A 108,796-nucleotide genomic window follows, 5' to 3' on the forward strand; every position below is an offset into this window, starting at 1 on the left:
GAAGTGCCATTTCTGGAAGTTAATCCTACTGATGGTCTGTAAGAACGTCTTACTGGATGGTTCCCGTACCATATCAGCTGTAGGATTAATTGTTTCATTTGCTTCTTCATCAGAAGGGTCCTATAATGAGGTTCCTTCCTCATTGCCTTGATGAGAAGTGTGTTCCAACTGTTTGACTCTTTGGTCCATGAGATTGTGATCTACCCTAAGAATGGTTAACTCTTGCTTAAGGGTTCTCACTTCAAACTTGGTATCCTTGATCTCTTTCTGGAGATCTTGGACGGTAACTTCCTTCTTGGATTTGGTAAACTTATTGTAAATTTTCTCCAAATCAACTTTGGGTTCCTAAATCCTAGGTTTGGATGTACTGGCTTCCTTAACTAGGTTTCTATGGAAATCACTAAACCTTTGAGCTTTAACAACTGGGTCTTCGATCTGTTCTATGAGATCTAAGATGAGCTCTTTTTGTTTAGAAAGAACACTGATAGTTTTGTTCCTACAACAACTATCTTTGCAAGCTAGGGTTTCATCCTGGCCACTAGAGGAGTTAGAGGAGACTCTAGAGGGTTCAGAGGATGACCTATACAACTGGTGTTTCTCTTCCTCACTAGAACTACCACTGTCTGAGCGGTCAAGTTCTAAGAGTTTGAAGATTTCTTCTTTACTGGCTTGGTCACTAATAAGGGTGTTGATAAGGGATTTGGCCTTAGCTTTACACTCTTTCTGGAAATGACCTCTTTTTCCACACTTAAAACATTTTCCTAATGTTTTAGGTATTAACTTTCCTGTGGATTTGGACTTTCCTTTCTTATAGAAATCATCTGTTTTGAACTTCTGTTTTCTATAATACTTGGAGGTTGTTCTTTTTCTATGGAACTTCTCAGAGGGTTCTTTTCCTCTGTGCTTGGATTTTCTCTTGGGGATGACTGAAGGAAAGCCGTATTACGTACAGAAGTTTCGTACTTCGTACTTGGCTTTGCTCTTGCTGGCTTGGCTCTGGATTTTCAAATCTCTACACATCTTCATTCCTTCACTTCGGATCGTGCTAGAAATGTCTCCATAGGTTAGATTGTCATAATCTATGACACCTAAGGGGCCGGCAAGGGTTTCTTTGACCTTCTCACCAAACAATGTGGGTAAGCTATTGATGAACTTCTCCTTCCAAAATGGAGAGTTGCAATCACTTCTATGCATGACTTTGGTGGTAAACACATCTTCATACCACCTGTATTCACCAAGGTTCTTACATCTAAGGTTACTCAACTAGTCGTAAATCCTAGATGTGATGTTGCTGGGTTTACCTACGAAGTGTTTCATGATCGTATAGATCAGGGTATTGACTCCGTCGGGAACACCTCTTCCTATCGTTCGTCAAAGATGGGGTTCTCATTCTCATCTTTTTGGACAGCATGCTTAATGTCTTCTTTAGACTCTTCTGTTAGGCAGTTATTCCACCAATCCAGAAGCTTTCCTGTGAATCCTAAAATCATGAGTTCTATGACCTCCGTGTTTTGAAATCCATCGTTTAGGTAGTTATTGGCTACCATGGTCATATGCTGAATCTTGTTTAGGATTTCTTGTTCTGATAAACCATCTATGTTCCATTCATAGAGTTTACCAGTGGATACTGTGAACTGGGTATTTCTTTCCTCGTACTGGAGGTCAAGAGGTGTAGGTCTAGGATACCAATTTTTGGTTAGGCCGGTTGGGTTTACCTTAGGTTGGTAAAGCCTATTTACCTGTAAACCTCGAAATTAGTCTTCTAAATGTTCTATCTCCTTTTCAGTTTCTGAGGAGGTTCTACTAGAATTGCTAGAGGCTATATGGGCTTCTGGGGTGATAAGCCGGTTGTCTCTGGGTTGTTCCCTACTGGTTGAGGTGTGATATGGTGAAGGGGTGACTGGTTCCCTTTCACTAGTTCCTCAAGCTTTTGGGCAACTATTTCTAAGGCTGTTTTATCCTTAGGTCTGAGACTGGCTTGTCTAGTTGTAGGGAGCTTGACTAAAGGTTTTTCTGTGGTCTGGATAGGTTTGCTAGGGCTTCCTGGCTGAAGGATAACCTTGTTGTCTATCTGATCTTCTATCCTATCAAGTTGTTTTCTTATAACTCCTAAACATTGGTTGGTATAGTTGTTTTACTCTATTACCTTCTTGACAACCTTTTCTTCATTAGTTGGGTGTTTAAAGGGGGAGGCAACTATATCACTACCACGGTGGTTAAAGAGTATGGCTTCCTGGGGAGGATGACTAGACCGAACAACTTTCTTATTTCCTTTGTTGTCTTTTGTGGTCCAGTTGGTTTTTGTGATGACACAAGACTTCTTATGCCATTCAAAATGGTTCTCAACGTATTCAAAAAAATGGACATTGCTGGATATCTCTTTTATGAATTCTTTCCATTTTGCCAAAACTTCTATCTTTTGTTCTCTGGTATGGTTGGCTCTATAGGCTTCTCTCTTGACTCTATTTTCTTCTGAGTCAAACACTTTACCTAAGGCATCCATATCAGGGGTGAAATCTTTCCTTATCACCATGAGCTAATGATCAATTTCAATTTCTTGCTGAAAGGGATCTCTCATATCAGTTCCTAAAGGTGAAGGAAGCTTTTGACTATCTTGACTAGTGCTGTCTTCTTCTTGATCAGCAACTGAGTCTTGCTTGGCTGTGTAACAAGGGGTACTAACCTAGGATTGGGTTCTTACACCTTGAAGCTCTAGTCCTAGGTCTTTCCTAGATCTGGGAAAGGGTGCTAGGTTTCTGGATGAGCTACACTGGGATGCAGATCTATCTCTAAGAAGGATAGTTGGCTGTCTAAAGGGTTGGTGTAGATCTATTGGGGATCTAGACCTGGGTTCATTATATTCTAATGGTGTCCTAAACCTAGATTGGTCAAAGCTAAACCTAACCGTCCCATCGGCTAGTTGCTGGACAAAATCTAGATCTGGATTTCTATCTGAGTTTTGGATCTGTAGATAATGATTCTCATTTTCTAGAGTCCAATTTGTAGGGAAAGTGACTTCAGACCATTTCAGGGTTCTAGGGACCTGAACTTTGGATCTAACATCTCTGGTTTGGATGAGAGTGGTTTCTCCCACCTTTCTCTTGTCTATGGCTTGGATAAATATGTTTGTTCTAATGCACTTGTAATACACTCTGTATATCAAGGCTAACTGGCGGGTTCCATGTAACATGAGAGTTCCATGGGTCTTGATGTTGAGGGTGAGGACCTTCATGATGTGAGGGTCATCAAGTGCTACTGTGAAGTTGGGGAAATAGTCAAAATGAACTAGTCCACCACTAAGACTGGATTCTATGGTTCCTAAGAGGCTGTCATTAAATCTGATATGACGGTGTGAGAGATTGCGCCCCCGGCCCATTTTATAAAATGTTGGGCCAAACCCACGTGAATTGGTGGAGTCGTGTTATTGCCTCTCAAAATGGATGTTCGACTAGTTATATTTTCTTATTTAGATTAAAGGTTTTACAATGGAGTCGCCATTTATTTAATTATTGGAATAAATAAGAAAACCAAAATTGAAAAATTCCTTATTTTATTAATTTGTAATTGAATTTACATTAATCATAGGAAAATTACATGGTTTTGGTCTTAGATACAATCTAAGATAACATACATGGCTCTGTTTCCTAGTTACAATCTAAAAATAAAAAATTACATGGATAAGCACTTGATCTACTAACGCTTGATCTAAACTCAGAGGCTATGTTACAAGGTGGGAAGGTGTTAGGCACCCACCTTGCCTGATGAAATTGGTCTTCTAGACTATGGTGGCCAACATTCATATCATATCATCCAATATATTATCAATCAATTTACATGTTAAATTTAATGTGTGTGCATGTGATAAACCCTAATTCAATTTATTAAGCATTGCATTTGGATTGAAAAATAAATTCTAGTGAATACGTGTGTATGGATGATATCTTAAATTCAAAGATTTTAAAGAATTATGAAACAAATATGTTTTTCATATTTTTAATATGAATTTAGGATCAAAACTAGTGTTTATGCATGAACATGCGATGAACAACTAAGAACATGTAAAGAACATATAAGAACATTCAAACATATTCAAGAGAATTTAAATAATTACTATCATGCTTTGATCCTAAATTCTCATCATAGCAACATAAAAAACCAATTAAGGAAAGGAATTATACCTTCATGCAAGATCCATATGGTGGAGGAGGAAACTCTTGATGGAGGTCCTAAGGGTGGAGGAAAATAAGATTTAGGAGAGGGAGAGTGAGTCTCACTCAATACCTTAAGTCTCAGGAAGACCAAGATATGACAAGACTACTCAACTTCACTAGAACTCAAGAGAGGGGGTTTTTTGTGTGCTTTGAAATGAAGGAGATGAGAGGTTTATATAGTAGTGGTGGAAGAAATATGAATGGAAGACTATTTAATGAGGGTTGACAAAAAATCATGAACCTAGACCTCATTTTAGCCTTTGAGGAAATTTAGTGCATTAAATGTGGAGATTGATGAGTGAGAGGAGCAAGCAAAATTCGGTTTTCCCATAGCTGCTGTAACAGTCTATAGAGCAAACTTCAAAAAATCATATCTAACTCAATTCTGATCGGAATTGTCTCATTCTTATACTTAAATTGAAGCCCCAGATGTCTAGTTTCTGGGAAAATTGACTTCATTCATAGATTCAAAATATTCTGAGAGATATCGATGAAATGGTGAGCAGAGGTCATTTGTTAGAAAATGGTTTCAACACAATTAACATTAATAGGTCCCAAATTAGCTCTCAATTAACATTAAATGGCTCCAATCACTCCCATTTTAGACTTAATTGGTTCCAAATTTACTCTAATTAAAAGATAATTGCACAAATTACTCATTGAATAATTAATGTTTAACTATCTAGTTAATTAGGTGTGTGCAACCCTACCATAAAATATAGTCCTAACCAATCAAATTATGACATATCATCGATCTTAAATTGATTATACTTATAACCAATTGAAATCAATTTTTCATAATCACATATAGTCGGACTCAATTTGTGGTAGTGCATCTCAGCCATTAAAACTTGATTTGATGATACTTTCAATCTGAAGGTCCAATTAGGGCTCATGACCAGTCGATTTGATCGTTACAATATCAAGATCATTTTGGTGAAATGAGATTAAGAATCTAGTGACCAGAATCAAGATGCATATTTTCAATGTGAAATTACCCTTTTACCCTCCATGTGATGTTAAATGCGAGTTGCAAAATAGGGTATCAATAAACGGGTGTCTCTAAGGGCCATAAGGATTGAGTTGTTCAATCCTCCTCTGATCAAAGGTTTAACTCCAACCTGGACTAAACCTATATGGAGGAATTTGTATCCATCTTTCCTGTGAGCTTTCAATGCTGCAGAGGGTAACAAGTAGCATGTCTCATACTCCTTGTTGATACTGTAGACTTGCTCTATAGTCCTAATATGGTAATCTGTCTTGAAAGTCTTTTTCAAGGACCATGAAGATGACTTATAGACCTAGTTTGTGGGTACCTTAGGTATGTTCCAATCTCCTAGTTTTTGATCTATATCTGATAACTGGTAAGACTCTGAATTGAAAATTTCATCTTCTTGAGGGATCTCAGGGAGGGATGTACTGGAAGATCTAATGCTGGTAGAAGAGCTGCTTCTAAACAGCCTATTCATTGTTCTGAATCAAAAGCTTAAGATAAACAATTACAACCTAATCACCTTTATCTCCAAATTTCTGGATTAACCTTTAGATCTGAAACAGGGTGTACAAACGAGACTAACGCATTCTCACGAGCTAACTACAACCTCTTGTTGCCCTAATCCTTAAACACAGTGGGGACCACCCTAAACGCCTCTCCACGGCTCACACGAGCTAACCAAACACTAACAGAAAGGATACTGGGTCTTACTGGGTTGCACGACGGCTCAGATCTAGACTTACTTGTCTCAACAGTACACATCTGCAACAAAATTTGGGCTAAAAACAGGAATAAGAAAAGGCAGATAACTGGGAAGTAACTAATTAGCTTGAACAAATAATCACAGAATAATGAACAGAAGTTTAAACGAGAGGCTCAGCCTACCACCAAAAGAGATTACAGTAAACAAAGACTGAGAAGAAATAATAAAGGAAGAAAGTGATGAATGGGAATGGAAGAGTTATCAGAAAATAGATGTAAAACAAAATATAACTTGTAGGAGATAACATACTTAAAATAATGAATAATGCACAAAATAATGGATAACTATGGCGGACTTTCTAGCCAACTTGATTGAATGAAAATAGTAACTTACCCTGAGGTTCCTTTCTTTTTCCTCCCCCCTTTTGTAAAGGAATCTTTTCTCCTTTTATACTCCTTCCCCCTTTCTCCATCTCAGCCTTCCACTTGTTGATCGAATAACTCATCTTTCTGATACTTGTCCCATCAAAGCCTTTTTGAAGTCTTTGTGTATAGCTGTAAGGTTAGAAGTCACTGTTCAGGCATCACCTCTGCATTAATGCGGTCAGATGGTTAGGTGCAGAGTATTTAATATGGTGGTAGCAGTTTTCTTCCCAAATATTTCCCAATCCTCCGGTGACTCATCTCTCTAAAGCTTATCCTCCTAAGCATGGTCGCCTGCTACCCTATACATATTGGGTGTTTGAACCTCAGAATTCCATTCTACTTCCCAAGGAAGGTTGGCTCCTCGAATAACATCACCTATTTGTTGTTACCATCTCTCGTCCTTAACCTAACAATCTGCCTGCCCTTATTAATACTTTGTTGTCCTCAGGCTCTTTGGCATGCTCAGGCATGGCTCATAGCCCAATACCCTTACTCGAGTTCCTTATCCCCACAATTATAATTATAAAAACCTGGATGTGAACTTGTGATTGATATATACAATAATAAAAGTGGTGTTATTTTTGAAAGTGGTGTTTTATTTACAACCCAATACTACATCCAATTATAAAATCGATGACAAATCATATATATATAACTTCTTTTCTTTAATTAAAAAAAGTAATATTAGGATCAAAATAGAGAAACTTGACAAATTATAATTAGAACAATACTTTTATATGTCTCCACTTTTTATTAACAGAAATAACAAAGTGAAATAATTATAATAATAATAAAAAAGGTGGTTAAAAGTTTTTTTTTTTTACTAATGAATAAAAGTGAAAGTTTAGTGTCATGAAGACTAAGCAAATACATGTCCAAATTTGATGCTGACAAGTGTACCAATAAGATTCTTTCGTCTAGCAAGACTGAAAGGTAATATATTACTCTATTGATATAGTTTTAATATATTATATATTGCACAAAACAATAGTATATATTGTTTTAATTTATATTGCACAAACCAATAGTATATATAGTATATATTGCACAAAACAATAGTTTTAATTTATTTTCACAAAACAATAGTATATATTGCTCTCTTTTTCTTTCTATGACTTTTTTTGATTTTCTATTAAGAAAATCTTCTTTTTTATTATTATTGTTCTTTTGTCCTTTTAGCTTTTTTAAATAAATAAAAAAATTATTTATTTATTATTATCATTACTATTTTTTAAAAACTTTCTTTTGGCTTGTCTCCCTGAAACCAGCTAACATAGACTTTTTATGTTTCTGTATGTATTATGTGTCTTACACTTTACCCCATCACTGTTTAATCCCATATTTCCTCCACTAGGAGAGGTTTTACTGTGTAATCATCCACATTGAATCACAAATGTATAGTTTTATGGGTATCCCTTGATCTTAAAGTGAAAGCCACCATATCCATTGATCAACCCATATAAAATCTTTGACTATGTCTGTTCTTAATTTCCACGAGCAATGAATTTAGAAATACAACATTTTTTTTTCGGCATCAATATATATAGTTTATTATGATTAGTGCATGATAAAGAGGTTAAATAAGTCACAACATGTCATGTCTAATTGTTATGGGGGGAAAAAATTCTCGAACATATCTATTTTCATTCGGTTTTAACCCCACTTATTACAGTTTTCAATTTACAAATTTCTCCTTCATTGTTTGAATAGTTTATGCCATTTCAATCTTTGGGCCTATATATTAATTATAGAAACAAACTTTATGTCATCTTTTGTAGTGTTTGTATTGAAGATATCATGTCAGCCATCATTTTCTTTAGTTTCTACAACCTCTACCACCATAGAAATAAAATTGATGAACGTATCAAGGGGAGGAGTTTGGAATCTCTTGATATCAAAATCAAGATACAGTGTCAAAAGAAAAAATAATGCTTAGTAGACAGTATTTTTCATAACTCTTTTTTCACGGTTGTTAACGTTACCTTATGTGATTAGAGTAAAATCATTTTTACCCGAATTTACTATCAATTCCATTTTTATTTTGTACCAATAACAGTAAATTCGTCAATAATAAAACAAAAAGTTGGAAAAACTGTTGTATGGCTTACAAAGAAAATGGTGAGGTGTTGAAGTAAAAAAAGGTATAAAGCCACATCCCAACAAATCATAGCCCCACATCATGACAAATCAAGACTTCCTACCCCAGTTTGAGGAATCTTTAGCATTATCAAAGCATGACATACTTATGGGTTCCTAAATTGTTTACTCCTTTAGGGAGAGGCAGGAGCCATGAACCATGTCCTTGCTGACATCTTCCCTCATCTTTCATTCTAACTTTGACAAAAAAAACAAGCACCCTCCAATCAATAATCATGCTCTCAAATGAAATCCCACTTCCAATATTCAACGAGTTTCTGAGAGCAACTTCTCAACTTTTGCTCTTCTCCATTCATAAGAAAATGGGTGGCAGGAAAAAAAAAATTAGAATTCCTTTTGTTATTACTTAATTAGTAATTACACTATAGCTTACCCCTAGCATGAAATTATTCCATACATGTTTTACATATTCCTCTCATATAGATATGAGTTCTACACTTCTACACACAGGATTCACGTATAAATCTACTTTTATATGAGAGAAATGTATAGTATACTAGATGTATTGAGTAATTTCAACCTACATGACTTAAAAAAAAATGCTAACTAATAAATATTTTCTCTTATTGCTTAGTTATTGATTTGAATGTTAACTTGTATCACATATGCATGAAGGTACTTAATTACTAAATATATAAATGCTTCAATGAATTTTTTTAGAAATTATCAAAAATCGATTTAGCCAAATGATGGAAGAACCTCCAAACTTAACTCTCAAGCTTCTTTTTTTCTTTTCTTTTCTTTTTTTTTTTTTTTCTGTTAATTATCTAAAAGCCTCCTGCACAAGTGTGATTCTTGTTGGGGTTTTGGCCTTTCTCATCCATTGCTAAAACACAATCAAATAGGATCATTCCTTCTGTTTTTTCCTAAGAATTTTTTGATGGCCTAGATGAAATCTTGGTAATCTCATTCGAGTATGTTGGGATCCCATTCCAATATTTGATATGATTTGTTAATTTCAAGGAAGTATTCTGATTAAGTTAAAATGGTGTCAAATCCATTTCTCATAATGCCTCTCCCATTGTTGATGTAGATGTTGGAAGAGTTGTCTTAAGATGTGGGGCAAGTGAAAATTTAGGTGGGTAATTTGTTTGTGATGCAAAATGAAATAGCATAAGTACTATAATGACTTTTAATTCATTATCCCAAGACAACTATTAGAATATATTAATTCTTTCCTACTGGCATGTCCAAGAAGCAAAGTTTAGTGGTCTAATTTATTGATACTGACCAAAGATACAAAAAGCAGTTTGCCCGCCTAAAAAATATATTCTTTGGTGCTTTTAATAGTTTTAGGATAAAGTTATTTTTCTTTACTTCATTTTTGAAAAAATCTCTTCCAACTCATCAAACTCATCAAAGTGTATTTTAATTGTATAAACTATTAATTCATTTATCAAAAGTTTTGTAACTCATTTGATGGACACTTTTTTAATATTTTCAAAACATTTAGGGGTTCAAACCTTTCATCCACTGTTGTTAATATTAAATTATCAACAAAAAAAAATATTAAGTCATTTAAATGAAACATTTTTATTTATATATTTTGGTAGAAAATAAAACTTCATAAAAGAAGGTCTCATGGAGCCAAGAACATGGCAGAGCCTACTAACAAGAGATCCATTAAAGCATGCATAAATGATCATATGAATAAAATACATAAATATTAAGTAAGTCATGCAATTAAAAGCACACATAAATGATCATATGAGTCATCACGTGGTAGGTTAGATAAAAAATCTTCCAAACTATATTTTAGGAAAATTCTATCAATAGCATTATATATATAAGTGGTGAGAGAGGATTTGAATTTGGATATTTTCATAGGACACAAAAGGAAATATTATTTTTCTCTCAAAAAAAAAAGAAAAGAAAAGGAAATGTTATTTGATCATCCTCCTAACCATAGCCTCATATCAATAAAAAAAATTTCCCTGCAATTATATTTCATTGTTCAAGGTCAAATTGGCAAATAGTACCTTTGATTTAATATTTTTATCCTCTTTAATATCAAGATAATTACCTTGTTATTCGAGTTTAGACTTTTCTGATAAACTGTATAGGAAAATCAAGATGCTTAATGAGTAATTTTGGGTTCTCTCCTTGAAAATTGATCTTTTTGTAATATGATATTAAAATCATCATGAAGGTTGTAGAAGTTGTTCTTATTCTTATTATTCTTAGGGCCACACCCACAGATAATAAACAATAAATTGTACCAATCAGTTCCCAGGTTTACAAGAAAATAGAAGAGGAAGATTGAAATTTTGAAGACTGAATGAAATGCTTTACTGTGTGCAAGAAGCAAACAAAACACATGTCATAGTTTGTTTGGCTTGAAAGCAACATTTAGGCCAAATGAATTTAATAACATTTAGCTGAAATTAAAGAATGACACACACCCACGTAAGTTCTCATCCCCAAGTAAAAATTTGGAAAAAAACACAAACGTGTGGGGTTCAAACTTTAATCAAACTCCTTCACTTTCAACATTCAAAGTAACTTTACAGATAAAAATGTTTAAAGTTTGTGTTGTGTATTCAAGAATTAGGCCATTTTGGATATACATTACTGTTAGTTTCTTTAAATAAGTATTTTATTGGAGATTCGTTATGGAAGTTGCCTTGGTAGACACTAAATTAATTTCACCATCTTAAAAGCATCTATAATTGTTACTATTATTATCATTTTTTTTTTTTTACTTTTTTCTTTTTGAGAACCATTTTTTTTTTACTTGGAATATTAAAAAAAAAAAAAAAAAAGGCCTAGCTACATAGATTAGCTAGTTGTAAATGTGCCTAGTAGTCTAGCTTAATTATGCTTTTGCTCTGAAATTGTAATCCAGCAATTTGCCAAGAAAGACCATGTACATTGAATGGTCCTAATAATAAACCATGCCCTTGTCATGAATTTCTGCTAGACTGTCCTCTGTTATTATGTCATTCTTTATGACACTTTAAATGATGATCATAATTGCTACCACCGCTTAAGTGTCCAATTGACATCTTCATGGGAAGTAGATTTTTAACTGTAAATATTTTGTAATATGAAATTTTAATTGAAAAATTCTTTAACATTTTGTGTGTTTGAAAAATTATATTAAATAATATTTTAAAATATAAACAATGAAATTGACTTGTTTTTTCCCCTAAAAGTTTCAAATTTCAAACTTTAAGGAAACCCTAAAAGCCTTTTAAGTAGAAATTACTTAACGTTTATGCTTCTTTTTTAATTTTTAATTTTTTTTTTTTTTTTTGGGTAGTGTAATGCCAAATGTCTGAATAAAAAAGTAGTGCTCCAAGGAATTGAAAATTCCTGTAGTCAAGTTGGGCGCTATTTTGGGCTTCTCCAATTATTTCAAGTTTGATATTTAGTCCAGTTCAGATTCATATGCCCAGCACAACCTTAATAGATTCATTCTTACTTTATCACTTGATTAGTTGATTTCCTTTCACGAAAAAGATAAACATGACACCTAGACCTAGTGACACCACAAGTAGGTGTATAAAAGATCAAAAGGTTTAAAATTACTCTAAAATAAATCAACATAAAGAGACCCATCAAAAAAAAAAAAACTTAAAGAGAGTCCACTCAAGGAAAAAAAAAATCAAATTCATATATAGTATTTATTAGAGGATCATATCTAACCACTTGATTTTTTTTTTTTTTTTTTAAATCTAAACCGCTTGATTTATAGTTATGTTATAAAGAAGTCATATAACTATAAATGAAAATACTTTGCAATGATGTGACAAAGAGAGATCATGTATCGATTAGCAAAAAGAAAAAAAAAAGATCATGTATCACACTTGTCTTGATTAGAGAGTTTCGTTTCATTCTGCCTAAAAATTTAGTATAAAAAACTATTACAAAATGTTATTACAATAGAAAAACTGTGTATAAAACAAGTCTTAATAAAAGAGTTCCATTTCTACCTATCTAAAGAGATTGTGTATAACACATATATCTTTGATAAAGAGAGCTTTGTTTTACTTTGTCTAAAAATTTTGTAAAGATTTAAATTTATTTTTATTTTTACATATAAAAAGACATTTCCTAGTTATCTAATACCATTCTATAAAAAGCCCATCAGTGGTCTTTTTTTTTTTTTTTTTTTAATCTAGAAATTTATTTTAATTAATTAATCATGGACCATAATAATTTTCTTCAACTCCTGCTTCAAATGGCATGATCAGTTAAAAGTTTGAAATTTTGGTTAGTAGCTGTTCATAGTCATATATGCATGTTGGTTTTGGTCGTTAAGTGATCCATCAATGGACCATTTATGAACAACCCCTCATGTCCGTTTCATTGTAACTATCAATCTACATTCTACAACGTCACCAAGTTTCTTGTATTTGTATCCATTCATAATTGACAAAAATTGATTGAATAGGAAAATCCTACCCGGAATTTTTCTTACATTTCAAGATATTTCTTCGAACAAAACTGTCAAAAAGTAATTAAGTTTTGTAACTATTATCAATTTTATTATTAATTAAAAAAAAAAAACTTAATATGATTGGTGTCGCTTCAATAACATAATATATAATATGTAATTTTAGTATTACTAGCATCAATAAAAGTGTCATCTCTCTCTCTCTCTCTCTTTAAGTTTTGAAATTATTATCAATTTTATTATAGAAAACTTAGTATGATTGGTATCACTTCAACAACATAATACATAAATGCCTAATCTTAATATTATTAACATCAATAAAAGTGTAAAAAAAAATAAAAAATAAAAACATCAATAAAAGTGTTATATCTCTCTCTCTCTAAGTTTTGGAACTATTATCAATTTTATTATAGAAAATCTAATATGATTGGTGTTACTTCAACAACATAATATATTCATTCTCAAAAAAAAAAAAAAAACAACATAATATATAAATGTCTTATTTTAGTATTACTAGCATTAATAAATAAAAGTGTCTCTCTCTCTCCTCTCTCTCTCTCTCTCTCTCTCTCTCTCTCTCTCTCTCTCTCTCTCTCTCTCTCTCTCTCTCTCTCTCTCTCTCTCTCTCTCTCTCTCTCTGTGGCTTCAAATGTAGTTTCGAAAGGTAGGTCTATAATTATCTAATTTTAGTATTACTAGCATCAATAAAAGTGTCATCTCTCTCTCTTTAAGTTTGAAATTATTATCAATTTTATTATAGAAAACTTAATATGATTGGTATCACTTCAACAACATAATATATAAATGCCTAATCTTAGTATTATTAACATCAATAAAAGTGTTATATATATATATATATATCTCTCTCTCTCTCAATTTTGGAACTATTATCAATTTTATTATAGAAAATTTAATATGATTGGTGTTACTTCAACAACATAATATATAAATGTCTTATTTTAGTATTACTAGCATTAATAAATAAAAGTGTCATCTCTCTCTCTCTCTCTCTAGCTTCAAATGTAGTTTCGAAAGGTAGGTCTATAATTATCTAATTTTAGTATTACTAGCATCAATAAAAGTGTCATCTCTCTCTCTCTTTAAGTTTTGAAATTATTATCAATTTTATTATAGAAAACTTAATATGATTGGTATCACTTCAACAACATAATATATAAATGCCTAATCTTAGTATTATTAACATCAATAAAAGTGTTATATGTCTTTCTCTCTCTCTCTCAATTTTGGAACTATTATCAATTTTATTATAGAAAATTTAATATGATTGGTGTTACTTCAACAACATAATATATAAATGTCTTATTTTAGTATTACTAGCATTAATAAATAAAAGTCTCTCTCTCTCTCTCTCTCTCTCTCTCTCTCTCTCTCTCTCTCTATGTAGGTCTATAATTCCCATGTTAATTTCCTTAAGATGTTAACCAACTTTATTCTTAGGGGTGGCAAAATGTATCAAATAAGTACTGAAGAAAGGGACCCTTTAATGCACAATGTCCTTTCCAACCAATATAGATGAGTAACCTAATTAGGTTTTTGTCTATTAGTGAGGGGAAGGAAATGTCTTTATCAAGTACCATAGGATGAGATTATCAACCAAAAAAAAAAAAAAGTACTAGAGGATGAAAAAATCCACTTGTTTGTTAGTGGTCCACTTATCTATAATGAGCTTGCTCCATAGTTTGGGGGCCTGCCAAGTGCCAAAGATGGACATATTCTCTTTTCATTTGATGTGCCTCCCCTCCATCCACCATATCATGCTTTCATGCTTTTATAGGATTTTTAGGATATCTACGGTAGAAAGTGAAATAGTTAACCAATTCTTCTTCTCAAAAAAAAAAAAAAAATTCCCTATGTATATGTGTACACACGCACGCACACTCGTGTGCCTTCTTTAAACTTAACGTGAATCTGAGAAGTTTTGGAAGCTCCATCATATGTGAGTAGATTTGGGATATGCTTTATTTATCTCTCCTTGCCTTTTCTCCTTTTCTCAATATCCATTTCTTGGTCTATACACATTTTATTTTGTTTGTGATTCTTACTACTTACATCTATCCATATTGCAATATGTAGACATCCTATTTGTTTTCATGATTCTCATGAGTTATATATATATATATATATATATATGTGCATATAACGTTCATTTTCCAGTCTGTAAACACCCTATTTTGTTTCCGATTCTCTTTGAGTTATACCTATCAACATAACCTTTTATTATATTCTAAAATTAAGAATCTACGTTAAATTATTAGGAAAGAGAAAGGAGGAAAGAAAGAAAACAATACTAATAAACCAACGAACAACTGCCTCCCTCATAGGACAAACCGTCTCAATCCCACAAAAGAGCCTTTATTCATATCACCCAGTCAAGTAAGTTGTCTTCTTTCTTTCCATCTCAATTATGAAGCAATTTACTCTTTCTACTGAGTTCCCTTAAGATTCTCATCAAATGAATCCATCCGCTGACCTATTAATAGTTTTGTCATCATGTTCAAGGAGGAATATGAATTATAACAAGAAATTATTATTTTAAAGATATAAGATCATAATTGGTACCATAAGTTCTATTGCCCTGAGCTTCATTCTTGGGGTTGTGAAATTCTGGATTAAAATGGATGAAAAATTAAGGCACATCAATGTTTGATGATAAGGTTTCATCTTCTTGAAAAATTTTAACTGCGTCAAATTTTCATGCATAAATGAACTTTGTTTTACGGGGTGGCTGAAATACACACAGATGAAGAAGATATTTTTAAAAAAAAAAACCAAACTTAACAAAGTTCAAGCTGCAAAACTAAAAACAGACAAACAATTTCATAAACTAAAACATAAACAGGACTAAAAAAGCCTTTATCAAGATTATTGCTTTTATGCTAAAAGAAAGGAATTCTAAGCTTTCTGCAGAATCTACTAGCTTGGGCTGAAGATTTCGAGTATATACATGATACTGATTTATCTCGGACTGCTCCTTTAATGCTTTGGATGATATAGTTTCTTCAGTCTTGGTATCAGAGGAATAAATCCGAGAATTCCTTGTATCCAAATAGTATAATATAGAGCTGACCACACTGGCTTAATAATAGTGGCCTGCATGCTCTCTTCTTTGGTGTAATCAATAGCCACTAAAGCACACCATTGACCATTCCAATCACTAATTTTCCTAGCATATAGAAGAAGCATATGGAGTAGCTCCTATCTAATTCTACCATAAAAATCACCACTGTAAATCAAACTGTCTCTGCATTCAAATATATTTCTGCAGAAAACATTGTAACTCATACAACCACATTTGCAAAAGTCTATTACGGAGTATAGGGTAAAATTTAGTTACCATACCTTGGTATTGCAATTAAATTCAAACACGTGACTGCATAGACCAATGCAGTACAAATAGTGTTATTTTTCCTAAAGACAAATAAATTAATCGCAACCACGTGTTTAAATTTAATTAAGAAACCTAAGATACAATACCAAAGGAATTGTAACTAAGTTTTACCTCTGATGATATTGTAAACTATGAAGTGGAAGCCATGTGACAATGCAGTGCTCAGGCCAAAACTATCTTATGTAACATCTGTATCCAACACTTCTCTAACATTTGTGAAAAGTGAAAATCACATGTGAACCCTACATACATGTGAGAATAATGTTACATACAGATACCGCCTCACCCGCTTAGGATATCCTTAAGAAACCAAATAAATCTCCACCAAGATGCAACAGGTAATTCATCCCCAGTGGCATTCCAAGTAGCAGACAAACTTATAGTTCCCATCCCATGTCACAGAATCTTCTTATTGAAATAAGGGGAAGCTTACTTTGGATTTGAACAAATGCACAAAACCCAGCTGGAGGCCACCTCCAACTGTCTTGAGAAAGCACATGCACATGTTGTGATCTAAAGCCATAAGCCACTGTGTAAAGGCTGTATTCACTATGCTTGTTTGGGAGTGAGAGTTCAGGCCCATGTGACTGCCTTAAGCAGTAGCAAAGCAAATGGCACTTGATTCTAAAGTTAAAAATAGATAACTTTGTACTTGGCGCTTGCAATTGCTGCACCATTCTCTGCCAAATTTGGCTATTTCCCAGTTCTATGGAATGCTTGGAACTCTTTTTTTTTTTGGTCAGGTAACGAAAAATTTTATTAAGAAAAAAGAGCCAACCCGAGTACATTGTGAATGTACTGTAGGGAACTTAACCGAAATTCCAACTTGTGAGAAACAAAAAAAATAAAGAAAACACACGCCAAAGAAAGCAATCAAACGCACAAGACAATATTTACGTGGTTCGGCAATTTGCCTACGTCCACGGAGTTGCAGGGATTTCACTATTATCAGGGAAAAAATACAAAGTGCGGCTACAATATTTTTCTCTCTAACAAAAAAACACGGCATCACCACCCACACAATTTAAAAACCCTAATCACCAAAGTCGGTTTCTATATAAAAACAGGTCCAAAAAAATTCCCCGGGTGCAACCCCCCTCCACTCCATGGACTAAGCCTCAATAAATCTCCCATTAAAAACCACGCAATATTATTCGGGTCGGGTCGGATCGTCAAACCGGATCAAGCAAAACTAAGCTCCACAAAACCCAACATGTACTGTGGAGGCAAAAATCAAGAACCAAAATTATAATGATCAAGTAAAACAGGAAGGGAAAACCAAGAAAAATGCAACAAAGTGATACTCCATAAGAGTAGAGTATGAAAGAAAAAAGACTTAATCTCTAACAAGGACTGTTCTCATCCCTCATAGCATCTAACATTTTTTTCACTCCAAATACACCACATCAAGTAATGCGACACACAGGGGTGGAGGTATGTACAAGGGTGGGGAGCCATAGCCCCCCAAAATTTTTAATTTTTATTATATATAATTATTTTAATGTTTTCAAAATTTAGTCTACAAAAATAAGAATTGGCCCCTCCAAATATTTGAATTAGTCCAATGATACTCTTAAAAAAAAAAAAATTTGGTTTAATAGTTATAAAGATATAACTTTATTTTTCGCAATTCTATTTTTTATTGTAAAATGTGCTCTTATATCTGTTAAATATTTGATAAAGTTTGGCATCAAACATGTTTGAACCTATCTTTTTTAACCTGTTATGTAATGATTAACAAGTCATTGACTCATTAAAAAATTCTTGTCACTAAAACTACACATGAATTGTGCATTTAGTTGCCTCATAATAGGTTAGAGCAAGATAGTTTCAAATATGTTTAGAGTTTAACTTATTCCTTCAAGTTTTGAAGCATTTATGTTTTTGAGAATTTCATTAGTAGAATTGAAAGATTTTTTACTTACTTTAATATAAAATTTGATAATTTGTATTTAAAATGAAAATTGGGGGGGCTTGTCTTGATAAATATATTAGTGTTGCAACTTGGCCCCCCCCAAAACAAAAATTCCTGGCTCCGCCCCTGGCGACATGAGTCTCAAAAATCTATATTGCGTTGTCGCCCGAATTCACCTTGCCAAGACTCAAACAGCTGAATTACCTAATGTGGCATAACCCAATGAAGTCCAAACAAACAAAACACCAAAGACCACAGCTCAAAAATCTATGGGAATGCTTGGAACTCTTTAATCAAAGCATGTTAACTAAGCTTTCTTCACTGATTCAAAGCTAGCTGAGAGGGAAAGAGGATATGCAACTGCAAAATGCATTTAGTAGATTAAAGTTTGCACATTGCACTGAGCCATCCACCATTGATTCAAAATTCATTTAATATTGCCAATAACACGTACAGGAAACTAGGATTTACCTTGTTTAAAATCCATATGCACAAAAAAGAAAAAAAGAAGAGGTTTCTTGAGTTTCATAGATCTCTCTTTAATCAAGATTGTTCTTCAAATTGTGCCAACCAAAGGCTTAACTACAAAAATCCAGTTGGGATACAAACAAACTGGAGCAAGAAATCAGGAATGCCACATAAAAACTGCATTTGACTCAATCGTTTCAACTAAAACAAGAAATGACTTTATCATCTTGTGTTCCTTTTTTGTTGGGGGTACCCTACACTCTTCAATACAATGTAATGTAATCAGTAAAATTTCAGTATTCAAGGTACAAAAATACCCTTTTATGCATACCAAAGGGCAATTTTAGTCTCCAATCCCTCTGTTTACGGCTTAAAGGTCTACCTTTGCTTTGAGGGTCCCTGTTTTCCTTTACATCTGCCAACTTCCACAGACAACTCTCTGATTCCGTTTCTATGGAATCCAGCATATAGATTCCATCCTTTTCTGGGCATTTAGACTCAACGTCTTCTATGTAGCATACTCTCATAGGCTTGTCTTTAAACCGATGTAAATCATCTGGTACCATAAGGATCCTCTCTGCCCCTGGAGATGATACCTAGAAAACAAAAACTAAGTGTTATTTATATGTCATTTACAAAATAAAAGTTCTGTATATTAGATAAATCTCAATGGTATTATTATTATTATTATTATTATGGGAAGTTCAACCACATAATGATGAAAAGCCTTGTTGGGGCAAAAATACAGACTACAGGAGAGAGCTAGCCATTCAATACCTCAAGAGCCAAATTATTAGGTATTTTTCCAAGTTCTCCCTCTTCATCCAATCTTTTTTTGAATTCTTGACTGTAATTTTCAAGCTCCTCCATGCCAGGACAACCATATCTGTTGAAAACAACATGGAATATTAACAAGCTATGGAGATTCAAATCAATCGACATATAATAAGATTAATAGGTAAGATCAACCTTTCTATAACTACAGATACAAACATAATAATGTGAAACAATTAAAAAACCTTGGTCAAACAATCAAATTGACCATCAGAAGAGCTTATACCCTGACTATACCATATCCTATCATTTAACATTTAATGGGAAATAGGTTTCATTCAATTGGAAAAGCTAACTCCTTTTTGCTAGAGAAGTTTCCAAATATTGAGCATAAATCTGCTATCCCAAGGTTCAAAATAAACAAGAGCAGAAATCTTACTCATTTGACAGGTTATCCAGTCTCACGTAAATATATCCCCGAGGAGTCGTCTTGAAAGCATAGAGTTTCATGTCATTGCTAAATTGCAACAAGACATCATTGGCAATGGAGAGAACCTGCTCACCCCATGGGACACCTTGCAACACAATTCCCCCACCATCACCTCCATCACCAATCTATATCCATGAATGGCTATCATCAACCATATGTAAACTGGTATAGCTGAATGAAAGTTGAAAATTGACTCAATTGAGATTGGTTTATGCTAAAACATTGTACCTCAGGCTCGGTCTCAGCCTCCTCTTCCCATCCATCTGTGGATTCTCCGTCTTCATTTGTTTCACCTGCAAATCTAAAAATAATTGAGCAGAGATAGTATCAAAGTATCTATTACGACTGAAAGAGAGAGATGGAACTAAGAAATGCTTCTTTGCTATTGAATCTAAGTATCCTTTCAAAGAGAGGATTACAAATCTACTTTCCACATTGAATGCAAACTCTATGTGGCATTCATGTGTAAAGCATTAAAAAAAAAATACCAAAATACTACATCTGGAAATATATAAATAACTTACAAAGTTGAACAAAATTGGTGAAATTTTAATTTCTTCAATGAGTTAACAAGGAATCATCTATTATTTTTCCTAACTCTCAAGAATTTTATTTCAAATGACCAAAAGTAGGGAAAAATACATTTTTAATCCTATAATTTAGAGAGAGATTCAAATTAAGCCCTATAGTTTAGAAGGTTTCAAATTAAACCACGTAATTTCATAAATTACAGATTAAACCCTAAACCTATCTGTTTAAGTTCTGACCCTCTGAGCCTGTTTGGATAGGCTGTTTTAAAAGCCTTAACGCGCGTTTTTATTAAAAACGCAAATACGCGTGCGTTTGGCACTGTAATTTTACTAGAAATTGCGTCCTTTCAAACGCAAAATATCACATTTTGAAACTGAAGTTCCAGCCAACTTTTTGTGAACGGCACTTAAAACGCAGATCTTGTAATACTTTTTAAGGCTTGAATACCTGATATACCCTCACGCATCTGCTAAATGACAAAATCACCGGCCAGCAAATAACCTCACCTCCCTGACTTTCCAACGACTACACTGTGCTCAAGGTCTCAGGCGGATGATGGTACGGGAGTGGAGAATGTTGACACAACAAAAAAGAGCTCAATCATTGCAGTATTGAAAATGAAAATTAGAAATCACCACTCGCAGGAACAACAGGTCCACTAGCTCCTTTTTTCCATGTTTGCAAGAAAAAGCTGTCCGTGTGAACTGTGAAGGAAATATCTGGTTTCCCTTTCTCTGCTCTCTCTTTTTTACTTTCATTATTTGTGGTTGATATATATATATATATATATATATATATTTTGACAGGTTTGTGGTTGATATTAGCTTTGGGATTATTTTAATTTAGTTTTTGCTTTTAATAATAATACTTTTTTTATTTAAAGAAAAGGTTAGAGGGGAAGTGAATATTATTATTATTATTATTATTTTCATGAGCTACTTCAAATATGATAGGATAATATCGTTAGAATGAAGTCTTTTTCAGTCCTTTTAGGTAATTTGCACCAAAACAATAATTTTAGACTAATACTATACACAAATTTTACCAAACGTTTTAATATAATTTTTAAAATTGTGTTTTCCAAACGCACATTTTAAAAACGCTATTTTTAAAAACGCTCATTTTCAAACAGCTTATCCAAACAGGCCCTCTATTCTCTCTCTCTTTTCGACATTGACTTCAAAGTTCAGGGATAAAATTGAAACAGATTTAAAAGGTCAAGCTCTAATTTGTAACTTATAGAACTATAGGGTTTAATCTGAAACATCCCCCAAACTATAAGATTTAATTTATAACTTATGAATCTATGAAGTTTAATTTGAAACTTCCATAAAGTATACGGTTTAAAATCTAATTTCCTATCAACAGTAACAAATTACAAGGTCTCCTCCTCCCAAAGTAAGAGCAAAATGGAGAGTGAGGTCATGACCCCTTTCTGCATGCCATCAATGACCTAGAAAAGGGAAGAGCCCTAGAATAAAATGAGAGGTAGCTAACCAACTTCTAAGAGAGACACAACTGATTAAATTCATCTCAGTAGCTACACCATTTACAGAATTTAAAGAACCTAAAGGAGCATGAGCTCATAACTCAGTGGAGCATAGTCTGAAGACTCAAAACCCAAAAGTATATAATTCATAGCATAGTCTGAAGCCATTCATAAGCATAGAAACAAGAGATAACTGCTTGCTAAATCAACTTGACTTTAATTATCCGGAGTCACTGAAATTGAAACCAAGGCAATGGGACATTGGACTTTAATCAAACACCAGGATAACATACCGAAGAGACACATAAACCATGGTTACTAAGTCAGTCCCAAACCGCCAAACCCATCAAAGAACAACTCAATTCAGCTTCTTTATACTCAATCAATTACCTAGAACCTATCTAACTACCTAGGTTGCTTATAGTTCCGGAAATCAAGTCACCATGAACAACAAAATTCAAAAAAAAATTTATTTATCATTGTTTTCCACAATTTTATAATGGAAAAAAAAAAAAAAAAAAAAAAAAAAAAACAAGTATACACAAAGAACCCAATATAGTTTATCATTCAAAATCACAAATTGAATAGTAATAGAATAAAAAGATCAAATTTTTATACTTGCATATAAGTTAAATGGTAGAAAAACAAAGAGAAACAGGGAAATAAAGACTTACATTGAAAAGGGTCTTCTTCTTCTTCTTCTTCTTCAGAGGAAGAGGAGGAGGTAGTAGTGGTGATGCTTAAAAATCGGTGAGTAATAGAAGAAGAAGAAAGGGAGGAGTTGGGTTTGAGAGAAAAGGAAAGGAAGCGAGAAAGAAGAGGGTTTTGGAGGGAGTGGTGTGTGTGGGAAGGGGAAGAGGCTAATAAGAAAGAAAGTGTTTGTACAGAAGACAAAGATGAAGAGGAAAACGACCTGCGGCTGCGAGTACTATGTAGTAGTAAAGCTTGAAGAACAGCCCTCCTGCTGCACTTCATTGTTGTTGATTGTCTCGTAACTGTAACTGTTATCGGCCCCTCTAGCGTGTCCCACTCTAGTAGTAGTAGAGACTAGAGACTAGTTGCTAAAAAAAAAAAACAAAAAAAAAACTAGAGACCAGAGACCAGTAGTGTTTGGTTTATTGCTGTACTGGATCGGCAGCTCTTGAAGATAGACTAACAGTCTCTTTTTTCTTATTCTTTTTCTTTCTTTTGAGAAAAAAAACTGGGTAGCAACGCGTGACCATAATAACATCCTACCTACTGAGTGTGAGCCTACGAGAACAGAAGCTCTAGATAAGTCATAACCGTACACTCAATCCCATCGAAAATACTAGTAAGCATAAGCCAAGAGTGCAGGTTATTTCTCATGCGCTACCCTAGGGGGCTTACTCCTAGACCAATTACCCCCAATAGTGATAAACTAACCGTCTTAACACTACAAGCATATAAACACCCAATTTAAGGGGGAATTTGCAAAGTAACGGTGTGAGGGGGTTGTATGTAGTAAGTTAGGCAACGTTTGAAAGATTTAAGAAAACTAGCATATCGAGTTTTAGAAACTCAAGATCCAATTAAAAAACGAGTTTTAGAAACTCGCTTTCCAGTTGCTGTGAATTGCTAACTAGGCTTGAAGTGCCACATAGATCTCGAGTTTATAAGACTCGAGTTCTAAAAAACAAAAACCGAGTCTTACAAACTCGATTTTTGTCGAACTTGATGAAACACAAAACCTGAAGAACGCAACAAAAACAGAGCAAGAACAGAGATGAAGAGACCTGAAGAACGCAGCGATCTGACGACGAAGAACAAGAACCCAAGGAAGAACAGGATGAAGAAGAACACAACAGAGCTTCGCCGCCACTGCCTCCGTCGCTCCTAGGACGGAAGAACACGATGAAGAAGAACACAACAGAGCTTCGCCGCCACTGCCTCCATAGTTTCTGATTTGGGATTTCTGATTTGTTGTTCAGATTTGTTGTCCCTTCATGCTTCTTCTGATTTGTTGGTTATTCCTTTGTGTTCCAGAGTGTTCCTCGTGTTTCTGTGTGTTTCTGTTTCGGTGTTTTTCTGTTCTGGTGTTCTTCATGTTTCTGTTTTGGGGTGTGAAATCTCTTTATGGAACTCGAGTCTTTAAAAATCGAGTTTCACACAAGAAATCAAGTTTTAAAAACTCGAGTTCTACATGGACTTTTCCTCCACCTCAGCTACCACCACATGCAAATCGAGACTTAAAAACTCGAGTTTTATATTGGAACTCAAGTTTTAGACACTCGAGATGCTAGTTTTCAACATTTTTTTGCAATGTGACAACTAACTAAATTTTTTAATACTTATCATTATTTAGAAAAAAAATTCCCCAATTTAACAACATGCCTCTTTACCCAAAAAAAAATACAAAGGTTTGGATTTTTTTTTCTTTTTTTTTTAAGTACAAAGGTTAGAATAAGCTAATGCATGGGTGGACCAAAAAATAGTGGATCAATGTAAATAAAAGTGGTTAGAAAATATATCTACCACTCAGAATTGACCATGTCAGCATGTTATGAGATTAGGTGGCGTTAGAATTATTAACATGAACTTCACGTAGACCATAAAGTGTAGTAGCATTTACTATTGCTAAGCTCTTGTTAAGCTATATTAGCATAGCATTTTAGTTTATTCGGTTTATTTCAGTCCACTTTGGTTCATTGGGCCCATTTTGGTCAATTTCAATCCATTTTTGTCCATTTCAGTCCACTTCAATCTATTTTAGTCCACTTCGGTCCACTTCAATCTATTTTAGTCCACTTCAGTAATGCTTTGGAATGAGAGGTTTATGTAAAAAGAGGAGTTGTTTCATTGACAATCATGTTAGATTATCAGAGTAATGTTGGTAGGTTCTTGATAAAATTACATTTTTTTATTTTATTAAAATCTTTTTTTTTTCCAATACAAGTGATAGGTTTAGTCATATCTTCTTCCACTTTAGGCTATTCAATACTTATAGAAGATGGACTGTTTGTAAGAAGAACTAGAAACAAATTCCAACCACACATTACATTATTTACAAAACATCTAGTCTTATAATAATTAAATGTAAAATGCATTATATTTCTTTGAAAAAATTAAAAAACACTTTCAAATAACAAATAAAAATAGCTTAGTTTAGAAAATATAATATATTGTATTGACTATACTTTTTTAGAAAATAATCACATCATTTTAAGAAAGGTTTGAAACTAACACTTATAAGTAAGGGTGTACAGCTAACCCGCCAACTCGCCAAAACCGACCCAATCCAACCCAACCCGCCAGGTTGGGTGGTTTTTAGGGGTTGGTGGGTTGGGTTGAGTTATGAGTTTTTTTTTTTTTTTTTTTTTTTTTTTTTTTTTTTTTTTTTTTTTTTTTTTACAATGAATTAGGGTTGGGTTTAGGTCATAAGAGTCACAAACCCACCTAACCCAACCCAAACTGCCTATATTTAATATATATTTAAATTTAAAAAAATATATTATATAATTTTGCTATTTATTTTTTTGCCCCTCTTTCCTAAATAAAACTCAAACCCTAAGTTCTCCTAGTATAGTTTGTATTGGTTTGGTGTAATGTTCAAGATTACTTCGCTATAAATTTGCTCTTATTTGTTGTAGGAATGTTCTAGCGCTCAATTTAATAATAACAATAATAATAATAGTACTACTAGTAGTAGTTACCCGTTCCACGTAAGTTGGGTTAAACCCCTATGATGAGTTGGGTTGGACTGAGTTTTTTTTTTTAACCCACCACGATGGGTTGGGTTGAAAAAACTTCTCAACTCAACTCAACCTGACCCGTGCATACCTCTACTTATAAGTATCATCTGCTATTTTCTTTTTTCACTAAATAAAAACATACAAATTGCCAAATTTTTTTGCGCATCATGCGGGTACACAAATAGTAGATAATAAAAAGTAATGATATATATATATATATATATATATATATATGCTCTTAACCCAAACATGTCTTTATCCATTATGTAAGTGCACAAAAATGGACCGAATGTACCAAATTGACAAAAGTAGACCAAAATGGATCTAATTGGATTGAAGTGGACCAAAATGGACTAAATAGAACCGAATGAATTGAACTGGACCGAATAGGACCAAATTAGACCAAATAGGAATGAGTGAACCGAATAGAGTGAAAGTGGATCGAATAAAACAAAATAGGACCAAAGTGGACTGAATGGACCGAGTAGGATTGTAGTTGATAAGTGGACTGAATAGGAACAAATAGGACTGAAGTGGACCAAAGGGACCTAATAGGATCAAGTGGACCGAATAGAACAAAAGTAGATTGAATAAGACCGAATTGAGCAAATATGACTGAAGTGGACCAAATAAAAAACCAATGTGAACCAAATAGGACCGAATAGGACCAAATGGGACCGAAGTGGACTGAATAGAACCAATGTGAATCGAATAGGACTGATGTGAACCGAATTGGACTGAAGTGGACAAAATAGAACCGAATGGGACCGAAGTGGACTGAATAAAACCAATGTGAATCAAATTGGACCGAATAGGACCAAAGTAGACCGAATAGAACTAAAATGGACCGAATAGGACCAATGTGGACTGAAAATGATTGACATATACCGAATAGAACCAATGTTAATCGAATAAAACCAAAGTGGACCAAATAGAAACAATGTGAACTGAATATGACTAAAGTGGACATAATGGAGCGAATAGGACTGAAGTGGACCAAATAAGACCAATGTGGATTGAATAAAACCACTGTAGACCGAATAAAACCAAAGTGGACCGAATAAAACCGAACATACCAAATAATACAAATAGGACCGAATTTATAGTAGGAGTGTTTTTATTTAATTATTTTATATCCTCCCTTCAAATTCAAAATAAAGAAGAATTGATTTGGAAAAAAATAAAAATAAAAATAAAAACACCAAACAGTGAGATATATTAGGGAGCAAGGGGAAACGTAAAATCAAAAAAGAAAAGAGTAAAAAGGAAACATGTAAGCCTTGGAAAAAAAAAAAAATCGCTGACTTAGTGGGAAGGATGGAGAAATACTATCTCCACAACGTTTTCACAAACACTTTCACAACAAATCCTAAGTAGTAATTTGTTATTGGTTGTTATAGATAGACAAAAAAGTAACTTAAGTTGTAGGTTTAAATTAGAACCAATAAAAACTTATCACCTATAATTTGTTGTGAAAATATTATAGACATATCACTTTTTGGATGGATGAGCCTAGTAGTTTTTTCTTCTGAAAAAAAAAAAAAAAAAAAAAAAAAAAAAAAAAAAAAAAAAAATTAGGATAGAATAGTTGGTTTTTTACGTATTTATCCATGTTAGTTGGAAACTTGAAGTGAGTGAGATATGAATATTTTGGACATCCAAAAGTGAGAGTCTAAATAAGAGAAGTCTCTTAAATAGTAGTATAGAAGATTACATTGAAAAACCAAGGTTTAATTTGTCACAAGAAGCAAACTTTGAGTTTTTTTTTTTTTTTTTTTTTTAACACTAATTACAATGTATCGCCATAGTAATAAGAATCTAAATAATAAATTCAGCAAAAGAAGAAAAAAATCAGCAAAAAAGAACCTAAATAATAAATTACTCTATTTTTCATTAAAAGATTAGAAATAATCTATAGATGACTTGAAATAAATTTAATGGAAGATGACGAAAAGATAAAAAAATTAATATAAAAAACTACTTTTATAATTTAGAAGACGAAAAATCCATTTCAGCCTTATCCGAGGTTCTGTCTCCAGCGTTAGGGTCAGGTCAATTTGGTATATATCGATGGGAAATGAACAGGAGTTTTCAATCATAGACGAACGTGTTCTTTAGGACTTCATGACAAATATCTCAATAAAAAATTACATTTGATTAGAGATGAGAAGGCATTTGAGAATTTACAAATTGGATAAAGCTAAAGCCCTACTTTAAAATTTAAAAAATAAAAAATAAAAAAATTGCGGCAATAATTGTCAGGCTACAACTACACCCTTTGCCTTTGCCTTTCCAGAACTTAAACAAAACTGGATAGATGAAGAAACAAATCAAAAATTACATAAGACAGAATTAAATGCTTATACCAAAAATCAATTCGTGTCTTGGTCTTATAATAATGAGCAATCATCATTGAGCGGAAATCATAAGTTTGAAATATATTGTATCTATATAAATAAATAAAAATGCCAACCTACAACCGCAGAATAGTTCTTAGTGTATCACACAGACTTTGAATGGTCTGTTGCTCCTGTGCTGCTTGCAACTCCTGGAGTGGCATATCTTCATAACACCTGCAAATTAATATCAGGAGAGAAATCAAACAATATACCCCAACAAGAAAGTAGACATTTATGTAAGGTCAATATTTTCAGATGGGCGAAAAAAAAATAACCCCATAATTGGACAAGCAAAGAAGCCCTACATTTTGTGGTATGCTAAAGCCTGTGCCAAATTCAATAGGGTAGAACTTGAAGTGAGTCTCTGGTACACGCTTGGAGGAAGGGGCATCTGCAGCACATCAAACAGATAAGAAACCCATATCAAATGGCACACAAGAGTGCGAGCACACACACACACAGGTTTAACCTCATTTTGTCCTCTTCGGCCCTTTTTAGACTGTCCATCACCAGTAAAGAGTTCCTTCAATGCCTCAACAGCTACAATTTCGCTTTTGTCCCGCTGCATACCTCCAAGAACATTGTCTGACAAGAGAGCAATGGGGGATATATCAGTGGCCCTCAAGAATGGAATTGGTACTGTATTACCAGCTGCATATATGGACCAAAGCTGCAAATGACATAGACATTGAAACATAGGTTAGCAGGCCCCAACTTTCAGCCACAGAAATAATCATTTTCTGAGGCTCCTAAAAGAAGTGAAAAAGAGCAAAATGGGAACAAGTAAAACAAAAGTCCAAAATCCAACTGCATGAAAAGTAAGCTATGTGACAAACAAATTATATTACAAACAAAAAGAAGAAGCAAGCCATCCTGAATGTCAAGTCAATAAATCCTAAGTTAAACATGGTCTACATTTCAATATGCGAATAATCCAAATCTAATGTTCATAATAACTGAACATTTGAGTCTCTGCAAAAACTTCCAACATTTATAATCCTGTATCTTAAAATAATTCTGAGTGGCCTTTTAATTGCTTACTTCTAAAGCAGTACGCAATATATAAGTACAACTCACTTATCATTTGGTAAATATAGAATTCAGTTCAAATATTACCTTATCCTGCAATGCAAAAGCTTTCCGGTGAACAGTATCATTCTTCAATGTGCTACTTCTTATACTACTGCCACCCCCAAGTTTCTCATGGCTAATACCTTTTGTCTTGAGGATCTGTTCAGTAGAGCTAGATACAAAGTCAGAAGATGCCCGTATGGTCTGTGTAACAGAATTTGATTCTCCAACCAATGTATTGTTAACATCAACACCTCTTATATTCTCCACCCTGAAAAATTATCCCAATAAATTTGGTGTACCCTTGAACATTCAAAAACACACTTTTCAAATTGAAAATGAAAACCACAATTTTAAGTACCACATAAACAAAGAATTAACATCAAAGGATGACAGTTTAGCAGAGATATATATTAAGAGCATTTGCATAACATAATAAACTATAAACTAACCACATTTTAGGAAATTTGCAAAATCAGTCTACAACAATATATACTGTAAAACACAAAAGTTCCTTTTTTTTTTTTTAAGTAAAAAAGTTTCTTTTTTTAGCAAATTCAAATCAACTTTGATGATATTTGCAAAACCAGTGTCTGCAACTATATATCCTAAAAGAGAATCATTTACGTAATAGCCTGAAATGCAACTTTAAAAAGAAAAGGGAGGGATAACAAAGCTAGATATAGGTGCCTAAATTAACATCAGATATAAATAGTGAGGAGAGTACTGGGGTGCAGCTGATTCGTTTCCCGTGCCACTAGCAGAAAGGTTTTCAACATGTTCAAGAGCAGGTGAGGATTCTGTAGCACTGGACAATAGCATCTGAGTGGACATTTTATCTATCTCATCTCCCCCATGAACTATTACGGTGCCAAAATTACCTGTCATACATGGAGTTCACATACATCAGAAGACATGGTGCTCAGGTAAAAACAGTATTATCCAGCAAGATGTTATAACCTGCTGGCTAGCAATTACTTCTGATCAATGCTTTATGCAGACAATTTAAAAAATGTAATCCAAACATGAAAATCTCTTGGCTTTCTACTGGTATCAAAATATGTTTCTTAACATTATGATGAGTTTAATTCATAAATTTGGTTCACATTTTTCATTTACTCCCAAATGGTTATATTCAAGTTGATGATGATGTTCATTACCATGAATACTCAACTGAATCAAAACCAATCAGCCAATTAATTTTCTGAAGATATTCTGACAAAACTTAGTTTCACTGCTTGAATCATAGTCTAAAGTCAGACTAGAATATGTGCATTATGACATAAGATGTAAGACATGCATACCTTCTCCACCAAGTTCTGTACCATCTGATATGTGCTGTTTCCTCAAAGTGCTAGGTGCAAGCACTTCATTTGCAACTTGAAGCCCAATATTATAAGGCCTTGATGGAACAGTATCTCCATAATCATCATTCCGATTTGGAGCTTCCAGTGGCTATTTCAAATTCAAAACAGTAAAACAAGATGAATAAAAAATATCTCGTAAAAGGAGACACCTTGGGAGGAGGGGGTTGGAACATAAGGAAGAAGAGAGGGATGAATGGATTGGGGTAGATACTACAATTGAGAAATTTCAACATACACTGTCTCCAGGCAAAGTTGGAGCAAGATTTTGTGCTTGAAAAGCCATGGAGGCCCGAAATTCCTTCGCCCTTTCAATCTTTGGCAACATTGCAGAGGGTCCAAATTTGCATTTCTCGATGAATTTGTGCTAAGTTATAAATATAGAAAACATAGCTCAAGTCAGAATGAACACATGTGAACTTAACAAAATATGCACAAAACAATTTCTTAATCATCAATGATTTATGGCAAAAGAAATGTACAAGATCTCATAGCTCTATGGAACATTAGCCCATACACAATGCTAGTAATGCTACATCAATGCTTCTTCTAGTCATAAATAGATTACATTCTATAGCCTACTCCGAACAAGTTTCGGTGAAATATTGTAAAATTCTTCTACACAATGGAGGCCTTAAATCTTTAACATCCAAGCCATAAGTTATGTATCAAAACCAAGCAAGATCATGTGCATGCCAAAACAGAAACAATTTAAACAATATCTGGATTACTTACTCAGCATAGACAATAATATGAGGAAATACTTAAGCTCTACTATATTTTAACATGCAAGAACAGAGGAGTACAAGTAACATTTAAATTTAATGCACCAAATTTTTTCCATAATGTGATTTTTTTATCATACATATAGACATGTTACATAACATACTTTCAACATCTCAGATGCAGTAGGGCGTTGACGAGGTTCTTTTGTTAGGCACTTTGCAACAAAATCATGGAACAAAAGAGACCTGCCAAAGGAGATACATTTTAATAATGGTTTAAGTGAGAAATGTCATAACAAAGACCAGAAAGATTTGGGCATGTATGCAATGAAAGTAAAAAGAACCACTATAAATTCAGAAACTTCTTGCTAGAGCTTGAAGTAGAACAACCACAGCTTGTATTGCTCCAGCCAGAAGCAGCAATGTAAATTACAAAACTCAAAGCTTCAAGAATCATAATAGGATCAAAACTTCGTTGAGTTAGCTGCTACATTTACAAAGAATTACTTAAAAGCACTACTGAACTTGATTCAAGTTGAATTTGGGTTAGTAGTGAGATTAGAGACCAAATGCTAGTGAAAACAGCTTCATTTTGCATATTTATAACATTATTAGAGAGCATTATCATACTTATTGTGTTGATTCATGTATTTTATATATAGTTTTGGAATAATGTTAAATGATTAATTTTGTACTTGAATTGAGTTTTAATGCATGAATGTCTTTTCAAGGAAAATGGAAGCAAAGAAGGTTTGACTTCACCCACCCTTACCTTAGCAAGGCTTCCAGCAAGCCATTACACACACAAAAATATATATCCACTGAAGGGTCAAGACAGTCATGTAGCAACTACATATATTCTCAAAACTTTGGGTAGTTATAAGCATGAGCTCTTAAGATGTCTAAAAACGATATCATAGAGATGACCAACATAAATTCTTCTCTATTTGGAGAGGAAGAGCATTGCCTCTCTCTCACCCACTGTTTCCTGACCTTGATAACATTCCTGGAACAAACACAACTCTTAAGCTAACCTGTAGACACCTAACCACACAGCTCTTTTTTCCTTCTTCCATACACCAAAATCAAGACCCTTCCTCTTTTCCATTAAAACCCTAAATCCACCATGTGACCAAAGGTGATTGAACAAGGATTATACAGGATTAACATAATATTTTATCATACTAATGCCGACCAAATTTAATGGAAAATATAGAGATAAGAAAGATTTATGGTCTAGCACACAATATTTTTATCAGGTGCACTCAAGCACAAAGGCCTTGTGGAGGCTAGGGCTTCTAGGCACAAAACACAAGCACATGCATGATCAAAATAAAGTGCACATTTTGCATGTGTCATTCTTTGGGTCTACTAGACAAGCACGCTATTCTGTTTTAAATGGCATGTCCCTTTTGTTCTTGTATACATCTTTTGAATTTTTTGCCACCCAAAAAAAAAAAAAAAAAAAACCCAACAAAATTGTAAAAGCCAATGAGCTTCCAAATCCCATAATAATATAATGGACGGTGAGATCATGGGTTCAAGACCCACTAAGCATGTGTAACTTACCAAAAAAAAAAATTATAAGCAGCTCCCTTCACCCCCCACCACCCCCAAAAAAAAGGTCCCTTGAACTTTTGGTGTCTTCTTCTCAACTAAATCCCAGAGTTTTAGTACATAAAGGTAAACATAATTTTGTTTGGTATATTAGACAGTGAGAAAAGCATTGGTATAACTAATCAACAGTTTATTATAATTGGTTTTAGATCCGGCCATAATTTTCAATTAAATTACATAATTTCTTAATTAAAAAATATCTATTGGCTCTAAATGCTAGGCAAAAAAAGGTGTGCATGTTTTGCAATTTAGGTGCACTTAATTTCATATTTAAGAGTAAGAAGTGCTTTTTCTTCTAATGCTTTGCATTCTGTATTCATATAGGCGCTTCTAAACTTGCAAGTTAGCACTGAAAATAACTGTTACAGAATATGTGAATATAATAGACTTAAAACCAAACCATTTTTCTTTATCCTCAAGCATCGGAGCTGGCTCACTGGATATCATGAATAAAACCTACCAACAGAAAACAAAATAAGTCAATATATATTTCCTCATCACTGCATAAGACAGAATAGATGCCACAGATTCACTTATTATCCAACGTGCATCAGCAAGCAAGTTAGAAAATAACATTATTCTTAAACTGTAAAGACCAGTTACTGACAGTAAGTTATTAAAGGAGCCGTGTAAGGTGGAAAACACACAGAATCAGGTTTCAGTGATCTAAAGTAACAAACCCTAATATTATTCATGAACCAATTCTATCTTTTCAAGAAATTGCTAAAACTGAGTATTCAAGTACATAATAAAGATGAGATAGAAACTTGTGCAGCCATGTGAAAAAGGATCCAGTTGCTTATTCCATTTTTGACTATTTGTTTCCTTTCTTTGAGAAGTGAAGATAACTTCACGAAAAGAGGAAAAAAAATATCAAACACACAGTGTATCAAACCAAATCTTTAAGAAAGACTCCAGTTTTGACAATTAGAAGTATGTTTTCTGCTTGGTGACAATGACAATTAGAAGTGTGTAGAGCCAACATTCAACATCTGATGGAGACAAGTCTAACATAATTTTGGAGATCCAGTTACAAGGGCCAACATACATAATAGTGTGGTGGAACTTATAGCTAGTTGGTCACAGAAGTTTCACAGACCAAAACTAAGGTGCTTTGGAGTATGATCCCCTATTGTCTTAATGGGTCATATGGAGGGAAGGAAATACACATATTTTGAAGGGGATGAAAGGTTGATTCATGAGTTGAAGCTCTTTTTCTTTCAGAATTTGTTTGAATGGGCAAATGCTTCGGATGTGGTTAATTTCATTTCTCTTCCTGATATGATGGATTTTTGTACTTTCATTCCCTTTTAGTTTTTTTTTTTTTTTTTTTTTGGCTTTTAGCACACTGCCTGTGTGCCTTGTTTTTATTTTCCCTATTACTAATTTTCAATGAAGTTTATTACTTAAAAAAAAAAAAAAAGAAGGGCCAACCTACAAAATCTGGTGGAGACAAAGCTTACCTAATTTTGAAAATCCAGTTTCAAGGAGTCAAGCATTAAATAAGTTCTTATATGAGGATGTTTCTACTGCACAATCTCAGGTGGTTCAGTTCTATCAAAATCTCTACAAAGAGACAGATATCTAGCGTCCAAGTGTGGATGGACTGGATTTTGCTTACATTAGAGAGGATGAAAGGTTGTCCTTGGAGAGGGAGTTCTCTAAAGAAGAGGTTACCCAAGTTTTGACGGAGATGGAGGGGGATAAAGCACCTGGCCAAATGGTTTCACCATGGCTTTTTTTCAAAAATGTTGGAGTGTGGTGGAGGTGGATGTCATGGCTGTTTTTGAGCACTTTCACAGGAATTCAATGTTTGAACGGTCTTTAAATGTCTCGTTTCTCTCTCTAATTCCCAAGAAACATAATGCAATTGATGTTAAGGATTTTTGGCCTATTAGTTTGGTAGAGAGTGTGTACAAGCTACTGTCTAAGGTGTTGGCAAATAGACTGAGGGTTGTGCTAAATAGTCACATCTCTGAGTCTCAAAATGCTTTTGTTGGTGGGAGACAAATTTTGGTTTCAATGCTTATTGCTAATGAGTGCCTAGATAGCAGATTGAAGAGTCAGGTCCCCGGGGTGGTTTACAAATTGGACATTGAGAAAGCCTATGACCGTGTGAATTGGGATGCATTGTTCTATCTGTTGGATAGGATGGGTTTTGGGGTGAAGTGAAGGGGGTGGATTAAGGCTTGTATAACCACTGTTCACTTCTCTATTATTGTGAATGGTTCTCCGGTTGGCTTTTTTGGAAGCTCTCGTGGGTTGAGACAAGGTGATCCGCTGTCCCCTCTTCTTTTCCTTTTAATTATGGAAGTACTAAGTAGGATTTTGAAGAAAACTAAAGATTGTGGTCTGCTTCATGGCTTTCATGTGGGGCCAACTAACTCTATAGGGGTACGCATTTCACACTTGCTGTTTGCAGATGATACCATATTGTTTTGTGATGATTCTAAAGATCAGGTGTTGTCCATTAGGCTGGTTTTGTCTTGCTTCCAAGCATTTACTGGTTTGAAAGTTAATGTGGGGAAGAGTGAGATTGTTCCAGTTAGGGAGGTTGGAAATATAGATACTTTGGCTACCATACTTTGATGTAGGGTGGGTAGTTTGCCTATGAAATACTTGGGAATGTCGTTGGGCACCCCATACAAAACAGCATCTGTGTGGAATCCTATATTGAAAGGGATGGAGAAGAAACTCTCAGGTTGGAAGCGTCTTTATTTATTAAAGGGGGGTAGACTTACCTTGTTGAAGAGTACTCTTTCTAGCCTTCCTACGTACTATCTATCATTATTTGTCATCCCTATAGCTGTGGCTGATAGAATGGAGCATATTCAGAGAAATTTTTTATGGGGATCTTCAAAGGAGTGTTTCAAATATCCTTTGGTGGCTTGAGAGAAGGTGTGTTTACCGATAGATATGGAGGGTTTGAGGATCAGGAAGTTAGTGCATTTTAATAAAGCCTTGTTAGGGAAATGGTTATGGAGGTTTGGATGAGAAGGCACTCATCTTTGGAGGAGGGTTATTACAACTAAATATGGAGAGGGTCAAGGGGGGTGGACGGCTAAAATTTGTGGAAGGGCCCATGGATGTGGTCTATGGCATGGTATTCATGATGGTTGGGAGAATTTCTCCAAACATGTGGCCCTAGTGGTGGGTGATGGCACTCGTATTCTTTTTTGGCATGATAAGTGGGTGGGAGATAACTCACTTAAAAGGCTTTATCCTCAGTTGAATGTGTGTTCTAATGACAAGGAAGCTTGCATTTTTGATGTATTATGCTTCCAGGAGGATGGAAACGATAGAATTTGGAATTTGATATTTCATAGGGATTTTCATGAAAGGGAATTAGAGGTTGCCTTCTCTTTCCTTGAGTTCACTCAATCGCGGATCCCTAGGGGTGGTGGGAGTGACACTTCTCATTGGTGTCTCAACGTGAATGAAAAGTTTGATACCCAGTCCTATTACCATAACATGAAGGGTGTAGCTGCCTCCAATTTTCCATGGAAGGCTGTTTGGAAAGCTAAGATCCCTAAGAGGGTGGCATTTTTGTGTGGACAACGGTGCATGGGCAGATCTTTACATTGGATAATCTTATGCTTAGGGGACACATTTTGGTGAATCGGTGTTGTATGTGCCATCGAAATGAGGAAATTGTGGATCATCTCCTCCTCCATTGTCCTGTAGCTCACTCTCTGTGGGTTTATATATTTCAGATCTTTGGAACCCAATGGGTCATGCCAGGCTCTGTGGAAAGCTTGGTGTCTTGTTGGAGCTATTGGCTGGGTAAATTTAATTCAGACATTTGGAATATGGTTCTTGGCTGTTTGATGTGGATTGTTTGGACGGAAAGAAATCGGCACTCTTTTGAGGATTGTTCCACTATCTTGGAGTTTATTTCTTTTCTTAGTATTGCACTTTAAGTTTTTTCTTGTTGTTTGTTGCATTTCCTTGTGTTCACCATCATGAACACCTTGTATTTGCTTTCTTCTATTTTACAATTTGTTTAATAATACTCTTATTACCTATCAAAAAAGAGTCTTCCATATGATAGTTATAAGACTTCTTTTGTGCATTAGCAGAACTGTAAATATCTGCCAAGTCCACGGTTTTCTTATCAGTATATGTCAGCATATCCAACCTTGATTTGGTCTCTCTTTTATTTTAGGCTCTTCTTTTGTGTAGTTCCCATGTACTAGGGGATGCGCCCTTTTTGCTCTTTTTTTAAGAAATTACTTATTAAAAAAGTATATTTCACAGTCTCACTCCCTTTAATCTAGGTGTAGGGTTTTGAAGAAGCTCTCAAGAGTCTTATTGGGGTTTCGTTGAGTTCATTAGACAGTATCTAAAAAGTATAACTCTTAGTCCTATGTAAATCATAGAATAAGAGTGGGTAGATGAAGTATAAAAGTGCATCAAGAGTGTTGTGTGGTCATAAAATACCTATTAACTGAATGCAACTAAATTGAGAATGTTAAGATGGATAAGTAGAAATGAACAAAAAGACAAGGTTCAAAACAATGAAGTTCATTTAAAGATTGGGGTGTCTCCTTTTGATGAAAGATGAGGAAGAGTCACTTGAGATGATTAGGTCATGTTAAGAGGAGAGAGACTAATGCATCAATGAGAAGAAGAAAGTTGATTCAACTTAATGGAACGAAAAAAAGGAAGAGGAAGACCAGAAATAAGGAAAGGACATGTCAATTAAGGAAGCAACAAAGGATATACTTCAATAGAAAAGAATGGCAGTTAGCATTAAATGAGATGTGAGTTGCTTAAAACAAATTAATAGGTCGTTAGGCACCTTTGCAAAGAACACAAAGATCTTAAAGAAAAGCGCTCAAGGCTAATTTTCAGTCATATATCAAAACTGATTTACAAAGTGTTTAAATTCTGGTACTTATACTAGTTATTTGGCATTAGCAGCCTTCTAGATGATTGACAAGTGTCTAAATCCTTTTGGCCTATGCTAAAGCAATCATCTAACTAACTAACCAACTAACTAATTAGTTACAAGAGAAGTAAGATGGCTGCTGGCATTGAACCAGTAGAATGCTGCTGAACTTAGCTGCTGACTTACTTAAATGTAGCTACTGGTTTTTGTGATAAACTACAGGTGTATACAGCTACTTGAAATACCCTGCATCAGACCACCTCCCAGTTGCATTCATTTTTTATGATGTCCTACACTGATGAAAGCACTGAATGCATCATAATGATAGCACAATACATCATCAAATAACAACCACATTCCAAGGAGACCGATATGCAAACATGGATTAGAGTGTGACATATGAATATATAAATTACAGTATAAATTATAATAGAAGTTAAAATTGTGACACTAACCCTCATTGGATGAACTGCTGATCTAGGAGGAAGTCCCTGAAAAATAGAGGAAAAGAGAATAAGATCATGAGATCTCAAGAAACATGTTGAAGTGAATCTCAAGAAGAAACAGACCAACAATAGTAACCATTCAACAGAAAATTTCTTTTTTTCTCACAAGAGCTAATCCCCTCCTCCCAAAAAAAAAAGTCCAATTGCAAGCAGCTTATAGCTAAAACTTTAAAAGATTGCAGAGCTTTCATATTTTTGCAGGTAATTGTAGAACAAAATATGCGCTTGGAACACTTTTTTTTTTTTTTTTTTAAATATAAGTAATAATTTTTATAGGAACAACTAGAAATGCATCAAGTACACAGGAAGTATACTAAATGTACATCATACTAAACTTTTCTAAAAGTACATTGATCAATAAACTCTTAGAGAATGAGAAACTTCCTAATGCCAACACCCATTTGAATAGATTTCTAAGAAAGTACAATTTCAGATCTAGAAATGTCCTCTCACCTCTGCCATTTCAATTGCAGACACACCAAGAGCCCATACATCCACCTGAAAAGAGGAATATATAAATGTACCATGGATTTGAGAGTTACAAAAGGTTCAGTTACAACATTTATAAGTGATAAACATATCCACCATCCAAATATATAAGTAACATATCCAACATTTATAAGTAATAAACATATCCACCATCCAAATTATGATAACTATAATAATTTGAAGTTAAGGTCTGCGCATCATAGGAATGGATATATTTGGATGGCTACTCCTAAACACCCAGAGTTTTACTTGGGTAGCCATCCAAATATATCCATTCATATGACACGCAGACCTTAACTTCAAATTATTATAGTTATCATCCCAACTTTTAGATTCTTTTTTCAGCTAGTCATTATAACTACAATTTATTCAACATTAGCACATGATAAAAATGTGTCCTTTCAACATTACCAATACAATTCCATCCGTATGGTCAGCAAGTGTTTAGATAACAGATTGGAGGATGGGTCTCCTTAGGTGTTATGCAAATTAGACATTGAAATAGCTTACAAATCATGTGAATTGTGCTTCCTTCTATATATGCTGGGAAGGTGCAGCTGTGGTGAAAAAAAAAGGTCCTGGATTTCTTCTTTTTTCCCACTCCACTTTTCTGTGCTGGTGAACAGCAGTCCTAGTGGTTTCTTTCCAGCACTAGTGGTTTAAGGCAGGAGGATCCTCATTGCCCACTTTTATTTGTCCTTGTCATGGAAACTTTAAATAGGTTGCTGGCCAAGGCAATTGATGGGGGCTATTTGTCATATACAGCGAGTAATGCTGCTCTGAAGATTTCCCATCTTCTTCTTTTTTTGATAAGTAAGAATGATATATATTCAGGAAGGCTGCTCTATGCATGAAACGCACAGAGCACACCAAGATTTACAAGAAAAGGAAAAAGAGAAAAGAAACAAAAAAGACCAAGCAGCAAATTCCCATCTTCTATTTGCAGATGATACACTAATCTTCTGTGATGCAGATCCTAACCAGCATAGGTTCTTCCAGTTCATCTTATTATGTTTTGAAGCTGTCTCAGGCTTGAAGGTAATTTTGCGCAAGTCAGAGCTTGTTCTAGTGGGCCAGATTCCACACATATGTGCCAACTGACATTCTTGGTTGCAAAGTGTCAAATCTGGTGATGAAATATTTGAGGCTTCCAATCAGGGCTCGCTTGAAGGCACAAGTTATTTGTGATAGCGTTTTAAAGAGAATGAAAAAAATACTACCAGGATGGAAAAATCTTTTACTTATCCAAGGGGGGAGGTTCACTCTGATTAAGAGAATGCTTTCAAGCCTTCCCACTTATTTCATTTTGCCTTTTCCTTTACCTGCTGGAGTGGCAAATGTAACGGAGAAAATTTTTATAAAAAAATTATGGGGAGGTATGGGGGAAGAGTTTAAGTTCCACTTGGTCAATTGGAACTCCATTTGCAAACCTATCCAACAAGGATGCTCGGGGATTAGGAAATTTTGGACCTTTAACCAAACCTCTCTTGTGAAATGGTTATGGCGGTACACGGTGGAGACGGATTCTCTATGGCGAAAAGCCGAAAAGTGATAGATTTGAAACATGGAAATTGTCAGGGTTGGTGTGGGTGGTGCTCGGATGTTAAGAGGGGTTCTCATGGTGTGAGCCTTTGGAAGCATATTCAGCATGGGTGGACTACTTTTAAGATATATTTGATTCGGGGTAGGGTACGGCACAAGGGTCTGTTTTTGGCATGACTGCAGGTGTGGGGAACTGGGGATGATACATTTAAAGAATAGATAACTGTAGCTCTTCATGATGGCTAGAAATAAAGATGCTAATATGACGGATTACATGGATGTTTCAATTAGCAGTGTGCATTGGGTTCCCTCTTTCCTTACAACCAACTCATGATTAGGTGTTAGAATCTGTGAATCTTTTCTTTGAAGACCTTAATTCAGGGAAGCTCTACAGGGCCGTAAAGATAAGATAAGCTGGGCATTTTCTAAAAAATCATGAATTTAAGGTTAAAGCTTATTATACGATTTTCAGAAGAGGAATGTGGAAAAAAATTCCCTGGAAATCAATTTGGCATGTTCACTGCACACCACATGTGGCATTCTTTGATTGGTTAGCGGGAAAGAATATAATCCTAACAACTGATAATCTGAGGAAAAAAGGTATTATTATTATGGATTGATGTTGTATATGCAATCTGATGGGGAGTTAGTAGATCATCTTTTTCTTCATTGCGAAGTTGAGAGAGAATTGTGGTCTCTTATTTCATGCTTGTTCAGGGGGTGTTGCATAATACCAAGGACCGTTCTTGAAGTTTTGGCCAGCAGGAAAGGTCCATTTGGTAAAAAAGCAAGTTTAGAGATTTGGAAGATCATTTCTATGTGTCTAATGTGGTGCCTTTGAAGAGAGAGGAACACATGGACATTCAAAGAACAGGAAGTATCAGTTACTCAACTGAAGTTTCTGTCTACGATCCTTATATATGTGGGAATATGATGTCAGTTCTTTAGATACATCATATTTTTTGGGCTTTCCTTGATAAATTGGATTTTAGATGATTTTTTCTGGGTTCTACTTTGTATACATCCAATGAACAAGGGTAGTGCCCTTCTTTTGAGCTTTTTAAATAGAATTTCTTATCCTATTTATCAAAAAATAAATTGTGATATCATCTTTTAATGTAATGGCATCTTTTGACAATCAATGACTTCCCAATATAGCCACATATTCAAACCCATTCCATATGTTTAATGCTCCTATATACATTTGATACTTCCGCTTCTCTCTGGACCTTTTTTTTCTTAGTACATAACATTGTTTTAATTTGTGTTTTCACAAATTCTCTTGCAATTTAGGATGTAGCAATCTTTCCACTTTTTTCTGCATGTGCATACGTTTAATGAATTTTTGTGTGTTTTCAAATGCCTTTCACAATAAATATATATTTTTAGTAACATCTTGGAATTAACCCACCTCTTAACAAAACATTGAACCACGAGGTCCAGGCATTGTAATATGCTCTGGAAAATTACTTGGACCAATACCTACATGTTTTTGATAAATAATAATACTTTGTTGAAAAAGGAGAACATACAGGGAACCATAGCACACAGGTAGTGTACTAAGGAACCAGCAACATATCAAAACTAAAATGCATGGAAAGAAACCTGTAGATATTACTTAGACCAATACCTACACGTTGCTTAATTGAAAATAAAATAATCTCTGTCCTAGAAAGCATCTGCATTCCGGCTTTTGACAATAAGAAGCAATATTATATTTATATGGTTTATACCAATACAAATTCTGCTTTTGTTTCTAATATGATTTTCCATGGCCCATTTTCCCACAATAGAATTATTTATCGCTTCATCAAAAAGTCCAAGGAACTTTAATAAATTTTGGCTTTCCTTTTGAGGTATTTCAGTGTTTTGTTAAAGAAGACTGAGTAATCCGGTGATGAAGGTGTGTTAGTGGGCAAAGAAATAAGAGGAGAGGCTCAAAAGAAAATTAAATCCATCAAGACCAAGAATATGATACCTTTCCATCATAGCGACTTTCCTGAATAACTTCTGGAGCCATCCAATGTGGAGTGCCAATGAACTGAGAACAAGATAAAAGATAGTGAAAATAATTTCCAATTATCAAGCACAGACAAAGAATAATACATAAGAAAAATATAGCAACAATATTAACAACAGAATAAGCACTAAAATAGATGCAAACAAATAATCCCTCAATGGAACATAGAAGGATCAATGACTAGATACCTTTAACAAAAGGCAGTTGCTTAAAAGTAAGATTACTTACTAATAAATTTTCTTTATCAATTCACCAAAACTGTTAATTTTACCCTAATGGGTAACACAATTGGCTGAGTACCACACTTCATGAAGCAAAGGTTACCAATTTGAATCCCCCATTCCCCATCCCTAGGGGCCAAACTTACTTATCAAAAACTGTAAACTTAATGCCAGCTGCAGTTAGGAAGGTAATTGGTAACAGAAAACAATTTTTTTTTTCCACCCAGACCCCCCTAAGACTAGAGAGGCTTCAAAAGCAGTATATTGTCCAGGTTACCCCTAAAGATTTCAGATATCTTTCTTGGTTAGGTACTCTTCACAGAGGAAAATTATTGAAATTACACCATCTTCTGACATTCGCCACAAAAGAGAATCTTTTGACTTTAATTTACAGCAGCCAATTGATTTCTAAGGACACAATAACTTTTTTGATTTCTAAGATACAAGAAATCAAAATCTCCACACCATTTGACCTTTATTTTTTTTATTTTTTTTCTTTTCTTTTCCCCCTTTCTCTTCTTCTCCAAACGTTCCCACTTTCTTTTTCTCTCATTGTTGCTCACTTGTCTTGTCTCTTCTCTCTCTCTTCTTCCTTTCCTTCCTCATCTTATCTCTTTCAAGTTTAGGCCATGTTGAGTGGATTATAAGGAAGGAGGCAGGTTGGTTTTTTTGTGCAGGAATTGAGGGGACAGCCATGACTAACAGGAAATTATGGTGGCTCTGGTGAGCTTTGAGTAAGCTCTGGTGGGTTTTATTTGTTATGGAGATGTTGGTATACATGGCTTGGGCAGACATTGGTGGCTCACGGTGGTTTAGGTATTGGATTTGTAGGTTTGATTGGTGGTTGATAGTGGTTTTGAGTTGGTTTGTGTGAGATGGGTTTGTGTTTGTGGGGTTTTGGGTCAAATGAAAGGAAAACAATAGTATGAGATTTTCTCAGATATAAGTTTCATTGAAATCCCTTATCATATGAGACCCAACATAATTAAGAAATGTGACTTCTCATATATGTATTCCTTACAATTCCATGAAGAAATAGAGTGAAGGCTTAAATTGGTGTTTTTAATAATAGGTACAGAGGTGGATTACAGCTACTAACAGAGTTAACATCAAGTGGGCAAAGTGATACTTTTTAAACCACATGTGAAAAAGGGCAACCGGCCCTAACCACAAGTGGATAATATATATAGTTTATTTGCTAACACACCAATGATTGATCTATTAATGTCAATAGTAAAGTAGCTTTTTTTATTTCTCAGTGGTGCACAAGCTGATGCAAAATTCATCAGCTATTGTAGCTGTCATCACACTCACTTTGTCACTATTAATTAGAATTTATTTAGCATAACTAACATTCAAATAAGATGGAAGCAACAGGTGATTTGAAGCACAATTTAAAAAATTCATTTTAGTTCAATAATTTGCTGTTTGTTATACTTCAATCTTCCCATTCTCTGGTGAACTGCACTTGCAATTGAAAGATTTCACCACGTAAAAATATGATCTCTTGTACTCTCTGCTTTCTAACATCTCCAGGGGAAGTTGCAAGGTATTGAAAATTGATAACTCACATTTATCATAGAACCTTTCCTATGCATTTATCTGAGTCTTCTAATCAAAGGATACCAAATCACCTAGGCATCACCAAGGAACTCCGAGTGAACTAGGGGCAACTTCAGGCCCATAAAACATAAATTCAAAGGTAGCATATAACAGAAGTGAGAAAATGGAGGCAAAAGAAAGGGTGCTGACTACAGTATCTACAATTAAGTCAAACAAACATGGTACCGTGTTGCGTTTTGACATGGTCCTTGTAAGCTGAGCTGCAACCCCAAAATCACCTGCTCATATTTCAAAATTTCACCAAATGGTGAATCAGTCTTCTTTTAAAAGGAAAAGCTATATTTTTTAACCTCTAAACAAAGACCAGAATGAAAGAAAGAAAGCTCAATTTATAGACATTTGCATAAGACTCAGTGTCCAATCTAAGGGGGAAACAAACAAAAAAATAAATTTCACCAAGAAATCCTTCTCAAACCCTTTTCATCGTCTGTTACAAATCTGTGTTTTTCATCGCTTGAATCACCAGAAATCTTACATTCAAATCAGAAAAATCAGCTTCATACAGCATGCAGGATATGAAATAATTTCAAGGGCATTGGCTAGATTTTACCATAGCATGACTTAAGTAAAATTTGAAAGCTTTGTTGTGCGGAGTTGATTGGATGATGAATCCTCTACTAATCTATCAATATACAAAGTAATTGACAAATGCATGCTCAGGCACTAAAGGCTTAAAGAAATAGTTTTTTTTTTTTTTTGATAAGTAAGAAAGATGTACATTAAAAAAAAAAAAAAAAATTTATGCCAAAAGAACACAAAGGGTCCGTTTGGATATAATTTATTTTGCTGAAACTGAAAACACTGTAGTAAAATAATTTTTAAATGTGTGAATAGTGCCGTGGAACCCATTTTTAATGAAAAAGTTGCTGAAAAGTGAAGTTTGTACATTAAAAAAAAAAAAAAACTTGCTTTATGCCAAAAGAACACAAAGGGTCCGTTTGGATATAATTTATTTTGCTAAAACTGAAAACACTGTAGTAAAATAATTTTTAAATGTGTGAATAGTGCCGTGGGACCCATTTTTAATGAAAAAGTTGCTGAAAAGTGAAGTTTGTAGGTCTTGTGAACAGTGCACGGAACCCACTGATGTGCTGAAAAGTCAAAATTTTCAGCTATTGTTCATGCACAGTGCATGAACAGTAGCCATTTCAGCTAAATTTTGTCTTTGAAACGCGTGGGGAAAAAAAAAAAAAAAAAAAAAAAGAAAGGAGCAAAACACAAACGCCATATAAGTCCTATCCAAACAAATACAAAGCAGACCAGAGAAATAAAGGCTGAAAGAAATAGTTATCAGAACAGTATCAAACATCAACCCAGACACAAAGCAGGTGAAATAAATCGCCAGTTCAACCTTCAGTTTAATGGTCAGACTCAAGTTTTGTAATTATTTTGAACGTATGAATATTAAAGAAATCAAATGTGTGTGTGTGCGTGTTTTATATGGTGATAAACATGTAAATGTTATACTCTCGCAATATTTTATTCAATCTAACTTATGTATCAGCTTTGCAAGTCATTGTTTATGAATGGTAAGGTAAGCAAAATTATATGGAAATAAAAAGAAAAGACTAATCTGATGGTTATGTACCTATCCCTGTACTCGGGTAAACTGGGTTCAACATTTCTATTTGAACTTCTCTAAACGGCTGCTCATGCCTGAAGCCAGTTGAACCAACCCAGTCTTCATCCAGTTATATGAGAAAACACCCATTCAAACAGCATGGACTGCAGTTTGACTGATTTTGAGCTTGTCATGTCCATTAGAGATATGAGAGCAAAACAATGACTAATTTACGGTTTTTCCAATACAACAATTTGTTCCATCTAATTCTAATAACCATGGTTGAAATCCCGAAACAAACCAAAAATTTACATTGTAATATTTTCACCCTATGCCTAACGTTGTATAATATCCTGCCAATGAGGTCTACCTCAAGTGGTGTTTCCGCTTCCCACGGTAATGGGATGGTGGGTGAGTTCTTCTGTTCAAGATCCAGTAAGTGCATGTATATCTTGACAATCAAAATGTACCTTGTATCATATCATATAGTCAAGTGACCACATTACTCCTCATTGTGAAAACTTCAAGATTGAAGGGATCTGGTGATCTGAGAAACCTATTCCATGAACCTTTCTAGGCAGTCATTTTTCTCTAACTACCATTTGCAAACATAAACCTAGCTTTGGACTAAATATTTTCACCTAAACAGTGGAAAAACCCTCTCCAGTGTTTTCTTTTTTCATCTCCTTTAAGTTGAAGAGAGATCAAACGTTAAGTTTCAAGCATTTTCAAATATAAATTATTAAGCACCACTAATTACCATCAAAAAAAATTTCTCTCAGTCAAGATCACCTATGATTTAAAACAACAGCACATATTTAAGACTTGGTAAATCATCCATCATTCATTTTCCCTTCTTAGCTCTAGGCCAAATAGCCTTTGAGGAAAGTTTAAACCACACTTTAATGAGTACAACAGTTGTTTCATTTTAATTATCTCACATCAGGAAAGACATCATGTTTATATAAGCATCAAAGGCAAGGGCTGCCATTACTTAATAGAGGTGATTCTCAAATTTTACTACAGTAACTTGGCTATGGCAATTAAGGGTGAGTTTGGTTCAGCTTTTTGAAAAAGTGCATAATGAAAAAGTGGAGTTTTGTAAAAGTGCATAATGAAAAAGTGGAGTTTCAAAAAGCTGAGTGTTTGGTAAAAACTGTTAAAAAGTGCATAATGAAAAAGCTGAGTGTTTGGCTAGTACTTATAAAAGTGGCTTTTTGAGGGGTAAATGACCAAAAAGGACAATGTATATATAAGGGAATTTATTTCATACCTTTTTTTTTTTATGTGAGTTTGTTTCATACTTAAATCAATTACTTCATCATACTTAAATCAATTTTTCTCTTTCTAAAAAAATTATTTTTTTCTTACTAATATTAGCTAATAATAACCTACCACTTAATATTTATTGTGAAAGTATTGTAAAAATATTGTGATAAAAATTGATACTGATTTTAATTTGAACGTACTATTAAAATTATTTTTTTCTCTTTCTAAAAAAATTATTTTTTCTCACAAGTGTTAGTTAATAATAACCTACTACTTAATATTTATTGTGAAAATATTGTGATAACATTTCCTTCTTTTTCATTTTTTTTCTCCTCCACTCACTTACCGCATTTTCTTCTTTTTTTTCTTTTTTTTTTCCCTCTTTTTTTCTAGTCCACACACGTACCCACTCTTTTCCTTTATTTCCTTCTTTCCTTTCTTTTACCATATCACTTCTCCAAGTTCCAGAACGTCCCAGAGAGCTCTCCTTCTTCCTCTTTTTTTTTTTTTTTTTTTTCTTAGCTCTCTTCGTCTGCATGATTCTTCCACTTTTTTTTTTTTTTCTTTTTTTTTCTTAGCTCTTCGTGTGCATGATTCTTCCTCTCTTTTTTTTTTTTTTTTTTTTTTTCTTAGCTCTTCGTCTGCATGATTCTTCCTCTTTTTTTTTTTTTTTTTTTTTTTCTTAGCTCTTCGTCTGCATGATTCTTCCTCTTTTTTTTTTTTCTTAGCTCTTTGTCTGCATGATTCTCATCAAACGAAGATAGAGGGAAAATCTAAAAGGGAGGAATGGGTCAGATCGGTGCTTGATCTCTGCCTTCACCGCTGCCTGTCTTCCTCTCCACCGTTGCTTGATCTCTTCCTCACTGCCAACGACATGCGGCGGAAATGGGTCAGCTCGGTTTTTTTTTTTTTTTGGTTATGATTTCATTATTGGGTTCCTTTGTAAAATTGTGTAAAATTGGTTTGATTTTGTTGATTTTGTGTTTGGATTATCAAATGTTGAAATGGGTTGTGGTGGTAGACCGGTGATTGTTAGGTGGTGCTCTGTTTGTATTTGGTTGATACTTTCTTGACCGGTGTTGGTCTGTAACAGAGGAGCGGAGAAGAGAAAAGGGCAAAGTTTATTGGTGATGGGTATTTCGGTATTTTCAATATTGCAACGGTAATAATACAAAACGCGTGGAGCGCGTTTTCATTTATGGACCCCTGAGGGTCCATAAACCATTCCGCGTTTTCCCTCAGTTTTTTCTAAAAGTTCAAAACGCAACTTTTTTATAAAAGTTGCGTTTTGAACTTACCAAACGCAGAACTGGACTTAACTTTTTTGAAAACGCGCGTTTTGGGCTGAAAAAGTGGAACCAAACGGGCACTAAGATTTTCATATGTAACTTTTTAATATTGGTAAGTTATGCACCCAGTAGACTTGAACCCAATATCTCACACTTCAACTAAAATTTAAGGGAGGAGGTGCTACTTGAGCTAAAGCTCGTTGGCCTTTTTTTTTTCAATTTTTTTTTTTTTTTTTTATAGGTAAGAAAAAGTATATTCAAAAAACAGCTAGATGCAAAATAAAAGTACAAAAACGATAAAAAAGCAAAACAAAAAAAAAAATCATTAATTACAGAGAAGAAGAGAGCTAAGGAATAAAGGAATAGAGTCACTAGATGTGAGTCCCCAAGCCCTATCCCAATCAAAAAGGGAACCAGAAAAGAGAGCAAGCAGTTGGTCCTCAGATCTATCCAAATCCTCAAACGTCCACGTATTGCGTTCCCTCCAAATACACCACATCAAACACAGCAAAATTAGGTTCCAAATGTAAGATGAATGCTTCCCCAACCAATTCCACCAACTAAATAGACAATCTTGCACCGTACATGAGGGAACCCATGAAATCCCAAAAATCCTAAAAACAAAACACCATAGCCGATAAGCCTTTTTCACAATGTAACAATAAATGATCCACTGTCTCACCGCAGCAACACAACAACGACAGATAATGCACCAGTCAACGAAATCAAAGCCCCTAAGTCTCAAGATATCTCCCGTGAGGATCCTATCCCATGCGGCTGTCCAAACAAAGAAAGAGAGAAGCCGAGGTGCCTTAACCTTCCAAATACCTTTCCAAGGAAAAGCAATGGAAGAAGAGCCATGTAACTTATGAAAATATGAGCGGATAGTAAAATCCCCGTTTTTTGTCAACTTCCATCTCAAACAATCACCATCAATCACGGAAGGTAAATTGGATGCCAAGAATAGAAAGAAATCATCCACCACATCTGCCTCCCAATCATTAGGACCCCGAATGAAACGAACATCCAAAGTTCTCCTATCCCCTATTCCTTGACATATCAGAGATGATTCTACGAATGCCTCTCTGTTTGCAGCAAAATTGTACAAGACTGGAAAAGCCAAACGGAGAGGAAGATCTCCACACCACCTGTCTGTCCATAATTTCACTCTATCCCCCCCCCCACCCCCCCCCCCAAAAATTCTTCCCCAAATTTCAAAGCTACCACCCTCCTCCAAAGCCTATTCTCCTCGATCCCAAAACGCCAAAGCCACTTTCCCAATAAGGCTTTATTGAAAGCGGTCAATTTTCTAATACCCAAACCACCATTAGCAATAGGCATACACACCTTATCCGAATCCAATAAATGTGTCTTAGAGTCACCCCACAAGAAGTCCCTTTGTAGCTTCTCAATTTTGTTTGCCACGTGTAGGAATGTTGAACAAAGATAAAAAATAGGTGGGAAGACTAGATAGCGTACTTTTAAGCAGTGTCAACCTACCACCTTTTGATAAATGCAACTTCTTCCACCCTGCCAACTTCCACTCAATTTTCTCCAAAATAGGGTTCCAAATAGAAGGGGACTTATGGGCCCCAACCCTACAACCCAAAATCTCTACCAAAGCCTACACATCATTTACCTCCCCTATAGGAACTATCTCACTTTTAGCTACGTTAACCTTCAAACCAGTCACAACCTGAAAACAAAGTAGCAGCAATCGAACATGAAGGACTTGCTCCACCTCTACGTCACAAAACAAAATAGTATCATCCCCAAACAGCAAATGGGAAACACATTCCCCTCTACCCCTCATACCATCCACCCTAAAGCCACTAAGTAAACCTGCCCCTTCCATTCTCTTCACCATCCTACTAAACACCTCCATCATAACTAAAAATAACAAGGGAGACAACGGATCTCCTTATCTCAAACCTCTAGAACTACCAAAGAAGTCAACTGGAGACCCATTGACCAAAACAGAGAACTGCACTGTAGAGATACAGGTTCGAATCCAAATACACCATTTCTCCCCAAAGCCCATTTTCTTCAACAACTTCAGAAGCGTCTCCCAATTCACATTGTCATAAGCTTTCTCAATATCTAACTTACAAATCACCCCTGAAATCTTACTCTTCATTTTGCTATCAACACACTCATTGGCAATGAGAACTAAATCAAGGATCTGCCTACCTCCCACAAAACTATTCAAAGATTCAGATATTAGTTAATCTAACACCATTTTCAATCTATTTGCCAAAACCTTGGCCAAGATTTTATATAAACTCCCCCACCAAACTAATAGGTCTGAAATCACGAATGTTAAAGGCATCATTCTTCTTAGGAATCAAAGCTATAAAGGTAGCATTAAGAGATTTCTCAAACTTACAGTGCTAATGGAACTCTTCAAAGACTGCCAAAACATTTCTTTCTACTACCCTCCTGCAATGATGGAAAAAGGCCATAGAAAAGCCATCTGGACCTGGGGCTTTATCCCCTTCCATATCTCTGACCACTGACAAAATCTCATCTTTCTCAAACCTCCTCTCCAACTAGCCCCTCTCCAACTCCCCTATTTGGTCAAACTCCAATCCTTCTACAAAAGGTCTCCACTCCTCAGACTCTTGATACAAAGTTTTATAGAATTGAACTACTTAAGCAGCAACTTCTGCTCCGTCCTCATAAATCACCCCATCCACTCCTAAGAAACTTAGATGGTTATACCTTCTATGAGAATTAGTCATCTTGTGAAAGAACTTAATATTATTATCTCCCTCCTTAATGCACAACATCCTCGATTTTTGTCTCCACAAGATCTCCTCTAGAGAAAGAAGATGCTATACTTGCGATCTCGCTTCATTTCTCTCATCTCTCTCCATTTCAGTGAGTCCAAGAACCCCTTCCTTAGCATCTAAAACCTCTAAAGCCCCCAATAATTCTTTCTTCCTACATCCTACATTGTCAAACTCTTGGCGATTCCACTAAATAATGTCTTCTTTCAAATCTTTCAATTTTTTAGCAAACACATAAATAGGTGTACCCGAAAAAGAATGGCGATTCCATCATGAATCAACCCTATCAACAAACCCATCCATCTTCAACCACATATTCTCAAACCGGAAAGGACTTTTCCCCCTCGCCATACCCCCTGCCTCCAAAAGAATTGGGAAATGATCTGAAACAATTCGTGGAAGAATCCGTTGGAACACGTTCAGAAAGTGTTGCTTCCATTCATGTGACACTAGAACCCTATCAATCCTAGACATAGAAGATTGGTCAGTGCCACTAGACCATGTATAACTCCCTCCCTCCAACGGCAGATCTATCAACTTCAAATCTTCAATAAATTCAGAAAACTTTTCCATAACCGGAGTAAGCCGAGACCCACCCTTCTGTTCACTAGGAAAACAAACAACATTAAAATCCCCAAAACAACACTAGGGAACATTCCAATATTGCTAAATACCAACCAACTCATCCCACAAATCACCCCTCAAATTATTATTATTTGGGCCATACACCCTTGAGCATGCCCAAATAAAACCATCCACCACACCTTTCCACTGAACTAACACCGAAAACAAGCCCACTAGAACTTCCAACTTTTCTAAAATCCTCCTATCCCACATAATCAAGACCCCACCAGCCGTCTGATCAGCATCTAAAGCCACCCAATCCACATATAGACAGCCACATATACTACAAACCAGCTGTCTATCTATGCCAGCCAGCTTTGTTTCTTGAAGGCATACAATATCACACTTCCACTCACGTAACAAATTTCTCACTACCAAACGTTTTTGGGGGGTCATTCAAACCTCGAGCATTCCAAGAAATCATCTTCAGTTTCATAAAGACTTTTAAGGCCCCACAACTGTCTCTACCTCACTACCAACACACTATCTCCCATCATAGTTAACCGTTAAGATTAGATTCCTCAACTCTCTTTTCCCTTTTCCCGTGGAGGATGCTAATTTTTGGTTAGGAGCAACTTTCTTCCGCTGCTGGTTAATAACTGCCATCTCCCTTTCTAGCCATTGAAGATAAGCAATACACAACTTTTCATGACAATTCATAGAAAGTCCAATCACTTTACTAAAGCCTAGGATTCTGTTTTTCACCCAACTATAGACATCTAGCGTATTTCCAATATTCAACACCTCAGAATCATTGTGCATTTTCATCGTCAAGGCCAACCTCAGAGGGATAATATTAAACAATGGGTTACAATCTGCCAAATTTTCCTCCTCACCCAAAACCGCTTCTGAGAGAGCCATTTCCTCCACCAACGAGACGCCCAAACCAGGTAGGTCACATCCTGACTTCAATTCCATCATCGCTAAATTGGGCTGATCAATCTCACCAATATCTATCTACCTGGTTCCCTTATTATCTGCCCCTTGAATCAAAAGCTCACTACTCACACTTCCAACTTTATCCACACTATTGACCCCAAAATCCACGAAACCCGCACCGGATAGTCTCTTAAGGATATCTGCCAAGAACCTGCCTTCGAGAGTTGCGAATTTGCCATGACGGTCTTGCCTGGAACCATCGTGAAGTCATCAAAGCTGAACCCGATGGAGCCACCGCAAGACCATCGGAGCTGGTCCCAACCTCCAACCCATCCACCGCAAGACTGTCGGGGTCTATCCCAGTCACCGTGAGACTGTCAGAGCTCCTCGAAGGCACCGAGAAGCTCTCCATCTAGGCCACTGCAAGTCTGTCAGAGTTAAACCCAGCAGAGAAATTGCTCTTAAACTCCATCGGAGCCGCCACAAGACCATCAGAGCTGGTCCCAACCTCCAACCCATCCACCGTGGGACTATCAGGGTCTATCCCAATCACTGTGAGACTGTCAGAGCTCCTCAGACGCACTGAGAAGCTCTTTCCGCCAAGCTCGGCCTGAACCCAATCTAATTGTGACCTCACAGGACCTCCAACCACCTGTGTCGACATCCCAAAGCTCGTCGAAGTCACCAGTGGGCTCTCCCCAACCTTCTCGTAAATATCGGCTGAGGGTATAGGCCCTACAAGCTTATAAGAACATTCCCCAGGCTCAAAAGTATTTGGGCTTACGGTGATTGTGCCTAAACAAGACTTACTAATAATCTGTTGGGCTGCCAACTTGTTAGAGCCCACACCCAGCTTACCCTTGCCAAGTTCCTTACAAGCCCGTGATACTCACCTAAAATTCTTTACTCCCCCTTTATTTCTATCCCAGGAAACACGTCTTCTTCCTTTCACATCAGTCTCCGCGATAAGACCACTCCCTACCAGCAAGATCTCCTTAAAGCACTCCTCTTCCCATTTTCATTTGCTTTAGAATTCAAACTGAAGCTTGGCGGGATACGTTTCCTATCTTCTACCAGATTTTGCACACCTAAATCTGACACCACATTAATGCACTGCTCCCTCCTAACCCCTCCTCGCACAAACCACATATCAGGCTTGCCCACCGGAAAATCTCCCACCTTAGCATCTTAAAATCTTGCATTCATCTCCAACAACCCCCTTAACAGATTCTACCTCTCCACAGACTCCCCCTAAATCATATTTTTATCCTTCACCTTGATTGTAAAGAGTTGTGACTAAGTCACAACCCTTGGCTGCCCCTGACCCTTCATGATTTCAGCAAAAGACCGAGAGGGATGAGGCCCCAACATTCTCCTCTATGGCAGAGACACAAATTTGGCCTAACCTGAACCACCTAAAGCATATTGGTCAAGATCCAACATCTTCCTTAGTTCAAGCCCAAAGACCTTCCAACCATTTTGTGCTTTGCCTCCAGGAATAATAACAGCTCTTTTGTGCCCTCCAACTCTGAGTTCAGACACTAAAAGGAACTAACCAAAGGCATTAGATCCCTGTTGTAAAGTGTATGTAGTGTCTCCCTCCCTAAGCGTAAAAAACTGTTTGGGATTGACTCCGACCATCGTGTGTTCTATGTTCTTCATCAACCATAAAGCTGCATTCTTGCCCATGAATACTGACTTCATGAAGTGTTTGCCCCGTTCAAAAATACGTAATGAGAAAAAATTTCCTCCTTCCTCAACCACCAATTGAAAAAGCTTAAATTCAATGAAAAAACTACGAATAACACCCATAATGCTAGAAGAAAACTAATCCTCTTCGGTTTATGGCTTCACTATTTATTCATGTTAGTAACAAAATAAAGTGACATGATTGCCTTTCCTTGCATATAACACCCAACATTGTCCAAATAGATCCCTTTTCAAATATAGGTATATGGTAATCTTATATAACAAAACAAGTATCAACAACATTAAATAGGAATAAAACGTAGGATTCATGAATCCCTACAACAAGACGTGTTTTAGATGTAAATAGACATGAAGTTGGCAATACTATATGAATTTTACTCACCCAATTTGACATCGCCTTGTTCCGTTAACAAAATATTTCCACCCTTAATATCTCTATGGACCTTGAAAATTGAGTGCAAATAAGCAAGACCCTACACATAAAAATAATATAATAAATAGATAAATAAATAAATAAATAAAACAAAAGGTTCGAACAACAGAATAATTTTTTTGCTTACCAACAGATTAATTATAAATCAGATGGTAGGCAAGGAAGCATTTACTTCACATAAACAATGGCAAAAAGAGTGTCCGACTTAAGTTTTCTAGCACAAAAATTAGCAAGATTTTATAAAATAGGCATAATATTTAAAATTGATTATTCTCGACAATTTTCAAATTCAAACCAACCAATGTCAACCATACCTTCAATGTTTCCCTACAGATAAATGCTATTTGAAACTCCTCCAAGGGCTCTTCAGTAACATTCATCAAGTCAGCAACACTTCCACCGCCACAATATTCCATAACTATCTGCCAAGATACTAAAATTAGTTGTCTCAAACTATGCAATTCATTTCACAAGTAAATAAATCAAACTCTTTGTTTCCTACCCAAAGACAATCTTCTCCTTGGTAACTCCCCAAGTAGCGCACAACATTGGGATGACTACACTGCTGCAACATCTCAATCTCACCACAGATTTCTTCGTATCCCTCCTCCTAAACACCACAAACATCATAATTCACTTCAAAAAGTCCAAACTCAAACTAAATGCAACACTAGACACAAGAAAGAGCAAGAAAGAAACACACCCCTTCACTTAACGATATCACTTTGATGGCAACCAGCTCTGAAGTTCTTAAATCCCTAGCTTTGTAAACAGCCCCATATGACCCCTTCCCTGCCATAACCAAATACCAACATCATTCAGCACAATGACATAATCACACAAAACTCACCTATATCAACTTTTTACTAACAATTTCGTTATGTAGTAGAAAAACCAAACATATTAGTTAGGTAGCATCTCGAGTGTCTAAAACTCGAGTTTACTGATAAAACTCAAGTCTTAGAGACTCAATTTCTATGTTGTGGCAAGAGCTAATGTGGAATTTTTATCCACATGGAACTCGAGCCTCTAGGATGCTACTTAACGAAATTGTTTGGTTTTTCTGCAACATAACGAAATTGTTAGAAAAATTAGGCCAAATGGAGAAAAAAAATTGCCTTTTTTCATCATTCTATCATATGTGAAATCATTCTCTCTGTTACATCCTTAATCAACATGTTCTTTTTTGCTACTTCTACTAATGTTATTTTAAGTCTTTCTCCACCCTTTTTTTTTTTTTTGGTTGACATAGGAGAATTTCACTCAAATTAATTGCAGTCGCAAAGCATACAGTACGACAATCCTCACTGAATCAAACTCCTACGAGTAACTGACCCCACTCGTAAAAACCAATTATCTGGTAATCCAGGTGCTTTTCACCCCTAACAGGCTAAGCAGTTTATCCTCATGCTCAAGAGGCAAGCAAGTCTTTCTCCACTTCCTTTCATTCCCTTAACTTATATCAACTCACTCTTCACTCACAGTTGCATTATGCATAAAATTCCTCAAAAGCATTACATTATGAAGTTCAAATAATCAACAAAATCCACAAAAGAATTGAAATGCACACTGCCTTAACCAGTAGTGACCTCAAGCAAAAACCCATTTTTAACTCCAAAACAGCACAAAATGAACATGATTCTACAATCCAATTCAACGATTCACTAACTATGCATCAAAATTAACACAATTGAATACCACAAACATCATAACCAACCAAAATTCACATCGAATACCCAACAAAAGGATCAAAATTGAACTCTTACCAAGCTCATTGAGCAATTCATACTTAGTAGAAACATCTTCCCTGTTAACAAAACTCTCCGCAATCGAACTCGACGACTTCCTCAATAGGCTCCTCCCCTCCTCTCCGCCCTGCGCCGGCGACGCGCCGCTCCCCTTCCTCTGCTTCCCATGCCCGAATTCCCCAACCGCTTGCATGCTCGCCACCGCGAGTCCCATCGACGAACCCCCCAAACCTTCGCCGCCTTTCCTTCTCTCGCTCTTATTCACCACGAAGGTCGAGAATCCCTCTCCACCTTCCTCATCCTCATCCTCATCCTCATCGCCGCGACCTTTCGACGAACTCCGACGCTTGTACGAGTAGTTATACGACACCTTAGAGGTCCGGTTGTTAGTCTTCACGATCATTGTACCGAAATCTTCGGCCTTGTTCGCTTCATCGTCGTAGTAGTACTCATTGTCGTAGTCGATCGAAGTTCCGCCGCCGAAGTCCTTAGGGAGTTGTTTAAGCAGCGGAGGTAGAGACGAATCGTCGTCTTCGTCTTCGTTCTCGTTCTCATCGTCGTCGTCGTTATACACCATTGTAGCGTAAAGGTCATGTTGTTGTAGTTGTTGTCGTGATTGTGGTTTGCGACGCTTGTACGGTGCGTTTTGCTCGTGGTCGGAGACGGAGTTGAAGTCGGCGCCGCCGTGGATTAAGACGGAGGAGTAGAGCGGCTCCGATTGTGTCCGGGTCGGGCGGGTCCCACCAGAGGTGGATCTCTGTTCCATTTTGTTTTTTTCTTTCTAACGGTTTCTTTTTTTCTTTTTTTCTTTTCTAAATCAGAAGTCTAACGGATTTCATTTTTTTTCTCCGTTAAAGTTGGTGTACATGACACATGAGAATGCTACACGTAGTTTTCCCCATGCAAATAAATTTTTATTTTTTGGAAAAAGTTTAAAATGATTTTTTTGCTTCACTTTTATTTTTTTAAATATAAAATTGGATAATTATGATAGTTATTATAAATGTATTTATATATGAAACTATATATTCTCCTATTAAAAATATATATACATATATATATATTCTACCATTTAAATAAAGAGAATATTCTTTTTCAAAAAAAAAAAAAAAGAGAATATGATGTGTTAAGATTTTAATAGAAGGTTTAAATATAGAATTTAATTTAATTTTGACTAAAAATATTAGAATAGTGAGGTAAAATTGTATAAAATCTCAAGAGCTTATGTGGAACAGTAATATGAGGTCAACCAAAAATTAAAATTGTCTTCAACGTTATATATGATAGTTGCATCGTGCGGAAAAAAATTTGATGATTTGTTTAAGTGAAAAATGAAAAATAAAAGCAGTAATGAGACTTATGATTGTTAGTCCCAAATCGGAAAATTATTCTTAAAATGGTGTGATTATTTTATGATAAAATATAATTGAGATAGTATATAGAATTTCTAAATTAAGCTTCTTTTTTTCTTTTCTTTTTGAGGAACCGGTAAGAACTAAATTAAGCTATTTATATTTATTATTTGGAAGTGTTTTAAATTTAGTAAGGTTTTTTTTTTTCCCAAGGAAACATAATTCATTTACATTCACTTATCATATAAGACAAGATATTTTGTAAATAACGTAATGTGTGATTATAGTTTGTTTATAGTACTCCTTACAAACGGTTCATTCTCTATACATCTTGAATGTCCTAAAGATGAAACAGATATAAGTAAATTCATCACTTATATTAGAAGAAAAAAAAGAGGGGAGGATTTTTTTTTCAAAATAACACCCATTTCCAAACAATTTTGTTAGTTAGTATCGTTTTTAAACTATTTAGCAAACTAACATTTCGAGGCTGAAGGACTCGAGTTCACTGTAGCAAATCAAGTATCACAGACTCAATTTCTATTAAAATTCACATGGAACTCAAGGATTAAACACTCGATTTCCACAAAAGACACCCAAGAAAACCTCAGTCTCCTTCTTCCTCTTCTCCCTCTAAAAAAAAAAATCCACGACAACCACAATCGATGAAACACCTTAGTCTCTTCTTCTTCCTCTTCTCCCTTTGAAAATAAAAATTTCACGACATCTAAAAAAAAATCCACGACAACCACAATCGACGAAACACTGAAAACCCAGTCGGTGAACCCCACGAACCCAGCGGCGAACCCACGAACTAGCAAATCCAGGCGGCAAACCTAAGTAACAAAACCCAAAACCCATGAACTTGGCAGCGAACCCACAAACCCAGACAACGAAACCCACGAATCCAAGCTAAGACTGAAACCCACAAATGTGTGATTCCTCAGGCAAAGGTCGTTTTCCTCTGTTTTTCTCTTTTTTCTTTATGCAGACCAAGAACTCGAGTATCTAATACTCGAGTTCCACTAGAAATCGATTCCCACAGACTCAACTTCCACTGGAAATTGATTCATTTATACTCAATTTGCTGTAGTAAACTTGAGTCTAAGAGACTCTAGATGTTAGTTTCTTAAATAGTTTGAAAAATGATACTAACTAACAAAATTGTTTGAAAATGGATGTTATTTTGAAGAAAAATATCCAGGGGGATTATACTTTATCCACCTGTGGTTTGCCCAAAAAATACTATACCCACCTATGGTTTAAGAAAAAGTACTTTGCCCACCTGTGGTCTGATTTGTTAACAAAACGTTGCCCACTTGTGGCCTTGCCGTTACTCTAACACCATTTAACTTAAAAACACAATAAAAATTGAATCAAAACACCAACCATAGAGAAACAAACCTACCCTAGAACGAACACCCTCTCTCTGCGATCTTGGTCCACTCCATCAAGATCAACACGTGAAATTCCCATCATCAAGTTCAATTGCTTTTCCAATCAAAACCCATGTGAAGGATTTTGAAGATTTTCTCTCTTGAGTTAAACCATAGGTACGTTCTTGAATCTTAGGGTTCTTAATTTTTTTTTAAATTAGAAATTTCTGGTAGATTACAAACTGAAACTTGAGGAACTTTCGGTTTGGGGATGACTTTGGGCAACTTGAACTAAGAAGAGTTTGTGTTTGGACAAGAACAATATTGTTATCTCAATGTGTAGCGTCTTAATGAAAAAAAATGTTTTTGACAAATTGGGTCTTCTTCTGTTATCAAAGCAATTTACTTGGATCTTATATTTGACTCAATAAATGTTATCTGTGCTACACATTTTCTTGGGTCAGCGTCTGTGTGTGTGTAAAGGTTGAATTGGAAATTGCAAGTCATGCCCTTTTATAGTTTGTCATACTGTGGGTAAGGTTGGAGAGTCAAGCACTAGAGCTATTTCTACCTAAATCAGTCTTATATGTTTGACCACCACCAAAATTTTTATATTCTCCAACACATATAAAAAAGTGCACCTTTAGTCTACTTTGAATTTACTGGTTCGTTTAAATGTAAGGTTATTTTGCAAACTGAGATGGAGAATGAAAATTCCCAACCAAAATTTAGGAGGATGTATATAAGATATAATGCACAGAAGGTTGGTTTCTTGGGAGGGTGTAGACCAATCATAAGATTGGATGGGTGCCACCTAAAAGGAAGATTTGGTGGGCAAATACTAGCTGCCACAGCTAGGGATGGAAATGATAATATTTTTCTAGTTGCCCTTGCTATGGTTGAACAAGAGAACAAGAGCTCTTGGGTTTGGTACCGTCAACAGTTTTCAGATGACATTGGGAATCCAGAGCAACTAAATCTGGTCTTTATCAGTGATAAGTGAAAGATATAAACTTTGTATGTTCATGCCAGTAATACATGCATGTGTTTTCATTATTCATATTACTAATATTGTTTTCTATTGAATTTTGTGTGAAACAAGGACTTATACCTACAATAGAGATGTTGTTTCCAACTGTGAAGCATAGGTACTGTGTGAAGCATATTTACAGTAACTTCAAAGCTGACCACAAAGGGTTGGAGTTGAAAAATGCATTATGGAGATGTGTTGAAGCCATAACTATTAGGGAGTTTGAGAGGAGAATGCAAGAATTAAAAGATCTAGACCCTTAAGGCTTGGGAGTATCTTATTAACATCAACCCTACACAATGGTCTAAGTCTCATTTTACCAGCAAGGCATTAAGTGATTGTTTAGCCAATAATTTGACTAAATCATTCAATTTCATGATTTTGAAGGCTAGGGACAAGCCCATCTTAGCAACATTAGAGTGGATTAGAGTTAGGCTAATGACCAAACTTTATAAAAAGAGGAGAGGTATAGAGAAGTATGTTGGGAGGGTGTGTCCAAATATTCAGGACAAGTTAAAGAAGTTAAAACTAGAGAGTATAACCTTTTGTGCCACTCCATCTGGTAGGTTTATGTATGAAGTTGATAATGACCGTGAAAGGCATGTGGTTAATTTGACAAATAGGACGTGCAACTATAAGATATGGGATTTAACAGAACTCCCATGTAAACATGGCATTGTTGCTATTTTTAAAAACCTGGAGAAGGTGGAAGATTATGTGCATCCTTGCTACCTTAGGGAAACATATCTTCGAACTTACCAGGAGATTATTCAACTAATGCTTGGCCAATTAGAATAGGTTCAGACTAGACAACTTGCTCCTATTGCCCTTCATGTTTACAAGCCACCTAGTAGACCTCCCAAGCTAAGGAAAAAAGCCCATGATAAGCCAAGGAACCCATAAGGGTTTCTAGAATGAACAAAACTATCAAATGTGGGAAGTGTCATAGAGAATGGCACAATTAAAGAGTTTGCAAAGTTGTCATTACTGGTGAGATTACATGGCAAAGGAGACAAAGGCTTCAAAAGGATAAAGTTGTAAGTATAGTTAGACTTCAACCCTAGTCACTTTGTTTCTTGCTTCACATGTTGTTATGAATATGTTTGTAACTTGTACAACTTTGATATACGCACAGGGAGGTAATTTTGCAAGTAGAACCAAGAAGAATGTTGCTGAAGCAAGGCCCCAAACCACAACTCAACCTACATCCCAACCTACATATCAACCTTTTGCTAAAACCTCTAGATTTCAGCGTTCATCCTCAAAACCAGCTAAAAAAGCTTCAACTCCACAAGCTGCCTCCAGGACCTATTGGTACTCTTCATCTAGCCAACCAAACTTTCATGCACTTAGAGAGACAGGATTCTAGACCATCATCATCCTAGGCATTGCAGCTTTATTTATATAATTTCTATTTTTCCTGTACCATACATTAACTTGACTGTGATTATGATTACCATACATCATTCAAGGATTTAAAAAATCCACCTGGAGACCATTTCAATTTATGGGATTTAATAGGAGGCCAAACTCAAATACACAAATATGAATCCTTCAAAAATTTAACCAAATCATTCACTCAATAAAACACAGAGTTTAACCAAACCAACCAACCATACTTTTTCTTCTTTCTCTATGAATTGATAAGAAAGAAATAGGTGAAATCATCAATTCGTAATCTACCACAAATTTCTGTAATTTCAACAAAAAAAATTAACCCTAAGATTCGAGATCATACCTGTGGTTTAACTTGAGATAAAATCTTCAAGATCCTTCACTTGGATTTTGATCAGAATGACAATTGAACTTTATGATGGGAATTTCACGTGTTGATCTTGATGTTGTGGACCAAAATTGAAGAGAAAGGGTGTTCATTCTAGGGCAAGTTTGTTTCTCTAAGGTTGGTGTTTTGATTCAATTTCTATTGTGTTTTTCAGTTAAATGGTGTTAGAGTAACGTTAAGGCCACAGGTGAGCAACATCCTGTTAACGGATCGGACCACAGGTGGGTAAAGTGCCATTTTTTAAATCACAGGTGAATAAAATGTTTTTCGAGCAAACCATATGTGGACAAAGTATAATTTCCCATTTATTTTATTTATTATTTATTTTGAACTCTAACGTCATATGGTGTTTGAAACAAATTCTTTTGTCCATGGATGTTTGTGTCCATTAAGTGCCAAATAATGTAATTGTGTATCCCATCTAGTAGCAAAGTCTCTGATGTGGTAGATCCTAATTGAAACTGAGGAAAAATAGAAAGAGACAAGTGAAGAGGATCAAGGGAAAATGGAAGAAACAAGTGAGGAAGACAGTAGTGGCAATCGACCTTGTTCTTTGGGACTTCATGACAATTTTTTCTTTAAAAATTCAAATAATTAGAGATGAGAAAGGCATTTGAGAATTTACAAATCCCCTCTTGGTAAAAGCCCTACTTTAAAATTTACATATATAATACATGTATAAGCTGCGGCAATAAATGTTAAGACTACAACTAGTGCCACCCTTCGCCTTTCCATAACCTAAACAGACTAAGATAGATTAAGAAAAATTACATTAGCAGCAGCATTTGCCTATCTACAACCGAAGAATAGTTCTAAGTGTATCACAAAGATTTTGAATGGTCTGTTGCTCCTGTGTTGCTTGCAACTCCTGGAGTGGCATATCTTCATAACACCTGCAAAAAATGAATAACGGGAGAAAAAAAAAATCAAGCAACATACCTCAACAAGAAAGTATACATTTAAGTAAGGTCAATCATGTTTACAGACAACAAAACCCATAATTAGACAAGTAAAGAAGCCCAACATTTTGTGGTATGCTAAAGCCTGTGCCAAATTCAATTGGGTAGAACTTGAAGTGAGTCTCTGATACACGCTTGGAGGAAGGGGCATCTGCAACACAACAAACAGATAAGAAACCCATATCATCAAATGGCATATCAGCGCATGCGCAGGTGCACAAAGAGACTAGGTGTGACCTCATTTTGTCCTCTTCGACCCTTTTTCAACTGTCCATCACCAGTAAAGAGCTCCTGCAATGCCTCAACATCTACAGTTCCACTGTTACCAAGCACATTGTCTGACAAGAGAGCAATGGGGGATATATCAGTTGCCCTCAAGAATGGAATTGGTACTGTATTACCTGCTGCATATATGGACCAAAGCTGCAAATGACATTGACATTGAAACCTAGGTTAGCAGGGCCCCATAATCAGCCACAGCAATAAGCAATTTCAGAGGCCCCTAAGAAGAGTGAAAAATATCAAAATGGGCAACAAGTCAAACAAAAGATCAGAATCCAATCACATGAAAAGTAAGTTATTTGACAAACAGATAATACAAAAAATAAAAGACAAGCAAGCCATCCTGAATCTCAAGTCAATAAATCCTAAGCTACCCATGCTCTACATTTCTATGTGCAAATAATCCAAATCTAATGTTCACAACTGAATGTCTAAAACTTTAAAAAAGGTTCCCACCCTGACTGACCTTTTAATTGCTTACTTCTGAAGCAGTATGCAGTATACAAGTACAATTCATTTATCATTTGGTGAATATAGAATTCCGTATGAAATTACCTTATCCTGCAATGCAAAAGCTTTGCGGCTAACAGTATCATTCTTCAATGTGCTACTGTTTATACCACTGCCACCCCCAACTTCCACATGAGTAACACCCGTTGTCTTGAGGTTCTGTTCAGTAGAGCTAGAAACGGAGTCAGAAGATGCCCGTATGGTCTGTGTAACAGAATTTGATTCTCCAACCAATGTGTTGTTTGCATCAACACCTCTTATATTCTCCACCCTGAGACATTATCATAATAAAATTGGTGCACCCTCGAAGTTTCAAAAACAAACTTTTTAAATTGAAAATGAAAATCACAGTTTTAAGTACTACACAAGCACTTATCAAAAAAAAAAAAAGTACTACACAAGCAGAGAATTAAAATCAAAGTATGACAGATTAAGTAGAGATACATATTAAGAGCATTTGCATAACCAAATAAACTATAAACTAATCACATTTTAGGAAATCTGCAAAAATCCTGGTCTACAGCCATATATACTGTAAAATATATGTATCTGTCTTTAGCAAATTGAAATCAACTTTGACAAAATTTGCAAAATCACTGCCTGCAATCATATATACTAAAAAATAACCATTTATGTAATTGACTGAAAATCAACTTTAAAAAAGGCAGGGATGACAAAGCAAGATATAGGTGCCTAAATAAAAATCAGATATAAATAATGAGGGGAGTACTGGGATGAAGCTGATTTGCCTCCCATGCCACTAGCAGAAAGGTTTTCAACATGTTCAAGAGCAGGTGAGTGTTCTTTAGCACTGGAAATTAGCGTCTGAGTGGCCGTTGTATCTACCTCATCTTCCCCATGAACTATTACAGTGCCAAAATTACCTGTCATACATGGAATTCACATACGTTAGAAGACATAGTGCTCAGGTAAGAACAGTATTGTCCAGCAATATTTTATAACCTGCTGGCTCTTAAATATGCATGGAAAATTGAGAAACCCTAAAAAGATTTCCTCTCTTAAAAACAAATGACTTATTTGCCTTCTATAACTTGTATTAAGTTATCTCTGTACAAACAGTTAAAAGATCTTAAAGTGATCTCTAAAATGTAAATTACAGCTATAATGATCAACTAACAAACAACTGAGATAAGATGACATGACCATGGCCGCTTTGACCAGATACTGTGGGAATAAATCTTACAAGATAGGCCAAGAGTCTTGTAGCTCAACTAGTTAGCACCTCCTGATCTTTCCAAATGAGACATCCAGGGTTCAAAACCCCCCTTCCCAATTAACAAATTACCAAAAAAAAATTCATACAAGATAGATAGTTATAATGGGATGCCAGACAAGTCAATTAAGGAATTGAGAGAAGGTATGATTTTGGATAGGATAGAATGGCAAAAAAAAATTCATGCGGCCGACCCTGATTAGCCTGTTGATGATCCATAACCAACCCCAAAGTTTTGGAAGTAAGGCTTGGTTGTTGTTGCTATATCTTTGATCTTTTTAGGGTTTTTTCCCTTATAAAAAGAAGACAGGACAACATCACTAGTGACATTACCGTCCTACCACATGCTAGCAATTACTTGTAATCAATGCCTTACACAAGCAAGTTAAAGCATATGATCCAAACATGGGGAATCTCTTGATTTTCTACTGGTATCAAAAAATAAGTTGAAGAGGTAAGGCCTTTTTTGCAATGGCAATTGCCTTCCACCAATAGGTCGCAAGTTCGAGTCTAGGAATTAGCTTCTTCAAAAAAATTGGGCATACAGTTGTCTACCATGACCTCTCCTAGACCCCGTAAAAGTGGGAATTTCATGCGTTTGTTACGACCTTAATTTATCAAAAAATAAGTGGAAATATTCTCAAATGTGTGTGAGTTCATATCATGAGTTTAAATTATAAATTAGATTCACATTTATAATTTACTCACAAATGGTTAGATTCAAGTTGATGATGATGTTGATTAACATGAATAGTCAACTGAATAAAAAATCAGCCAATTTTTTTTTTTTTTTTTTGATAGGTAAAAATCAGCCAATTTTTTTTAGGGTTTTACTAACAAATGCCCTTAGGGCATATGTTAGTAAACCATTTTAGGAAATTTTTATGAAAAAAAAAAAAGAGAAGAAGCAAATTAACTTTTTTTGACAGCTTTTTCAATTTCACATAAAAAGTTTCCTAAAATAGATGATTAATGTGTGCCCTAAGGGCATATGTTAACCGAACTCTTCTTTATATAGGACAATGAGAAGACACTGGATGAGTTAAAGGTTTTATGCCAGCATAGTCTTTTTGAGTGGTCTCATTGTTGGGGTTTTACTGATTATTCTTCTCTCTCTAAGCTTATGTTTTCCCTTAGATTAGTTTCCTGATTACCCTCTTTTTTTGCTGTTTGTTTTATCTTTTCTTGTTGTTCATCATCATGAAAAACTTGTACTCTTCCTTTTTTACTCATTAATAATAGTTCTCTGATTACCTATAAAAAAAAAAAAAGACTACTTCATGTATAAAAAACACAAGGAAGCCTTAAGAATTACAAGCGGAAATCAGCCACTTAATAATTTCTGAAGATATTGTGACAGAACTTAGCTTCATTGCTTGAATCATAGCCTAACGTCAAGCTAGAATGTGCTCAATGACATAAAATGTAAGACATGCATACCTTCTCCATCTTGTTCTGTACCATCCAATATGTGCTGTTTCGTCACAGAGCTAGGTACAGGTACTTCATTTGCAACTTGAAGCCCAATATTGTAAGGCCTTGATGGAACAGTACCTCCATAATCATCATTCTCATTTGAAGCTTCCAGTGGCTGTTTCAAATTCAAAACGGTAAAACTAAGACTAAAAAAATTTCTTGTAAAAGGAGACACCTCAGGAGGGGGTGGAACAGGAGAAAGAGAGGGGTGGTTGAATTGGGGGAGAGACTAAAATCGAGAAATGTCAACATACATCATCTCCAGGCAAAGTTGGAGCGAGATTTTGTGCTTGAAGAGCCATGGAAGCCCTAAATTCCTTCGCTGTTTTAATCTTTGAGAACATTGCAGAGGGTCCACTTTTGTATTTCTCAATGAATTTGTGCTATAAATAGAGAAAACATAGGTCAAATCAGAATGAACACATGCGAACTTAACAAAATATGCATACAATTTCTTAATCATCCATGCTTAATGGCAAAAGAAATGTATAAGATTCCTTAGCTCTATGGAACATTAGCCTATACATACTGCTTTTCTTTTCTTTTTTGATAAGTAAAGAAAATTTTATTCAAAGATATAATAATGAACCAGTTTCTAGCCTATACATAATGCTAGTAATGCTAGATCAGTGTTTCTCATGGTCATTAATAGATTACACCATATAGCCTACACTGATCCAGTTTCAGTGTAAATTTGTAAAATTCTTCTACACAACTGAGGCATTATATCATTAATAACCAAGCCATAAGTTATATATCATAACCAAGCAAGATACATGTGCATAACAAAACAGAAACAATTTTAAATAATATCTGGATCACTTCCTCAGCATAGACAATAATATGAGGAAATACTTGGAGCTCTTCTATTATATTAAACATGCAAGGCCTTAAAGAAAGGAGTACATTTAACACAAAACTTTGTAGGACCAAAATTTCTCTAAAATTTGATTTTTTTTAATCATACAAATAGACATGTTACTTAACGTACTTTCAACATCTCAGATGCAGTAGGGCGTAGACGAGGTTCTTTCGTTAGGCACTTCGCAACAAAATCATGGAACACAAGAGACCTGCCAAAGGAGATAACATGTTTATCATGGTTTAAGTAAGAAATGTCATAACAAACAGCAGAAATATTTGGGCATGTATGCAATGAAAGTTAAAAGAACCACCATGAATTCAGAAAGTTCTGCTTGCTAGAGCTTGAAGTAGAACATAAAACCATTGTGAGCTTATATTGCTTCAGCCAGTGACAGCAATATAAATTACAAAACTTAAATCATCAAGAATTATTATAGGATTACAACTTTGTAGATTTAACTGTTACCTTTACAAATAATTGCTTAGGAAAGCTACTGATCATGATTCAGGTTGGGTTTGGGTTAGTAGTGAGATTGCAGACCAAAGGCTCCACACTTCACAACCCAATCCACTGCTTCCATTGTTCAATTGCAAAATTAGATCTCTCTCTCTCTCTCTCTCTCTCTCTCTCTCTCTCGTCAAAGTTTTTTGTACTTTTTAATTAAATGTGTTAGAATTATGATTAAGTGATTAAATTCACCATTTCCTAATAGCTTAAACTTTTGGGACAATCAGTAATTTAACATGGCATCAGAGAAGAAGATCTTGAGTTTGATCCCTAACTTAACTTTACCTCCCATTTAAAATGTTAAATTCCCACTTATTGGGCCCCCACTTATTAAGGGGAAGTTTAGTCCCATAAGTGGGGGGGAGTGTTAGAATTCTGGTTAAGTGATTAAATTCACCATTTCCTAATAGCTTAAGCTTTTAGGACAATCGGTAATTTAATAAAATAAAAATTGCACGTTAACTTTATAAAGAAAAGATGCTCTAGTTCTTTTCTTTGGTCAAGTGTACCATTATATGAGGAAAGAATTAGCACTGCATGTAGAGAGGTAAGGTACAAATTGGACATATGAGAGAAATCACTAAAACAAATAATAATTCCAATGACAGTCCAGACAGTTGCTTTGGGAAGTTATGATTCTTATGAACTATGAGCACTTAAGATATTTCTAAAAAAGATAGCCTGGAGATGGCCTACATGAACTCTTCTCTATGTTGCTGCAGGAGAGGTAGACCATTGCCTCTCTCTCACCCACTGCTTCCTGATCTTTATAACATTACTGGAACAAACACAACTCAACCTGTAGATACCTAACCACTCAACTCAGCCAACATTTAAAATAGAAAGAGTATAGGTTAAGAATGCATTCTCTTAAGACTTGAGATCTATTATAAACAATGTGTAAGTTTGTCCCACTACTTCTGAATACAAACTAGTAATTTTCACTTGGCAAACTTGGCAAAAAGCAGTCATAGAACCCTTATTGCCGTAAGAATCATGAAAATTTTATTTTGCATCTCAGTTTGAAATGGCACAACGTCTAATGAAGTAGAATAAATTCAAAGTCTTACCAAAAATTCACCATCGTAAGTTGACACTATTATGGGACATCCTACAAAGGAGAGCAGGAGACTCATTTTGGGATAAGGGATTAGGTACGTTACTGATGTAGCCGGAAGATTAATTTTTTACTATTTTACAAATTCGTCTATTCAAGATTTACTTTATGAGGAATTTTTTACTATTTTATAAATTCGTCTATTCAAGATTTACTTTATGAGGCCCACATGTGAAATCCAATTGAAGTAAAAAATCGTGTGGCTTTAGAGGTCTAGATGTATGTGTCCTAAGGTTGAAAACAATTTTTAATTTAGATTTTTGTTTAACAAGTTTTGGTAAATTTTGTATTCAAGGGCAAAACTGTAATTTCTGTAACCCTTTTTTATTAAAAATAAATAATGTACTTTATTGAAGAGGAAAAACACTCTACACAGGGAGTATACTAGACCATAAAAGTCAAAAAATAAATTACAATAATCAAATAAAATCTAAAATAGAAGAGAAGGAAAAGGAACTCAAAGATGGCAGCCAGTGAAATAAGGACATAAAAAAATAATAATAAATAATAAATAAATAAAAAACAATTTCAGTTCAAGGATGGTCCTTTCACAGTCCTCAAAACTTCTAGCATTACGTTCCTACCATAAACACCACAATAAGCAATGAGGAACTGCTTCCCAAATTCTTCTGTTATGGTGACACCCAAACCAGCCTTGCCAAGAAGATAACAGATCTGAAATTCTTAGTGGCATAACCCACTGAACACCAAATAAATTGAAGGGTATTTTTTGTAACCTTTGCGATGTGAATTAAGGGTATTTTATTTTTAGTAGTATACCTGAGTCCAAAATTTTCTAAGTATCTTAGGATTTATTTTCTTCGAGTCTAAGTTAGTCATTTATTTTTATTTTTTTAATAAGTAAGAAGAGAATATTATTAATAAAAGAATAGCAAGAGAAACACAAAGAGTTCACGGTAGTGAACAAAGGAAAAGAAAGGAACAAAAAGACTGAAAAACAGACGCAGCCCCTAATCTATTCTAATAGATGAAAGAAAATCCAAAAGGGTAGAACAATCCGAGAAACCCCAACATCAAGACCAATCAAAGAGGGTCCACTCGCAAAACTCTAATAATTGAACCACAGTTTTCTCCTCATCCTCAAAAGACCACCGATTCCGTTCACTCCAAATAGTCCACATTAAGCAGCCTAGAACCAAATCTCAAATATTAGAGCTATGCTTCCCAAGCTAATGATACCAACAAAATAATAAGTCCACAACTGAACCTAGCATGACCCAATCGATCCCAAACAACCGAAGCATGTATATCCACAAAGAATGAGCTATCGGACAAAAAAGTAACATATGATCCACAGATTCTGCATTGCAACAGCACAAACAACAACGATTCGCCAAAGGGCGACCACGAAGTATAAGATTATCCTAAATTAGTCATTTATTAGTTAGTACTTTCTTAGGTTTTAGGTTATTAGTCAAACTAGGAGTCCTAATACTACTAGTACTAGTGCTAAAAAGAATATTTATGCTCAATGTACTCAAAAGAATAAATAGGGTGGATTAATAAAAATATAATGTTTTGAGCATTAAGGTATTTTGACCTTTTGTGTTTTTTTTCTCCCGTTCTCCTCTTTTCTTCTTCTCTTTCTTGTGCTACTATTCACAGGTATTGTTCATACTGCCCTAAACACCATATATTTCTTTTTTCCCTTCTTCCTTACAACCCAAAATCAAGACCTTCCTCTTTTTATTAAGACCCTACAAATTCCCCAATTTATCCTACATACCAACAGATTCAATACAAAAACAGCTTATATAACGTGTAAATACAAATGAGCATATAAAGCAATTTGACGGGAAGGAGAGACCAAAAGGTGATCATAAAAGGATCATAAAATTATCATACAAGTGCCTACCAAATTTAAAGGAAATTATAGACATAAGTGATGCCAGACTGTATCAAATGGAGGATAAGGGGAAATTGAACAAAAGGATGAACTCAGCACTTAGGGAATTGTCTGAAATCAGCACCTAGTAGAGAAAACTTAGGAATCAACACCCAACAAATGGAAATTTTCCAATTCAAAATTTTATTCATCACAATCTAACTTACATGTTAGCACTGACAATAACTGTTAATAGAATATGTAGATGTAATGGACTAAAAAAACAAACCATTTTTCTTTATCCTCAAGCATTGGAGCTGGCTCCCTGGATATCATGAATAACACCTATCAACAGAAAATAAATAAGTCATATATTTCCTCATCACTGCATAACACTGGATATCATGAATAAAACCTATCAACAGAAAATAAATAAGTCATATATTTCCTCATCACTGCATAACACTGGATATCATGAATAAAACCTATCATCAGAAAATAAATAATTCATATATTCCCTCATCACTGCATAACACCAAATAGATGTCACAGGTTCACTTATTATGCAGCATGTATCAGCAAGCAAGGTAGAAAACAACATTATTCTAAACTGTAATGACCATAATACTGACATTAAGTGATTAAAGGAGCTACGTAAGGTGAAAAACACATAGAATTTGTTTTCAGTGGTCTAAATTGTATACCAGTTTTGGGTGCGATCATAACAATACTAATGCACTAGATCCCATCAAAAAAGGTATACCAATTTATGAATCAATTCTATCGCTGCACTATAAAGTAACAAACAATAATACCATGATCCTTCATTTTTCCTTGGACATCATACTTTTTTTTTTTTTTTTTTGACAAAAGAATAATTTATTAGAAAGAAAAAATGCTCAAATGCAAGCGCCTTAAAGAATTACAAGCAGACACTCATATGGTCCAAAATATCAACAATAGAACCACAAGACACCCCCCAATTGAAGTACAATATTCAAACAAAGATCTTAAAAAAAATATTCTTCATATCTTGCATAGATTGCTCTTCATTCTCAAAAATCCAGCGATTCCTATCTCCCAATGGTCCTCAAAATGCAATCTGGTGTAGCTTTCCACACAACCCTATTACAATGACATCCAAACACCCCTCTACAAATCATCAACAAATCAGTGACTTGGCCTAGCATTATCCACAGTACTCCATAAACCATAAATGCAAAAGACCACATCTCCTTAGCAATGGTGTAGTGCAACAAGTCATCAACTGTTTCACTTTGAATGCTCTGGGGTCTCCCTTTGGCAAATTGGTGTTGTATGTGCTGCTGTAATGAGGAATCTATGGATCATCTTCTCCTACACTGTCCTGTAGCTCACTCTTTGTGGGTGCAAATGTTACAAGTTTTCGGGATTCAATGGGTCATGCCAGGATCTGTGGAGAGTTTGGTGTCTTGATGGAGTTATTGGCTGGGGAAATTTTCTTCGGACATATGGAATATGGTTCCTGGCTGTTTGATGTGGGTTGTTTGGATGGAAAGAAATCGGCACTCTTTTGAGGTTAAAGAGAAATCGCTTGTTCAGTTACAAGCTCTATGCCAAAGTACCCTTTTTGATTGGTCCATGTGCTAGGGTTCTACAAATTGTTCTTCTATTATTGAGTTTCTTACTTCCCTTAAAATTGTCCCTTAAGTTGCTTTTTCTATCTTTATTGTTTTTGTTGCTGTTTCTTGTGTTCACTGTCATGAACACCTTGTATCTGCTTTATTCATTGTTTCTTCATGATTGATACGATTCTTATTACTTATCAAAAAAAAAATGTTTGGAGTAAAGAAAATCCATCAATTCTTTCACATTAAAGAAAATCCATCAATTCTTTCATCACTTCTAGCTCCCAATCACGAAAATCCATAAGGAATCTAAGATTCCAATAGCTGCTTCTACCATCCTCTCCAAACGTAATCAATGAATGCACAAATGCATCCTTCTCCACTGCAAGTATAAGTCTTGAAACAAGACCTGCAAAGACTGATCACCACACCACATCATGCCAAAACCTGATTCTCCTGCCATTCCCCACCCTAATAGAGACAAAATCAGAAAATCTAAACCAACCAGCCTCAAATGCCTTTTCGTATGCTACCACATGCTACAACCATGAGGTCTCCTCACTTTAGATACTCTTCAAAAAATTATATAAAACTTATTATTCAAGTACATAATAAAGATGATATAAAAACTCATTCAGCCATATGTAAAAGGATCCAGTTGCTTCTTTCTGTCGAATCCAGTTTTGTTTCCTTTCTTTGAGTAAAAATAACTATATTCAAAATAGGACAAAGATCAAACACTCTTTTTTTTATAGGGAATAGAAGTTTTATTGAATAAAAAAGTACGCCGTGTTCACAATGATGAACACACTCTACTTGAAACAATTACAAACAAATCAATAAGAAATGGTAACAGATTGTAGGAAATCTTAAATAGAAATACATTGAGTAAAACCCTAAAAATGAGACCACTCAAACAAAGTCCCAACTAGCATAGACTTCAACAAATCTAAGGGTCTCTCAATATCTTCAAAAGTAAGTGTGTACATTCCCACCGAATTAACCACATTAGACACGCTAGTACCATATTCCAAACATTTGAAAATTTTTGATAAATATTAAATCAGTTTTTAATCTTCGGTATGAGAGTTATAAAACTTCTTTTGTGCAGTAGCAGAACTGTAAGCATCTGCCAAGTCCACAATTTTCCTTTCAGTATATGTCAAAGTATCAGACCTTGATTTAGTTTCCCTCTTTTATTTTTGGCTCTTCCTTTGTATACTTTTTGTGTACTAGGGGATACACCCTTTTTGCTCTTTGATAAAGAAACTACTTAGTACTTATCAAAAAAGTATATTTCAGAGTCTCGCTCCAGTTAAGCTAGGTCTAGGGTTTTCAAGAAGCTCTCAAGAGTCTTATTGGTGTTTCATTGAGTTCATTAGATTGTTTGTAATTGTTTCAAGTACAATTTGTTCACCATCATGACCAAGATGTACTTTTATTCAATAAAACTTCCAATTACCTATCAAAAAAAAAAAGGTTCATTAGACGGTTTCTAAAAAGTGCAACTATTAGTCCTATTAGTGTTGAAAGATGAAATATTTCTTTTTTCATAATGGAAAGAGAAAATACATACACTTTATAACAGATTGCAGAAGCTAATTTCAAAGCAGTTTGTGGACAAGACGCAGAACTTGTAGAATAACTAGGCAGCCTTAGATCATACCCATGCAAACATAGTACACATCAAAATATTGGAAGGCCTTTTTAACCTAAGAAAAAGACTAGCAACATTCCTCAATATAAGTTTTGGGGGACTATCTCCCAGTTGCATTCATTTTCCAAGACATCCTACACTATTGAAAGCATTGAATGCATATAAGCATAGCACAAGACATCATCATGTAACAACCACGTTCCAAGGAGACCAATGCACAAACATGGATTGATGTGTGACAAATGAAAATATAAATTACAGTATAAATTATAAATCAAAATTGCGGCACTAACCCTCATTGGATGTACTGCTGATCTAGGAGGAAGTCCCTGAAAAAAAGAGGAATTTTTTTTATATAAGTGAAAAATAGAGCAAAAGGGATTAATGACTATGAGATCGACCAATGTCCCCCTGAACTCTCTCTCTCTCTCTCTGTATGTGTGTGCGAAGCTTCTAACCACAGAACATGCTAATCTGAGTTCAAGCCGGTCCTCCTTTGCTCCACCCACTACCAGTGGTCCTTGCCAATAATTCATCTATTGAACCTGTCTCTCCTCTCTCTCTCTCTCTCTCTCTCTCTCTCTCTCTCTCACAAATTGAAATTTCACAGGTCAGGTCTCTTCAATGTGCTTGCTCCATTGTTGCTGTTGTATTAAAACACCACTTCTCATATTGGCAATCTGAGGTCAACTAGGGGGTTTGCATTGGTTGATTTTGGTTCTGCTGATGGGGGATTTGGGTATGTAGACGGTGGGTTTGCTGGGGAATTTCTTTGTATTTATGGGTAGTAGATATGTAAACCATACGTGTATAACTGTGTAGATCTATAAACCATAATTTTTAGAGAGAGAAAGAAGGGGAAGGATTGAAGAAGAAACCCCAGAGGAGAGAGACAAGATGTGATTAATTTTTTTCACTAAGGGTATATCTAGTACAAAGGAATATATATATATATATATATATATATATTTCGTTAACATTTGTGAAGTTAACAGAAATTGGTAACAGCAAGGGGCTATTTGCCTATTTCCAATAGTTCCAGGGGGGCATTGGTCAATTTTTTTAGTTTAGGAGGAATTAACCCCCAACATCTTTTTTTGAGCTTTCTTGATTCTTTTTTAAAAAAAATCCACTTGCAAGCAGCTTATAACTAAAACTTTAAAAAGATGGCTGAGCTTTCATATTTTTCCAGTAATTGTAGAACAAAATTATGCACTTGGAAGATATACCTCTGCCATTTCAATTGCAGTCACGCCAAGAGCCCATACATCCACCTGAAAAGAGGAATATTTAATTGTACCATGAAGTTAAGAGCTACAAAAAAAATAAATTAGAGCAATCATAATTAAACAAACAGTAATGTCTCCAAACAGTTACACCAAAAATGTTACCAAACACCTGAACTGAATAAGAGTGTAATGTTCCAGCTGCTATGATGAATCAAACAACTTTGCTTGCATGCTTTCTCTTTTCAAATAAGTGAAGGACCTTCACTTCCAATTAATATAGTTATCATCCCAAATTTTTAGATTCTTTTTTCAGCTAGTCATTATCAATACAATTCCTTCAACATTAGCAACATGATAAAATGTGATATCAGTTAAATTACCGACTGTCCCAAAAGCTTAAGCGTGACAATCGGTAATTTAACATGGTATCAAAGTGGGAGGTCTTGAGTTCAACCCGTCTCTTACACTCTACCTCTCATTTAAATTCTCACGTGTTAGGCCTCACCTATTAAAAGGTAGTTTCGGCCCACACGTGAGGGGGAGTGTTAGAAGTACATGGTTAAATGATTATATTCACCATATACCAACATCAATACAATTCCTTTCAACGTTATCAATACAATTCCGTAATTATAGCTAGACAGTGTTTAGATGACAGATTGAAGGATGGGACTCCTGGGGTGTTGTGCATGTTAGGCATTGAAAAAGCTTATGCCCATGTCAATAGGACTTCCTTCTATATATGCTGGGAAGGTGCAGCTCTGGAGAGAAAGGAAGGTCATAGATTGCCTCTTGGCTTTCCACTGTCCGCTTTTCTATGGTGGTGAATGGCAGTCCTAGTGGTTTCATTGCCAGGATTCACAGTTTGAGGCAGAGGGATCCTCTTTCCCCATTTTTATTTGTCCTTGCCATGGAAGCCTTAGGTAGGTTGCTGGCCAACTCGAATGATGGGGATGGGAGCTGTTTATCAGGGTTTTCTCTAAATACGGCAAGTAATGCATCTCTGAAGAGAGAATGGAAAATTATTCATTGCTTCATCAGAAAGTCCAAGGAACTTTAATAAATTTTTACCTTCCTTTTCAGGTGTTCTAATGTTTTGTTAAAGAATGAGTAATCCAATGATGTAGAAGGCACCCTAGTGGGCAAAAAAACAAGAAAAGAAGCCCAAAAGAAAATTAAATCTACCAAGACCAAGAATATGGTACCTTTTCATTATAGCGACTTTCTTGAATAACTTCTGGAGCCATCCAATGTGGAGTGCCAATGAACTGAGAAAGATAGTGAAAATATTTCCAATCATCAAGTACAGACAGAAAAATGCAAAGGAAAAATAGAATAATATTAACAGCAGAATAAGCATTAAGATAGATGAAAATCAATAATCCTAAAATGGAACAAAGCCGGATCAATAATTAGATACCTTGAACAAAAGGCAGCCAATTGGAAATCAGATTACATATTAATAAATTTTCTTTATAAATTCACCAAAACTGTTGCCAATGAGCTATAGCTCAACTGGCACTTCCTTCTCCCATAATATAATTGTTTGGAGGGTGAGGTAATAAGTTCAAGACCCACTAGGTGTATGTGTAACTTACTAATCAAATAAAATAAAAACTATTCACCAAAATTGTTCACCCCCTGGATAACACAACCAGTTGAGACCATGCTTCATGAATCAAAGGTCACTAGCTTGAATCACCCATTCCCCATCCCGGGAGCCAATTTTTTTTTTTTTAAGTAATATATTTATTGAAAGAGAGATTACTTCATGTTCACAATGTTGAACAGACAGTATCTTTAAAAATTACAAAGAATCAAACAGAAAATCGAAGTGAGTTTTGAGACTTTTTTTGTTATCATAAATAAGATTTTTTATTTCATGCTCAAAGAACAAAACAGCAATACAAACTCCCCTGCACACAAGTAGCGTACCAAAGAGTAAAGCTAACAAAAATTACATTAAGTCCAGAATTTTCTACAAGGACAAAAAAGAATGCCTACTCAAGGCAGCCATCCAATTATACAATTAGTCTCAAGAAAAACAGTTTCAGCTGTAGCAATGTACATTCAGTCCCCTCGAATGTTCACGTGTTTCTTTCTTGCCATATAGTCCACATAATACAAGCAGGAATAGCCTCCCACATACCTATGGTTCGGTGTCCACCAAAGTCCCCTTTCCAACAAGCCAGCAAGTCCACCACCCTCCATGGCATGACCCACTGAACTCCAAACATGCAAAACACTAGGGACCAAGGATTGTGCACATAAGCACAACCGAAGGAGTAGATGATCCATGGACTCCCCATTCATCTTACACATGTAACACCACTCAACAATAAATATCTGACACTTGCAACTATTATCCAAAGTTAGAATTTGCCCCCTAGTTGCTGTCCACAAGAAAAAGGCCACTCTCAAAGGGGCCTTGACACTCCAAATACTTCTCCAAGGAAAGCTCTGCACATTAGTAGGAGAAAGAACCCGATAATACAAACAGAGAGGACAGCTGTCTCGGTAGGGTCCAACGCATGCAATCTTCCTTACCCCTCACAATCTTCAAGGAATAAAGAAGACCCATAAAAGAATAAAGAGTCCCCACTTCCCAATCCTGAACAGACCTATTAGAAAAATCCCAATGCATTACACCATTTGTCCAGCCCAAATAATCAGCCACTAGCGCCTCCTTATTCCATGCTATACCATAAAGATCAGGAAAAGCCTCCTTAAGAATAGGATCCCCACACCATAAATCAAGCCAAAATCAAACACTGCCAACCTTGTATTGAACAAAAGAAGCAAATCCCTCCCACCCATTCCGATTATGCTTCCATAAATATACACCATAAGGCTCCCTTAACACCCCCAACGTCCACCCACCTAACCCAATTCCATATTTGGTAGCCACGACGGATCTCCATTGAGCATCACCTTCAACAACAAAGCATCAGAGCCACTTCCCCAACAATGCACCATTAAAGCGCCCTACACTTCAAACCCCAAAATACCATACTGAATCAGTTCACATATAGTCTCTTCTAATTCACTAGGTGGAACTTACACTCATCTCCTAAACCCCCTCATAGGAAATCCCTTCGAATCTTCTCAATCCTTTGAGCAACACTAACCGGAATAGGGAACAATGAGAGGAAATAAGTGAGTAAAGCTTTTTCCAACCAGCCAACTTCCTTTCCATCTTCTCTAAAATTGGATCCCATATAGCTTTGGACCTATAACTGGCCCCTAGCAGTAAGCCCAAACCGCCTACCTCAAAAAGTGAACACACCTTATCCCAAGCCACCAAAGAGTATTTGAACTCCTCTTCTGAGGCACCACACAAGATATGTCTTTGGAGCCTCTCTAGCCTATTTGCCTAAGACATGGGAACTGTAAATAAGGAGAGATAATATGTTGGTAAACTCAAAAGCGTACTCTTCAACAAAGTTAGCCTCCCTCCCTTTGACAGTATAATCTTTCAACCAATTAATCTCTGTTCCATCTTCTCTATTATAGAATTTTCCTACATCAGAATTCCACACAGAAAGTGCCTTAAAGGGAGCCCTATAGGAATTCCCAAGCAGGTCATAGGCAATCTCCCAATTTTACAACATAATATTTCCGCTAGATCAGCCATGTTACCCAAATCACCTATTGGAACCACTTCACTCTTACCCAAACTGACTTTCAGACCTGTAACAGCTTCAAAACAGGTCAACACCATTCTGATATAAAGAAGTTGGTCTTCATTTGCATCACAAAATAAGTTGGTATCTCCGTAAATAAAAGATGAGAGATACTTAACCCCCCAACTAGATCAGGCCCTACTCTGAATTCCCGAATTACCACCCCCCCCCTCCCCCAGGGCAACTTTCTTTAGCATCCGGCTCAACACCTCTATGACCAGAATAAATAATGGTGGTCATAATGGGTCCGCCAGCCTTAGCCCCTGAGAACTACAAAAAAAAACAGCAGGGGATCTGCCAACCAGAACTGACAAACAGACCATAGAAATACAAGCATGTATCTACCTCCTTCACTTATCACCAACCCCATTCTACTCAAAAGGTAAAGTAACGTGTCCCAATTCACAGTCATAAGTTTTTTTGATGTCCAGCTTACATATCACCCTTGGGAAACGACTCTTCACTCTATTATCCAAACATTCATTAGCAATAAGAACTGAGACTTCCAGAATCTGCTGATCAGCAACAAAGGCATTATCTGTTAGCCACACCTTGCCAGTAACTTACACACACTACTCACAACGCTGCTGGGCCAGAAATCTCTAATATTGGTGGTATTATTATTTTTGGGAATTAATAGAAACAAAGTATTTGGTGATTTTTCTATGATAATCTGCAAAAATGCCATAACATTTATTTCAACAACCCTCCAACAATGCTGGGGGAAAAAAAAATTGTTTACTTTAATGCCAGCTGCAGTTAGGAAGGAAATTGTTAACATAAAAAAAAATCTTTTCCACCCAGCCACACCTAAGACTGCAGAGGCTTTAAAAGCAGCATATTGTCAAGGTTATCCCTAAAGATTTCAGACATAATATTCCTTGGTTAGGCACTTTTATGGAGGAAAAATTATTGAAATTCCACCATCTCACTAAATATAAGACAATCTTTTGACTTTAATTTATAGCAGACAAGGGCCTTTGAAAGGAGGATGAACCTCTCCTTATAGCTGAGGTTCATAGAAGGGTGGGGTTTTGCTTAACAAAGGAAGTCTAAAAAGTTAAAAGTAAATTTGCAATGGGAAGAAAAGAAAAATTGCAAATAAGTTTCTTTCAGATCTGAAAAATCAAGAAATTCAAATTTGACCTGATTAGGTCATAAATAGATGATAATGTGACCTTGCAAGGAGTCCAGATAAATAGATGGAACTTTCTTTATATGGAGACTCTTCATATAAAATTTGTTTATTGAACCAGTCTGATGTCCCTAAAAAGTTGGTTCACAGTAATGGCATCTTGACAAAATTTATAAACTTTTGTGAATGCAACTTTGACATCACACCATTGATTATATATATATATATATATATATAGGTTATTTGATAATTCATTAATGATTGATATTATGTCAAAAGTAAAGTAGTTTTTTTAATTTCTAAGTAGATGTCACCCAACCCACTTTGTCACTATTTATTAAAATTTATTAAAATTTATTTAGTATATTTAACATTCTAATAAGATGGAAGCAACAGGTGATTTGAAGCATAAGTTAAAACATTCATTCCATTGCTCTTTACTTCAATAATTTGCTCTTCATATTTCACGACGTAAATTATGTTCTCTTGAGCTCTCTACTTTCCCTTGGTGAAATAGCAAGGTATTGAAAATTGATAACTCATGTTTATCATAGAACCATGAATACAAATTTATCTGAGACTCTTAATCAAGGGAAACCAAATCACCTAGGCATCACCAAGGAACCCCAAGTGAACTAGTGGTGACTTCTGACCTATAAAACATAAATTTAAATGTAGCATAACAGAAAGGAGAATATGGAGGTTAAAAAAAAAAACAATTGTGTGCAAACTACAGTATCTGCATTTAAGCAAACAAATATGGTACCGTGTTGCGCTTTGACATGGTCCTTGTAAGCTGGGCTGCAACTCCAAAATCACCTGCCCATGTTTCAAAATTTCCCAAATGGTGAATTATTGTGCTATTAAAAGGAAAAGCTATATTTCTTAACTTCTAAATTCAATGACCAAAATGGAAAAAGACAGCCCAATTTATAGGCATTGCATAGACTCAGTATCCAATCTATTTAAAGAAGGGGGGGGGGGGGGAGAAGACCCAAAAATAAATAAATTTCCCCATGAAATCCTTCTCAAACCCTCTTCATTGTCTATTCTTATCTATATGTTTTTTGTCACTTGTGTTACCAAAATTCCATTCAAATAAGAAAAATCAGCTTCATACAACATGAAGGAGATGAATTACTTTCAAAGGCATCCACTAGATTATACCATAACAAGACTTAAGTAAAATTCGAAAGTTTTACTGCAGATAGTTGTTCGGATGATGAATCCTCTGCTGCAGTCTGTCATATACAAAGTTATTGACAAACGCATGCTTAGGTGCTAAAAGAAGAAACAATTGTTATTAGAAGTTTAGAACAGTACTGAACATCGACCCAGACACAGAGCAAGTGACATAAATCATGGGTTCAACCTTCAGTTCAATGTTCGGACTCAAGTTTTGTAATTTCTTTCAAAGTACGACTAATAGCTAGAAGTTCGTATTGCTTTTGTAATTATTTTCAAAGTACAAATAATAGCTTGAAGCTCATATTGCAAGCAATAAGGATGCCTCTGTGGAAGACATTTTGTCTTTTGTAAGGGATAGCTACCATTGGGATGTTGTTTGTTTTCCCAGTCTAGGACTGGGAACAGGAATCGATTGTCTCCTTTATGAATTTGATTTATTCTGGGAAGATAAGACGAGATGGAGTGGATACGCTTTGCTGGGCTCCATCTTCACGATATGTTTTTAAAGTCAAATCCTATTATAAAGTGTTACACTTGACATCTCATCAGTCCTTTCCTTGGAAGATCCTGTGGAAGCCTAAAGTTCCAACAAATGTCAGCATTTCCCTCTAGACAATAGCTTTGGAGAAAATCCTAACTACCAAGAACTTCTGGATGCGGAATTAATTGTGATAGACTGGTGTTGCATGTGTAAGAGAGATAAGCAAACTATTGACCATCTACTTCTCATTTTCTTGCTAGAGAGCTTTGCACTCTGATATTTTTAATGTTTGGGATTTACTGGGTTATGTCGAAAGTGTTGTGAAGCTCTTAGCCAGTTAACAATTCAAGTTCAACAGTTATAGTAATGCTGAAATTTTGGAGTGATCTTCCGTTGTCTCATGCAGGGCATTTGACAGGAGATGAATAGGTGACACTTTTTTTTTATTTTTTTTATAAATAGCATATCTTATTGAAGAAAAGAATCAACGTATACAGGGAGTATTCTAGAGACCACCATCATCATATTTGTATAGCACAATGATTAATAAAATCTCAAAGAGGCGAAAAAGAAAAGGAACCCAACGATGGCAGCTAATCAAACAAGGAAGTCCAAAAAAACAACCGCGCATGGGTGGCACCCTTTAAAATTCATTGATGGATTTTACATGTTATCTGATTCCAACAACCTAAATTTAACTAGTTTGGTTTTACTTATCAAAAAAAAAAAAATTCATTGATGGATTTTTACTCCATACATACATACATACATAAATATATATAGTTGAGTTCAAGCTACACTTAATGTAACTTTAAACAGAGTACCACTCAATTTTTCTTTTTATATAAGTAATAATATTTTATTGAAAAATAAGATTACTTCATGCTCACAATGATGAGCACAAAGTAACACAAAAAATTAAAAAAAAAAAAAAATACAAGAAATCAAAGTGAGTCTCACAACTCAAATGGAATTACAATGTGTAAAATCCCATACGCAAGACCAATCAAACAACGTACGAATCAACAAGGAGTTGGTCGAGAGGTCTCTCAATATCCTCAAAAGTATTTCTATTCCATTCCTTCCACACTATCCACATCAAACATAATGGAGTAAGATTCCAAACATCCAAATAGTGCTTCCCAAACCAATTCCATCAACCAAATAATAGGTCATATATAACAAAACAAGTATCAACAACATTAAACAGAAATAAAAGGTTGGATTCATAAATCAACATAACAAGATGTTTTTTGGATATAAATAGACATGAAGTTGGCAATACCATATGAAGTCTACTCACCCAATTTGACATCACCTTGTTCCGTTAACAAAATATTTCCACCCTTAATATCTCTATGGACCTTGGAAATCGAGTGCAAATAAGCAAGACCCTACATATAAAATAAACATAATATTAAGTATAAAGCAGATAGAAGGCAAGGAAGCATTTATGTCACATAAAAAATGGCAAAAAGTAGTCCGACTTAAGTTTTATTGCACAAAAATTAGAAATTTTTTTATAAAATAGGCATAATATTTAAAATTGCTTATTGTCAATAATTTACAATTTCAAACCAACCAGTGTCAACTATACCTTCAATGCTTCCCTACAGATATATGCTATTTGATTCTCCTCCAAAGGCTCTTCAGTAACGTTCATCAAGTCAACAACACTTCCACCTCCACAGTATTCCATAACTATCTGCCAAGATATTAAAATAAGTAGTCCCAAACTTTAAACTTCTGATGCAATTCATTTCACAAGTACATAATCAAATTCTCTGTTTCCTACCCAAAGATACTCTTCTCCTTGGTAGCTCCCCAGGTAGCGCACAACATTTGGATGACTACACCGCTGCAACGTCTCAATCTCACCACAGATTTCATCATATCCCTCATCCTAAACATGGAAAATATTGTAATTCATTTTGAAAAGTTCAAAATTAAACCAAATGCAACACTAGAAACAAGAACAAGCAAGAAAAAACACACCCCTTCACTTAATGATATGACTTTGACGGCAACCAGCTCCAAAGTTCTTATATCCCTAGCTTTGTAAACAACCCCATATGACCCCTTCCCTGCCATAACCAAAAACCAACTTTGTTCAGCACAATAACATAATCGCACAAAGCTCACCTATATCAACTTTTTCTTGTAATACACAAATAACAATCTTATTGCACGACAAAGGGGAAAACAATGCATACGCGCGTATGTATAGCAACAACAACCAAGCTTTAGAACCAAAAATGCGGAGTTGGCTATGGATCCTCAACACACTAATTAGAGTCAACCACATGTATTCTTTACTTCTTTTTCACCATTTCATCCTATCCAAATTCATACTATATGCAGCCTCTTTTTTTTTTAAATGACGTGGAACCTCACCAAGGCAGAGGGCCCTTGGGATCCACCCCTAGGGAGAAAACCACGGATCATACTCTATTCCACCTCCATAAATGGCATGTCCTTTTTTCCTACTTTTAATCATGTCATTTTAAGTCTTATTCCACCTTTTTTCTTCATTCTCTCGACTTAAATCAACTCACTGTTCATCGCACAATAGCATTTGTATAGAATTCCTCCACGAAATACATTCTAAAGTTCAAAAAATCAACAAATTTCACAAAAGAATTGAAATGCACGCTGCCTAAACCAGTAGCGACCTCAAGCAAAAACAGATTTTTAACTCCAAAACGACACAAAATCAGTAGTGATCTCGAGCAAAAAAAACAGATTTTTAACTCCAAAACAACACAAAATGAACATGATTCTACAATCCAATCCAATGATTCACTAACTACGCATCAAAACAACACAATTGAATACCACAAACATCATATCCACTATGCAATTAAAGGATCAAAATTGAGCTCTTACCAAGCTCATTGAGCAATTCATACTTAGTAGAAGGATCTTCCCTTATAACAACACTCTCCGGAATCGAACTCGACGAAATGTTTCTCATCGCAAGGTTCCGCCGCTCCTCGCCGCCCTGCTCCGACGCCGACGCCACGCTTAGCTTCCTCTGCTTCACAAACTCTAATTCCCCAGCCGCTTGCATACTCGCCACCGCGCGTCCCATCGTCGAATCCCCCAAACCTTTTACACTCTTACCTCTCTCGCTCTTCTTCACCACAAAAGTCGAGTTTCTCTCTCCATCACCTTCATCTTCCTCTTCCTCATCCTCATCCTCATCATCAACATCGTCGCGACGACCCATCGCTCTCTTCGCGGACTCGTAATCAGAGGTCGGCGAGCTCCGAGGCTTCGAGGAAGAGTACGAGTAGTAATACGACGACGAAGAGGACCGGTCGTTAAGACTACGATCGGACTTCACGATCATTGTACCGAAATCTTCAGTCTTGCTAGACTCTCCATAGTCGTTGTCGTAGTCGATCGAAGCTCCGCCGCCGAAGTCTTTAGGGAGTCGCTTAAGGAGTGGAGGCAGAGACGAATCGTCGTCTTCGTCTTCATCTTCGTTTTCTTCGCTATCTTTGTACACCATTGTAGCGTAAAGGTCTTGCTTTTGTGGTTGCGGTTGTGATTTGCGGGAGTTTCGGTCGTGGTCGGAGTCGGAGTCGGAGTCGCCGCCGTGGATGACGACGGTGGAGTAAAGCGGCTCCGATTGGTGCCGGGTCGGGCGGGTCCCGCGGTAGGTAGAGCTCTGCTCCATTTTCTCTCTCTAGAGTGTAGAGTGAGAGCGTGTGTCAAAGTTTCGGAACTCGGATATCGGTTTCCAATGAAGGTCCGATTCATATCCAAGTTTCATTTTTCCATTAGAGCTATAGTTTTTATTTTTTTATTTTTTTGGGATAAAGTTAAAGGAAACAAAGTTTCTCATAAAAATAAATAAAAATAAAAAATAAAACTCTTCAAACTAACCATTAAATTGCATGTTCTTATTACATTCTTAATACTTACAAAATTACAAGAAAATTATTAAATAAATGTTAAAATTTTAAATTTTTATGATCTAAAATTGTGTATAAAAAAAATAAGTTAACTGATCGGATAGTAAATAATATCAAATTTTAATGAAATTTGATATGCATGTTAAGAATATAAGGAACATAAAATTCAATGGTTAGATTTTCAGTTTGAAGAAAAGCTCTATTCATAAAAGTATAGTTTTTATATAAACTTTTCTCCCAAAAAAAAAAAAAGTTGTTTTTGATAAACAATAGTTGTTCGTTATAATAAGGATAATATTAACTTTACTTGAATTTTTTTTTTATCCAAAGAAAAAAATACCTGATTAAGGGCAAGAGAGTTTGTATCTAGTGTCAACGGAGATATTTATAGTTCGAATCATCCTAACCCTAATGTCTACAACGGATAAATTTTGGGGTTCAAATACCATAATACCCCAACTTCACAAAAAATAAAAAATAAAATTACTAGGATTAAGCTATATTAATAGTTGTGAAAAAATTATGGACAAGTTTTCCTTTAGACCGGTTTGAAGCAAATATGACAATATGACAATATCCTCCAACATATTACTTGATAATTTATAAAATTATCCACATGTATTATTTAATAAATCACTTTACTCATTAAATAGGTCGTGTAACTAAATATATATATGTACTATGTTCTTAGATTTATTATTTATTTTTTAATAATTTAATAGTTGGGATGAAGGAGATTTGATCTCTAAAGTATCAACCAATTGAATTATAAGAGTCATTAGCAATTTATTATAAAGTTAAAGGAATATAATGGGACATGTAGTTTAAAATTTAAATTCCTGCCTATAAACTATTAGATAATGTGAGGCTTCAAATTATTAAATGAACTATATTGTAATTTTCATCAATAAAGTTTTTGGTGCTTCAATATTGTGCCCTTATATTTATTAAAAAAAAAAAGATTTGAAACTCTAACTTTATGTAGCATTTTGATATAAGCCATTTTTTTTATAAAGAAAGGGAGGGCTAATACTTATGTACTGTTTGCTAAGTGACATGTAAGAAAATTGTGTATCCTTCTACTAACAAAGTATTTGTTCTGGTGATTCTTGTTCTTGATGGAGATTGAGGAGGGGCTAAGCAATGAGCATCATGAAAAATAACACACAAATGAGGAAGATTGCAAAGATAGTAGAGTTTGAGATGCTAGAGATAGACAAAATTGGTAAATTGAACAATTTGGATTTTAAACCATAATGTTATATATTATTTTGAAACAAGTCCTTTTATCTGTGTCCGATACTTATGTGTTCAATAAGTGCTAGCTAATGAAACTGTGAATCCATGTTTCTAAAATGAAGATCCAACTCAAGGAGAAGCCCAAGTAGCCTTCCAAGCCATTAAACTGGCTATCTCACACAAGATCTAATATGTTATTTTTTATTGAGATTCCAAAGGTATCATTGAAGCCTTAATAAACCTATATGTTTCTAATCCTTAGTTCTTTGTTCCATTCTTCTATGATTTGAAAGTAGCTCTTTCCTCTTTATGTTGTTGGGATTTCATTTTTTTCTTAAAACTATAAATTTGTTGGCTCTCAATGTGGCCTGTTGGGCAGCCTTTTGTAATTAGGATGAGTTTATCTTCATCTCTTATTTTCCTTATTGGATGCTTGTCCTTGGAATTGGAGCTCTCTCCCCTGTAGGAGCTTTTTCTCTCTCAGTACAGTAAGAGCTTTCTTTCTCTCTCAGTCAGGTAAGAGATTATTCCCTCCCTAAAAATCTTATCCAGGCTCTTTCTTGGATTACACCATTTTCCTTAAAGTGGTTGTAGTCCATATTTCATTTGGTTGTAGCTGTATGGATCAGGATGTAGTGAATAGTTTGGGAAACTTGAAGCTCACAAAAGAAGAAGAAGAGGATATTGTTATTACTAATAGCAACAGATCTGAAATCTTTGAAGAATGCTCTCTGAGCTTATTTAGGCGTCTACTTTCAGATCGCCATCAAAATCTTAGAGCTGTGAAGAACACTCTGAAAGCAGCTTGGAAAATGGGCTCTGATCTGAGAATAGTGGAAGTGGGTAATAATATTTTGCAGTTTAAGTTTGGGTCTAGATACCAGTTAGAGTGGATGGAAAGAAGTGGCCCATGGAATTTTGATAATAACCTCCTTCTTCTTTGCCGGTGGAGGAAAGGTTTGACATCAAAAAAAATTACTTTCTCCCATTCTCCTTTTTGGGTGCAAATTTGGGGTCCGCCATTTGAGAATATGACTGAAGATATTAGAAGAGATATTGGCAGTAAAATTGGAAGAGTGTTGGAGGTTGACAAGAGAGCTATACAAACAGACCAAGCAAAGTTTTTAAGAATAAGAGTTGAGGTGCAAATTGATAAACCTCTCCGTAGAGGGGGGTATGTGAAGAATGATGAAGGTGGAAGATTTTGGGTGGATTTCAGGTATGAGAGGTTACCTACTCTCTGTTATAGATGTGGAATACTTGGGCATGATGAAAAACATTGTCAAGATAGTTCACTGGAGCAATTATCAGGGAGGCAATATGGTGAATGGTTGAAAGCTAGTGGAGTTTTGAAATTTGGAGGTGAAAAAGAAAGGCTGAAAGAGCAGTTTGTGGCTGAGAAAGGAGGCTTGGCTTCCATGGTGGTGGACGGTGATGCTAGAAAAGGAAGTGGGGCGGGCAACCAAAGCTCGCCAGCGATGGTGGTTGACGGGAATGTAGAGGCGGAGAAGGGTGCAGCGCTTATGATGGAGGCGGATCAGTTGGAGCATGAGATGAATCCTGATATGTCAAGTCACAGGAAACACGGTGAGCAGGCCAGATGGGAAGAGACGTTGACAGGAGCTTTGAACAGTGTGGAGGAGCAGAAGACACGTGATGGGCAGAATGAAGAGAGAACTAGTTCGATAAGGACTAATTAGATTAGGACTGAAGCCGGTCAACAAGTAGTTAGAAAGCCATTTGGGCCAGATACTAATGGGGCTGGTAGTGTAAGCCCACAAAGAATAAATGAGAATGAAGGCTTAAGTGGGGAAAAGAAGAATGGGCTGAATTTAAATGAGCTTGAAAGGAAAAAGCCCGTGGGGCTAGAAGAAAAAGAGCACTTTTTGGTAGACCGGACACAGCTTCCTTGTCCAGACCGTGTGATTGCCCAAAGAACTAAAGGGAGAATTAAAAAGATTGCTAGAGAAAAAGGGAAAGCCCAAGAGGTGGTGAAGTCAAAAAGAGTCCAAGAGGTAAGTAAAAAAAGAAAGTTTAATAATGAAATGTTGCTTATCTCTGATGAAAATGTCCATAAACGTTTATGTGCTAACGTTGGGGAACAGGAAGGGGGTGCAAATTTATTTGATGAAACAGTGGTGACTGTTGAGCAGCACCGCCTAGACCAATGATTGCTTTAGGTTGAAACTGCCGGGGGCTTGGGAACCTCCGGTCAGTTCGAGTGTTGCGCGAGCTCGTGCAACGTTGTAAGCCCAAGATAGTCTTCTTGTCGGAGACAAAAATGAAGAAATATCAAATGGAAAAGGTGAAATTTAAAATTGGTCTATTGAATGGTTTAACTGTTCCTAGTGTTGGGAGGAGTGGGGGTTTAGCTTTGTTATGGTGTAGGGATACTAAGGTTGAAATCCAAAGCTATTCTAGGAATTTTGTTAATGCAGTGGTGATTGACCTTGAGTCCAGTTTTAAGTGGTGTATCACCGGTTTCTACAGGAACCCTGAAACCCACCTTAGAAAAGAATCATGGGAGTTATTGAGAAGCCTTAGTCGAAAGATCCATCTGCCCTGGTTATGCTTTGGTGATTTTAATGAAATATTATCGGTGGAAAGGAAATTGGGCGGGGTGCTAAGATCACAAAAACAGATGGATGATTTTAGAGAAGTTATTCACCAGTGTAGGTTCAAAGATCTTGGGTTTGTTGGGCCTGAGTTTACTTGGTGTAATATGCAAGAGGGTGAAAGCAGAATGTTATTGAGATTGGATCATGCTTTGGCAACTCTTGATTGGGTTGATCATTATAAAGATGTAAAAGTGCATCATTTGGTGGAATCCACTTCTGACCATTGCGCTTTGCTTTTAACCGATGATACTGCTGTTAAGAGGTATCCCACTAAACGTAAATTTCAGTTCGAAGCAATGTGGACTAAAAGGGCGAACTGCAAAGACATCATCCAAGGGGTTTGGGATGGCTGCCAAGAGTTAAATTCTCCTATGGGAATAGCTGCAAAATTGAGATGTTGTGCTGATAATTTATCTAGGTGGAACAAATTGGTGTTTGGGCAAATTCCAAAGAAAATTCAAGAGAAAAGGGAGACTCTCAATAGTTTGGTTTGCAGAGACAGAAATGGCAGCTTGGGCGGTGAAATTAATATTCTAAGGAAAGAAATTAAGTGGCACCAGAGAGCTAAGGTGCAATGGCTTGGGCTTGGAGACCAAAACACGAAATATTTTCACACTAAGGCTTCAGATAGAAGGAGGAAAAATTCAATCAGCTGTATCATGGATGATGAAGGAATTGGCATGACTCGATTGATGGCATTGCGGGGGTGGCGGTATCATATTTTAAAAAGTTATATTCTCCTGCCTTCCCAACTCGTATTTCGGAAGTTCTTGATGCTATTCCAACAAAAGTCACGGAGGAAATGAATCAGTCCCTAATTCAAGAATTCACTAGGGAGGAAATTGAGATAGCGCTGAACCAGATGCATCCAACAAAAACTCCTGGACCAGATGGTATGTCTGCTACCTTTTTCCAAAATTATTGGGGTATTGTTAGTAATGATGTGATATGCATGATATTAAATGTTCTTTACTCTAATATGTCTATGGCTGAAATTAATAAAACAAACATCACTTTGGTGCCAAAAATAAAAAACCCCACAAAGATGACAGATTTTAGACCTATTAGTCTTTGTAACGTTGTTTATAAACTCATATCTAAAGTGTTAGCTAATCGTCTTAAAGTGATCCTTCCTCAGATTATATCTGAAAATCAAAGTGCGTTTCTTTCCAGTAGACTTATTACAGACAATGTGCTTGCTGCTTTTGAACTTATACATTATCTTGAACACAAAAAGGAAGGTAAAGACGGTTTTGTAGCAATTAAGTTAGATATGAGTAAAGCCTATGATAGGATGGAGTGGGGTTTTATTAAACTAGTGATGGTTAAAATGGGCTTTCATGAAAAATGGGTAGAGTTGATCATGCATTGCATTACTTCTGTATCTTACTCTATCCTTGTTAATGGGGCTGTTTATGGTAACATTACTCGTACGAGGGGTCTCCATCAAGGAGACCCTATTTCGCCTTATATCTTTCTTTTATGTGCAGATGGTTTTTCCTCTCTTATTAATGATGCAGACAGAAATCACAGAATAAGTGGAGTTTCTATATGTCATGGCTGCCCCAAGATTACTCATCTATTTTTTGCGGATGACAGTCTTTTATTCTGCAAAGCAAATGGTCAAGAATGCCAGGATCTTATCAATATTCTCCAATTATATGAAGAGGCATCGGGTCAGAAGTTTAATGCAGATAAATCTTCAATCTTTTTTAGCAATAATACCCCGGATGATAGAAGAAGTGAAGTGTTGAATATGTTGGGGCCTATGCAAGATACTCGCCACAAAAAATACCTTGGATTACCCTCAATGATTGGCAAGTCAAAAGTTGAAATTTTTGCTGAAATTAAAGAGAGGGTGGGGAGGAAATTATCGGGGTAGAGGGAAAAAATGCTTTCAGTGGGTGGCCGAGAGGTCCTTATTAAAGCTATTACTTAAGCAATCCCAACATACACGATGAGTTGTTTCCAGATCCCGAAAAGCCTTTGTGATGAGATGGAAGCAATGATGAGGAAATTTTGGTGGGGTCAAAGGGGTCAAGAGTCAAAAATTGCTTGGGTAAGTTGGAAGGAAATGTGTAAGTCTAAGTCGAGTGGTGGAATGGGGTTCAGAAATCTTCAAGCCTTCAACCTTGCTATGCTAGCTAAGCAAGGATGGAGATTGATTTCGAATCCTAACTCTCTGGTGGCCCAAATTTTTAAAGCAAGATACTATCCGCATGGTGATATTTTTCACGCTAAGCTTGGATCTAGCCCTTCTTATACTTGGAGGAGCATTTTCAATGGGTTGGAAGTTGTGAAAAGAGGCACCCGATGGCGAGTTGGCAATGGCGAGAAGATTCTTATTTGGGAGGATAAATGGCTTCCAACTCCAACAACATACAAAGTTATCTCCCCCCCGAAGCCTTTTAATGATTACCCTAGGGTCTCGGCGCTTATTAATAGAGATACTAGGAGGTGGAAAGGTGATGTAGTGAAATCTCTATTCTTGCCTTTTGAAGCAAGGACTATTCTAAATATTCCCCTTTGCCACAGCCTTCCAGAAGACCAGATTATATGGGTGGAGAATAGAAAAGGAGAATTCAGTGTTAGAAGTGCGTATTATATTACTGTTGGAGTGCTTGATACTTTGGAGGCAGGCGAATGTTCTACTGGTGATTCTAGATGTCCTCTATGGAAAAAGCTATGGCACCTAAACATTCCTCCCAAGGTACGTATTTTTGCTTGGAGATTATGTAAGAATGCTCTTCCTACTTTTGTGAATCTACATAAGAGAGGTGTTGATACCTGTGATGTTTGCCCGGTTTGCGGCAGTGATGGTGCTGTCCGGTTTTGTTATTGAATGTAAATAGAAATATTGTAGATATTGCTATGGAGATTTTGGAATATGGTTCATCCAGTGACTTGGATATTTTCTTTGGGGCCGCTTGAGCAATTTGGTGCAATAGAAATAGAATTGTGTATGAGTTCTCAAGTCAAATGCTTGATCATATTTGGAGCTTTGCAAAGAAATATATTTGTGAATTCAAAAAGGCTTCAAAAGCTTGTGCTTAGAGCTGGTCTCGGTCAGAAGGTTAATGGCTAGCGCCTCCTCCAGATATATTCAAGATCAATGTTGATGGTGCTACTTCGGATGGTGAAAAGAACTCTAGTGTGGGAGCTGTAATTAGGGACTCAGCTGGCAATATTGTTGCTGCTTGTTGTAAATATCTACAGGGCAAGTACTTGGTGGAGGAAGTTGAAGCTTTAGCAATGGAATGTGGTCTCCTTCTTGCCAAGGAGCAAAAGCTTTCCTAAATAATTTTGGAATCTGATGCTCTAGTACCAATTAATAGTGTTTTAGCAGTTGGAAATGGTGGCTGTCTTGGCCATATTTATCAAGGAATTCATAGTCTGCTTGCTTCTTTTAATAGCTGGAAAATCAAGCATGTGAAAAGAGAATACAACAAGACAGCTCACGAGTTGGCTCAGTTTGAAAGGCAGAAGGAATTATCTCAAGTGTGGAGAGGAGTAGGTCCTCCTTGGCTGTTTCAAATTGTTCAGGAAGATAGTTTGTAATCTGCTTTTGCCTGGAGCTTTCTCTCTTGGCTTGTTGTACTTTCTTTTCTTATTGGCAATGAATCCAGCAGTTTGCTTTGGTTTCAAAAAAAAAAGAATTGGAGATGACTCGAGGCATTCTCTTATTTCTCATTAATATAAAATATATTATTATTCACCAAAAAAAAAAATTAATGAAATTGTGGAACCCATCTAGTAGTAGAGTATTTGTTGTGGTAGTTCATTAAAAGGATATTGAGGGAAAGAGAAAGAGACAAATGAGGAGGATCAACAAAAAGAGGATGAAACAAGTGGAGAATACAATAGAGGTAATAGCGTAATAGAATTGGGAACACTAAAAAAGCTAAAGACCAATCAAGAAGAGATAAACAAAATTGGTAAATTAAATTAGGTGCTATAAATAGAATCGAGATCACTTTACAAGTACACAGACACACAATGAGTTAGAGTTTCTTAGACCACTAGTGATTTAGAAAAGAGAAATTTATGGCTTGTTTTAATGGATTTTTTTTTTTTTTTTTTTTGGTGAAAGACAATTCAATAAAGCAAACTTAGGAACTACAAGAGGTTCAGGACATATCCTGTTAGAGTACATCCCATTGAGGTCATTCTCAAAAACATTAATCATGTCCATAGGCGGACTATCAAAAGAAGAAAATTCAAGATCCTAACTAATACTCATCCTAGCAAGGCTATCAGCACATTGGTTCGCCTAATGGTAGCAGTGCTTCACTTGAATTTGCCGAATGCGGGAAGCCAACAGCATGCAATCATCCAAAATAGGAGAAATATTATTATTCACATAAGATGAGTTACCTAAAACATCCACAATAGCTTTTGCATCTATTTCAACTACAAGAGATGAGATATTTAGATTGCAGCACATCATAAGCCCATCCTTGAGCCCCCACAATTCTACAACAAAGCTATTTGTGATCCCAATTCATCTGGTAAAGCCTACTATACTATCCAACGGCCACTATCATCTCTAATCACGCTCACACAACCATTAATGGACGAACCATCCGTATTGAGTTTCATCCATTCTTCTGGCGACCTCTCCTAGCAAATTCTTTTAACCACCTTACGAGTCGGCAACCTTGGGGAAGATACGCAATGGATGAATTCAATCAATTGGTTTAGTATGTCAACATCCATATTTAGGTTTCGAGTTTTCCCGTTAAAAACAAATTTGTTCCCGCTCTTCCAAACATTCCACACTGCAAATGGAAAAACAATTCTTCATGGAGGGCTCACAGCAAGTAATTTGCAATTCAGTCTTCCATTTGACGTAAGCCAGTACTGCAGATTACTTCTCCAAAAGGTTTGATTTGAAGTATTGATCCCCAATTGAGTCCACATCGATTTAATCTGAGGACAATCACGAAGGGCACGCAAAATTGTCTCCGGAGCTCTATGGCATATAGGACATATATTCTCTTCTACTACACCTTTCTTCTTAAAGCAAGCCTTAACCCCAATACTGTTGTGGGCACACATCCAAAGAAGGGTTTTAATTCTAGGGAAGGTATCGGCTTTCCAAATCCAATTAGCCAAGAAAGGGGGGCTATTTTCGAATCTTATAACAATCCTATAGGCACTTCTTAAATCAAAGTTACCTTGAGGAAAGCCAGCCCAAGCCAGTTTATTAGAACCTCTGCTTGTGAGTGCAGTAGGAGTTGCTTGAATCATCAACTTGATTTCTCTAGGAAGTTCAAAAGAAATTTTATCCCAATCCCAACTTGTGTCCAGCATGATTTCCTTAACTTCCAATTGACTTGTTTCTTGCGTAATGGGCCCCTATATAAGATGTCAAAGTGGACCCCCGTTCATCCAGTAACTGACCCACATATTCAAATTGCTATCCCCGCCCAACCATCCACCTACTTCCCTTCCTGAAAGTATCCATGCCTCTCTTCATTGCTGCCCATATAAGTGAGCAGGGGAGTTTGTTCGCATTAGAAGCATTTATTCTTCTTCGGTTGCAATATTTTACCTTTAAGACTTGGGCCTATATCGCCTTTCTTTCAGTGTGAAATCTCCAATTAAGCTTGGATAGAAGGGAAATATTCCTTCCCTCAGCTGATGGCAAACCAAGGACCCCTTCCTCCTTAGATTTAATTGCCTTATCGCATCCAATCCAGTGGATTTTCTTAACTGAATCCGAAAACCCCCAAAGAAAATTTTAGTTAACTCTATCTATGCCATCCAAAATTCTGCCAAGGAGGTAAGAGCACTACATGACATATGATGGAATTGCAGCTGAAGAAGCTTGAATGAGAATTGAGCGACCAGCCAATGATAACACATTAGCTTTCCATCACAAGAGCTTTTGCTTCACTCTCTCTAAAATGAAATTATAATCCTAGGAAGAAGAGCCGGGTTGCTTTAGAGGAAAGGCAAGGTACTTGCCAAGAAAATGAGTGAAAACAAATATTAGATGACTATTGTCACATCGTGAATGATTAAACGTCTAATTTTTAAAAATATTGAAAATTTATTGTTGTAATGGCCACATGACATCTATTGTCTACGGAAATTGAACGTCCAAATTAAAAGTTTAATAACTATTTTTTAGATAAGTAAATAATGAGGGGTAGTTTGAATTATAATCACCGAACAGCATAAAATAATATTATTACCTCTAAACTATCACTTAAATTTCATTTCAATAACCAAATTAACATTATATTAACATGCATTATGATTGTTTGCAAAAATCCCCAATAATAATTGATCAAAAACAGACTTCAATTAACATGGTATTATATACAACTTTAAATTAATAAAAATAAATAAATCTTCAATCTAAATTTGTAAGGTTGAGTGTTCTAAATAAAAAATAAATAAATAATTGTTGTTGGATTCGGCCCATTTCACGCTATGACATGAGCTACGATTCCATTGGAATATCAGTTCCAGACATTGTGGTCTTATTGGGCTTACACATGGGTTTAAACTTTAAAAGGTATTACTATTTTTCTTCCCGTATTTTACCCCCCCAAAAAAAAACTATTTTTCATCCAATATTTTATGGTTTACTGTAAATTTTTAATTTTTTGAATTCTTTTGTTTAAGTTATTGGTGCTCTTATTACCAAATTATAGAAAGCAACTTAAATATGTTACTAGATTGAAATATAGTAAAACAAATAATCCAAATATTTTTCTTTTCTTCTAGTCTTGATTTTTAATTAAATTCAGTGTACCATTCATACTTCTATATAGATTTTTTTTTTTTTTTTGAATTTCAGTTTTCATGCAGAATTTTTTAAAATTTTAATAACTTTGAGTAGAAGGAAGAAACGTATAATAGAATGACAACTAAGAAAACAAAATATATATATATATACTAGAAAATAAATGTTTTTCTCTTTCTCATATGAACATTATTTTTAATGTACAAATACAAGTAATGATATAAATCATTTTGCTTTACTAATTCATGTGAAATTTGAAATTTATTTACACTCATACTTTATAGATTTATTTGAACATATTAGATCTATAAATAATATAATAATTATATATAAAAAGAAGAAGGGTTTACCCCTATGACCTATCATAGATCTAATCGACTTGGACTACCCTTTAATTAGCTATTATTGTAAATCTTAGAAAGCCGGTTAGCTAACATGTTTGTCTTATTAAGTCTCCCCTCCCTCACCAAAAAAAAAAAAAAAACCACACCAAGAGTTTTGTAGCTCAACTAGCTAGCACTTTATGGTGTTTCTAACATATACCTCCAAGGTTTAAATTCCTATCACCCCCAATTATCAATGTATAAAAAAAATCCCCCCCAACCTCTGTGGCGGCAAAATGTGTTTTTGTAAATACATTTTAGCAAAACATGGGTCTACTTGAAGAGCTTGGTTAGGGTTTTGATGGTGTTATTAGTACATTGACTCAAGGATCTTCTCCATTTCAAAAACAAATAGAGAGAATCGTTTGCATAGACTTAAGGGGTTAACATTTGAAATATGCTCCAATCATGACAGAAAATAATGCTAACATGCACAACTAAATAATATATAAAAACTTTCTCAAAAAGAAAAAAGAAAAAAAAAAGAATAGACATTAAATGTCAAGCCCTAAGACAATGCTAACATGTACAACAAGAAAAGACATTGCTGATTTTCTTTGCCTTCTTAAAGACCCCCCCAAAGATTTTAGTTGATTTTTCCTCTCCCTATTTTTGTTTGGCTTCTTAAAGCTTCCCCAAGATTTTAAGTTTCCACCATGTAAATATTCTCTAGAAAGTAAAAACAAATAAGCAAAAGCAAAAAAAATCAAAGATAAATCAGAAAGCTTTTCAAGAGATCTTGCCATATATATGTGCAAGTAATGGACCAAGGGAATATTATACCGACCTACCTTGTAGCTTTGCTCGAGCAACTAGATGATATAAAACTACATGGTCAAGGGAATTAATTAGTAGATTTCAACTTCTTTTTTTTTTTTTTGAGGAAAAGTAGATTTCAACCTTATGAATGTACAGTTTTGAATATAATTCCAATAGCACAAGAATCTCTCAATACCATTAACTTCCAATGGCTTTAATTTATCGATTTTTATATTCTTCTAAAGTTATTCAAATTTAATTTGAGTTTCTTAGGTCCTGCTCTTAGATGCAATCACCCTCATTTTTCTATTATTGCTAGATTTCTCTCAAGGAGCATTTAACAATATGCCTAGCTTTAAGAGATCTGATATATATAGGATGATTTAGAAGCATCTTTTGTGCCCCCATCTTTGAAAATCAAGAAACATTTGTTATACTAAAATAATTAAGCAATATATAAATTTTAATCAGATAATTTCTATTACCATTTGAGAAAAACAATCTTAAGAAATTTTGCTTTTACGTGCACAAATCAAATTGAAAGAATAGTTCTGTAAGTTAATATCAAAATCTAAGAAGCACTGAAACTCCAAATCCTCGACTTGATTGTGTCGGACATGTCAATAACACTCATGCATGCCTGTCATGATTGTGTTGGACATGTCGATGACAAACATGTATGCATGTCCTTATTGGGTTAGGATTTTTTTTTTTTATTATTATTTAAAAAATTATTTGATTTTTAATTAATTTGTTAATTATCTTATCTCAACCATATGTCATGTACTAATTTTTCCATATGTCATGTACTAATTTTTCAAGAATTGTGTATCCTCATGTACATACTTAAAAAATTTTATTTGTAGTATTACTACTTTTACTTGTTGAAATATATCTAAATCCCTTTTAACATATGCTTATACTGCCTATGAAATGTAGAAAATGCCTAAACACATTCCCCCCCTCCGGGAATCACTCACATAATGATATATATATGCCTCTGACTATTGCTTTGTTAGCTTTATTTATCCCCAATATGTCACCAAATCTTCTTTGAAAGTCCATTGTTATTTGTTAGGCACAAGGTTTTTATTTAACAACTTCAGATAGATTCGCACCAAACAAAAGGAGCTTTAATCATTAAAGCAACTAATCAGATGATTATATATATATATATATATATATCGAATTGCAGAACAACAAAAGTTTGAAGCAGCCTGCAATAATTTTACTGGTGATATGTTGTCAAGTACTTGGACTCCAAGACTCATAATTTGTTTTCATACAAATTTAAACATGCATTTTCTGCAGCAAAAAAAATCCTTCATGCATGGTTATGAAGTCGGATGAACTTGGTGGTGTCACTTGGATTATTCATGTCTTTTTAGTGTATTCTGGATACCAAAATATTCATTTGGATTCATATCTTTTTAGTGTATTCTGGATATGTATTATATATATAATCTAATTTTGACAGTATAATCCCATATAATTGAGGAATTCATGAACTTGCATTAAACTATCCTTATAAATTTTTTATTTTTAAGATAGGTATAATAATATGCTATTATATTCTCGTAGTGAGAACATTTTTCTCCTTAGACTTCCAAACATTTTGTATATGAGGAGATGCCAATTAAACTATAGGTCTCTACATAAACAATCAATTGCTTATATATCTAGGCTATGCTTATAGTTTACAAATATTTTTTTTTAAGTTGTGACCGTGAGTTATGAAAGTTGTACAGTTGCTCCACAAGATAATTATCGCTAAAGAAGATTATTGTAGTTACAATTGAAAGTCCATTCCAATTATCAATTTTTGTTTTTTTTGAGAAATCAATTCTCAATTTGTTACAGTCCTTTTACAAGTAATCACATAAAGAATTTACTAAAACAGAGCCTCATTAAATGACTATCTTGATGTTAGTCCTCAATACTTGCCAAATTAACAAAAATATTCACTATTAATGTTCAGCTAGCAAATCCTATCAACAATTTAAGATTCTCCACATGCATATCAAACTTGATGACATCAAGAAGTGAGGTACGTTAGGATGGTTAGCATTACTGTGAAAGTTCTAACCTTTTTTTTTTTAAAGAGTTTCAACCTATTATGTCTGTTTCTAATAATAGTTCTTTATTATCAGACTAAAAGACCCATCAGTTATTGTTGTAAGCAGAAATTGAACCTCAGATCTCTTATTCAACCATTAACTTTATAAGTTGAGCTAACTAATTAAAATCCACAAGTTCTAACATTTACTTAACTAATCATTACAATGATGTAGTTAAAACTTGATAAACGACTATTTGTCTCAAGAATTTAAATCGCCAAAAATAATAAATTGAATCAGTATTATTCGTCCTTCTTAAGGGTATTAATTCTTTTCCTCGTAATGGTTGAAGAAAAAAAAAAAAAAAACCTGCTCATGCCATATATAAATGGTTAGAGCTAGTAAAGCAAACCATGTAAAGCTCAATATCATACTACACTATAATAAGAATATATGGATTAGGTAGAGATAACCTTTACTCCCTCTTACTATTGCATAGAGTTATAAATAAGCTAAGTATTAAAAGTTTACGTGCTCATTAAATTTTATTTTGAACATGAGTTAAGCTCGGATTTATCACCAAACAAAATTATATATTCAAGTTTGGTTCATTTTCTTATCAAACACGTTTGAGCTTATTCGTGAGCTACATACTTGATTGACTTATATTTTTCCCATATATAATAAAACTATGATTAAAAATTTTTATCCCTTCACAAATCAATAGATTTCTACTATGAATAGACAAATTATATTATCAATAAACTAAAAATCATAATTTGATATCATATGAACCTAATTTCAAATTTACACAGTATAATCTTCAGTTTATATAAATATATTTTTAGACAAATATACATATAAAAATATAACATCATATATAATTAAATAAAGTCTCATGTTCATCATGAATTGGTTCACAAACACATGAATATGTTTAAACTTGGCTTATTCAACAGTCAAGCCTAAACTTAAGCTTGAACTTAACTTATTTGCTAAAAAAAAATAAACATCATCAAACATTTTTCCAAAATTGAACTCAAGTTATTATAAATAGTTTGGTACATTTCTAGCCCTATTATATTGTACTGAACAAATCTATGATTCGGGAATTATTTGTACTGCACAACATATGATAGATAATATGTATAGATATGAGAATCAATCAAAATAGAGTAAAAAAAAGCAGCTTGCATTTCTTTGGCACCTAAAGTTTGGCATGGTCCGTATATGGATACCCAAATCTAAAATGCATCTTCTTTAAGGGAAAAGGTAGTAAGCTTTTACAAGGAACAAAGTCCTCCAAGATATATTCCTTTAAAAGCAGGCTGTGACTATATCAATATTTGTTTGGGTACGGTTCTTATTCTTCAATCATTTGATCAGCAATACTATAAAGTGCATCCATTGCCTGATAATGAACTTCTATAATAGGTTTAATTCTAACTAATAAAAATGACAGCCACTTATAAGGAATCTTACTTGGTTCTACTCTTTCTTTGTAGTCCTTGTTTAATTTATTCCATTATTATCCTTATCTATTTTATATGTATAATTGGAATGGAATAAAACTCTTTGTTGTTCAATGTTTTGTTTTGTCAAAACTATCTTCACTAAATATTTAAAAAGTCTTTTAAAAATTTAAAAATATATATTGATCTTAGATCATGTTTTTACCATAACAGTGTTTAACTTTTCTCCAAAACTCTTAATAGTATGAAATTTATATCTATTAATTCTCTCATTTAGTGTCATTTGGGTATCCCGTAATTTTTGGTAGTATATTTTCATAGTATTTATTAAAAGATATAAATTTTGGTAGCTTTTATGTTAAATGTGTGACGAAATCACAAAAAGCTAAAAGCTATATTATTTTTAAAAAGGTTAGTTTTATTTATTTATTTATGCTACTGAATGTGTGGCACTGTGACGTATTAATTAAATTGTTCAATTAGCGATTTTAAAATTTTAATTTTATTTGTTATAATTTCTTTCCTTTTTAGGAGGGACTACGGAGAATGATCTTTCTCTAACAAAAATAAAACAAAAGCCTTTAAAAATGCCTGAAGTGCACATATATCATAAGGCTAGTTGTTTTTGTTGTGGTTGGAGGCAAATTCTTGAAGTGAGAATGACTTAATTAATTATATGGTAAGTATTGGTTTTGATTTTAATTACATATGTCAATCATTATCCTTTTTAACTTAATTAATTCCTAAACCCTCCAGTGGAGTTTTTGTTCTCATCTCCGATTGATTTCAACTTTGCTTTCAATTTGTTAATAAAAAATCACAAGATATAGGCATTGATTCTTCCTAAGAGTAAAAACTTACCATTAATTATACCATAATTAAGAACAAAATTGAGTGTTACAAGACTAAGAAAAAGATTCATTATTATGTTTGAGTAACATTATACTATTTGTGTGATTGCAAATCAATATGTCCTCCTGAAAAGAATATGCACCATTAGTATTTGGCATCTAGTTTCCATTAAAATGCTATGACGAGGACAAAGATATATAGCACGAACCAAAAAGAAGAATAAAGGCAGAGGAATGGGAGTACACCTGTGATGCCAAGGAATGGACAATTGTACATTCCTTTTGGCTGTTTTGCTAACAGAATGATAAGGTTGGTTAATGTGGACATGATGAAAATGGCTTTCTCTGGTACTACATTTCCAAAATGGAATACCAAATCTTTTAACTCACAAAAAAGTGTCAAGAGTTTTTGCAACTCAATTGGTACTTTCTATTGTTTTCAACTGAATAGTTTATGATTCAAATTTTCCTCATGTACTATCAAATTTTCAAAAAAAAAAAAGAAAAAAAAAAAAGAAAGAAAGATCACAAGAAAGTAGCTATGTTAATTGAACCTTAGAATCTCTCTCTCTCATATATATATATATATATATATATGCATTTTCAAGTGGATCCCAAAAAACAGTAGGAGAGAGTGTTGTGGATCAAATTCTCATCCCATGATTAGGTAGAATGGAAATAGTCAGCTTTTGGAACTTTGTTTAGTGGATGCAAATTTTTAAATATGTTCAAAAGAGATAACCTAGCATGAATTTTATACTCATTGAACGAATTATTAATTTTTTTTTTTTTTAAACAAATAACCTAACATGAATTTTATATTGACCAATAAGTATTTTAAAAGTACTAATATAATTAGTTGTAGTCCTTCTTATTACAATATATTAGAGGCAGTCAACTTTTGTCATTGCTCCATTGGCCTTTTGAGGACAACGTAAATGCATGTTGCTATCAATTTAAATTGCAGGTCCTTCATGAAAGCGATACCTTACGTCAAAATTCATGTCAGCATTCACGTCGGCCCTCTCATCATTTTAGTTAATTAAACTAATCTAAAAAACTCTTTTTTTTTTTTTTTTTTTAGTTTAGTTATTTATTTTTTTCATACACATACATCAACGTTAATACATCACTATTGCAATTAAATATCATTTTCTTGACTCCGCATGCCGGACAACCCAAAGTCGACTCGTGAATTACCACCCGTCACCATCGGTCTTGGCGCCATCGCTCGCAGGTTGAAGACCCATTTGTGGTGATCCCAAATCACAGATCTGAGCGGAGCAAAAGACCCGTGGGTGATAGTGGGTGGAGTCTAGATAGGAAACAGTGGGCCATAGTGCATGGGCATAGGCAGTTGCCATCATATAGGTGGAGATGGGGTTAGATTGGTGGTGGATTTTTATGTTGTTTTTTTTGGGCTTGATTTTTGCTTGGGTTGCTGCAATAATGAGGGATTATTGGGTTGATTTTCTAAGAGAGAAAGATAATATAAAATATATATATATATATTTTTTTTTTATCTTTGGTAATGAACCGTTTGTCACTACGTGTGGCATAGCACTATTCATTGTTAATTTTTTTTGGTTAGTTTGATATATACTATATAGGATTTTTGTGGACGTTTAGCTATATTTTTTAAATTACCCAATGAGAATGCTATTTGCAATATTAGTATATAATAACATGCTATATCAATGTTAATATTGTGTGCAGTAACTCTCAATCTCATGGAACGCACTAAGGGTATGTTTGATAGACTGTAATAGGCGCTGTAATGTAATAATTATTCCTATGATTTAGTTATTCTTTAGTTTGGTTATGTTTTTATTACAAGGAATAGTCATTCCTTATGAATAGCTATTATTCAAAATGAGAAATAACTATTCATCTTTAAGAAGTTGTATTAGTAATTCCTTAGTATGAATAGCTAATCTTCAAAATGAGGAATAACTATTCCTCTTTAAAAGGTTGTATTAACTATTCCTTAGTAAGTGTAATAATTTCAAAACTTAATATATTTTCAAATAAACAAACTTTCTATATAAATCTGACAATTATAAAAATAAAAAATCATAAAAAATAACACATATCTTTCTTAAATTTAAAAATAACAATTTTTAAGGAGATATAATTGTATGAGTAAGATATTTCCTAAAATAAATGTTAAGTTTCATTCTAATATATATATATATTTTTTTAGAAACACATTCTAATATTATAACTTACAACCAAACTAATAAATAGGTTTAGTTATTACATTACAACACACTTTATTACTAGTAATAAAGATTACAATTTCTGTCGTAATCCCTATTCAGTGTACCAAATGTACCCTAAATTTTGAAATATGAATTGTTTAGCTGGCTAAATCACTGGAAGCGTAAAGGTTACGAGTCACAACGCACTATAAACAACTTGTGGAGAGAGATTATTAGGAGTTAAATAATTACAACCAAGAAGATATTTTTGCTGAGAATTTTCTTGACACAATTCTTCTCCATTAATTCTTGGTTATAGCACATTCTTTTGTGTTTCTTGGGGCCAGCCCCAATATTGTTTATTTGGTTTTCATTACAAGCTAGACTTGTTTATTTTTTATATTCTCATCCATTTTATGTAGATGAAGGTTCTCATTCGCAGAGTACTCATTCTTTCAAATATGTCTTTATCACATCAAATTATGACAATATGACCTACATAAAGTAACACAATAATGTTAATAATTTCGATCTAGACCATATAAGAAAGATACCTCTCTCTCTCCCTCTTTGTGTTGGAGTTACTATTGGAATGGATATGTTAGTACTAAATTGTTATGATTTGTACCTTTAAAATAAACACATGCAATTGCCTTTATTTTCCCATGCATACGACCTTTCTACAATGAAACTATTCCTAACATTCAGGGGTTGGACCTCCATGAGTCCAACTGTTTCGAGTGACCAGACTAAAAAAACTAAAAAAAAAACTACTAGTAGATAGAACAATTAATAGACCTAAGATTGTCATTCCACATCAAACCATTTAAAACTGTGTACAGACTTGAAGACTACAGAGCCATGCACACATAAAGCCTATATTATATAGCTAATGCCAAACGATAGGTACTGCTGTGCTGGGGCCACCATTAGGTCCATTTCTACACACATCAGCCCAAAAAAAAACAAAAAACAAACATGCTGCAGCTGCAAGAAGGTCCCCATTAAGAAAGTATAGCTTGTAGAAGTTACATGTAACTTCACTCTCATAGCACAAAGCAAAGCTGGCACAGACCCATAAACCCTGGCGTACTATATATAATAATATAAAGCTGAGGAAGATAACTGACTACTAAAACCTAGACCTAATTTGTAAAGCACCCTATATTTTAGGAAATAGAACCAGGCCCACATTTTTTTTCAGCACAGCTCAACCCCAGAGCAACATGTGTCAAGCACCCCTAGGAATAGCCTTGCAGAGCAATGGACTCTTCATTTCCATAGACAGCTTAAGGCGCTCAGACAAGTCCACATCAACTTTGTCATCAGAAGGAACCCATTTGAAGCTCTGAAGCAACATAGCCAACCAGAGGTGCACAGTGGCCAAACCCATTGCTTTTCCTGGACAGACCCTCCTTCCTGAACCAAAAGGAGCCAGCTTTAGATTAGACCCCATGATACTCACATCTTCATCAATGAACCTCTCTGGCTTGAACATCTCTGGCTCTGACCACACTTTCTCATCATGAGTGATAGCCCACATGTTAACCATGGCTGTTGTCCCGGCTGGAACAAAGTGGTCACCAACATGAACATCATGGATAGCTAGACGAGCCCATGAGAGCAAAGGCCCTGGTGGGTGAACCCTGAGACACTCCTTGACAATGGCTTGCAGATAAGGCAGGTTGGGAATGTCAGAATCAGAAACAACCCTTGAACTTCCAACTATGTTTTCTATTTCAGCCTGAGCCTTCAGCTGGATTTCTGGGTGTAAAACCATTCTTGCAAGAATCCATTCCAAGAGTATAGCCACTGTATCAGTTCCTCTAAAAATCATTTCCTACATAACAACAATACACCTTAATTAGTACGGGATTGGACCGTAGAAAGCTGGAATAGAAAGCTAGAAAGTAACATAAAGTTTAAAGCCTTTCAGTTACTTTAATTAATATGAAGTGTGAATAAAATAGCTCCTGATGTTTATCTGTTGAAACATCTGGCATGACAACACCACCAACAATATATTCAACATAAAGTTAGATTAGACTAAGGTCTTAGAAAGCTAGAACTAACATAAAGTTGAAAACTTTGATACTGTTTTCCTTATCATGTTAGAAATATATCTGAATAAAAACACCACCAACAACAAAATATATTCAAATGTTCAATATGAAATTGGATTTGAAAAAGGTCCTAGAAAGCTAAACTAAGTATAAAGTTAAGAACTTTGTAAAGGAAAAAGAGAAATACCCAGAGAACAGCAATCATGTCAGAGTCACTGAGTTTTTCATCATTCTCCAAATCAAGCAGGACATCAACAAAGTCCCCAAGAGTTTCCTTATCAGCCCTTTTCGTCCTATGCTCCTCTATGATCTTTCTAACAAAAACATTCACCTTCGAGACCAAAGTCTTGCACCTCCTCCTCACACCTTGCAAATCCAACCAGCCCAAGAGAGGAAAATGGTCACTCCAGTTGAATATCCCCAGCAACTCATACCCTTCACTCACCAACTTCTCAAGCTCAAACCCATCTCCCTTTTCCTTAAACTCATAGCACTTTCCAAACACAGTCATCATCACATTATTCAAAGACCCAAAATGAAGCACCTTTTTAGCCTCGACGCCACCATTCTCAACCATCAAAGCCTTAATCTCCTCCACCATTTTAAGACCTACTTCAACTCTAAAACCCTCAAACCCAGCAATCCTTTTCGGACTAAACAAATGGGTAGCTGAGATCCTCCTTAGGTTCCTCCAATACTCACCATATGGAGCAAAGCCCATAGCCCTATGAAAGAGCAACTCATAGGCTGACTCTTTCACAGGCCTATCAGCAAAAGCAGAGCTATTGAGGATTTCTTTAGCAGTCTCAGGGTGGCTAGAGATGACAAACCGAGTGAACCCCACAGAGAAAGCCATTAAAGGCATGGCCTTGAAGCTATGTGCAAGTTTGGCAAGAACTCGGTGCGGGGTTAGCCCAGTGAAAACAGTGAGTAAGCCAGTGACTGGGAACCCTGGTGGACCAGGAATGAAAGAGGGAGTTTTGGACTTGGAGAGACCCCACGCTAGCCCACCTGGAGCCAACCAGAAAGCTAAGATGGCCATGAAAAGCATGAAGCAAAGAAGAGCTTCGTAGCTAATAGTGGATGAATGAAACATCCTGGGAATGAAGAACAAAAACTCGTTTTCCAGTGACATTTTCAACGATAGACGTTCAAAAAAAGGTCTTTGGTTCAGAGAGAGAGAGAGAGAGAAGTTGAGACGACGCACAAGGAGACAGTGAGGAATGGTGTTCAATAAATAGAGCTTGGAAGTTGGAAGTCGGTACACAAAGGTGAGGTTAAATAAATTGTATATTATTCCTAAAAAATAAAATATTGTATATTTGGTCCTCCACTTCTACTTCGTTTCAACTTTCAAGCCCCACCCTCGAAGGGTACGTTCGTAATTTTACAAGGTAAAAATTTAACACATTTGTATGCAAGTAAAATCTTACAAACCAGCTATCACTTTTGTCAAAAAAAAAAAAAAAAAATCTTACAAACAAACGCTTTCAAAAAAAAACCTCTTACAAACAAACCACCAAAATTGGTGGCTAAACCGTTGGTGCCAGAGGTCCAATGACCAAACTGCATGAATTGGCTACCGAAATAATGACTTTGACACCTGACTGCAAGTGCCCGTTGTTGGAGTAGCGTCACCAATAATCGAATTGCCATCACTGGTGACCAAAAATAGTGTCTCCAACCACCAGAACGGCCTCCAACATTGATCACAGGAACAATGTCTTCGATGATCAGACTGTGGGCACGGGTAATCAGAGCGGTGGCTTTGGCTGCACATCCCATCGGACCGGTGACCTAGCCACCAGATGGGATGAGAAAAACCACTGTATGTTTTTGTAAAATGTTTTACAAAAAATTTTAACAGTTTTTTATAAATGATTTTATAGTCAACAAAAAATATTTACAAGTTTAGCCACATTTTACTTACAAACATACACCTGAAAATGAAAAAACATTTTTTGAAAAATATTTTACTTCAAAACAAATAAAACATATATATAAAGTAAAATGAGATAAAAGTCTAGAAGTCTATTGCTTCACCCTTATTATTCTATGAAATGTATATTGTTATTAATGGAGTATAAGTGAACTAATAAGAGCAGAACATATATAATTCTCATTTTAGTAACATATTTTTTAAATAAAATTAAATAAATAAAATTTTTTTTTTAAAAAAAAACGTATCAAATCCTTTAGTATATAGAAGATGTTAACTTGAAAAAATGAATTCATGAATTTGAGGTTTCATGTGGAACCTGACTTGAATTTTAATTGTTATAGAATCTGTATTAGCTCATGCAAAATTTTGTCTATTTTAGAAGAAAAAAATTACCTAAATAATTTTTCAAAATACCCACGTCAGGTTGTCTATTCCATCTTCTTTAAAATTAACTTAAAATAAAGTTATCTATTATACATTATATTTTATTTAAATAATCATTTTTCTTTATTTTATATTATTTTTTTCCCATTAGCTATCCTTTGTTTTCTCAACAAACACTGAGATTCTCACCCAAAATTGAAACAGAAATCCACCTCCAAATCAAACTAAAAATTCACCTCCACCTCCAAACCAAAATATTCATTGACCTCCGAATCAAACCCAATAATCGCTTTAGTCCCCTTGTAGAGACCATGAAGGAGGATGACTAACGATGACTCAAATGAGGGGGACGATCAACAACTATAAAGGAGATGCAAAGACTATGGAT

The 108,796-nt window shown here is 35.2% G+C and overlaps 4 protein-coding genes across 4 annotated transcripts; all 4 read right to left on the bottom strand.

The window, feature by feature from the left end:
* Window positions 1–18,707: 18,707 nt before the first annotated feature.
* Window positions 18,708–23,201, bottom strand: LOC115979111. The gene is made up of 5 exons (XM_031101078.1): window positions 22,640–23,201; window positions 20,174–20,238; window positions 19,895–20,070; window positions 19,459–19,567; window positions 18,708–19,277 (listed from the first exon to the last, which is right to left on the bottom strand). Exons 1-5 carry the CDS (start codon window positions 22,938–22,940, stop codon window positions 18,975–18,977), a joined length of 954 nt encoding a protein of 317 aa, XP_030956938.1. The 5' UTR covers window positions 22,941–23,201; the 3' UTR covers window positions 18,708–18,974.
* A 4,664-nt stretch (window positions 23,202–27,865) lies between these two features.
* On the bottom strand, window positions 27,866–57,257 carry LOC115979057 (serine/threonine-protein kinase dst1-like). Its single transcript, XM_031101014.1, has 18 exons — window positions 56,464–57,257; window positions 55,401–55,489; window positions 55,200–55,307; window positions 55,012–55,119; window positions 54,647–54,737; window positions 44,309–44,361; window positions 42,258–42,320; window positions 38,702–38,746; window positions 38,198–38,233; window positions 33,252–33,307; window positions 31,399–31,480; window positions 30,748–30,876; window positions 30,450–30,600; window positions 29,873–30,026; window positions 29,191–29,416; window positions 28,544–28,744; window positions 28,380–28,465; window positions 27,866–28,248 (listed from the first exon to the last, which is right to left on the bottom strand). Exons 1-18 carry the CDS (start codon window positions 57,209–57,211, stop codon window positions 28,149–28,151), a joined length of 2,526 nt encoding a protein of 841 aa, XP_030956874.1. The 5' UTR covers window positions 57,212–57,257; the 3' UTR covers window positions 27,866–28,148.
* A 5,314-nt stretch (window positions 57,258–62,571) lies between these two features.
* Window positions 62,572–85,534, bottom strand: LOC115979059 (serine/threonine-protein kinase dst1-like). Its single transcript, XM_031101015.1, has 18 exons — window positions 84,649–85,534; window positions 83,758–83,846; window positions 83,558–83,665; window positions 83,360–83,467; window positions 83,066–83,156; window positions 80,860–80,912; window positions 76,481–76,543; window positions 75,276–75,320; window positions 74,340–74,375; window positions 71,072–71,127; window positions 67,439–67,520; window positions 66,702–66,830; window positions 66,412–66,562; window positions 64,468–64,621; window positions 63,783–64,008; window positions 63,183–63,368; window positions 63,011–63,096; window positions 62,572–62,879 (listed from the first exon to the last, which is right to left on the bottom strand). The coding sequence occupies exons 1-18, from the start codon at window positions 85,442–85,444 to the stop codon at window positions 62,780–62,782; spliced, it is 2,559 nt and encodes an 852-aa protein (XP_030956875.1). The 5' UTR covers window positions 85,445–85,534; the 3' UTR covers window positions 62,572–62,779.
* Window positions 85,535–104,800: 19,266 nt separating this feature from the next.
* Window positions 104,801–107,309, bottom strand: LOC115979214 (cytochrome P450 78A5). The gene is made up of 2 exons (XM_031101196.1): window positions 106,270–107,309; window positions 104,801–105,859 (listed from the first exon to the last, which is right to left on the bottom strand). The coding sequence occupies exons 1-2, from the start codon at window positions 107,215–107,217 to the stop codon at window positions 105,251–105,253; spliced, it is 1,557 nt and encodes a 518-aa protein (XP_030957056.1). The 5' UTR covers window positions 107,218–107,309; the 3' UTR covers window positions 104,801–105,250.
* Between the last annotated feature and the right edge of the window lie 1,487 nt (window positions 107,310–108,796).

Source organism: Quercus lobata, chromosome 3, assembly GCF_001633185.2.
Source record: "Quercus lobata isolate SW786 chromosome 3, ValleyOak3.0 Primary Assembly, whole genome shotgun sequence".
Lineage (NCBI taxonomy): Eukaryota > Viridiplantae > Streptophyta > Magnoliopsida > Fagales > Fagaceae > Quercus > Quercus lobata.

What these genes read in the sequence shown, in the direction of transcription:
- LOC115979111 (XM_031101078.1), bottom strand. Translation starts at nt 22,940, where the DNA reads ATGAAGTGCAGCAGGAGGGCTGTTCTTCAAGCTTTACTACTACATAGT. An exon ending in AGAAGAAGACCCTTTTCAAT is followed by an intron (nt 20,239 to 22,639) that starts GTAAGTCTTTAT and finishes TTAGATTTGCAG; the next exon opens with GTGAAACAAATGAAGACGGA. An exon ending in CTAATAATTTGGCTCTTGAG is followed by an intron (nt 19,278 to 19,458) that starts GTATTGAATGGC and finishes TTTGTTTTCTAG; the next exon opens with GTATCATCTCCAGGGGCAGA.
- LOC115979057 (XM_031101014.1), bottom strand. Translation starts at nt 57,211, where the DNA reads ATGGAACAGAGATCCACCTCTGGTGGGACCCGCCCGACCCGGACACAA. An exon ending in TGATATCGTTAAGTGAAGGG is followed by an intron (nt 55,308 to 55,400) that starts GTGTGTTTCTTT and finishes TGTGGTGTTTAG; the next exon opens with GAGGAGGGATACGAAGAAAT. An exon ending in AAAGTCGCTATGATGGAAAG is followed by an intron (nt 38,747 to 42,257) that starts GTATCATATTCT and finishes TCCTCTTTTCAG; the next exon opens with GTGGATGTATGGGCTCTTGG.
- LOC115979059 (XM_031101015.1), bottom strand. Translation starts at nt 85,444, where the DNA reads ATGGAGCAGAGCTCTACCTACCGCGGGACCCGCCCGACCCGGCACCAA. An exon ending in TCTGTAGGGAAGCATTGAAG is followed by an intron (nt 83,157 to 83,359) that starts GTATAGTTGACA and finishes TTTTATATGTAG; the next exon opens with GGTCTTGCTTATTTGCACTC. An exon ending in CTGCAATTGAAATGGCAGAG is followed by an intron (nt 74,376 to 75,275) that starts GTATATCTTCCA and finishes TCTTTTTTTCAG; the next exon opens with GGACTTCCTCCTAGATCAGC.
- LOC115979214 (XM_031101196.1), bottom strand. Translation starts at nt 107,217, where the DNA reads ATGTCACTGGAAAACGAGTTTTTGTTCTTCATTCCCAGGATGTTTCAT. An exon ending in ACATGATTGCTGTTCTCTGG is followed by an intron (nt 105,860 to 106,269) that starts GTATTTCTCTTT and finishes GTTGTTATGTAG; the next exon opens with GAAATGATTTTTAGAGGAAC.